Source organism: Cydia amplana, chromosome 11 (genome assembly GCF_948474715.1).
Source record: "Cydia amplana chromosome 11, ilCydAmpl1.1, whole genome shotgun sequence".
Classification (NCBI taxonomy): Eukaryota; Metazoa; Arthropoda; class Insecta; order Lepidoptera; family Tortricidae; genus Cydia; species Cydia amplana.
In genome coordinates, this window is record NC_086079.1 from 9,053,252 (window position 1) to 9,165,478 (window position 112,227).

The following is a 112,227-nucleotide window of genomic DNA, read 5'->3' on the forward strand; positions in this document are numbered from 1 at the left end:
TACAAGTCCAATCCAAATATGGGATAGCGCGCCACTCTGCGTGCTACGCCGTAGCACGTAGCAACATTTTCCGTCAACCGCTGCTGAGCTACGGTCGTAGCGCTACGACGTAGCCGATAACTTCATAGAGGCAAAACGACAACGTGTCGTGATGTCGTGATTAGCGCTGAATGGGTTAAAGAAGTCGATTCTGAATTAATACGTTGTTAAAGTTTTATTTTGTTATGGTTATGACACGACTTCAACGTGATTCGCAGTGCTATGTTATACATTGATATGTATGATTTAAGGACGATATCATATGAAAAGTGTGGATTTATGTTTACGTACTCAAAAGGAAAAAACGGAACCCTTATAGGATCACTTTGTTGTCCGTCCGTCTGTCTGTCAAGACCCTTTATCTCCGGAACGCGTGGAGGATTCGAGTTGAATTTAAAACCATAATAGTATACTCAGGTCTACAGCTAGCCCCTTGAAGCTGTAAAGCCATTTATGAGCAAGAATGGTAAGTAATATCGTCTTACAATACAAGTACCTACCTACTGGGAAAATTCTGAAAACAATAAATTTATGTACCCTTCGGTGGGCAAGTCCGACTAGCACTTGGACGGGTTTTATTTTTAGGGTTCCGTTGCCAAATGGCAAAAAACGGCACCCTTATGGATTCGTCATGTCTGTCTGTCCGTATGTCACAGCACTCACAGCCACTTTTTTCCCAAACTATAAGAACTATAAGTACTGTTGAAACTTGGTAAGTAGATGTGTTTTGTGAACCGCATTAAGATTTTCACACAAAAATAGAAAAAAAAAAACAATAAATTTTGGGGGCTCCCCATACTTAGAACAGAAACTCAAAAAAATTTTTTTGTCAAACCCATACGTGTGGGGTATCTATGGATAGGTCTTCAAAAATGATATTGAGGTTTCTAATATAATTTTTTTCTAAACTGAATAGTTTGCGCGAGAGACACTTCCAAAGTGGTAAAATGTGTCCCCCCCCACTCCTGTAACTTCTAAAATAAGAGAATGATAAAACTAAAAAAAATATATGATGTACATTACCATGCAAACTTCCACCGAAAATTGATTTGAACGAGATCTAGTAAGTAGTTTTTTTTTTAATACGTCATAAATCCCCTAAATAAATACGGAACCCTTCATGGGCGAGTCCGACTCGCACTTGGCCGCTTTTTTAATATTACCGAATATCAGAGGGGTTATGAGTGGCCGGCCATTAAGATGGGACTACGCTCTTTACCAGGGACTTTGGGGACTGCTTATGTTGGTACCCACTAAGTAGGATTTATATAGCAATGCCATTAGTTGAGGTTCCGTACTAGTGACAATTCGGGAGTTAGGTTGGACCAACCCTATACACACAAAAAATGTTAATGGATCGAACGGAGTTGCGGGTAGAAAATCCCGTTTGCATCTACATTTTTTCAGAACATTCATTCAAGGTAAACGAACGGTGCTCGATACGGTCCCAGTCCCAGTACATGTCGTCTTGAAACTTAAGTCATTGTCAATAGAGGTGACAGCAGGGCGCCATCTATTGGGCATTAGCATGTCGAGCACTAGTACCTTTACCTTATTTGCAAATATTTTACATTATTTATTTATTTCAGCATCAAGAGCGGCGATGCAGGCGCACACCTTCGTAATGGCGCTTGCGGCGCTGAGTGCGCTCACGGCGGCGGCGGCGGAGCGCGGCGGCGGCATCAAGATCGGCGGCGGCGCAGCGGGCGGCGGGGGCCGGGACGGCGCGCGCGGCGGCGGCGTCCGCATCGGCGACGCCACGCGGCGCCCGCGCACGTCCCCCGCGCCGCCCCCGCCCCGCGCGCCCTCATCCATCACCGCCGCGCTGGTCGTGCCACACAAGGCCTTCGGCGCACGAGACTACACCAAGGCAGAGAAAGCTGCGCTCGCGAAGTTACCGCGCAAACTGAAACTCTTCTCGCAAGTGCGCCTGAACGTTACGCTTTCTATGCAAGGCCTTACGCCTAGTCCAATGTGTAAGTGTAGTATCAAAGCATCAACAAGTTTATAGAGTAAACTTATTTGACATGTTTCAACATTATATTTTCACATCTTTCAGCTATCCTGGACTCGCTATGTAAAGAATTCCTAGCAGTCAACGTGTCTGCTATCCTTTATCTTATGAATCATGAACAATACGGGCGCTCTACTGCCTCTGCACAGTATTTTCTACAACTCGCCGGATATCTTGGCATACCGGTAATGCTTTTTATTGTTTGGTTGCATATCTATGTAGTGACTCTCACTGTATTAGATTGAACTTATAGAATTAGGATTCAAAATAATTTTTATATGTGTTTTTGTGGCAGGTCATTGCGTGGAATGCTGATAATAGCGGCCTAGAAAAAAGGGCGTCTCACGCGGCCCTGCGTCTTCAACTGGCCCCGTCCATAGAACATCAAACTGCTGCCATGTTATCAATATTAGAGCGATACAAGTGGCATCAATTCAGCGTAGTTACCTCAGCTATTGCTGGGCATGACGATTTTATTCAAGCCGTCCGCGAGAGAGTCACTGCATTGCAAGTAAGTACCTATTTACTTACTTATTAGTTATATGTATTACCTTCTTCATACCTAATTAAATTAAAAATGACATTTAAATATATTCTAATAAAATCGTAAGTCCATCGCAGTTCACTGTTTGAAACTAAGGCCCTCTTCTAAAAAGCCTTCTTTTCGTATTCAGTCACATTCTCTCGTATATAAACTTTCATCTCTCTAAATCATCTCTAAATAATTTATACCTATTGTTATCTATCGTCATCCACAACGTAAAAGTAGGTACAGCGACGTAGACCACCATGTCGAAACAACCAACCATTATAAGTATCTACCCTCTGAGAGGATTTACTTGTTTTCAGGACCGCTTCAAGTTTACAATATTAAACGCCGTAGTGGTCAAGAAGCCTACAGACCTCAACGAGCTAGTGACTAGCGAGGCGCGCGTGATGCTGCTGTACGCCACGCGCGAGGAGGCCGCCGACATCCTGTCCACTGCCGGCGACCTCCACCTCACTAGCGAGAACTTTGTATGGATAGTCACGCAAAGTGTGCTCGGCTCAATGCAGCAGCCGAATAAGTTTCCTGTAGGTATGCTAGGTAAGTTTCTGTACAACATATTCACCATTCTGATTCAACACGTTACAAATGTACCACGGCAATTTATATAATTTGTTTGAAAAGTGCAACTATATGCTATATACCTACCTAGTTTTTTTGTAATTGTAATATATTTGCTAGAATCATTCTACCAACTTAGGTAGGTACGGCGTGCAATTTTATTCTATATATTTATTTATTTTATTTATTTCATATATTTATGCATTTAATTAATTAATTAATTTATTTATTTTTATTTTGATAATGCCGCTTTAGAATCATAGCTTAAAATTTAAATTGTTGGCTTCTTGTAAAAATGATAGGTATCCCTATCCTGTTGTTATTTTTATGACGATCGTGAATATCTGCATCTTTGCAATAAATAATTGATTCTTATGAAAACTTTCACTTCAGGTATACACTTCGACACATCCAGCTCATCGCTGATCGCAGAGATAGCTACTGCGGTGAAGGTGTTCGCATATGGCGTTGAGTCGTATATACTGGCGCCAGAAAACGCCCGGCACCCACTGGGTACCAGACTGTCTTGTAGTGGCGCGGGCGCAAGTGAAGCGCGCTGGTCGACCGGGGAGCGGTTCTACCAACATCTGAAGAACGTAAGCGTGGAAAGCGAAGCGAGTAGACCTAGCATAGAATTCACGCCTGATGGGGAGCTGAGAGCGGCTGAACTCAAGATCATGAATCTTAGACCTGCTATAGGTGAACAGGTATGTGCACTTTGGTTTATTTTCTAAACAATTATATCTAAAATATAGTTCGCGATATTTGAAATGATCAAACAACATATTCATTTCTACCGAATCTTAATGCAAGCTAAGAAATTATTGTAATATAGATAGTGTTTCTCACTCTTTTATTAAATTCAACAGCTGGTTTGGGAAGAAATTGGAACGTGGAATTCATACCCAAAAGAGCGTCTCGACATTAAGGATATAGTTTGGCCTGGTGGTTTACACACGCCGCCGCAGGGTGTGCCGGAGAAGTTTCACATGAGGATCACGTTCTTAGAAGAGCCTCCTTACATAAATCTCGCCCCGCCGGACCCTATAAGCGGACGCTGCATTTTGGATCGCGGTGTCATATGCAGAATTGCTCCGGAGGCTGAAGTAGCAGGGTATATCATATTTACCTAATTTAGTTACACTTTAACCTACCGCTCTATCCCCGGTACAATCCACTGCACGATGCGGTGGGTGAACCGGTCCCAGAACACGTACGCTTTTCACTATTTTTCAAACTTATTTCCATAGAATAACGTAAAAAATTCTGTAAACACAATAGCAATTTGTGTATGCAATGCACTATTGGCCGTATAACTGGCTGTCAAACTAGGTGTCTGAGAGTGAGGTATCCAGCGTTCGACGGTGACCACCGCTACCATTCATATAAGGCACGGTACAAACCGAGTCTTTAACTAGCCGAGTCGTCCTTAACAGTTTAATAATTTAAAGCCCCCTCCAGACTATGTGCGTGAATCGCGTGCGAAGCTGCGAACGCGAGTGTGGAGTCGATTTCGCTGTCTGTGAACATCGACTCCACACTCGCGTTCGCGGGTTCGCGCCGCGATTCGCGCACATGTGTGGAGGGGGCTTGACAAATCATCTCTTAAAGAAGTTTTTTAACATAGGCTGGAAGCAGGGACCGCACACAGAAACAGCTCGCTGTACCAATGCTGCAGCGGTTTCTGCATCGATCTCCTGCAGCAGTTAGCGGAGCAGTTGGGGTTCACGTACGAACTGTCGCGGGTCGAGGACGGCCGCTGGGGCACGCTGCACCACGGCAAGTGGAACGGGCTCATCGCGGATCTCGTTAACAAGAAAACTGATATGGTAATCCAAGTTCTTACTTTCATGTATCTTTGTAGCAGATTTAGATGAACCCCAAACATTTTCTTGATTTGCTTCTAACCACAATTGCCCTTGTGACAGAGTTTTCTGCCGAAAGATAACTACTAAGTTTTCTTCAGGTCTTAACATCTTTAATCATCAACTCCGATCGAGAAGCCGTGGTAGACTTCAGCGTGCCCTTCATGGAGACCGGAGTGGCAATAGTGGTGGCAAAGAGAACCGGCATCATCTCCCCCACAGCCTTCCTAGAGCCGTTTGACACGGCGTCCTGGATGCTGGTTGGAGCCTTCGCGATACAAGCCGCTACGTTCTCCATTTTCTTCTTTGAATGGCTGTCGCCGAGCGGATTTGATTGCTCCACAGGACAAGATTCAAATCGGGCGCCACAGAACCGTTTTTCACTATGTCGAACATATTGGATCGTTTGGGCGGTTCTTTTTCAGGCAAGTATGAAAAATCTGAATATCTCTTGTATTCTTAAGACAAGCGATATTCAGATTTCAATTTATTAATATTTTGATATAGTTATGATATGACCTTGACACGACTCGTAGTGCATTTTGCGTGCACCAATGAACGCGAGCGATTATATCATATCAATCAGTAACAAAAACTTAATTTTAAATTTATTATATCAGTAAAGTGTCATTCAATAGAACTTGCTATTACTGAATCGCGATTAGAAAGGGATTGAGATAGCTGTCAATCCATATTGATTTTGACGTAAGTGTATGGAAATCTGTTATTTCTAATCCCTTTCTGATCGCGGCATGATAATAACTATGTAAACAAACCGCCATACTAAAACTGATACTGAATGTCAATTTACTAGTAACTTTTGTTTACATAAGTAGTTAGTACAATTCAAGCAAGTTCTATTGAATGTTGAATGACACTTTAGATACCAAGTCGGTACAAACTTCAGAAAAATATTGTAATACATATATCCGACGTATGCCTACAATATTTTCTTCTTCAACAGGCCTCTGTCCATGTGGATTCTCCGCGTGGATTCACAGCCCGCTTCATGACAAATATGTGGGCGATGTTTGCCGTAGTGTTTCTCGCCATATACACTGCCAACTTGGCGGCGTTCATGATAACTCGTGAAGAGTTTCATGAACTGAGTGGGCTGGACGACCCCCGAATCTCAAGGCCCCTGACGATACGGCCTCCGCTCAAATTCGGGACAGTGCCGTGGTCTCACACGGACGCTACACTAGCGAAATATTTCCCAGAGCCACATTCATATATGTCACAGTAAGTTCGCTAGCGTTAGACATAGAAATGTGAAATTTAAAAGCAACGGCATTAAAAACAATTTTGATTATTATTCTCAGGTTTAATCGCAGCACAGTGGGTGCAGGCGTACAAGGAGTCCTCACTGGAGAACTAGATGCCTTTATTTATGACGGCACTGTACTGGATTATTTAGTATCTCAAGTGAGTTTTTATTTTACGGCTGGTATAAGGATGTACCTACTTAGTTATAACATACACAATTTTTGTATAGGGATCGTAGACCTCTTCCAGTTTTGAATCGAATAGTCCCCATGTTGCTTAGCTGAAAAAATTAGGGTATTAGTAGTATTATGCGGACCTTTGGCACAGATACTACTCAGCAATTTAAACAAAAAACCGGCCAAGTGCGAGTCGGACTCGCGCACGGAGGGTTCCGCAACGTCAACAAAAAATAGAGCAAAAAAATCGTGTTTGTTGTATGGAAGCCCCCTTAAATATTTATTTTATTTTATTTTTAGTATTTGTTGTTATAGCGGCAACAGAGATACATCATTTGTGAAAATTTCAACTGTCTAGCTATCGCAATTCATGAGATAAGTACAGCCTGGTGACAGACGGACGGACGGACGGACAGCGAAGTCTTAGTAATAGGGTCCCGTTTTTTACCCTTTGGGTACGGAACCCTAAAAATTCAACTAACGCTATATGTACTGTGGAGGCGGCCCTGAACTCCTAGCCAACTGCCTGTCGCAACTCGTGATATAGGTACACACAGCTTTCGTAGCGTCCTAGCACGCGTAGCGCCTCTAACCTCTCGAAGCACGCGTAGCGGCTCCAACATTCGATCCGTTATTCAAATTACGGAGGTAATCAGATTTTACAATTTGTTGAAATGTTGATTTTGATAAAAAAAATATGATACGTTCGATGATTGTAACAAATAGTATTGCAAATAGTACTAAAGGCCCCAGTATACAATGGGCCATCGCCGGCCACTCCAAGGGACGCATTTATGCGTTAGAGGGAGCAAGTGATATTGCTATCCCATTCTACCGCATGGCTGCGTCCCTTGGAGTGGCCGGCGATGGCCCATTGTGTACCTGGGGCCTTATTATTCTGAATAGTGCTCTAGAGCCCGATTCAGATTTAACAATTTCTTGTGGTTTTGATATGACCGATAGATCGCGTGCGTGAGACGTACGTCAACCACCAAGACGATCGTCAAGGTCGAATTTCTAAATAAGAATCGATCTCCTAGATTTTAAAATTTAAACTTGATTTGGTATTGTCCAAAGAATGTATTGTCGCACGGATAGGTAGTAAGAATTCGCTCCAGGATTTATTTTTCTTTTCCGTCATTTTGAACTAGCTAGTGATTGCATTGCACCACTTAAGTAAGTATAAAGTCTTTCTTCTCTTTACTAAACCTACACAAAACACATAAATAAAGATACATATAAAATGATATAGATGTCGGTACATATAAAAAAAATTGATATTTTTCAGGATGAAGACTGCCGATTATTGACGGTCGGCGCGTGGTATGCCATGTCTGGTTACGGACTAGCATTTGCACGAAATTCAAAATATCTCAGTATGTTTAACAAGAGGTTACTTGATTTGCGTTCTAATGGAGACCTTGAAAGATTAAGAAGGTAATTAAATGAGTGATTGAACCTTAACCATTATATATGTTAAGTTGTGGTAAGTACGTGTTGTTTTCTTCTTTTATGTTGCCACGAATAATAAACGCTCTTCCTTGTTCTAAAACTGTCATAACAGTCTGATCTGTAACCTGGGCTAACTAACCTACAGGCGTATTCTGATTTTAATAACGTTAATAATTAAATTAGATTCTTCACCTATTATTAAAATCGGAATACGCCTGTTATTCCCGGAACCTTATGGTTGAAATTTAACAAATTGTTATGGTTTTGAACTAGCTTTGATCGCTCACGCTGATTGGAGCATGCTAAATGAAATAAAATTCGTGCGTTAGATGCGCGCCAATCACCAACTCGATCGTCAAGGTCGTGTCAAAATCATAACTTGTTAAATCTGAATTGGGCTCCCGGTACGTAGCGAATATGCTGCGTAGAGGCGTCACATCACAATATGTGATTAGCGCTGAATGAAACTTCATTACTTAGCTCCTTAGTCAATATGTGACACACACAACAATATATTGTTCAGATACTGGATGACCGGCACATGCACGCCTAACAAGCAGGAGCACAAGTCGTCGGACCCGCTCGCGCTGGAGCAGTTCCTGTCGGCGTTCCTGCTGCTGATGGCCGGCATCCTGCTGGCGGTGCTGCTGCTGCTGCTCGAGCACGTGTACTTCCGCTACATGCGTGGCCACCTCGCCGCCTCCACCGTGGGCCCTTGTTGCGCTCTTGTGTCCTTGTCGATGGGTAAGTAACAGTTCCTATCCGCGTTCCTGCTGCTGATGGTCGTACATGCCTTTAATGTCCATAGGTTTATGAAATCCGTTTTCTTCACAGGACAATCCCTGTCGTTTCACGGCGCCGTGGTGGAGGCGGCAGCGCAAGGTTTCGGAATGCGAGGACGTGGCCACTGCCGATCTGCTGTCTGTGCAGCACAGGTCAGTTAATGTGCCAGTTGCATGAGGACGTTGAGTTGAGAGAATTGTGTAACGTATCACCAATCAACTTCAATAAAATATGATAACAAATCAGATGCATAGGTAATTAGCTTGAAGACATCTTAGGTAAATTGGATGTTCTGTAATAATTTTAAAGGCGTTTACCAACTATGTGTTTTTCGGGTGATAGAGTAGTCTGTGCGGAAAGAGAAGAGTCGTGGAATGTATGGAGCCCAATACATTCCACGACTCTTCTCCCGACCCTTCTTCTTCTCCGAACAGGCTCTACTTAGGTATATTTTACCCGTCTATAAACTCCAATCGATTTGTGCATTGTATAATAATACGCAGGGGCGTATTTACCCTAGGGCCAAGGGGGCCATGGCCCGGGGCGGCAGGCCTCGGGGGGGCGGCGAAGCCGCCCCCTCGCGGCTTTTTCTGGGCGCCTTTTATAATCAAACTTAGCAATATTTTTTATCATATTTTATATTAATTGACATTTAAATTAATAAACAAACGAACGCTTCAAACCCCACCAATTGCTTAAAATATCTACCAACAAGTACCTAAATTAAGCAACATTTTCGTTCAAGAAGTATTAGTATGGTATTAGTATGGTAGAAATTCTTAAAAGTAAAATAATTAATTTTGCGTGATGATCTGTGTATTTTTTGAGTTCATTATTTTAATTTTTTTATTATTATTTTATTTGATACACTAGCAGCTCTTGGAGCTGATGCGTGTATATCGAAGCACTTGTATTTTATTTTATTTTGCACTTTTTAAAGTTCTAAAATGTGTATCCAGTCTATTTTTGAAAGTGTTGACCAATGGTGCACTAACAACAGTTTCTGGTAGAGAGTTCCACACATTTACCACACGATTCGGTAAGAAGTGTTTTCTAGGATTACTAGCACACGGAGGTTTGACAAGTTTTTTGGAGTGTCCTCTTAACCTTACATTCTGGCTTGATGTGTATAGGTCTATAATATTAGGAACATTGTAGTGTCCAGACAAGATTTTGTATGTCTCGATAAGATCGCCTCGCTTCCTTCGGTCCTCCAATGTTGTAAGACCTAATTCCTGAAGCCGTTCTTCGTATGGCTTGTCTTTCAATGAAATAACCATTTTGGTTGCTCTTCGCTGAACTTTCTCCAGCAATGTGATGTCCTTTTTAAAGTAGGGGGACCATATCTGAAAAGCATACTCAAGTAAAGGACGAAGGTATGACTTATAACTTTTAGTTAGAATAACTAGTTTTTGCCCGCAGCTTCGCACGCGCAGGAGAGTTTTTTTAATTGGACCCCCATTTCACCCCTTTAGGGGATGAATTTTGAAAAATCCTTTCTTAGTGGACCCTTAGACCTTATAAGGAACCTACTTGCCAAATTTGGACTTTCTAGTCCCAGCGGTTTGGGATGTGCGTTGATTTAAGTCAGTCAGTCAGTCAGGTCTTTCACGTTTATATATGTAGATAAATAGGTCCTTAGTAATTACATGGAATGCTTTCCGGATCATAAATATACAGCATAGAATTTGCTCTCTTGGTGATTTTGGTTATATGCGTGTCCCATTTCAAATTATGTGAAATAGTGATACCCAGGTCTCTTTGACTAGCTACAGCTTGGAGGGGAACAGAGAATTGTACAATACCTAAAATATAGTATTTTATTAGTTTTTATCAAATCTTAAACTTTATTTTTATTAATTAGTTATTAAGAATTCATACTCGTACGTGGTTTGAAACGATGCGGTCTGAAGTTTTTCGGGGGTCTATTATAAACCGTGAATATACCGTTGAATGTGGTTTTAACATTTTTTTGTCTGTTTCTTTTTGCTAACAGTGTGAATGGGACAGAGATAATAGAACCCAAGTATTTCGAACTTGTATTTAACCCCGCATGTTGAAATGACATTTGACTATAAAGCCACTTGAACGTCATTTTGTCTCACTCAGTGAGCAAAATCGCATTTTGCTCAGTTTTTAAGAAGCAAAGTACCCTTGTTCGAGCTGCTGAGGTGAAAATACTTTTTTCTACTCCCGTACTTTTATTTGTCATTTAAAGGGTCGTGCACACACCTAACACACCTTTAAAACCCTACCTTATAGTTGTCAAGACATGTCTTTAGTCTATTCCCCAAAAAAGAATTTGTGCATACACGCAGTATCTTTTTGGGGATTTTACGATACTTCGTGTAATGACCACTTAAAAAATATTGAATGAAATACAGTGTTGCCAACCTTATTTTAAATGTCACCTCTGACAAATAAGTGAACCACAGACATGTTTTTTTTAATTTCATTCATTCATTCATTCTTTTCCCGCCCGTACCCTCCATTTTTGCTACTTCTTGAATTAAAAATATTTGTTAAATTTACAATTTTATTTCAAAGTAAGTGCTTGGTCGTAGAAAAAGTATTGTATGCAACGTTGTTTAACTGAGTCAAAAAATACTCGGGGCGCCTTTATTAACAATTTTCGGCTTCGCCTCAAATTGTTACTCACGCCATACGCCATTTTTTGACCTCTCTTAAACAACGGTTGCATAAAATACTATATCGTCACTGATGAAGGGGGGCGGCAAATCAAAATGGCCCGGGGCGCCAAATTTGTAAATACGCCTCTGATAATACGGCAATTTTATTTAATTCGTTTAATCTGTGGGAGTGCCCTACTGCTGATTGAATTTAATATACTTCGCCTATTCAGTTGAAAGTGTCCGGCATTCGGGTAGATGTAACCCTTACCTACCTATAATATGTTAGGTACTCTTTAAATTACGCAGATTTGGCGAGCGCGGCACGAGCGCGACGCGGCAATGGCGCGGGCACGCCAGCTGGCGGCAGCGCTCGCGGCCCACGGGCTGGCGCCGCCGCCGCGACGGCTGGCCAGCGCGGCCGAGCTGCTGGGCGCCGCCACGGACGCCACGCGTCCGCGCACGCTGCGCGCGCCCGCAGACTTGCTGCCCGATCTCGACCGCCCGCTGTCCTGCGGCGACTTGCGCGCTAAGTAAGTTAACTTTTTTGAATCACAATGTTTATTGGCTCGGCGAAACAGAGGTTGGCTCTCTGCTTATAATTGTTGGTTCGCCAGATCTGTATAGCGGATACTACTGAGCCATGCTAATACACACTCGGTCTGTGCCGCCGATACAGAGGATTGACAGTCCAGATCGAGGGTATATAGTATAATGGATTTTGGAGTACCTATCGAGTGACGATCTACTATTGTATAGTAGGTAGTAGTACACGCACCTGACATACACGTTCGATCTGGATCGTCAATCCTCGGTGTCGATGATTCAGTTCGAATGTATGTAATACGCGGATTAGACTCTCGCGCGAGCCACGAGACGAGCCGCGAGCCGCGCCACGAGACGCGAGTCCACCGCTTACACTCGCGTTCGGCTTGTCATTCGGTTATAAACCTTATGCCGTGCCGTTAGTGTTTAAATTATATTAGCTCGACGAGCTTGCGAGCCACGAGACGAGCCGCGAGCCCAGCGCTTACACTCGCGTCTCGTGGCGCGACTCGCGGCTCGTCTCGTGGCTCGCGCGAGAGTCTAATTCGCCTATAACATGCGCCGATCTAGAACGATAATCTTGCTCGGGCCGATCATCAGGCCCGACGTCGGGCCCGTTGGCAAGTGTGGATATAATATGCCTATGTAACATTAACATGATTATATTTAAGTAAAAAAAAATCTTGTTCCAGAGAGCGGACGCGAGTCGAAATGGAAACAGTGCTGTGAGGCGCTTATTGCGCCACCCTATTTCAATTCCTGAAGGCTGTTCTTACACCAAGTTATACAAGACGAAGTTAGTTATACCTAATGTTAAAAATACGGACAGATAAAAAAAACGTTGTAATTATTAAATAAATTATTCCAATTATTAAAACAGAGAGCTGGACGTAGATAGCGAAGCGTTGTTGTGGGACGCGCGCGCGGTGCGGGCTGGGCTCCGGGCGCGCGCCCTCGTGTTGTCTACTAACAATAAAATATATTTTTTGGACAATATTATTTTGTTTTGCATTCCCTATGTGTACCGGTTCTATAGGGACAAGATAAGGACGTGTGTGCCTTTAGGCCTCATTCTCACGAGCGCTTTTTCAACGCGCGTTGAAAAAGCGCTCGATCGTTAGTAGGAGGCCTTAGGCCAAGCTAAAGGACAAGAACACTCGAAAGCTCTAATCAAAGGGTTCAACAGGAAAAATTGGTAAGGAGCTTCTAGGGCTCAAAAGGCACAAAACCTGCGCGGTGACTAGAATACTGACTTAGACACTGTAAGTTGAACAAACACATGTTTCAAATTGGCAAGAAACAAGATGCGACATGCAGGGTCTGCCAGGAGTCAGAGGAGACTGCAATTGATGCACATTCTCTGTTCCTGTGGACCGCTAATGTCAAAAAGAAGTACCTATACCTATAGTTAGGGCGGCACGTATTGCAACCCTATGAGGTACAGAACGTTACGGCCCAAAGAATCTGTAATTTTCTGGATGCAACGGGCATTAGTAATGATCTTTAAAGGGCCGTCACAATAGATCAATGGTTGGTCGATGCGGCACTCAAAGGCCCAGTACCACCCCATTATAAAAAAAATAGGCCTCCGTGTCTCGAGGTTTGTTTTTTATCTACAAGCCACCATACCATTATACAATACTCTACTCAAGATCAAGAATACTATACTCACCATACACAGATATAGTGGTATATATACTTGGTCAACCAGATCTTGACAGTAGAATAAGGCGGCAAATTTGAAAAATGTAGGCGCGAAGAGATATTGTCCCATAGAAAATTTTAAATTCGCGCCTTTTTTTACTGACAAGATTTGGTTGACCAGCTATAGCATATAGCATAGCTCCAATTCCAAACTCCAACTCTAGCTTCTAATAGCCAGTTTAAACTCTCGCGCGAGCCACGAGACGAGCCGCGAGCCGCGCCACGAGACGCGAGTGTAAGCGGTGGGCTCGCGGCTCGTCTCGTGGCTCGCAAGCTCGTCGAGCTAACATAATTTAAACACTAACGGCACGGCATAAGGTTTATAACCGAATGACAAGCCGAACGCGAGTGTAAGCGGTGGACTCGCGTCTCGTGGCGCGGCTCGCGGCTCGTCTCGTGGCTCACGCGAGAGTCTAAATTAGCTATTATGGATAGCGTCGCGAAAGTCCCCGCAACGCTGACAAACTTCTGACAAAGGACGAACAATTTTGACATTTCAGGGGAAATCCTGACGTATGGCAACCCTAGGCGTATCGATATTCGAACCTATATAGATGGTTAAGCAAATCTTGTCAGTAGAAAAAGGCGCGAAATTCAAATTTTCTATGGGACGATATGCAATACCCCTTCCCGCCTACGTTTTTCAAATTTGCCGCCTTTTTTGTACTTCAAGATCTGCTTGACCAGCTATAAAAGCCGTAACACACTACCTACCGCACCGCACCGCGACTTTGGTGAGCCGCACCCATAAGTGAAAGCGAGAAACAGATATCTCTTTCTCGCTCTTACTTAGGCGTGCGTAGCACGGTGATCTTGAACGGTACGGTAGTGTGTTACGTCACTAGTTACGACTATAGCATTATTGTTGTCGCTGGGCCGGCTGTCAGGCAGTACGGCTTAGAGCTTTAGTCTGTCCAGATGGACGACTAAAAAAATAAAATAAATGGGCCGGCTGTCAATGTCAAGTGAAGTGACGGGTTCCGACTTCCGATCCGACTTCGATGATAATCACTTTTACTTATGTACAATTTTGATTCAAATTAATATATAAATTCCATTTAAACTACACATTTAATAACATGTCTAAAGAACTTGTTGTTCTAACTCCAAATGGCAGAAGACAGAAAGTTCACTGTACTCCAAATACAAGCTTTTTGCAGGTTATTATTGTTTGTCTGATAGTGCTATGCAATCTTAATGTTTTGAAAAATATAAATTTAATCAATAAATATTTACTTAAAGGTTTTAGAAGATGTTTGTGAGAAGCAAGGCTTTCAGCCCGATGAGTACGGTTTGAAACACTACAATCAGGTTATAGACTTGACGAGTACGATTCGTTGGTCCAATATACCAAACAAAGCTACGTTAGAGATGGTAGAAGCTGAACGATCGCGCCACGAAACAAATGTTACTATTGGATTACAATTTGCAGATGGTATGTATTGTATACAGGGTTACAAAAAATTATTACCTACTTTAAAAACTTACTTTCTGTAACTGGCCACCAATTTTGTTTGATGTGCTGGAAATACTTAACACAATCACTGCCACCATCTCGTGCTACACCCTAAGAGTGTAGCCAATAACACTTATTTTCCGCTTTATAGTGAAAAGAGCCTACAAACAGAGAACCGACTATGAAAAAAATCTCCAAAATGTTTCTGTATCTATAAGTTAACATTAATTGCAGAAATATTTAACATTCTTGCATTGTATTTAAAAAGTGGTTACTTTATAGTTTTATTTTCTTGGTATTTAAAAAGGTTAGTTACTTATGTATTATGTTATATAAGCTGTAATATTCAAGGTGAAAGAAGAACAGCAGATTTTGCACCCAACACATCACTGTTTGATCTCCTTAATTCAATGGCACCAGAAGAGTTCAAGGCATTAACACATCCAACTATTCTCTACATGCGACATGAAATTACTGGGGTATCTGCACTCAAAGAAAAGACACTGCGTCAGCTGGGGCTCATAGGAGGGAGAGCTATTCTGAGGCTGTTGAACAAAGCTGAGAACGCTACGTAAGTATTACTGTTTTAACATGACAATTATTTTTACTTCCTTTCTGGGAGCAACTGATGATATTGCACTTCCACATTTATATTATTTACAAAACTAAATTTAAATTCAATATTAACTAAAAGTTTTATTAAAGCTAGTAGAATCTGCAACCACTCCCTATTGTGACATACACACATGTATTATAAATCTGTATCTATTACTTATGAAATCAAAAGAATGTAAATAATCGTATATGGTTCATAATTGTTACATATTTGCCATGACTTATTCTTCAAAAGTGTTTTTGAATAAAAAACCACATCAAGATTGTTTACCTCTTTTCTAATGCTAAAAAAACGAACTGTATATGATGACAAAATTACACAGGCAAGCAAATGTCTCAACTGTTTACCGGAGACCATTTCCACCTAAAGAGGAGAAAGCTAACCAAGAAAGGAAGAAATCTATTCCAGTAGACGAGAATACTCCCGGACCATCTAATACACATCCCTCCAACATCCAGAAAACTGCCTATACAAAGAGCACTAACCCAATTGATTTAATTAAAAAAGAGAAGGTAGAAAAACAAAAGGTAGAAACTAAAGTAGACCCTGAGACAGTTGAAGCCGAGCCTCCTTCAAAAGATATTGAGCCAATGGAAGTGGAAGAAATTGCAACTAATACCAACAGTTCTACATCTATGTCCTCACAAGAAAACTTAGAAAGAAGACTGATGATAGAAGAAGAAGTTACATTTGTGAGTACATATTTTTTTAGTTGCTAAACACCATTTTCCTATTTGATTGAATATTTAGTACTTACTGATGGCTATAGATTATAACTCCTTGGCGTTATCAAGAAATAAATGCAAAATTTGGCAGTGAAATATGATCCTATAGCGTAGGGAATAGAGTTGATTTTTCTTTGACAAAAGAAATACAACTCTGCACCTATTTGAAAATTATTGCATAGGGCATTGAACCCAATTTAAGTATCTAGGTCATGTTGTTGCGGCCGACCTCAAGGACGATATAGATATTGAACGGGAACGAAGGGCCCTGTCGGTGCGGGCAAATATGATAGCACGAAGGTTTGCCGGGTTGCTCTGGGGAGGTAAAGATCACTCTCTTTAGAGCGTTCTGTACTTCCCTGTATACCTGCAGCCTTTGGGTTCAGTATTCGCCACTGACAATCCAACCTCTAGACTGAGCTTAGGCCAATTATTTCATGAAACCGATGCTGCCAAAAATACGGGGGTGCGGGGGGACGAGGTGAGCGAATCCTGTGCCGTGATTGGTCCGTTCAAAGACACGGACCAATCACGGCACGGGATTGACTCGAAGATGGAGTAACGCTACCGTATGTGTGGCAGAGGGGGTAGCGCGACTATGCTATGTCTAGAGGTTGGATTGTCTGTGAGTATTCGCACTTCGAGTCCAATATAATAACGCGTTCCGGGTGATGATGGGACTGCCTCGCTTCTGTAGCGCATCAGGGATGTTTGCTGAGGCGGGCGTCGATTGTTTTCAGGCGACCTTGCGTGGGCGCGCCGCATCCCTGATGCGCCGGGTGAGGGACAGTCCCAACACCATCTTGAGAATGATAGCGGAGAAACCAGACTGTCCCATAATACTCCACTGTGAGGGACTACATTCCCCTACAAGTGTGATGCAGTGGTAGCAAAAATTGAGAGTTTGGCTACCACTGTATTACTTATATCTAGCTATGTGTCAATCCTAATGTGTATATGTTGTGTTTATGTGTAATTCTTGTATGTTTATTGTTGTATATAGCTATGTGTGTAAATCACATGAAATAAATAATTTTGAATTTGAATTGAGCCTTAGTAGGTCTCTTCTGACAAAAATGGCAAATAAAAAATTGTGATTCTCTGGTTCATCTTGGTTTAATCCTAGGTCATTTTGCCACAGGGATTTGTGAAGTTACTAATCACATACAAATAATTATTTTTCAGTTGGGCTCACAAAAGGCCATTGTGTTCACACCAAAAGACGAGCAAGAGGAATTGGATGACCTGCCTGATGATTTCTATGAGTTGTCAGTTGAGGAGGTGCGAAGACTGTTCAGGGATCTACAGCAAAGCCGTTTACAGTTAGAAAACACACCCCTACTCACATCCACTAAAAAAGAAGAGATGGCAAATCAGGTTCAGTATTTTAATTTTCCTCATTCGCTTGTAAATCAGCGGCCCATATCAGTTCAGAAACCTAATCATATACACCAGGGCAAGCAGTAGTATGAAACTGAATGTAGAAGAGGTGACAGGAAACTAGACCTTTGTATTAGATTTTTTAAAGAAAGAAGTGAGAAATTTGCCTGTTAAATTTTAAAAGACCCTCTGCTTAACAACTGTGTTAACACATTGTTTTATACAATGGTTCATAGACCCTTCCAAAAATAAGAACCACTGGCAAACATACATCCACTGACTGGCCCCAACTATGCGCATTGGGCATCATCATGTTTTTTGCTGTTATTTGACTCTTATTAAAATATATATTAAATCGGGTCACTCACGTATTTTAAGTTGACGGTTGACGACATGTTTCGATCTTGAACGCGTTGGTGTCCAGCAAAGGTGTCGTCGGTCCCGGCGCAAAGTGCTCCTCATTATGGAGCGAAAGATGTTGAGCGGGTTTAATAATGTCTTCATGACTCTTGTTATCTGATTGTTATTGATTATTTTACAGAGTTCAGAACAGAGGTTAGCTCAGTATAAAAGTGCAGTGGTCCGGATACAGTTCCCAGACCATGTTATACTTCAAGGCATTTTCTCACCTGACAACACCATAGGCGATGTCTATAACTTCATCAAGGACTACCTGGAAACTCCGGATAAACTCTTTACCACATGTAAGCTACATTACAATGTTTTTCAAAAACAACGAGCTAAATAAAAGATAGGGTAATTCATCAATTATTGAATGGTGGCTACTGGCTAGTTATTGACACCTTATACTAAAATGAATTCTGTTATAGGTGAATAGAACTCATTTTTAGGGTTCCGTACCCAAAGGGTAAAAACGGGACCCTATTACTAAGACTCCGCTGTCCGTCCGTCCGTCCGTCCGTCCGTCTGTCACCAGGCTGTATCTCACGAACCGTGATAGCTAGACAGTTGAAATTTTCACAGATGATGTATTTCTGTTGCCGCTATAACAACAAATACTAAAAACAGAATAAAATAAAGATTTAAGTGGGGCTCCCATACAACAAACGTGATTTTTGACCGAAGTTAAGCAACATCGGGCGGGGTCAGTACTTGGATGGGTGACCGTTTTTTTTGCTTGTTTTGCTCTATTTTTTGTTGATGGTGCGGAACCCTCCGTGCGCGAGTCCGACTCGCACTTGGCCGGTTTTTTAGTATAAGTTGGCCAGTTATTAAGCGGTGGACAGTAATTGACGATATACTAGCTGTTGCTACACATGCCATTAACATGACACGTAAAGTATAATGAATACAGTTAGCAAAAGAGGGGTAGTTTCTCTCGAGCGCGTGTTATGCCTACTGAGAGAGGTCACTCACAACGACACCTCAAATAGATTTTAAGATTCACGGTTTGGTTTGGTAATTAAACATATACCTTATATCCTTGGAAAACGTTTAATTATCGAAAATGTAAAATTATAAAAAAAACCAGTATGAGCAACAACAAAAACATGGCGCTAGTGCAGGGTGGAGGTAGACGGGCTAGGTATAGCTGCACCGTCATTGAGACCGAAGATATGTTGGGATGGGTTTGAATTTGTGCCGTGTCCCACGAATACACATGCTGATGGTGGCTCCTAATACCTTATATCCTTTGCATAAGATATCTTTTACAATAACAATCAATTACCTTTGATGAGTCTTAATAAACAGGCATGATTATTGATATAACTTATTTATTACCTATTTTCAGTTGTCACACCACTGAAAGAAACCTTAGATCCGAACATGACATTACTTGAAGCGAAATTCGTCCCGTGCGTCCACATGCATTTTAAATGGCTGGAGGAAGAGGCGAATCCGAAGTACCTTAAGAAAGAAGTATATTTAAAGAAGACTGCCAGTGATGCCGCCAGCATACTAGCTTCCAAGTACCGGTAAGTTCCATTTCTGCATGATAAAAAAGTAAATTATTACTAATAATTATATACCAATTTATTTTTTTCTAAGAATTCTGCACCTACCTTTTTTTGTCGTTCGCTTATCAATTTAAAGCTATTTGCAACGAACGACTTTTAGCGCTCTTGGCGTACTGAGAATAGTATAGATTGTGCTACTGCTGCTGTATCTGTCGACTGTACTCTACAGTATAACATTTTTTTTACAGAGCTCCTAATAGAAGGGAACAGTCTTCATCCAACCCTAGGATATCTAATGCTGGGGCATCATCGTCGAAAAATAGCAAAGTCCCGAAATGGTTCAAACAATAACCAAATTAAGCCACTAGTTTACCTGGGTTCCGTACTTTGACTATGAAGTCACATGAGTGAACGGAACACATGTGAGAGTCTTGTCTATTTGTTTTTATTTTTTAAATCAATATGTTATATGTGATAAAAAGGGGACATAGCATAGCATACCCGTTTTATACAATAAATGAATAAGATACAATTTGTATTCGATTTTATTTAAAAAAATATTCTATTAAATGTTCTACCCTGCATCCATACACAGTGGAACTACAATAAGACAATAACACGAATATCAAGGGAAACTCCAAAAATATTAATATTCTTGTTAAGGAGCATATTTGTGATGTCCTTATGCACATGGAGCATAAGGACCCTTTAGGCATGGAACGCCACATTTTCTTCAAGTTAACGGATTTCGCATTATTGTTGTTCCATCACTGTATTTAAAAAATACGTCAATAAGGACAGGGTGTCACGTAAAACTTTGAAATCATTCTTACTTTACAATGAGTAGGTATGATTTTAGTAAGAATCTAATTATCAATATATTTAAAACAGCATATATATCTCTAACATCACATAGGTACCTAATTTAATTAAGTTTAAATAGGTATGTGTTTACGGTTACTGAAAATGTTGAGCACTTTAGAACTTTGTCATACTAAACTGCAATTTTAATAAATGGCATTCACCAAATCAAAATCTTAATTTTTAAATGACAACGTTCTAAATTACTCTTTCAAATGGGATATCACATCATTAAGCACGACAAGATTTTTTGTACTTACATTCTTCAAAATAGAATTGGATTGCTTTAGGTACTACAATTGTATGAAGGATGGTAAGGTGCCCAATTTACACCTCGTTGGTTTAATTTCCAAGTTTTCGCTACTATTTGATTCTGTAACTGACTCTTTATAATATCTATTAGCATGATCATTATTTTCCTGGGAAGACAGTTGGTTCAAGTGAACTTTACTTTTCCTTTTTTGCGAGCTGCTCTTATTACTTTTTACTTTATTCTTTTCAAGTTTATATTTAATTAACTTTTGTTGTGTCAGTTTCCTCAAAATAAGTTTTCGATTAGTATCTATGTTTAAACTTTTAGCAACATGTCTATTCAAACATTTGTCACCCTTTTCACAATAGCCTCTCATAAAATCAAGGCAAATTTTGGCTTTTTCATTCAATTTAACGTGAAGATAAGGACAACCATCTTTGGTACACATTCCTTTTAGATAAAAGTAGCAAGTCGGCATTTTTTTATCAGAGAGTTCATGTGACAGTAAGCAATCGTTGTTATGGCACACACCATTAAGAAATTTCCTGCATATAGCCACATGCTTTTTATCATGAAGAAACTCGCAATTTCCGAATAATTTACGTAGGCATTTTCCATATTTGCGGAACTGTGGGCATGGAATATTGTTTTTCTTGTACACCCCAGCAGCTTTGATTCTTGTTTGACTGGTTATTATTTTCTTAGCAGTTCTGGACGTCTGCCTCTTGAGATGTGGCTTGCCTATACCAAGTGTGGATCTGACAAGTTTATACCTATTTGTATTTTTGGTGGGGGTTTTGGAAATAACTTTATGGTTGTTGATAGTCCTTATCAAAGACTTGTGATTATTAGAAACTTTAAAAGGTGTTACTTTTACATCTGGTTTTACAGACTCAAGGTTCTTTTTAACATCAGTAAGTTTGATACATTTATATTTGCTAATTTTTATTGTACTTGTCTGTGGTTTGATGATATTATTTAATAGCTCCTCAGGTTTCTTTAACCTCACGAATGAATATCGAGAGTGGGTCTGGTAGGGTTGTTGTGGAACTAAACTGGTTGGAGTGGAGCTTGCAGTTAATGAGTTACTGCTATCTACTAGGGGGCTTGGCTTAATATAACAATTTGTAATATAATGACTATTATTGTTATTTACAGACAGAACTGGTTTGTCAACTCTATTGGGTCTACCAATATTAGGATTTGCTATGTTGTTTTGAACCAAGTTCTGAGATGTATGTCTAATGGGTGCAGCAACTGTTGCAATCAATGTGTTACTACTATCCATTAGGGGGCATGGCTTCACATAAGACTGTGGAGTATTAACATATTGAATTTGGTGATTGTTGGTTCCATTTGGTCTAACAAAGTTAGGATTTACATATATTTTTGGCTTAGACAGTGGATGCTCATTCTGTAAGTGTTGATAGAAGTTTGGATTAACATGCATTACAGGCACATTCCCCACAGGAACAATATTTGGTCTCTTATTAAAATTAGGATTTATATACACCTTATTTCTTCCTTGTTCCATTGTTCTTTCACTGTAAAGCAAATTGATAAAATTTGTTCCCTATCTTGCAATTTACCTTGTCCACTGTTATAGTTTTAAGACACTTTTCAACTTCTTGATAAAGAATATTATTTAAATTTTCTAATACACTGGTAAGCTCTGCCTTCTTGTCACCAGTAGTCCACAGTATACTCATATGAAGAGATGGATTCTGAAAATCATAAATAAGCATATAAATAATTACTTCATAATAAGGAAGTTATAAAGTTTTAAAATAATACATACATCATAAAAAGTTGGCAGCTTATAATCAGCAAGAATATCATCCACCTTGTCCACAATTTTTAGCAGAAACTTGTTACTGAAGTGATCAACTGCTAAAGACACAAATGTTCTGCTCTTTTCCTCGTTACAATATATCTTCACACTTTCAAAACCCAAATCAAAGCTGTAATAAAAAAATATTTATGACCAACCATTAATTTAAACACTAAATAAAAATGATCCTAGAAATTCATAAAACAATACCTCACAACATTTACATTTCAACTTTTAATGTGAGAACACTTAGAACAGATGATTCCTTAATCGAAGTAAGGCGAGGTTAATGGATGCAAACAGCAAAAGAAAGAAACAAATGGAAAGCTATGGAGGAGGCCTACGTCAAAGAACGAGTTGAAGTTATAGCTAGTTCATAGCATTTATTAATTTAGTTTATAAACTTTGCTTCAATAATAAAGACTAATTACAATTACCTGTCTATCCCATCAACCACATTTTTCAACGACTTGGTAAATGGAGTTATCAGATGATATATCAAAGTCACAGTTCTTGATAAACTTATATGAATATCATCACACACATGCAAATCACTGACAGGACATTCAGCCATAAATCTACTCATTAATGTTGCCAAATTTTCTTCCTCGGGATCTGAAATTATAATGTATATAAATATGTAAACATTGTTTATTGCAATCAATTTAATATAGTAATTATATCAATGAAACCATATAAAATAAACTGATTGACAAAAGTTTGTTGTGTCTATTATTATTTTGTTGTTTTTAAAAGCAAATACATACATCTTATATAAACATAGGATGCCCAGTCTCCTCTTTTATGTGGAAAGACTCGAGTGCGTCCTTTATGCAGGTCGGGGTCATCTACATGGTCCTCTGTCCCAACCACTGGGACATTCCCCAAATTTGGTGTAGGTAACTTTAACCTGAAAATTAGTATTTCACTTACAAAATGTAAAAATATTGTTCTCATAATTATCATATCATGTCACAGAAGTTGATTCAATCCAAACACATTGGATTGTTTCCGTTATTACGTACTTCTTGGCTTTTACGCTATTGTCCTCCAAATATGCGTCACTATCTTCTGAACTGGATCCGTAATCACAAATATAAGACAAACCAGACATGGGAGCTCATCAAAATTATATTTTATTTCTAAATTCTCATTGCCACCAAGTTCAAATACTCACAATAAGTAATATTATTTTGAGATAGAAATATGTTTAATAAAAATAATAGAAGAATCAAGTAGAATTCATTCAAGCCACGAAATGTCAAAATTGTCAAATTTTTAACAGATTACAAATATCAAAAGGACGCAAAAATATAAAAGCAAATGAAATAAAGATCATATAGCCACTACAAAAATATAGATGGTCAAGCAGATCTTGTCAGTAGAAAAAGGCGGTAAATTTGAAAAATGTAGACGCGAAGCTTGGAGGATACAACTAAACGGAGTAGCCATTAACAGGCTTTCCCCTCTGTCGAAAATAGGCGGCCAACGGTCATACACAATGTATGGACTGACGTTTATCTGACATGGCTATTTTTACGTTACGCATACATTTGACGTTCCCCTCCCCCGCAAAAATCGGCAGACTGTTTTGTACAGAAAATTACAGATATGGCGTCTCCGTTTGATTATATCCTCCAAGACGCGAAGGGTTATCGTCCCATAGAAAATTTGAATTTTGCGCCTTCTTTTACTGACAAGATTTGGTTGACCAGCTATAATAATAATTTGTGAGTACACGCGATCTCTTTCTTGATGTCTGTTTCTCGCTCTCACTTATGGGTGCGGCAGACCAAGGTGGCGATGCGGTGCGGTAGTGTGTTAGGGCTTTAAAAGCACCGTTAATTTTTTTCTTGTCTCGCCTCAGTGATCATTGAAAACCTAATTTTCGTATTTGTCTCTCTATCGCTCTGACTCAAATGATAGAGAGGCACAACTTAATTTCTACCTTCGACGTTCGCGGTAAACCCTCAAAGATCTGTCATTGTGATACTGTCTCATATGGTTTCATACTGTCTTCATCTTTGGGTTTATTGATGTGCTTAGAGGTTATAATTGTTTTGTTGTGAATATAGAACTTAATGGCAAAATATAACTTTAAGCTAAAGAAATGACACAAACTAATGGAGCTAAAGTCGTACCACTACTCGAGGATTCTGTTGAGTGTTTATTCTTTTCGGCAAATTCAGCAGATAATTTTAATTGGGATGCGTTGTGTTTGCAGTTAAACACTGCGATACAAGACTTATCTCACAATTATATTTGGCACAGGGATGAATTTAGAGTTCATAAACCGATAGATTTTCCTACTAAAGAGGGTAACTAGTAATAATTATGCTTGTGAATCGATAATATAAATCATTGTGCTTGGTAGTACAGTATCAGCCTCTTATATGTGTAACAAATTATTTAATTTTGTATTGCTTTCAGATATACCTGAACACCTTGCTAGCATCACATGTTTCGGTGATAACATTGAAGATGAGTGGTTCATTGTTTACCTGGTACTAGAACTAAGTAAAAAGTTCAAGAATATAATAGTACAAGTTCGAGATGATGATGGTGAATTCTTGCTTATTGAAGCTGCAGATTACTTACCTTCATGGGCAAATCCGGATAGTACAGATAATAGAGTAAGTTTTTATTACTATTATTGTAGTTCACAACTCCCCATGGTTTTTTTAATGATATTTTTAAACTTTGTCTAAAAAAAACACTGTTTTCTATACTCAATTGCTGTGAAGGATCTTACGTATATGAAATCTACAAATTTGGGTTTGTCTTTGACATCTCTAAAAACTGGTCAGATTTTATTTTTAAACTAGTTAAGTACTTAAAAGCCCTACTGAATATTGAGTTGTTGGTCAAATTTGACTTGTAAACATAAACGCCTGTGAAATTAATTTAAATCTATCATAAACTAAACTATGCATATTTAATACTGATAATGTTTGTTTCAGGTATTTATTTATCAAGGCCATATTCACGTAATACCTCCTAATCTTCAAAGAGAGGCAGAGTTAAAATTAAAAGATGCCCTACAGATGATTGCTTGTGCATCCGATAAAACAGTGGCTTCTAATGCAATTCAACTTTCAATTTTAACAAGAATTGGAAATTACCCTGAGAAAATCTATGAGTTATTTCACAGAACTGTGGTCAAGCTACCAGTGGATGTTGCTGCATTAATTTCTCTTAAACCTGCTCTCATAGCCCCACTTGTAAATGCGATCTGCAATCATGATGTCCTAGATGCAAAGGCTTGTAAGAGCATTGAATATAATGATTGTGTTATTATTGGTATTAAATTTACCAAGTGTTTATATGCCATGCTAATGCATGCTAAGCCACTGAAAAATAATAACTTTAAAGAAATGAATGACAAGAAATTCGTTATAGGTCACAAACTGACTGCAGGTTATCAACTTCTGATGAACAAAACCAATTTAGACATATTTGCATCAAAACCATTTAAAAACTTTATGAGCAAATTGAATGCTAGTGGATATTTTAAAAATAACATTGAAGGCTCAAAAGACTACAATGAGCTATTAAAAAATGCTAAAGAATTTTATTCTGTTATGGAATGCCCTATAAATTCACAAGTGGCAAATGAAATGTCTAATTTGAAATTATCTACGGAGTTTGCTCAAACTAGAGAAGCACTGCTACAAAAAAAATCTACTGGAGAAGAATTTAAAGTAGATGATGAAGATTGGCTTAAGATTAATCCAGATCAGTTAAATGAATTAATTAACTCAAGATATGGTAAAAGAACTAAATTTAATGATACATTGACTGCTAATAATATAACATCAGAATTGTCATCTTTCCTCATGAAAACATCATATTTTGAAGGTATTGAGACTACTAAAGATGAATCAATTGGAAATGTTGAATTTGATCCAGATGACTTTGTCAATTCCGTTCAAAAGATGTTAGATGTGATTGCTATTGGTAAAGAGGCTTCTGATAGTGATGAGGATAATTTAAGTAGTGGAGATGATATGGAGCAAGATGACGAATTAGAAGTCGTCAAACAAGAAGGATTGCAAGATAACAAGACAATATTGCAAAATATCATTCAAAGTATGAAAGAAGAAGGATTATCTGGACCTTCCAGTAATTTAATGAAATCTGTTGGGTTTCAAAAAACAGATTTATTGGACTCTGATGATGATGAGTAATAAAAGTGAAATTAAACTATATGCATGTTTTAATTGAATTTTGATACTAACATGTTACTTAATAGCCTCCCTGACATATCAATATTCAGGTCAATAAACTACTAGATGGAGATGGACTATCTATAATTCTATATGAAGTACCAAGGAATCTCAATCTTAAAAAATCTACAAATATTTGTTTGACTCATAATGCTTAACATTTTAAATGGCAACTTGGACCTAAATTTTAGTACCCCTTTTTGAATGAAGCGTCAGCGGAGGTCTCCGTTTTGACTCGGGGCAATCTGCTTTCGTATGTCAGGATGTTCTCGTCCACTGTCCACAGGTCGCAATTTTCAACCGATTCTCGTGAAATTTTGTGATCGGATAATATATATTTTTTTGTAATGAATGATGTCTCGATGTGGCATTATAGTAATGTAGACGTAAACATAATAACATGTTTTTTTTGTAGCATATTATACAATGCATATACAGGATGTTTACAAGAAAAAATAATATTAATAATAAAAGCAGTGAATGAATTTGACACACATTTGTTTGAACAAAATATAACAATGTTCTATAAAGTACAACACTTCACTTACTGACTATAACATTATTTTAGGCGTTTTAGGATCACTATTAGGTATTTATTAAATGTCGTTATACCCGTGGATGAAAATGACCCAAAATGCGTGTGTACGTCGGAAGCCACTTTGCTTTTACAGGGAACAGAATTTGATCTCTAATATTTTTTTTTACTGAATGCTATTTAAAAAAGAAATACCTACATTTCTACCTAAGCAAATACCAAGGATGACACAAATTATTATTTTTAGGTTTAGTAGGATAATTCGCCAGTAACTGGCCACCCTAAATCAAAAATGATTCTATTCACCTATAAACAGAATTCATTTTAGTATAAGCAGCCTTCAATAACTAGCCATCTTATACTAAATTGAATTCTGTTTATAGGTAAATAGAATCATTTTTAGTTTAGGGTGGCCAGTTACTAGCGAATTACCCTATATTGTCTGGAAACTATTATATGTAAGTAAAGAATAAGCAACATTAATATTCTTCCATTAAGTAAACATTTACTTAAAATTTAACAATGGAAAGCAAAACTACACTATATTGTGAATGTGAAGATATATTAAAATACAAAGTAAAACCCAAAATGTATCATTATAAACATTACTTTTATTGCCACAGCCCAGTGTACAATTACAATATAACACCCCACACCTTTTCACAAAAAATATTGCCTTACAAACTAAAATCAGTGATTATAAAAGCTTCAAAAAATATAAATATCTCAGTATATTAGAGCATTATATGCGTTACAAGGAGTATACAGCTGCTATACCACTCGTAGGTGGCATACAAAGCTTACTTTTCAAGTGTTCAATAAAATAATTATTCATATAAACTTCTTTTTTAGATAGTTGAATAGTAATATCGATAAAAACTCGTTTTAAGAAAAAGTTTCCTTTACTCACAAGTACATACAGTCGGCATCATATAGATAGTGACTGGCGGCCAAACTGGCCAAATATATTGCAACACATCGTTATTTTTATAGTAAAAAAGATGTGTTATTATTATTAGTACATTACGATACAATTGCGAAAAGTAGGAAATTCGCAAAGAGTAGCGATAAATAAAAAAAGCGGCCAAGTGCGAGTCGGATTCGCCCATGAAGGGTTCCGTATTTAGGCGATTTATGACGTATTAAAAAAAACTACTTGCTAGATCTCGTTCAAACCAATTTTCGGTGGAAGTTTACATGGTAATGTACATCATATATTTTTTTTAGTTTTATCATTCTCTTATTTTAGAAGTTAGGGGGGGGGGGACACACATTTTACCACTTTGGAAGTGTCTCTCGCGCAAACTATTCAGTTTAGAAAAAAATGATATTAGGAACCTCAATATCATTTTTGAAGACCTATCCATAGATACCCCACACGTATGGGTTTGATGAAAAAAAAAATTTTGAGTTTCAGTTCGAAGTATGGGGAACCCCAAAAATTAATTGTTTTTTTTCTATTTTTGTGTGAAAATCTTAATGCGGTTCACAGAATACATCTACTTATCAAGTTTCAACAGTATAGTTCTTATAGTTTCGGAGAAAAGTGGCTGTGACATACGGACGGACAGACAGACGGACAGACAGACAGACATGACGAATCTATAAGGATTCCGTTTTTTGCCATTTGGCTACGGAACCCTAAAAACGTCCGAAAAGAGTGTTTTAAATCGACACGAGTTGCGAATTACGCGAGTATCGTACAACGTTTCGTTATCAGTAGGTACATGGGTAACTGCCCTTTAAATTTTCAACATAGGCACGTAAAGTGCTAATTACCACCTAATTACCGCACTAGTGCGGTAAAGTAAATAGCACCCTATGTACTTTAACAAATTGGTCTACCGTACCTATTACCTACCCGTTAGATTTAAATTACAGATGGGCATGAGCGCCTCCCGCCACCACGATGGTCTCGCCGGTGACATAGCTCGCATCGTTCGACGCTAAAAACGCCACGGCCGCAGCTATTTCCGATGGCTTTCCGAATCTTTGCATCGGCACAATTGATAAGCTTTGCTCCTTAGCTGCTTCTGAGCTGGTAATCTGCAATGATTAAATAAATAAAAAATAGAATATGGGCGCAAATGTTTGATACCTACTAGGGTGGCTGCTATAGTTATTGGCCACTCTTAACAACTTCTTCTTTTGGCTTGTTTCTTTCTGATTTGTTAGGAAAGGTCAATTACTATGTAGTGGCAAATAAGTTATTGCCAATAACTATAGCAGTCACCCTATTACAACACACTTTAACACAGGCTAAGATAATCAATCACTCATTAAACATCAGTGTTTTATTAAAATGTGTATTCTGGGGACAGGTGGTTTATACTTACAGCTGAAGCAAATTTTGTAGCAACGATGCCTGGTGCGACACAGTTAACTCTTATGTTGTCAGTCACGACTTCATTTGCGATAGCCTTGGTCAATCCCAACAATGTTGTCTTACTCACGCTGTATGGACCTAAAGGCTGAAATTAAACATAATTTTTATTATAGTAGTTTACGTGACTGTTAAATAATGAAAGGCATTTAAATACGAGGTTGGGTTTATGAAACGACCCGACAGGCGAGTTTCATAATAACAACACACAAGTGTTTTTATGCCTAATTACCTATGTACAATGGTTAGTCCACAACTCCACACACATATGTAGGTACTATGATGTGTTCAGGAACCGAACGCACGTTCCATTTCGAATGAAACGACATCTCAACGATAATACAATTGAGGTCAAATCAAATTGGTTTATTTTTTTTTAATTCAGAATTTGTATGTAATTGTTAACTAACGAAACAGCTACATGTTTAATGCCGGTCGAAACTTGCTGTTTTTGAAGGTTTCATAGAGGGTTTATGATATATGTGTAGACTGTAGATAGATAAACGTCTTTAAGACGAAACAGGATGTGAGCCCGATCTCAATTTTGAGGTGAATATCACCGGCCGACCGGGTCAAAATACAATACTTACAGACATAGGTTGATAGCCAGCTATAGATGAAATAAATACGATGCTGCCTCCCCCTCGCTTAACAAGATTCGGGTAGGCTTCCTTGGCCAGCAACCAAGAGCTTTTCACATTGATTTCAAATATTTTGTCCCAAACATTTTCATCTGTCTGAAACAAAACAAATTGGGAATATTAGGTCTTTACCTATACTTAGTATCTTTATACTAACTGCTACTACTGTTATGCACAAGAACGGTAAATGGTAGCACTTGTTTTGGCAATGTACAGTCAGCAGCAATAGTTGCTAAGCAGGCGAGGTGCTCAAAATTATCTTGACGCGACTTTATTGTCAAGAGAAAAAGTGCGCGTCATCATTTAGAAGGGGCTATTCATAAATTACGTAATTTCAAATTGGGGGAGCGGTCTGGACATCGGATGATGGTAGCATGACGTAGGAGGAAACGGGGTCATTCGAAGCATGATTTTTGGATGATTTTAGGGGGGGGATATAAAATCGATGACGTAATTTATGAACAGCCCCGTTGTCATAAATAGCAGTAAAAAGTAAGTTTTCATAAACTCTGACCATGCGAACTTTGCACAAACTTAACAGTAAGAATCCATACCTATATACAGGGTGGCCCATTTAGATCGGTCAGTATGGGAAAATCTGAATCTAAAAGACATAAGACGATCTCTTCTTGGGAACCATGTCCTCGATTTTAGTAACAAGAAAAACTGCATTCATACAATTTAAAAAAAATGTGTACTCAGCTCGGGAATAGAACCCGGACATTTTGAAAAATAAAAATAAATAAATAAATTAAAGGATATGAAAACAATGCATTTTATTCATTTCAGACATGTTTCATTTAAGACCTATACAATCGATATCTAAATAGAAATAGTGTTAGTATTTCTATTTAGATATCGATTGTATAGGTCTTAAATGAAACATGATGTCTGAAATGAATAAAATGCATTGTTTTCATATCCTTTAATTTATTTTTTTAGTAAGTTTTCGAAATTACCACCATGTTTTTTCAAAACATTTTACATACATTTTTTTTAAATGTGTGAATGCAGTTTTTCTTGTTACTAAAATAGATGACATGGTTCCTAAGAAGAGATCGTCGTATGTCTTATAGTTTCAGATTTTTCCATACTGACCGATCTAAATGGGCCACCCTGTATATCCCTATATTCATCCTATATTATAACTATTATAAGCTCTACACTGGATAACTTGAGGCATGAAAATTTAGCGTGGTCTGCCTCTATGCACGTAGCTATAAGTAATGCAAAAATGGTAGATAGCTCCATCAACAACAATGTTTTTTAATTAACACTATGAGATTAGGTAAATGTTAACTATGTGAGTTAGTTGCTTACCTCCAAAACTGGTGACACTCCTGGATTAACTGCAGCATTTGAGACTAATATATCAAGGCCCCCAAATTTGTCATTGGCCTGGAAATAAAAAAAATTAAAAAATTAACTAATCCTGCTGAAGGGAGGTAGAAAGGTTTATATTACTGGATGGAGTTGCAAATTGATTACTAGTTAGGCTTCTTTGTTATAATATATTATCGCCCTGCTAATACATGAAGATCCAAATACAGAAATAGTGTTGGATTGGACCTCGGGAAACCTGATGATCACTAAACCAAAATGGCCAAGTAGGGGATATCCAGCAAACCGAAATATAGACATCCTAAATTTACTTGGTGCAATTGCAGAGAGTAAGAGATGGGTGTGTGGTGGATGGGGCAGGAGGTTGCAACTGCCCAGGACTAGTAAGTCAAAGAACCTGTTCAATGCATTCAAACCCTACAACCCAGTGGATGGTAACAAGATGAGTAGAAGAAAATTCTTATAGTAGTACTGGAAGGTACCAATGAAGTTCTACATTACTGAGTCTCTGTTGTAGTTACAAGTTGAAATACCTATTAAAAAAGTATATTTAGCAATTTATAATCTAAAGTTACTCCTGTAAAATATAACTTACAATATCAAACAGTTTCTTCCTCTGTTCAGCATTCCCAACATGGCATGCTACACCCTCCACGGTAATTCCTTCTTTGCGAAGTTCATTAACTGCTTTCTGGACATTGTTCTCTTTTCTACTGCATATTACCACTGATGCACCTTCATTTCCAAGCCTCTTCGCAATGGCATATCCTATACTATAACAGAAACAATAGTACAATAGTAGTGTTTTAATTAATTAAATAAAACATCTTTTTTTTTCTAGTTAATTGTATTAAAAATATTACCTAGGGGCAGTGACTTACCCATCAGTTGATGCTGTGACTATAGCAACTTTGCCCTTCAGTCGATTATTCAATTCAGCACTAACACTGTAAAGCTTTACTGAGGTGAAGCTTTTACCTCCCATTGATAATATTCCCAGGGAACGAATCATTTGAATAGGTATCCCTAAGTACCTTTAGTGGTCGTTAAATTAAGTAAGATAGATGTGTGGTGTGACTGAGTACCCAGTAAGTAAAACAGCTTTTTAATCAAAAGGAAATAATATATCTGGTTTAATTTACTTGATAAGAATGTCATACATTTTATGATAAAAGGTAGCAAACAACAAGTGTTTTGCGTTCAAAGTTCAGTTGACATTTTGAAGTTTTTTTTTTGTTTTTTACTTCTTTCCAAGTGTCAGTGTCAAGTTACTAAAGGACCCTCTACACATTCGCAAGTAGAGTCTGTGCGGAAAGAGAAGAGTCGTGAAATGTATTGGGCCCCATACATTCCACGACTCTTCTCTTTCCGCACAGACTCATGCATAATTTTTGAGTCCGTGCCCGTGCCGTGCATGCATATGGCGAAACTGGTGCGGGTAACTCCATCTTCCATCTATGCTCAAGACAAGGTCACTGAATCCACACATTAATTTATTTATTGCTTTAATTATTGTCCATCTAATATCCATATACTTGGTCAACCAGATCTTGACAGTAGAAAAAGGCGGCAAATTTGAAAAATGTAGGCGCGAAGGGATATCGTCCCATAGAAAATTTGAATTTCGCGCCTTTTTTTACTAACAAGATTTGGTTGACCAGCTATACCTGCGCACATGTGAAGGACATACGCCATGTGCAAAACTTTCAACATAAACACAAAGAATACGGAAAAGTTCCTAAACGTGAACTTTATGTCAAAGTGTCAATTCTTGGCGTCGAACATGCGTCGAACCATCGTCGAACGAACGAACTTGTGAAGAAAATGTTTTTGGTTTTATTAAGCCTAAAATATCGTAATTTAACACAATAAACTATATTAGTGACATTTAATGAGTTCCTTTCGTAGTGAGGTTTAAAATGAAAGTGTATTATAGTCGTAATGGCTATTTTTTGTCGCAGATTTTATTACAAGTATGGAAAGTGCTTATTGATAACAATTTTGATAGCGTTTTTTGCTCAAATACTCATCGCTATTAAATATTTTCCTTCTGCTAATGACAACTTACTGTACAATGCACACAAATCTTCTGCCAAGCAAGAGTTGGGAGACGTTTCGGCTCGAAAAATTGGTCCGGGTTTCGACGATGACGAAGATTTCCCGGCGAAAGCCAAGGCTCAAAATAAACCTGTCGCTCATTTGCGGGTAGAAGAACTAGATTTTAAACCAATATGCGAGATAAGAAGTCGAGAAGCGATATCTGCTATTCACAGGGCCAAGACACAATCTTGTAAGGAACAGATAGTCAATAAAACTTGCTTGATTCAGGGTGGCAGTTTTTACCCTAGATCATTACCAAATAATTGCCAAGGCAAAGGAATGACTTATGGAAAACATTTAGGTTGTTATCAAGATGAGAAAAAGCTAAGATTACTTTCTAGTTTTTATGGGAATTATGCTAACACTAATTCTAGGGTGGCTTGTTTGGATATCTGTGTACAAGCAGGATTTCCTTATGCCGGAGTTCAATATGCGTAAGTAATTTTATAGCAACTATTATTTCTTGTCTGTATGCCTGTTTCAGAATAAACTGCCTAGAAACACATAATTTAAATTATTGTAGCTAAATCACATTCCAGTTACTTCCATTTTAATAATTAGATCCACAAACAACATAATTAGTTAAGCAATGATTCAAAGTTAAAAAAAATCTAGAAGTTTAAAAGACATTTTTTTTATTGCAGTTCAGAGTGTTTTTGCGGAGAGAATGTTCCTTCTGCGTCAGCCAAGACTTCTGATGCTGCCTGTGACATGAAATGTCCTGCTGACTCTTCTAGTACGTGTGGTGGCTATTTTACAATGAATGTGTTTGAGACAGGACTTGCAAGTAAGTGTCTAAAAAAATCAATGGTGTGATGATACGTTTGATATTTTATAAGCCCTCAGCAACAGAAGGTCAGCAATATATTCTTACAGTAAATCCTTGCTCAAGGGCAAAGGTTGTTTAACCCTCTTGCCTTGAAACCCTTGCAGTGCTCAAAATTCCACTTTTTGAACCTTGCTATGCTTGTGATTCAATTTTGGAATCTTTCCCTTGCTCAGCTATCAATATTAGCATGAGGAGTTAAACAACAACTTTGTAAAACAAATAACTATTGCTAACATTTGCTTGGAACACTTTTCAGAATTCAATTCAGTTACTCCAGCAGTTTCGAGCAGCAATGAGCCAGTCAGAATTATATTTCTTTTGACATTAAATGGACGCGCGTTGCGACAAGTTCACAGACTAATCAACACTCTCTATAGAACAAGTCACTATTTCTACATACATATTGATGCGGTAAGTAATTGGCTTGTTAACATTTGAATACATTTTTCTTAGGGAGAAGCTCAGTTCATCACACTATCATTGATATAGTTAATATGTTTAACTATGGCATAATATGTGCCTGTTGCAATAAGCTCCAATATCTTGAAGGCAAAGATTCCCCTAGTTGTTTGTTGATAATTAAAGAGATGCAACACGATTTTTTGTGCAATTCCATAATCAAGTTATTTATAAGATTTGTAACGTGTAATTGCTGTCTGTGTACTCCTTGTTTGTTAGAAAGAGAGGTAAACAGAGATTACCAGATACAGACCTTTATATGTAAAACGCGACCCATACATGCTAGTGCCGGCAACCGTCGCATCGTTAATTCATTTGTTTCTTACATGTTCTATTTGATAAGGATGATAAAATTAAATAATTGCTTGTTTCAGCGCCAAGATTACTTGTTCCGGAAACTGTTAGCACTTGAAAAACAATTCTCAAATATTAGATTGGCCAGAAACAGATTTTCCACCATTTGGGGTGGAGCATCTTTGCTTACTATGCTTTTAACGTCTATGAAAGATATTATAAATTTAGGTTGGCAATGGGACTTTGTAATTAATTTAAGTGAGAGTGATTTCCCAATCAAATCTTTGGAAAACATGGAAAGCTTCCTAGCTGCTAACAAGGGTCTCAATTTTGTCAAATCTCATGGAAGAGAGGTACAAAGATTTATTAAGAAACAAGGACTGGATAAGACATTCATTGAATGTGAAACTCACATGTGGCGTGTAGGTGAAAGGAAATTACCTAGAGGAATAATCATAGATGGTGGAAGTGATTGGATAGCATTGTCACCTGAATTCGTCTCTTACATAATAGGTGAACAAGATGAATTGCTGGCCGGATTGGAAATCGTTTTTCAGCACACTCTTCTCCCAGCTGAATCATTCTTCCACACTGTGTTAAGAAATTCTCATTTTTGCAATACTTATGTTGACAATAACTTGCATGTGACCAATTGGAAAAGGAAATTAGGCTGTAAATGTCAATACAAACATGTGGTCGATTGGTGTGGATGCTCTCCTAATGACTTCAAGACTGAAGACTGGCCAAGAATTCAGAACACTCAAGATAGACAGTTATTTTTTGCAAGGAAATTTGAGCCTATTATTAATCAGGAAATTATTACCAGAGTTGAAAGTTTTATTGGATTAAATGACCATCACCTTATACAGAATTTGGAAGCGTATTGGCAGAGCATTTACAACACAGATGATCTAACAGCTAGCACTGACGACACCCTATTGACGCACGCAGAAAGCGTAATTCGTCAGAATGCAAAAATTCTATTTGATAAGGGGTGCTCGTTACATACCGATGAGATTATTGAAATAAACACGTATAACTTTGCAGATGTATATAAAGGAAATTTGATATTACATAAAGCATTTACGGAAAATGGAGAAAGCGTGTTGATGGAGACTTGGTATAAGCCACAAAAACATTTAGAATTAAACTTTGAAAGTAGTTATGTAGACAACGTTAAGATATTTAAAGTAAGCTCACAGTATGACCAAAAGGAAATGATTTTTAGAAATTTAGGTTCTATACTGGGTCCTCTATCTGAACCAAATTTATTGTATCGGTTTGCACCTCACTTTGAAAAGCAGTTTGAAAATTTAACTGTTCTCTGGATGGATCCCGCGGGGTTAATAGCGGATATTAATTACATCCACCTAGAAGAAAATAATCTTACCAATTTTATCAAACCCAGCCTCAAGGTGCCACTGTTGCCTGGAGTTTGGAAAGTTGGTCTTTTTGAAAGTAAGTCAAATTTAATAGCATTAACTAAATTCCTTATTACACCATTACAGTATTTCTCGGGAAAAGAACTGTCTCACCAAGAAGCAAATATAATACACAGTGGGTCACAGAGTGCTTACAGAAACTTTTCCCACATAAAGCCTATTAACTTTTTGCCTGGGCCTGACGACAGTTTATTGTTACAAAAAATTTCTTCTTCCAATACTAAAAGAATACAGCAGGATTTGAGAGAGTGGATAGATGGATTAACTTCAGACTTTTACAATGTTTTAGGTTCATGTGTAGCATCAACTAGTAATAGTCCTGACAAAAAGTTTATTTGTGGTAAGCATTCATTTGAATACTGCGAATCTTCAGAATGGAGCTCCTTGTCGCCAGATCCTAAAGGGTCTATAGGTAAATTAAACGTTAAGACTGGTCGCCTGGAAAGGGTATGACGAATAAATACTTAATCAGACCAGATTGATAGATAAATGAGTGAACATATGACGAAAGTATTATGAGTTGTGACGGTATAAATTGGTTATGGTTGTTAGTAAAAATATTTGTTTTAATATGTTTTTACAGTCAGTAGTTATATTGTAATTTAAACATGAGGCGGGTCAGAGTCAGAGACACTCAGAAAGGAAGAGCTTTGCTCGTTCTACCTACCTACCTTCTACATTCTGGTCAAGTGGACTAGTAAAACGCAATGTTAGAAGTGACGACAGAGCTTGTAGAGTTAAATCAAGCTAACTCTGCAGCGAATTTAATAGCCCAGATAGCGTGGAAGTGTTATCACAAACGTCAAAATGTCTACGAAATTATGACATTAAAAATGACACTTCCACGCTTTGTGCTATCAAATTCTGCTGCAGAGTTAGCTTGGTCTAACTCTAGACGATATTCTCCATATTTACCTCAATTATAGGAGGTAAATTCCATTATAGTTTATTTATATAAAAAAAATCTTGGTGATTAGAGTAATTTGAGCAGCGTACACTAAGGCCGCTCCTATACGCTTGCATTTGTTTAACATACACGCCGCACGCCCCGCCCCGCTGCACGCCCAACTCGAGCGTCCACTCAGGCCTTACACTTATACCTAGTATCACTAGTATCGAACATTGTTTTATTCATTTATGATGATCTGATTTATAACGCCACTTTAACTTACAGACTACCTACTAAACTGCCTATTACTGAGAAATAATTATTGGGAAAATTTCGTGCCGTCAAAATATTATTTTTGCTGTAGGTATAGATGGCGCTGAACTTTATCATTGACGCCGCCATAAATGTTGTAGTGATCGAGCAGCAGCCAAAGTTAAAAAGGTAATTTGACGACACGAATTCTTCTTACTTATAGAATTAGTCAGTTCAGTGATATATTCTGTAACGTATTTTCATATTGGTCATTTCGTTAGGTTGTAAAGTTGTATATAAAAGGTACATTTAGTCCCCACAATTGTTATTTGTAAGCACTTCTATCCATCCTATCTGCCATTACTATTAAACATAGGAAACTCAAATACTCACCTAGTTATTTTTTTTATTAGTTACATAGTCATTTATGAGACATTACAGCAAAAGGGACCATAAAGGCAAAACAGTTAATAAATGAATCATTATATAATAATATACACGCATAATCGTAACAAACATTGGAATACCTACCCTCCATATAAGGGATGTTGCGGATGCCGATTTTTTGACATCCGCGGATGCGGATGCGGATTTTTAAAGGCTCACATCCGCGGATGCGGATGTCAAGATAGGTACATAAAAAACGTCAAATATTACATTTTAGGAATTTTTATTTCAAAAAACCGGCCAAGTGCGAGTCGGACTCGCGTTCCAAGGGTTCCGTACATTAAGTCCTACTCACGCTTGACTGCTCATTTCTAATAGGTTTTTTTGGCTAATGACTAAATTACCTAGCAGTCTAGCAATTACGCCGATGCTAAGACGTTCCAGTTACCGACCTGTTCCACATCCGCATCCGCATTAAACTCCGCATCGACTTTATGGTTGTTCCGCGGTTGCGGATGCGGATGCAGATATTCGCAACATCCCTGCTCCATATTATCGCGCAATAAATTCCATATTCATGGCTGTTAGGGCCCATACCATACGCATGTGCTTTAGCCTCCGCGGCGGCAGCGCGCTGCAAGGCGGCCCGCAACTTTTTACATTCAACCGATAGACCGATACGCGTTTAACCACCAACTGACTAGCTAGTAGGTATGGAATGGCAGCGCGGCTCGCTGCCGCTGTTGCAACGGCAAGTGTAAGTGTACGTACGTGGCCGTATGCGTGGCGGGGCAGATAATGTCGATCTGTGTATGGGCTATATGTTTCTGTAATAACAATAATGAACAAATGAGCTGCTTAATTAGGTATCGCCATAAGATCAAATCGCAATGTATTTTGATGGGTTTATTCAGCTTAGATATTAATTATATCGTTACTCTAAAGTCTCAAAGCATTCAGATCAAGCACCTAAAATGACCTAAATAGTCCAAAGTGGACGACTTTTTTATCTAGTCGGACGCACTAAGGGATAAGGTATATTCGGGTAATTACGATAATGCACTTTAGTTTTAATATTCTGCAATATGTTTATGCAACTATTAAGTAAGTTTATTTATATGTAACCTATTTCTGTTAAATAATTTGTACCTGGTTCCCCGCGATACAGGCAAAGCTAGTGCGGAGACCCCGTATACTTGAAAACAAATACTTTTTTACTTTACTATTTCTGAAAAGAAATTAATAATATAGAATCATTGGTGCTTTTCGGAATTACCCGAATACACCTTAAATGTGCGTGCTATAATTACCCTATGACAATATGTAAAATGGGGTAGCATTTTTGTCCTAATATTACCCACTATAAGTAAGTAAATCGTTTCCTATTATATTAAATAATTAAATTAAGGAATGAATTAAGAAATTAACGAAAATGTTTATTTATTGTGACTGCTATAATAGTTATTGGCCATTCCTAATAATAAGGTCTCTATTGGCTTGTTTCTTTCTAATTGGGGGGGGGGGGCAATAACTATAGCAGTCACCCCTATTTGTGTATAACTGATCTATAATTTCAAATCTATTTCGATGTCATTAGACTTTGTTATTCTTGTTTGCATACATTTTGCGTTATGGGGTAGTCGGGGTAACAACCAGGCGGTCTAACACGAGTTGCGTTCTCGCGCGCGACTCCATACATCTGGCGCGACCGCAACTCATGCTAGACCGCCAGATTGTGATGGAATACTTATACAAGATGTTTTTTGTCTCCATACACATCCATTTCACAAATAGCAAACTGTTCGGGGGACTTACCAAGAATACCGAAATTCGATCGTCTTTCTCCATCTCTATCTATCAAGTATTATTTCTATCAAGATACCTACACTCAAAATCGAATTTAAACTGTCGTGAGACATACTAACAATTAAATAATCTACCACCACCACGTTCGTTGGTTTGTGTATTTGCCTCTATCGTGTGAATAAGAGCTATGGAGATAACGGTCGAATTTCTATTTTCACTGCAGTTGCCTCGCAGGTCAACCAAAAATAGCTAAGTGAATTTTCGGCATTGCAAAAATAAGCCTTGTAATCCTTATCATTAATTTATGGGCTGGGTATGTTAATGTTTAATAAAACCAATATTATTTTATCAGTTTGTCTATTATTTTAAATTGTCAAGCATTCAATATTAATTAAACATTTTTCATTTGAATTAACTGCTGTGTCGCCAATCGGATGATTCCGTAAAAATCCTCATGAATATGGGCTCTCCAAAATTTACACCTGCCCCAAACGATAGCTGGAAAGTTTGGCGAAGATATACCTTGAAATATTCTGGCTATACTACGTCCATTGAAGCTACAATCTCTATATGAAGCGATTAAAGCTCTTACGTCACTTATCACTCTTTCTGTGTCTATAGGACGTTCTTGGCATTCAATACCACTGGCAAAGTGCTCCTCCCTTTGGAAATAATTACGTATTGTCGACTTAAGCTCGTTAGATTTCGCGACAAGATTATCTTGCGATAATTCCTTGCTTGCCACAGAGTTGCTGCCCAGCTTACTAAATGCCGCATGGCTTTCTTCTAACTGATATAACATAGCTTTTTCCTGGATCATGACTAAGTTGTGAAGATCGTCCAGCATGCAGTCGAGTTCAGCTGGTGTGAGGTCACCTGGCGCCTTGATCTTAAAGCCGAGGGTATGAAATTCTATCTTCAGTTGTGATCGTCGAGATGTCGCGCCGTCTGTTACCCACTCTAAATTTTTCAAATGATATTTTGTCATGCCACTTTCCCAACCTATGGCAGCAGCTACCTCAATAACATCAAATTCCAAAACATTAATTTTTGATATATCTTTTTGCTTTTTTGACTCCATCAAAACAGCCATTGCGAGGGCAGGACAAGTCTTTGCAGCTTCAATAATCTTTTGCGGTCCTCCATAAGACGACATTTTGCACATTGTGTAAGCATTATTCAGAACTTTGATATATTTCTTTGGATGCAGCTCTATGTAACATAGTAAGGTTGCAATATTTTCAGAAGGCAAGTCTAATTCTTCCACTGTGACATCAATTGGAATGCCAACCTCATGTCCTTTACATCTTTGTATAGAATTAGCAGATTTCGATGTTGATTCATCACTGCGTTTGTTGCAGTCACAAGGGATAAACACTTTTTGAAGTAATTTTCTGACTGTTGATCTATCTATTGTGTTTGCGTGGATATGTTTTAGCAACTCATTCTTATCGCTGCTGCTACTGCTCATAAACACATGACAATAAGCAGGTTGTCCATCCCTTCCTGCTCTGCCGACTTCTTGCACATAAGATTCAAAACTGCTTGGCATATTATAATGAATGATGCATCTGATATCAGACTTGTTTATCCCCATGCCAAAAGCTACAGTAGCCACAATTATTCTTAATGTGCCATCCATGAACTGCTTTTGAATTTTCTTTCTCTGAGCTCCAGACATGCCAGCATGGTAAGCTTCAGATATGTAGGACATTCTCTTTCTTTTTTTGTTTTTTGCTTCCATACTAATCTTGCCAGGTTCTTGAAGGGATGATCTTAGCACAGCAGCCACTCTTTCACATTCATCTCTTCTTATACAATATACTATAATAGAATTAAAAGAACTTATACGTTCCGAAGTCAGGTACGAAACCAATGCCCTATCTTTATCTTTCTCAAATGATACTGATAAGTACAGGTTATCAGGAAGGGCGGGGTTAGTTATAACGCCAGTCAATCCATCAGGAATGTCAATATGACTAATCACACTTCTTATTGTTGATTGACTTGCAGTTGCAGTTAGGCCAAGGATGCATTTAACGTTTAGCTTTTCTCGTAGCACCCTACAAATCATTAAATAACTTGGTCTAAAGTTGTGGCTCCATTGTGAAACACAATGTGCTTCGTCAATGCACGCAAATGCAATGGGTGGCAATGATTTGAACAACCCTGCAAACCCATTCGATGAGTCCCCTGATATTAATGCTTCTGGTGATATTAGGAGAATATTTATCTCCCCATCTTTCAAACATTGTATAATTTTCTTGCGTTGTGTTGGTGGCTGATTAGTATGCAAGCATCCAGCTTTGAGGAAATCTGGCATACTTAACACTTGGTCCTCCATCAGAGAAACCAGCGGTGATATGACTAAAGTAATGCATTTGTAGTGCTGGCTGTAAATATATGCTGGGAGTTGATAGCAGAGTGATTTTCCTCCACCTGTTGACAATATTAACAATGTGGACATACCAGCTAGTATACGCTTAATTGCTTGTTCTTGTCCAGGTCGAAAAGATTTGTGACCAAACATAGCAAGTGCTTCATGTAAAGCAGTTGAAGTTTCCTCATTATTGGAGTATATTGGTTTTACTTCTCTTTCATCACTTGAGGGTGTGTTAGCAAGCATTTTCAGGAATGACTCCGGAATAGCACTGGCTTCATAAACAGATGTACTAAGTTGTTCTGGGAGAGATAATTTATTAGTTTCGTTATTAACAATGTTCTCTATATCTTCTAAAGAGGGAATACTATTTTCGTCATAGCTTTCTAATGGCAAAAGAGTTTCTCCTTTGTGAGCTGTGCAATATCTTGCCATATGGCCTGACTTACCACACTTGAAACATAACATCTTTCCTGCCTCTGGAAACTCCATGCCAGCATGAAGAGCTTTCTTGTCTTTATATTGCTGTTTCTTGTATTTAGAAAAATTTATACTTTTTTTGCCACGGACAAATACTTTTTTCTCTATGTTGATTCTTACAAAGTTATCATTTAGGGTGCCATTTTTTATTTTATTTTCTAATTTACCTGTAGCTTCAGTATCACTTTCAATATTGTCATATTTAACAGAATCTTCCACAGTTTTTAGTATGTCTGTGACATTAGAATGCCTTGGCTTTACATTTTCAATGCCAAATGGCATATACTCTGCAATGTCAGGAGGATGTTGTTCTTTAGTATCAGTATCTATATTTTTAGGCCCTTTTTTCACAACTCTCTTCTTTCTTTTATTTTTGGAGGGCTTTTCCGGACTTTGACTTTTATCAGGTTCTACTTTGCTAGTTTTTGCAAGATCATCCAGTGGTTGTGATCTGGTAATATTTATTGCCTCCTCTAGTTTCCTTTTTTTAAGGGCGGGCTTCAGTTTGGAAAAAGAGATATCTTCCCCTTCAGATTCACTATTTTCTACAACATCTTCACATTTATCTTCATCAGGCTCAGCCGCAATCACCTCTTCTGTTCTCGTCTTGCCAACTGGTGCAATAACCGGTACTGAAATATTTCCCAAGCCAAATGTTTTAGGATTTTCACCAGGTGTTGCGGTTGCCATATCATGTAATGACATTCCAGTTGCCCTTTCTAGCCATCCCTGATTAAATTTTCTAATAGATGGAGCTTTCTTAATATCTGGGGTGCTTGTGCCAAAGGTTCTGGGTAAATCATAATTACTCACAGAAAATTTCTGAGTGTCAATTTGTGTCAGTGTGGTGGACAAACTTTCAATCTTGTTCAACTCACTGTCATTCTCAATTTTGCTTTCAATCACAGACTGTGACTTATGCAATGATAATTTCCTAGGATTCCTCAAGGAAAACTGCTTATTCTGAAACAGTTTTTTTGAAAGCTTGTCTGTAAATGGGCTTAGCGTTTGAATGTTTTTCAAAGGCTCTTTTTTAAATGATGATACATTAGACAGTAATTCATTAAGTTGAGATCCACTAGGCAAGGTGGCAACTAGTTGTTCAGTAGGAGGACTTAAAGTTTCAAAGGCACTTTCAAAGTGTGATTGATCTGGAGATCCAAGAGGCTCATCATCAATACCGATAGACAATGAGTTTTCTAGTGCTGAACTTTTTAACTGAAAATATTTCTTGTAAGCATACTTTATCTTAGACGGAGCTTCTTTTATGTCAAATTTAGAAGGTGTTCGTGAGTGAGCGTTTTTAAATTCGTTCTCCCAATTTTTAACTATCAATTTGTATTTGATATAGGCTTTGTCTTTTTTTATTGATTCAATGATGTCCATTTTAGCTGCAATAATGTAAACTCTACTTCAGGAGCGAACTTTAGTGTACATTGGCTCTAAAGCCCATTTATGTAAAGGTTACAATTAAATAATTACATTAATAAATAACCTGTTGTCCAGTGTCCATGATTAGATATCAATATTTACTTCTGCGTAAACTTGTCAGGTTCATATTAAATTAATGTTGTCGTATAACACAAGGCACAGTTTTCAATTATACAGAGACATTGCGTATCACTCTATATCAAAATAAACATAAATCTGTTTTGCACAAATATTTCGCTATTTTTGGCGCGCAACAACGAGTATCTCAGAAAACGTCACTGTCAAGTCAACTGCAGCTGCACTGCACTGCCACAGACCAAAACTAAATAAAAAAATAGTTGACAAATCTATAAGCCCCCTCCACACTCGTGCGCAAAGCCGCGAACGCGAGTGGGAGTCGTTCGCAGATTTGTGAAATCGACTCCACACTCCCGTTCGAGACTTCGCGCACGAGTGTGGAGGGGGCTATACGAAATTCCCAGTGAACTTCCATATCTATAACTTGGCAGCTATTTATGCTATAAATAAAGGAAAACCGTAACACACTACCGCACCGCGACATTGGTGCCCAAACCCATAAGTGAGAGCGAGAATGAGATATCTCTTTCTGGTGGGCGCACCGTGACCTCGGTGCGGTATGGTAGTATGTTACGGAAAGGCTACCTGAGTTAAAATTTAGGGGCCTATTGCACCTTTTTATCGGCCACTTTCTGCAGCTATAAGTTAGAGCGAAAAAAATATATTTTGACCGCAACAAGGTCGCGGTGCGCTGCGGTAGTCTGTTAGGGCTTTAACAGCCGAACAAAAGATTGTAACGATAATCATGAGCGTACGCATAGCGTACGTGTGATTCTTTTTCAGAATCTTAAGCGTAGCGAGGGCTCTAATATGACGAATTGCAAAAACAGGGCATACCGCCAACATCGAAAACTCGTTAAACGCGTCTATAAAGGCCCCAGTACACAATGGGCCATCGCCGGCCACTACAAGGGTCATATTTATGCGTTAGAGGGAGCAAGTGATATTGCTATCGCATTCTACCGCATGGCTGTGTCCCTTGGAGTGGTCGGCGATGGCTCATTGTGTAGCGCAATACATAGATATTCAAGAGCGCTCGTAATACACTCTCACTCAGGCAAACATAATCTTAAATAAAAGAAAATAATTGTTTATATCTTTATTGGTTTAAAATACAGAATAAAACAACACTATCCTTCATTGTAATTTACTTACGATGAATACATATTAAAATATTAATGTATAACACACATACCTACTCCAACCAAATGTTACATTACTTCACTCATTTCCAAAATATATTAACTTGATTATTAATTATTATACAGCTTATAACTGGACAACACATAAGGGCCGGCCGCTAAAATTGCACCAATTGCGAACAGATTTTTACTTAAAAAAGAATTATTAAAAATAATATGTACGTGAAGATTAGTATTTTTAATTTATTTACAGTACATATGGTGCTACTTTACTGCACTAATGCGACAATTAGCACATTACCCAACAATGTCGAAAATTTAAAGGGCCATATGTACTGTAAAAAGTTGTACGATACACGTGCGAATAGGTCATTCACAACTCATGTCTGCTTAAAACACTCCCATCGATCGTGCTTTCATTTATCGCCGTTGCGAATTTCCTACTTACCGTACTTATATTGTAATGTACTACATATTATTAATTTTATGTCCATTTTTTGCAGGTTATGGTATAACTTTTGGCAGGCAGACCCATAAACTTGGCATCAATTTTAAATAAGAAAAAGAACACATACTTTTTAAACGAAATAAATCACTAGATTTAAACATTATGGTAAATAATAAGGAAATAAAGATATTAAGTATATACATATAAATATTATCATACCACACATTTTGTAAGCTTTAGTGTTTTCTGACTTCTTCTTTTTCGTATAAAAAGTTTAACTCAAACCCATCCAGGTTTCAGTCTAATATTACTATATTAAGTTATGGACTATAATGGAGTTCATTGAACACTTTTTACACGGACAGAGACACAAAACTATTGTACTGTGCAATGTTGCGCTTCAGGATGTCTGCACACAGCCCCAACACGCGCTCGAACCTGCACCAACAATTACAAACATAAAACTTACTACGGATGTTACCACTAAATTCATGAAGAAAAATGTACCTTAGGCTATTTTTAGGGTTCCGTAGCCAAATGGCAAAAAACGGAACCCTTATAGATTCGTCATTTCTGTCTGTCTGTCTGTCCGTCTGTCTGTCCGTCCGTATGTCACAGCCACTTTTCTCCGAAACTATAAGAACTATACAGTTGAAACTTGGTAAGTAGATGTATTCTGTGAACCGCATTAAGATTTTCACACAAAAATAGAAAAAAAACAATAAATTTTTGGGGTTTCCCATACTTTGAACTGAAACTCAAAAAATTTTTTTTCATCAAACCCATACGTGTGGGGTATCTATGGATAGGTCTTCAAAAATGATATTGAGGTTTCTAATATCATTTTTTTCTAAACTGAATAGTTTGCGCGAGAGACACTTCCAAAGTGGTAAAATGTGTGTCCCCCCCCCTGTAACTTCTAAAATAAGAGAATGATAAAACTAAAAAAAATATATGATGTACATTACCATGTAAACTTCCACCGAAAATTGGTTTGAACGAGATCTAGTAAGTAGTTTTTTTTTTATACGTCATAAATCGCCTAAATACGGAACCCTTCATGGGCGAGTCCGACTCGCACTTGGCCGCTTTTTAAATGTCTACCGCCGTTAGCCAGCCAGCCAGCTCCACTGCGCCAGCCAGCCAGCTCATCATCGCTCAGAACGGGGCCTCCATAAGCGCAAAAACCACCCAGGCTGACAGCAACTCAATACGTGATCACACCCGTTCACCCTTAGGGCTCATTTAGACGGCGCGCGAACTCGTATACGATTTTAGTTACATTACGGACCATTGAGGTGACATTAAATCAGCCGACCGATCAAATAACGCAATGTAATGAAACTAAATGAGCCCTTAAGGTTACTCAAAAAAAGAACACTATGCTACAAGGCCACGAAAATCAACATTTGCGGCTCTTTTAAGGTGCCTAAAACTGGTTACATATTTCTATCGCGGTTGGCTCTTCTCGAAAGTTATCATGCTTTTGTTATAGTTCGTTTTTTTAGCATTAGAAAGAACTTGCAAGAAGGTAAGCGATCTTGACATGTCTTTTAATTGAAAAACGCTTTTAAAAAATCAAAAACTATTACTTATGAAAGCAGAAGAATATAAATGATCGTGTTAGATTCATAATTGTTACATATTTGCCGTAACTTATTTTTAAAATGTGTTTTTCAATTAAAAGACACATCAAGATTGTTTACCTTATTTCTAATGCTAAAAAAACCGGCCAAGTGCGAGTCGGACTCGCGCACGGAGGGTTCCGCACCATCAACAAAAAATAGAGCAAAATAAGCAAAAAAACGGTCACCCATCCAAGTACTGACCCCGCCCGACGTTGCTTAACTTCGGCCCCACTTAAATCTTTATTTTATTCCGTTTTTAGTATTTGTTGTTATAGCGGCAACAGAAATACATCATCTGTGAAAATTTCAACTGTCTAGCTATCACGGTTCGTGAGATACAGCCTGGTGACAGACGGACGGACGGACAGCGGAGTAATAGGGTCCCGTTTTTACCCTTTGGGTACGGAACCCTAAAAAACGAACTATAGGGTACAGTACCTGGCGCGGTCGAGCTTGACGCACTTGAGCGGGCCGGCGGCGCGCACGGTGGCGGCGCGCGGCCGGTCGAGCAGCAGCGCGATCTCGCCGAAGTAGTCCGAGGGGCCCAGCCGGCCCACCTCCACGGCCGCGCCTTCCGCCTGCCCGCTGCGCTGCTGCAGCACCACCGCCGTACCTGCGCAATAGGGATGACACATGTTGAATTTTATAACAAAATCTAGTAAAATAGCAAACGAGCAATTTATCGCAATAATGTGGATAATAAAATAAAATATTGAAAAATTACAAAAATACAGCACCTGAAAGTTTCAAAATTTAAGTTTTTTTTAACTTCCAAAAACGATAAAAGTAAGGGTACCATTCGATTCCTTACTTTTCACCAAAAAAAATATTGTATAGCAACTATATACATAAACGCAATATTTCACCGACAAAAATACAATTTTCTTGTTTTGTTCATACTTCAAGATGCGCTCTCAGTGACCTTGACGTCACGTTCACATAACGTTTTGTTCGGGGCGTTTTGCGAGTGAAGTACGACTGTCGGACTTTGACTATCATTTCTGACTTTTGTATTGCTTTAATGCACAGACAAGACATCCTCTAGACTGAGCATAGTAACGCTACCCCCTCTGCCACTTATACGGTAGTTTTACTCCATCTTCGAGTCAATCCCGTGCCGTGATTGGTCCGTGTCTTTGAACGGACCAATCACGGCACGGGATTCGCTCACCTCATCCCCCCGCACCCCCGTATTTTTGGCAGCATCGGTTTCATGAAATAATTGCTCTAAACTCCGTCTAGAGGATTCCTAGTCTATGCTTTAATGCAATGGGTCCCATATAGACATTTGATCCCAAAAACAAACCCGATTGATTGATACCATAAATGAAAATTTGTCATCTAGCCTGTTAAGCGTAATACTAGACGTTCGAATACAAAAAACCTTGGCTCTGTGAGCTATACACGTGACGCGTCCGTCTTAGCATAACTTAAAATGAATCAATACCTTCAACAATAATATAAAAGTCGTCTCCGGGCTCGCCCTGGCGCACGATGGTCTCGCCGTCGGTGAACGACACGGGCTCGAGCGCGTCCGCGACCGTCAGCCGCTCCCATTTCTCTAAGCTCTCTGAAAAATCGATACAACCAGTTTAGCTCGATATCTATAAGCCTTGGGTTCAATTTGACACATTCTCTGCCAATACAAAGTAAGTGTAAGGCCTGAGTGGACGCTCGAAGCGGAGCGTTCGGCGGGGCGTGCAGCGTGACGTCGGGCTCACAAGTGATTTGAGCAGCGTGCGCTAAGGCCGCTCCTATACGTTTGCATTTGTTTAACATGTGCACGCCGCACGCCCCGCCCCGCTGCACGCCCTACTCGAGCGTCCACTCAGGCCTTACACTTACTTTGTATTGGTAATGGGGCGCTTGGCACCGAAAATGTTAAAGAGAACGGAGAATGGAACTAATTTTCCGATTTCCTAGTATAGGCGGGGGAAGAAAAAATTTTGCTTGCATTAATTCGTACAGTTTCGAAAGCTTTTTCTAATCAATATTTAGGGTTTACAGATGCCCACGATACGATTATCTCCAGTACCGTAATTGAGCTCTTCATAAAATTAATGACCCTAGGGTCAATATCTAGAACACTATACAGACTAAGTCATACAGTCGGGATAATGTATCAATTATATGTCTTAAGTTAGTTCATGATTAATAACAAAGAAATCCCGAGAGTTTCCTGTGAGCTGTGTACAGTAAGCTCAATCTATAGTTATTTTTTAAATAATCGATATAAATGTAACTTAAAAATTCCTACACAATTCGAAAATTTGATGATTAGGTCATAATATTAATCTCAATTGATATGGAAATTTGCACCACTCGGATACCGTGAGATCTATTTATTATGATTTTTTATTTTTTATTTTATGCTTAAAAAATATGTTTATTCATCCTACACTCGAAAATTTTATATTTCTACAATTATCTGTTTATTTAACACGTGTTATCAAAAAAATATTGGAATAATAACAAGTGCTTTGCGAGAAATCAAAATAAATAACAATTTGAGACCAATACTTTTAAAATTGCTACGCTCAAAATAGCTACGTTCAAAAAGCCTAATGACAATACTTTGAAAGTCAATATCAATAAAAAAAAACGTCACCTTTCTCACTTGTTTGACCCTGACATATCCCATCCATACAAGTGTCAAGAGTGACGTTCCTTCAAAAACGTCACTTTTGTCACTTGTTTGACACTGACATAGCCCATCCATACAAGTGTCAAGAGTGACGTTTCTAAAAAAACGTCACTTTTGTCACTTGTTTGACACTGCCATAGCCCATCCATACATGTCAAAAGTGACGTTTCTAAAAAAACGTCACTTTTGTCACTTGTTTGACACTGCCATAGCCCATCTATACATGTCAAAAGTGACGTTTCTTCAAAAACGTCACTTTTGTCACTTGTTTGACACTGACATAGCCCATCCATACAAGTGTCAAGAGTGACGTTTCTAAAAAAAGTCACTTTAGTCACTTGTTTGACACTGACATATCCCATCCATACAAGTGTCAATAGTGACATTTCATAAAAAACGTCACTTTTGTCACTTGTTTGACAACGACATATATCCCATCCATACAAGTGTCAAAAGTGACGTTTCTTTAAAAAAAAGTCACATTTCTCACTTGTTTGACCCTGACATATCCCATCCATACAAGTGTCAAGAGTGACGTTTCTTCAAAAACGTCACTCTTGTCACTTGTTTGACACTGACATAGCCCATCCATATATGTCAAAAGTGACGTTTCTTTAAAAAAAGTCACTTTTGTCACTGACATATCCCATCCATACAAGTGCCAAGAGTGACGTTCCTACAAAAACGTCACTTTCGTCACTTGTTTGACCCTGACATAGCCCATCCATACAAGTGTCAAGAGTAACGTTTCTAAAAAAAAACGTCATTTTAGTCACTTGTTTGACACTGACATATCCCATCCATACAAGTGTCAATAGTGATGTTTCATAAAAAACGTCACTTTTGTCACTTGTTTGACACCGACAATCCCATCCATACAAGTGTATTAGTGACGTTTCTTAAAAAAAATTCAGCTTTCTCACTTGTTTGACCCTGACATATCCCATCCATACAAGTGTCAAGAGTGACGTTTCTTAAAAAAACGTCACATTTTCACTTGTTTGACCCTGACATATCCCATCCATACAAGTGTCAAGAGTGACGTTTCTTCAAAAACGTCACTTTTGTCACTTGTTTGACACTAACATAGCCCATCCATACATGTCAAAAGTGACGTTTCTTTAAAAAAAAGTCACTTTTGTCACTTTTTTGACACTGACATATCCCATCCATACAAGTGTCAAGAGTGACGTTTCTTAAAAAAACGTCACATTTTCACTTGTTTGACCCTGACATATCCAATCCATACAAGTGTCAATAGTGATGTTTCATAAAAAACGTCACTCTTGTCACTTGTTTGACACTGACATAGCCCATCCATATATGTCAAAAGTGACGTTTCTTTAAAAAAAGTCACTTTTGTCACTGACATATCCCATCCATACAAGTGCCAAGAGTGACGTTCCTACAAAAACGTCACTTTTGTCACTTGTTTGACACTGACATAGCCCATCCATACAAGTGTCAAGAGTAACGTTTCTAAAAAAAACGTCACTTTAGTCACTTGTTTGACACTGACATATCCCATCCATACAAGTGTCAATAGTGACGTTTCTTAAAAAAACGTCACTTTAGTCACTTGTTTGACACCGACAATCCCATCCATACAAGTGTATTAGTGACGTTTCTTAAAAAACTTTCAGCTTTCTCACTTGTTTGACCCTGACATATCCCATCCATACAAGTGTCAAGAGTGACGTTTCTTAAAAAAACGTCACATTTTCACTTGTTTGACCCTGACATATCCCATCCATACAAGTGTCAAGAGTGACGTTTCTTCAAAAACGTCACTTTTGGCACTTGTTTGACACTAACATAGCCCATCCATACATGTCAAAAGTGACGTTTCTTTAAAAAAAGTCACTTTTGTCACTTTTTTGACACTGACATATCCCACCCATACAAGTGTCAAGAGCAGTGATCGGAATTGGTAGTGCCATTTCACGGGACTTCGGTGCGTAAGCTTAGTATGGATATACCTTTTCACCCCGAGTTTTCATATTACCTACTTCAATAGGGATGTTGAATTTTATAACAAAATCTTATAGCAAATGAGCAGTTTATCATAATAATGTGGATATTAAAATAAAATACGGAAATGTTACAAAAATACAGGACCAGAAATTTTCAAAATTTAAGTTTTTTTTAACTTCCAAAAACGATAAAAGTAAGGGTACCATTCGATTCCTTACATTTTATCCAAAAAAATATTGTACAGCAACTATATACATAAACGCAATATTTCACGGACAAAAACGCAATTTTCTTGTTTTGTCCATACTTCAAGATGGGATCTCAATGACCTTGACGTCACGTTCATTTATCCTTTTGTGAGGGGTGTTTCGCGAGTGAAGTGCGACTGTCGGACTTTGACTATAATTTCTGACTTTTGTGTTGCTTTAATGCAATGGGTCCCATATAGACAAATTATCCTAAAAATAAAGCCGATCGATTGATACCATAAATGAACATTAGTCCTGTAGCCTATTAAAGACATACCAAGAAATATTTTCGTGAAAAAATAAGAGTCTTGGAATCCCGAGTCTTATCCATGTTAAGTACAATGTTTGAGGCCATTGACCCCAAATTGCACTACCTATTCCGATCATTGGTCAAGAGTGACGTTTCTTAAAAAAACGTCACATTTTCACTTGTTTGACCCTGACATATCCCATTCATACAAGTGTCAATAGTGACGTTTCATAAAAAACGTCAATTTTGTCACTTGTTTGACACCGACATATCCCATCCATACAAGTGTCAAAAGTGACGTTTCTTAAAAAAACGTCACCTTTCTCACTTGTTTGACCCTGACATATCCCATCCATACAAGTGTCAAGTGACGTTTCTTCAAAAACGTCACTTTTGTCACTTGTTTGACCCTGACCTGACATATCCCATCCATACAAGTGTCAATGTCAAGAGTGACGTTTCTTCAAAAACGTCACTTTTGTCACTTGTTTGACACTGACATAGCCCATCCATACATGTCAAAAGTAACGTTTTTGAAGAAACGTCACTTTAGTTACTTATTTGACACTGACATATCCCATCCATACAAGTGTCAAAAGTGACGTTTTTGTTTGAAGAAACGTCACTTTTGATAGTTTATGAACGACCAAAAATCGTGATATTAAATAAAATTATCAGTTTCGTACGGTAGTTCCCACGTTAGCCCAGTGCGGATTGGGGACTTCACATACACCTTTGAATATCTTCGCGGTACAGTAGACTTTTTAAACTTAGGTCAGCTAAACGTGGGACACATGTCGTTAGAAATTTCGCAATTTATACATTTTAAACTTAGGTCAGTTGAGATACGTCAAATATTAGTTATAGAAACGATATGGATCGGATATATCAGTGTCAACAAGTGTCAAAAGTGACGATTCTTAAAAAAAACGTCACTTTTGCCACTTGTTTGACACTGACATAGCCCATCCATACATGTCAAAAGTGACGTTTCTTTAAATAAAAAAGTCACTTTTGTCACTTGTTTGACACTGACATATCCCATCCATACATGTCAAAAGTGACGTTTCTTTAAAAAAAAGTCACTTTTGTCACTTGTTTGACACCGACCAATACAAGTGTCAAAAGTGACGTTTCTTAAAAACAAACGTCACTTTTCTCACTTGTTTGACCCTGACATATCCCATCCATACAAGTGTCAAGAGTGACGTTTCTTCAAAAACGTCACTTGTTTGACACTGACATAGCCCATCCATACATGTCAAAAGTGACGTTTCTTTAAAAAAGTCACTTTTGTCACTTGTTTGACACTGACATATCCCATCCATACATGTAAAAGTGACGTTTCTTTTAAAAAAAAGTCACTTTTGTCACTTGTTTGACACCGATATATCCCATCCATACAAGTGTCAATAGTGGCGTTTCATAAAAAACGTCACTTTTGTCACTTGTTTGACACTGACATATCCCATCCATACAAGTGTCAAGAGTGACGTTTCTTCAAAAACGCCACTTTTGTCACTTGTTTGACACTGACATAGCCCATCCATACTTGTCAAAAGTGACGTTTCTTTAAAAAAAGTCACTTTTGTCACTTGTTTGACACTGACATATCCCATCCATACAAGTGTCAAGAGTGACGTTTCTTAAAAACACGTCACCTTTCTCACTTGTTTGACCCTGACATATCCCATCCATACAAGTGTCAAGTGACGTTTCTAAAAAAAACGTCACTTTAGTCACTTGTTTGACACTGACATATCCCATCCATACAAGTGTCAAAAGTGACGTTTTTATTTGAAGAAACGTCACTTTTGACAGTTCATGAACGACCAAAAATCGTGATGTTAAATAAAATTATCAGTTTCGTACGGTAGTCCCCACGCTAGCCCAATGCGGATTGGGGACTTCACATACACCTTTGAATTTCTTCGCGGTACGGTAGACTTTTTAAACTTAGGTCAGCTAAACGTGGGACACATGTCGTTACAAGTTTCGCAATTTATACATTTTAAACTTAGGTCAACTGGACGTAGGAAAAAAGGTCGTTAGTATTTTCGTGCACTAGCAGACATTTAATTGCTGGTGACTGTACGCGTACGCTCGTATAAAACGCTACTCTGTAACCGCCCTAAGATACCTTCATCCTATCCAATCCGTTGCTATGCGGCCGTGCGGCCTTGAGGTATCGCCATCGCTTCCCCTCCCGCCCCGCGCCGATCATTTAAATAATTTAACGATAGCCATTTTTACAATTGTGACAAAAGCTCATTGTATTAATAGGAGATTCTTTGACGTTGTGATAACATTAATTACAGGCTGTATGGTGCATTAAAAAAATATACTGTAGAATTAATGCGCGTGGGGTAAAATACGTTATAATTGTTTAAAAAATAGTAAAAATAAAATCCCCTGGTTTTTTATTTTATTAGATTGAGTAGAATAATTGGCGTAACAATATAGTGGAAAATCACCAAGTGTTTAATTAATGTTGTATTGTAATTATTTATTTCAAACATTTTTATTGCTCGTGACGTATGCACCACTAAAAAAGTGGTGCATATTTTACTTACAGTGTAAAATATTTAGTTATGCCTTTTGAACAAAAAATCGCTACTGTAGAATTTGATGTTTACATCTTTTTAAAAACTAAATTTTTTAAATTTTTTTTTCCAAAAATCTCAATATATTTTTTAGAGATTACTTTACACATACATTCACAAAATAGTGTTCTATTATATTCCAAACACAAATATACTGTAGGATATAATGTGATGCTCTCGAACAATTTAAAGTTTAGTAACCGGCCTAGTAGTTACGGAGACAGTTTTGTGTAATAATGTCCTATAATATTTATTTATTTATTTATATTCCCACCAAAATTGGGTAGAATGCGTCCAAGTCGTCCCGCCATCTCCTTCTCAGTCTGCCTGCACCATCTACCGTGCATCCGTGCATCTGCATCATCATTCCGTGGGTCCCACTCAGTAATTGCTCAGCAGTGGGACACAGTAAATTAGGCTAATGAAAAACAAAATGCATAGGAACCTAGTATGGAGACGCGCGACAGGAACTCGTCGTACATCTTGCGCTTGCGGATGGTGGAGCCCATGAGGATGCGGCGGTAGGAGTCGCGGTCGAGCCCCCACAGCTTGAGCGCGGTGCGCGCGCGCACGGTGGCGGCGCGCGGCGTGCCGTAGATGAGCGCCAGCTCGCCGAAGCTGCCGCCCTCGCCGATGCCCGTCACCGGCTCGCCGTTCACCAGCACCTACAACCGACGACGCAATCGTAAATTAAAAAAATAATAGGCTACATGACTAATTTTTTTTTATGGTATCAATCGATCGGGTTTGTTTTCAGGATCAAATGTCTATATGGGACCCATTGCATTAAAGTAACACAAAAGTCAGAAATTGTAGTCAAAGTCCGACAGTCCCACTTCACTCGCGAAACGCCATACAAAACGGCCAGAGGCCGTGACGTCATCGCCCATCTTGTAGTATGGACAAAACAAGAAAATTGCGTTTTTGTCGGTGAAATATTGCGTTTTTGTATATAGTTGCGATACAATATTTTTTTGGATGAAATGTAAGGAATCGAATGGTACCCTTACTTTTATCGTTTTTGGAAATAAATATGCTAAATAAATAAATAATAAAAATACGAGTAGGTACTATCGTAATAAAGTAGAGGTGCAGACTCAAATAATATTTGCTAAAAAAGGGGTCATGACAATGATCAAGTACTTCAAGTAGACACAACACGGTTGAAACTGTATTCAAGATTCTAAAACGAAAACGCGTGAAAAACAACCCTGTTTGAACTATTATAAAGTTCAATTTAATATAATTCATAGCCGCTATCCCTTGATCTCTACATATATTACGCTTAGTTGGTAGTTTCGCTTATGTTGGTGTATTATAGGAGTTCAATGCCTATTTCGACCATCGTATGTTAACAGCTGCTAAGGAGAACCATTATCTAGACTAGTAAGAGATCAAGTCTCTGGGTTAGCTAGCATACTCTTCATATACTTACTCAAATACCAGACATGGGTAGAAATTAATATATGTAGGTACTTAGGTGCCGGCAAACTACTTAAACAAGGGGAAGTTATACCGTTATACTGTATTTTCATCTCTATCGCGCAAATAATGATAGGATTAAACGAACTTACAGGCAATCACATGTTCAAGATGTTTGCCGGCACCTGTACCTAATGTATAGGTAACACATTCACTGTCAAACACACGCTAGGTGTGTTCATTTTGTATTGGATATCGTTTCGCACTGAAAGGTAACGGATCTCTCTCTATAGTTTGTTTTTTTAGCATTAGAAATAAGGTAAACAATCTTGATGTGTCTTTTAATTGAAAAACACATTTTAAAAATAAGTTACGGTAAATATGTAACAATTATGAATCTAATACGATCTTTTATAGTCTTCTGCTTTCATAAGTAATAGCTATTGTTTTTTAAAAAGTGTTTTTCAATTAAGACATGTCAAAATCGCTTACCTTCTTTCAAGTTCTTTCTAATGCTAAAAAAAACGAACTATAGTACACACCTCGACTTCGCCCGAGTGTATAATATAGAAGTTGTCCCCCTCGTCCCCCTGCCGTATGACGGTCTCTCCGGGGAGGAACTGAACCGGGAACATGGCGTCGAACATGTCCGCCCGCTCAGACTCGTCCAGGTGTGTGAAGAGCACGTTGGAAGCGATGGCACGGGACAGGGCACCCATAGTCTTGTAGTCTTTTGGCACCACCTATAGTTAGAACAGGGATATTTTAAAGGCACAGATCCTTATGGGAGATGGCACACCGCTTGCGTGCGCGGCACAAACATTTTAGGGCATGCGTACGTGCACGTCTACTCTACGCACACGCCGACTGTGTGGCCTGGCCTTAAGAGGCAACAGGAGTGGTCATTTCTCCATACAAACGTACTCGACTGTTTCCTCCGTGGGTTTTGAAGCTAGAACAATGATTTTTTCAACACAGATTAATATTGTCAATATCTGTGTCGGACCGTTTTGCTTTTTTTGATATTTTTGTTTATTAAGGCGCTAGAGGCCTTCAAAAATGACCAAAATGGCCTAATTGACTATACCGCAATGAGAGGCGTGGTATTCAAAACTGATATCAAGTAGCCAAAAAAGCAAAACGGTCCGACACAGATAATTTCATAATCATTTAGATTTCCAAATTTGATTACGATTTCCAAATTTGGTTGATAAGTTTTGGAGGAGGAAACAGTCGAGTACGAAACCTCGATTTTTGAGATTTATACGCAGGATTTTTCGCCTTGTCCTTATCGCACTAGTTTTAGGAGCCGCTTCCGTTAGTGAGACGGGTATATTTACCTAAAATATTTAAATCTCAGCTCCTGTTTCGTCTTAAGGATGTTTACTAATTATTATGTTGTTTGTTGCTTATTATTACTTTTATAGTTGAGGCAGATTTATACAACAGCATTTGAACGCCAGCGCCACGACATCGTAAACCTTATCGGAATGCATGAAAGCTAATATTAAACTGTGATCGTGGCCGTTATTAGTTTTACCGTCTCGATAAAATAGTGTGCCAATTGATTCTAACTCTAATTCAGTAAACGGCATTCCTAAGGCTAAATAAATGACAACTCATCAATCAATCTATATTAAGATGTTACAACATTGTTTACAATGTGTACTGTTTAACGTCCTAGAGTTCCTAGACAATGGCTTGCAAACTATAAATGTTTAGGCAACAATGACGCTACGTCACAAGCGCGTCACGAGCGTCAATAATAACTAATAGATACTAACAATGTACCATATAAGGATGCTGATATCCTCCGAATGCTGTTAATTTGCATGATAAAGTGGATTGGGTCAATTGGGTGACATAGTAGATTGTGTCTCAAGGGAGCTAAATGACATATTTACGACGAGGACGTACATTGAATCCTAAAACCAAGCGGAGGATTCTAAAATAGAATCCCGAGCGTAGTGAGGGATTCAAGTGTTAACGTCCAAGGTGGAAATAATTTTGCTATCTGTGACACACTGCTTTTTACACAAAAATAGTGTCCTAGAACAGAAAAGTGGCACTTTTATCTCTCCTAGCAGGGAAAAAAGTACCACTTTGATCCCTCCTAGCAGGGAAGAAATAGTAATTTGTGTTACAAGGGATCAAAATGATATATTTCCGTCAAGGGCGTACATTGAATCCTGAATGAAGCGATGGATTCTAAAGTAGAATCCTGAGCGTAATGAGGGATTCAAGTGTTAACGCCCAAGACGAAATAATTTTGATACCGTGTGACACATAATGCTTTTCACATCAACTATGAGGAAAATAGACATTCATTGCTATAAAATGTTAAATTACAATCTCTTAACCATTGTGTTAAAAGACCTAATTTTATAATTATTATATAAATATACTGTCGAATACCTAGCATAATTTAGATTTAAGACTATTGCTGTGCCCTACCAGCACGGCTAGCACATGATGGGCGCGACAGTCGACAGGCGAGAAAATGCCGCGACATAGAGCTCTCTCGCGAATCGGTAGCATAAGAGCCGCGCGACAACCCGCTGTCTCGCGGACAAATGTCAAAGCGACATAATTTTGTCGTTTGACAGTTCCACGCGGGATACTCTCGAAAATCGTAGCACGAGTGTACTATGGGAGACAAAATGTCCCGCGTTTGAACGTCAAAATGAGAGAAATTGTCTTCGAGGCTAGAGGGTCGCGACAAGCGCATTTGGTCGAAGTTTTGTTGACTTTTGTTCTAAAAGAAAGATAATTTTCCATATTTTATATTTATTTCATACTACAACACTTTTTTATTTAAGTATAATTTGAATCTTGAGTTTCATGATCATGCCATTAATATCAAAATGATTATATTTTTTCACAATGACTTGTTTGTTCTCTTAAGTTAAACGAAAATCCGATAGAAAAAAATCTAAGCCTAAGATTGTACGATCACGACCTCATCAACAAAGCAAACCGTTGGTGGCGAATTGACTGGGGGATAATTAATAGAAACATAAATAATTGATACAAAAATATTACATTGCTAATCCGCGAAACAATTACGTGCTATCAATCAGTGCTAACTCGTTATATTTACTTACACGCGTATTTTTACATGCAATTATTGTTGACAACCTATATTATGTCGCTCCTTAGGTGTTTCCATTCATTGTGGGATATAAACAACACAATCCCGACCTGAATATTGCATCAACCTTACTTATAATAAGTAAATGAAAAAGTGAATCTGTACCTATGTACAGTCAGCAGCAATAGTTGCTAAGCGGGCGAGGTGTTCAAAATAATCTTGACGCGACTTTATTGTTAAGAGAATAAGAGCGCGTCAAGGTAATTTTGAACACCTCGCCCGCTTAGCAACTATTGCTGCTGACTATATGTTACCTCTTGACGCTTAATCCGCCGAAACATCATTCCACAAAGAATGCAAATAATGAATCTGGCAGCTCAACTCAACCTCCACCTCACAGAAGACCACAGCCGTAATACTTACTTTGTAGTGTACGAGTTGGTACTAGCCTAATCCTTAACCCTTAAATGCATGATTTTTTCTTTTTGGCCGAAATTAATATATGTATCACATAATTGTTTGCCGTTTCTAGGAAAAATAGTAAAAAAAATTATATCATCGATTTTCACTGCGAAATCAGTGTTAAAAGTTGCATAGGCTAAATCATATTTTTGGAAATATATAGGTATTTGTAAAGGGTATAGGAAAAATCTTAACTGCCATCAGAAAGGTACACTATTTATGATGTTCCTATGATAAAGTTTGTAAATATAAAATAATTACAAACCCCGAAAAATCTGCCCAAAATCACATACTAAAAATCATCAACTTCCAGGTTTTTCCAAATTTTCCGACATTTCGTCTATAAACAAATGTAATTTTTATGAATTAAAATACTGCGTAAATTTATGTAATAATTCGGAAAATTTATTAGTTTTACTATTGAAATAATATACAAGAACAAATAGAATTTGTTTAATAATGCATAACATTTGATGTTTATGTTGTGTGTATAAATGCATCACTATGCATTTAAGGGTTAAGTTACGATTCCCACCGACCGGCTGGAGTTGGGCCGCGCCGGAGTGCTTTTTCAGTGTACCTATTTACATAATGTATGGCAGAAGCGATAGAATCCGTCCGGAGCCATCCGATCCGCAAGCAGCCGACCGGCTTTGGGCATACAAATGTGAAATGCGCTCCGACTCCGACGAATCGTACTTAAATCTGAGTACCTATCTCAAAAAGGTCAAAGTAAATAAAATCATTTAAAGTTTTTGGTAGTATTTATTTAAAAGTCACATTATTTGAGAAGTGTTATCAACACTCGACTGTCCTTGCACGGAGTAGGTTCCCAACTTGAGCCCTTCTATGCGGTTAGCAGCAGCATGCTTAGGTGTAGAGAATACCTCCGTGTTTGATGACAGGCTTGTGCATGATTGTCATTCAATCTATCTTCGAAGCCAGCAATGCAGTGGCTAGCCAGCCATAACGGAGATATGTCGGGGATTAGCATAAGATATTTAGTCTGTAAATAAGATTTAAAAGGAATGTATTTTTTTTGCAAAAGACAACGGAAAAGAGCTTTATGAAGATTGAATTGTGTACTACTTATGGTATGATGGTATTTTGTTAGCCAAAACTTTTAACAAAACGCCAATTATTCGTAAGGAGTTGTATTTTAATGAATAGGTAGGTAATCTTTAGATAATTATAATAATATATTCTAACTTGTAACGACAAAGCGAATCAAATTTTGATTGACATTATTGACACTGACATTTTCGACTTAAAAATAATATTTGCTATTTCTTACTCTTCATACTGCGAGAAAGAGACAAAGTTATCGTGACTAGGGACGCTCCGTTTCTAAGGCTGACTATTCATTATTTATCCGATTATTATTTTACCGATTCAGTGTTGCCACGAATGAAAAGTTTGTTCCATGTATAAATGGCCACATTGGCTAAGTCGCGCGCGGGATGGCTCTCTCTCGTGGAACTCTTTTCTCGATGTGCGAACTCATGCTGCCAAAATCGAGGAATTGACAGATAGAGATAGAAATTTGTGACGGGCGACTGCCGTCTCTCGCGGCGCGAGCTATCCCGCGGATAATCATGTGCTAGCCGTGCAGGGTCCATGTGAAACTCACTTTCACTATGTAACACCAATGTAACAACCATGGATGCAATAAATAAATTATGAAATTATGAAATTATGAAATAAAATAAAAAATTAGTGTTGACACAATCTGATGCTTAAACAGATTATTTAAGCTAAAAAAATAATGTGCAAAAAATGTAAAAATAGTGTGCTAGAACAGAAAAGTGTTACTTTGATCTCTCCTAGCAGGGAAGAAAAGTGCCACTTTGATCCCTCCTAGCAAGGAAGAAAAGTGCCACTTTGATCCCTCCTAGCAGGGAAGAAAAAGCTCTAATTTCCGAATAGGTGGTGTGAAAAAGCCCTTTTTCGAATAGGTGAATGGGTATATCAAATTCTGTACGGAGCTGACACCATTTTAATAAAAACAAGGAAAAATAAAGTAACCAATATGTAGTTACTTTATTTTTCCTTGTTTTTCACATACCAATATGTATAAACGTAAATAAACTTAACAATAGGGACATATAGGGATAACAATTCTTTGTTGGTACAAAACTGTCTCAGACCAATATTTATTTCTTAATAATGATAGATAGAGTTAATTAATTATGATTGCACTGGGCAAAAGCAAAGTAAAAAAATGGCAAATAAAATTGTATTAAACCCTGCTGATCTTTTTGCCAAATGTAATCATAAAATATAAGAAATAAGTTTTTGTCAAAATTTCATTGGGCCAAGCTTTTACCGCTGACTGTACTTTTCTTTCTATAGGCAACTAATAATTATCAGAAAATATAAAGCATATACATAGTGCAATTTTATCGAATTCTAAAAGATCGCAATTGAATAATAATGCAAAATCTGACCTTTTTAACATAACTAGTAACATCCTCTTCTGTCATGGGCTCAGCGCTGATGCCGCCGCGTCGCCGGGGCAGCTGCCCGCCAGGCACGGGCAGCGGCGACAGCTCTCCATCTGCTTCGCCTTCGGATGCAGCCGCAGCTGCCGCAGCCGCTTTCACTTGCTCCTGTAATTAAAACAAAAACTCTTTGGCCAAGAAAAACTATATTCATCACACTAATTGCTGACAAACTAATTAGCATATAATTATAAGTACATCAGCGGGCTCAGCACGGTTCCATTTTTTATCCACTATCACTAAGCCTGTCACTTTCGCACTTACATACTTGTTAGAACGTGACAGGCATGGTGATAAATGATAAAAATGCGACCGTGCTACTAGGGCTGGATAGTATAAAGAACTTAAATCACAACAGTTTAACAGTTGATATGCATTTGACGGCTACATATTTATTTATGAAATAAATAATTATAATTACATACAGCCATGTCACACAGGTTAAAAGTAACACCACAAAAGTTGGTGGAACATGTTATCATCCAAGTTACATTTTCCTTAAAATCATCAACAATGTAGAGCAAACTTCATGATTCACATATTTGGTTTCGGTTTACATTGGTGCATAAACACACTAATTTAATTAACACATTGGCCTGCCAGTGCCAATATCATAATATTTCCGTTAAGGCCAATTTGAACTATTCATATGAGTATCAGTAAAGTTCATGTCAATGTTAGTATGTCATTATCCTTTCGTTTAGTACATGCAAATGGACAAATATTACCTTTCCTAGAATTGGCCACTGATGATTGTTTTTGTTGTAGGTATCTAATCGACAGTGTTAGTGCAGATCTGGGATAAAATGCTTTTGTATGTCCAGATGGTCTCCTCTACAATTCTCAACTCTCACAATTCTCAACCAAATCTTGTGAGCAGGCTCAGTGATAAAATAGTTTTTTTTTTTAATTTTTCAAAGTGGCGGAGTCATACATTTATTCAGTGTTTTAAGTTATGCCTGCAAGGTTACAGCTCACAGAGCCACTGGTATTTATAGTAGTCAATAGGCAACAATGCCGCCTCAATGACTTTGAAGAGATGTGATCAGGGATGGGGAGGGACAAATGTAATGATCTAATCTGATTAATCTCCTCATAACTCTTTGGTTTTAAGAACATCAATGTCATTATTTTGTTAATGTCAAACAAATGTATATACAATACATTCATAATATTAACACATTCATTGCCACCCAGCCAAACAAGACATCCGCGCTAGGCCACAAAAATTTCTACATATAAAGTTGTAGTACCACGATCCTGACTATCGGGTTGTCCGGCCTGGGAACGAAATCATAATATACCTGATAGTCGGGTTTACGGCACTCAATGTGTTAATATAAATTGAGTTTATTTCTAATATAAAATATATAACATTTTCAAATTCTATTGCTAATTTTGACTACTTGTCTGTAATGCAATGAGCTAGGTATGTTCTTTTCCAATAAACATCATAACTAATGTATGATCCACTAAAATAGATTACACGTTATCATATTGCCTTTTATCCTAATCTTGTCATTCATATCAGACTTTGTGACATTCGCTGATAAGAATCTTGATATAAACAAATCTTTAAATAGGTAAAAAAAAAGAATAAAATGTTATGTTTCTTTAATAATGATTAGTTTAGTAGGGATTATTAAGTACATTCATTGTCTTATAATAAAACGTGTTGGGTTTAGTCGTAGAAAGATTTAATAGCTGCAATTTTGTATCAGCTAAAATAATTTCAATAAAAAAATTTAACATGTTCCAGCTAAATACCAAATCGACTTACCCGTTCCAATTTTTGCAAATATTGTCTGAGAAACGTAACTGGATTTTCTGGCTTATTAACACAAAGCTGTACAATACAATCTTTTAATAACACTTGAATGTTATGGCTTTGAATGTAACTTTCACATTCGTGTAAACAGTGTTCTTCCTCCATTTCTAAAATTATCTATCCATAAAATACTATTCATATAATAAAAATAGTTCATAGCATAGTCAATAAAACTGAATTATTTCTGATATTTTATAAACAACAAGGGTTCTTCATTCTTCGATCGAAATTATGAAATTTATGAAAGTGAAAAGCAGAAAGAAACGTCAAAATGTCAGCCAGCTTTACCCACAGATAACCGTATATAAAATACTGTAGGGGTAAGGCAAAGGGGTAAAGTTAGTACAAGTTATAAATCGTAAAAAAAATTGTTCAGACAGTGTACACACATGTTTACGATACAATAAATAAAAGCCATAACAGACTACCGTACAGCATCGCGACCTTCTTTCTTGCTCTAAATTATAGCTGCGTCCAAAGAGTAAAGTAAGTATATAGCTGCGTCCTTCACGTACGGCGACCACCTACGTACACACTATACTACTATACTATCGATACGTGTGCCGCACCGCATCAAGGTCGCGATGCGGTATAGTAGTCTATTATGACCTTAATGATTTTTTTAAAATTTTACTCTATGGTTGGTTCGCGGAATTTGATTGCATGGTTTCGTTGCAGCGTACTTTATCTGTGGTTACATCAAAAATGGAAGCTGCGGGCTCTGACGCCGGCGCTAAAAATCATTTGCAGAATGCTTTATCCGAGACAGAAATCGCGAATTTGCCCGCAGCTGTCGCGGATAAAATTAACACATACATTGACCAAAAGTTTGAAGAATACTTAACTTCCAAGGCACTCCATGAAACCAGCAAAACTCAAATAGGTAAGTACCCGGTGTGTCTTCTGCTGTTCAACCGTTTTGCATTTAATAATAATGAGAATAATTTGATGCACTATCTGGTTTTACGTGTACATGAATGATATTTTCTCTAGGTTCCACTGCTGTGGTTTGAATATAATTCATTTGTAATGTTTTACATGTAGGGTAGGGTTAACTTTTGAGTTGTCCAATTCTGAATTGTCTTTGTATCACGATAATTCCATCGCATTGTCATTATAGTTTCAGCGTAAGTACTTATTTGCACGCTTTTTTCGTTACCAAGACTGTAACTACTAAATAAATATGAACCATGGCAGATGGAAGCAATAAATGGATACTGAATGCATATTACTTTGTTCCTTTCAGTACTAAGGGTAGTGACTGGACAGTCGATGAAAGTATGAAGGAATGTGACAGTGTGACACTCAAATACGCTAGGAAAAAAATGTTGAATGTGTCTAAATTATATTCATCACACTTGCAAAGCATCACCAGTTGATAACCCTGTATTGATGATCATCAATACAGGGTTATCAACTGGTGATGCTGAGCTATGGAAAATAGAATGCAGTCTAGAGTATCTGCCAAAATAAGAATATTAAGTTCACTGTGCCTAATTTAGACTTCAAATTAGTTTTGGAATAAAGCAAATAATTATATATAAATTTAATTTTTAGGTAAAATTGGTTTGGAATAAAGCAAGAGTCTATATCCTCTTAATGGTTCAACAAAAAAAATTTGAAAAAGATATATGTGATTCTATGTTTTATGTACAACATTTCTAACGTTAAACTAAAATAATTGTTTTAACAAATACTACAAATGCAACATAGAATAATGTTAATCACTCAATTTTTTTAAAAGAAATCGAATATTATTCAAAATTTCGTGCGTATGTAGCTCGAAAAAGGCGTGGCCGGCAGTCATGTGCTTTGAGATGAGTTGGCGGTGTCGCTCGTCGCTCCGTGCCTTCCTTGTATTCTGTATGCTGGTGCTGAGCCCAAGTGCAATAAAATTGGAGTTATTGTGGCCAAAGATTAAATAACTGCAGAATGTCGATTTGGTTGTGACGCGCTTTAGCGCGCGCAACACGGTGTTTCGCAGCCTATGTTACGAACGTAATGACAATATTTCCACTTATGTTTGAGAAAGCTTCATTTGAAATATAAACCTATTTTCTAAAATGTGCGGACATGTTGCCATTAAAATTTAACGTTTTTAAAGTTTGTTCCTAAAAAATTATGATTAATTGATTAACATAGGCTATATATTTCCGTTATATATAGTTTGATTACATTTTTAAGATTATTACCTATTAAAATTATGTTAGTTTTTTCTAGGTTTGTAAAAAACATAGTATTAGATCGGCGCGCGGCAACATATTTTTTTATTTACGGAATAAGATAAAAATTAACTAGGTTAGTTTCTAGCTAGGTTAGTATCTGACTGAACTACTAAAGCACCCGTAATATGTGTCAAATATAGGTCCGTCGTCCATCCGATGTATTTGCTTTCACAGTGGAGAGATATTTATGCCAGATGAGAGTAATCAGATAATTTTGATTTTTATGAGTTATCAAATATTTTTAAGCGACCCGATCCGATATTTATGCGGATCAGACTAACGATATTTTTGCCGGCCACAAAGCATCACATATTTTTACCGAGGTAGTGTCGTCATATACTTATGCCTCCAATGGAGCATCAGATATTTTTGCACGGCTGCCCACAGTCATATATTTATGCTGGTGACTGTACAGAGCGCTTAGCTCCGCCCAGACGCTAAAGGGCATTGGGCCTACATACCTAGCGTCTTAAGAGCCCATCAACGTGCACACTAGCGCCACTGCTAAATAATCGTGATTATTTCAATTTTACGTAAAATATTTAAAAAAAAGGGTCCGCTATGTACAGTCACCAGCAAAAATATATGACTGTGGGCAGCCGTGCAAAAATATCTGATACTCCATTGGAGGCATAAGTATATGACGACACTACCTCGGTAAAAATATGTGATGCTTTGTGGCCGGCAAAAACATCGTTACTCTGTATCCGCATAAATATCGGATCGGATCGCTTAAAAATATTTGATTACTCATAAAAATCAAAATTATGTGATTACTCTCATCTGGCATAAATATCTCTCCAATGTGAATGCAAATACATCGGATGGCAAACGGACCGCCTATATATCTGACACGAAATTATGAAATATGTCATCAATCGGCAAAAACGAACCATACCTGGATAGCATAGAGCCTTACATTGTTTGAAGTGATTTGACAATTCACGAAAAGAGTGCAGACTTGTCATTGCATATGTCTGTCTCACATATTTCATTTGCAATTTTAAATTGTGACATAATTCAGGTAGACTTTTAATAGACAATGTGTAATAAACCTCCTTCTTACATAAAAAAGAATGATGAAGAGGTCAACCTGTGAGACTGACAAGGACAAACAATAATAGCGCTTTCGCTGCTACTCCTACTGAAAGATACATAAGACTATCCCGTTTTGTCATTTCCCCCACCCCTCATGCCAGATCCAGTTATATACTAGATTCATGATTGCAATACGTTACAATTCAAAATTATATCCAGTTTATTCCGTCAAATCGATGATAGAATATAATGTGAGACAGACATATACAATGACAAGTCGGCACTCTTTTCGTGAATTGTCAAATCACTTTATACAATTTACGGCTCTATACCAAACATGTATGGTTCGTTTTTAAAGGTCGATAACATATTTGTGATTTTCCAACGTATCAGATAAATAGGCGGTCTGTCGTCCATCCGATGTATTTGCATTTACAGTGGAGATATATTTATTCCAGATGAGAGTAATCACATAATTTTGAATTTTATGAGTAATCAAATATTTTTAAGCGACCCGATCCGATATTTATGCGGATACGGACTAACGATATTTTTGCTGGTCACAAAGGATCACATATTTTTACCGAGGTAGTGTCGTCATATACTTATGCCTCGAATGGAGCATCAGATATTTTTGCACGGCTGCCCACAGTCATATATTTTTGCTGGTGACTGTACAGTCACCAGCATAAATAAATGACTATGGGCAGCCGTGCAAAAATATCTGATGCTCCATTGGAGGCATAAGTATATGACGACACTACCTCGGTAAAAATATGTGATGCTTTGTGGCCGGCAAAAACATCGTTAGCCTGTATCCGCATAAATATCGGATCGGGTCGCTTAAAAATATTTGACGACTCACAAAAATCAAAATTATGTGATTACTCTCATCTGGCATAAATATCTTTCCACTAAAACTAAATCTTACCCCCGTGGCGTCAGTGGCACGGCAAATGGATGCGCCGTTTGGCGTTCAAAAGGTTAATTTAATCTATGTCTACGATGTAACGTCAGTTACGGTTGAATTACCCTAAGGGTAATAAATAAGAGAGCGGGATCTTGTTAGTTTTAAATAAAATATTACTTGACATTTTTGAATCTTTATTAGGTTTGGGCATGGACATATATATTATATTACATATAGTCATATAGAATAGACTGCGCTCTCGTCTCCGGCGAGCGTGCCGAACGAGACGGCCCGAAAGGGAGACTTCTGCTACCACATCACATTCATAATGAAGAGTGTCTATTTTGTGGGTTATGAAGTGCTGGTTAACTAACTTAAGAATTTTCCCTTTAATAATAATATTTGTCTAAATGTTGTACGCGCTTAATTAAAAATACATATAATGTATTTATTTTAACATATTTTATATCTTTTAACACCCACTTATTGCTACTTAATATTATATCAACTGAGTTAATAAACTGGCACGGCGGAATTTGTAATTATGACATTTATATTAATAAAAAGGCGCATGCTTTGTTTAGCTGTCGCAGCAATAGCAACATTCATTCAATTGTCACTAGTTTCGTCGTTGCCAGAGAGTGAAACTCTGGTGCTGGTGACGTCATTATGACGTTAAGTCGCATATATAGGATGTTTTTTTAAAACAACATTGTAACACCTCAATAATGGTTCTGGCCGAGTACCGAATATTCGGCATGGCATGCGAACATTTTGAGTCACAATTATTATGAAAACTGATCTCTAACAAAGCTCAACGTTAGATGACGTTAGCTAAGATATATTTTTGTTGAACAGCATTAACGAATAGAGTCAAACAAAACAGACTCATGATAAAAATAAAATGTTTTTTAATCAACAAATGCTCGAAAAAAGGTCTTCGTATTTAACAACTTCCAAGAACACATTCTAAATATACCTACATAGTTTTTGGTTATTTTTATAGTGCAATTTTGTCTTTTTAAGTAGGTGCAACAGATATTCGGTATTCGGCCGAATAGTAGGCAACATTCGGCCGAATACCGAATATTCGGCAAAGTGGTGAATATTCGTGGCATCTCTAATAACAACACTCCGTATTTAGCTTGACGTCATATTACGTCTGTCATCGGCACCAAAATTTCGCTCTCTGGTCTGGTCGTTGCCCTAAAGAAAAGAATATGTCTCCGACTTGGCCGGTAGTACGCATACTATACATCAGATGGCGCCTGTGTTGCTTAACGAGAATGTTCAATCGGATTTGTATGAACGCGCCTATCCCTAGTTAATATCGTTGGTTTGGGGATAGATAAGTAAGAGTGCGCACTCCATCCATAGATACTTTCCGAATACTTTAAGCAAGTTTAATAGTAGTTTATGCCAATTTGCCGAATAACTGTTGCACCTAACTAATAAGAAAATTTACACACTAAAAATAACCAAAAACTAGGTATAATTTAATATTTAAAATGTATTCTTGGAAAGTTGTTAAATACGAAGACCCTGTTTTGAGCATTTGTTGATTACAAAATATTTTATTTTTATCATGGGTCTTATTTGATTGACCCTAACTATATTCATTAATTTTGTTCAACAAAAAGTATATCTTAGCAAACGTTGTGCTTTGTTGGCCAACAGTTTTCATAATAATTGTTATTCAAAATGTTCGCATGTCATGCCGAATATTCGGCCGAGAGATCTACTCCTACTTCCTACTACGGTCATACAGCATATTATGATTAAGTAAGGAAAGTCATGTATGGAGTGAGCACGCAAAGCTTACATTCTCTATGGTTTGGGTATACATATTTTATAGTTTACTATTTCTTGTTTGTTGCAGGGGACAAGATATCTGAATTGGAGGGAGCAATAACTGAATTGACTGCAAAGTACGAAGATGCTGCAAAAAAATTGCTGGTTGCTGATCAATCTGTTGCAGAACTGGAGAAGCAACTTACAACATTAAATGCAGAACAAGACAAAACGCGTGATAAAATTACGCGTTTGGAAAATGAAGCCATTTCTCTTAAAAGCGCGCGAGATGCTGCAGTGGATGAAAGAAATGATTTAACACGTATATTGGAAAGGCGAGACACGGAAATTGAACGGTTAACGGCCAACGAAGCATCGCTTTCACAACAATTGCGTGCAGCTATTGACGCAAAATGTGAAGCTCTTGCCCTTAATGACGAGACCCAAAGTAAAGAACTAGCTTTGCAATATCGTGAAAAACGAATAGAACAGGAAAGAACGCTTCTTAACTCTCAAATTTCTGGATTGACTGAAGAAGTCAACAGACTTACTTCAGAACTACAAACCGTAAGACTGAATAGTACCAGCAGACTAGTTAATGTCGAAACCCAATTAACTGAAAAACTCGAAGAACTGAATGCCGCCAATGAAACAATTGCTCAGTTGAATGAGGTAAAAAAGAATTTAAATACCCGTGCCGAAAATCTTACACAGCGGCTTCTGGAGCAAAGAGAAGTTGAAAACAAAATGACAGATAATTATAAAAAAGAATTGGATGCCAAAACGAAATTGGCCGATTTATTCAAGACTATGCATGATGATGCTGAGGCAAAAACTATGGAGCTAACTGAAGGCATTTCGGAACTGCAAAAGCTATTGAATGAAGCCACAGAAAAATATGGTGAATTGGAAACTAAATATAAGCAGTCCGAATTAGATCACGAAGAACTGATGGAGAAAAAAAATGAAATCATTTCTTCTCTAAAGAATGAATTAGAACATGCAAATGACCTTCTAAAGGCTGCAAATGCACAAAATCTTGACATGGCTTTAAGTGATTTAGCTCCATCTGCAGCTACGGCTAGCAAGCTTTTGAAATCAGGAATGTCCTTAACTCAAATTTATTCACAGCTAGTAAAAGTCAGTGATGAACTAGCACAAGAAAAAGAAGAAAATAGACGTCTTAACATAACCATCAATACTATCGTTCAAGAATTGGAAGAAAAGGCTCCAATGCTTCAAAAACAAAAAATAGAATATGAAGAAGCAATCGAAAGTAATACAGCATTATCTCAGCAAATTGATTCATTGGTGATTGAATGCAACAGGCTAAGAGACGACTATAATGAGTCCTCTAAAATTGCTAACCATTATAGTCGGGAAAACACTAGACTCAAAGGAGAGCTTGCAGATTTGGGAAGACAGGTTTGCTTCTTGTTGAAGGAAATTGAACACAGTCGCGGAGGATTACTTCCTAATGGCGACCATGATGCCTCTAATACTGCCTCAAATGCAACAAATTCTTCAGATTTAAGTTCATCTAGGATCATATCCAAAACTTTAGTAACATTCAGTGACATACAAGAGCTACAAGCAAACAATCAAAAACTGCTGCGCATGGTCCGCGATTTGACTGACAAGCAAGAAGAATTCGAGCGACACAAAGAACAATTTGAGACAGGAGAAATGCAAAATAAAATAGAATCATTGAAGAACAGGGTTCTAGAACTAACTGAAGCTCAAGACCGCCAGACTAAAATGGTGAATGGTCTAATTAGACAACGTGACATGTTTAAGAAATTGTATCATGACCTTATGAAAGGTAAACGCCACGAAATGAGTTCCGTATTGGAAGATATTGACATGGATAAAGGAGATTCATTTACTATGGATACTACTGAAAAACCCCAAAAACCAGCAGTTGAAACACCTGCTCTAGAAATAAAATTAAAAGAAACGGAGAAACACCTGGAACTATTGAAAGAGGAATATAAAACATACAAAGAAGAAAAACTAATAAACGAGAAAATGTTGTTTGAACAAATTGATAACATGCGACAAGAGATATCAAAACTGACGGCGGCAAATAGCAAAAGCTCGTCAACCTCGGAGTATAATAACGAGAGACTTAAAACCTTGCAAACTAATGTTACTACTTATAAAAAGCAAATCGCATCACTGGAAGAAAAGAACAAAGCTTATAATGCGACCATTGCTAAGCATGAAGTTTCTCTGCAACACTTGCGTGATGAGGCTCTGAATGCCCAGGGTAAACTTGCTGCTGCTGAAATACAAGTAGAAAACTTAAGATTGGAGTGCAAATTACTGAGAGACACTGAGTTACGGCTGCAGACTGAAAAAGAAATATTAAATCGAGAACGTCAGGGTCAATCTTTATTGTTGAAAAACCTTGAATTAATTAAGGCAAGCTTAGAGCGAGTTGAAGTTGAAACCCGCGCAAAAATTGAGTCGCGCTTGGATGAAGCAACGAGAGAATGCTCTGCTTTAAGAAGAAGGCTACAGGAAGAACAAGACAGATTTAGAGAATTAGCGTCGCATCTTGAACGTCAAACTGAAACCGCTAAATCGCGTATGCAAGAAGAAAAAGATGCAGCAGACCAACTGAGAAAGGAAATGGCACACCTACGTGCAGATTTCTCTGAAAAAAATAAATCTAATGAAGAACTTGCAAAGAAACTTAAGATTGCTTTGACGCCTAATTCAGATGGTTCGTTTGATTCTATGAAGAAGATAAAAGAGCTGGAGAACAAACTTTCAGACAGAGAGGCAGAAATCCAATCTCTACAAGAACAGTTGAATGTAGCAAAGGAACACATTAAACAATACTGTGATATATCAGAAGGCGCCGAAAAAGAGCTTAAAACACTTCATACTGAGTATGAAACATATAAGTCTGAAACAGAGGCGAAACTTGCCGAATATACACAAAAATTACAACACCTTGAAGAAAAATGTGGTGAACTTGAAGCAGAGCTTACTCTACAAGCTAATGGAGAGCAGTCTACTAGTAATAATGCTCTAAGGCGAGAGCTATCAGAAGCTAAAGAAGAATTAAAGACTGCATTAGCTAATTATGATAATTCCCAGTCGGAGCTTGCAGCCATGCGCGCAGAGATAGCTAAAATGTCAGAAGCTGTCATTAAAGCTGAAGAAAAATATAATCATGAAATGATGCTTCATTCAACTGACATTCAAGCCTTGTCTAATGTGAAAGAAGAATTATCTAGAGCTCAAAATCAAATTAATGAATTAGTTGCATTGAAAAATAATGCTGTTGAGAACTTAGAAACAGAAAAAGCTGCTTGGGCCGAGAGAGAAAAAATGATTGCTGCAGAAAACGCTCAGTTGATGGAGCGGTTTAAGGATCTGAATGAACAGAATTCATTGTTACATAACCAGATTCAAGCATTAGGTACTCAGTTGTCTGTTACGCATGCCTCAAGATCCATGTCGGAAAGCATGAACGAATCAGCCAACGATTCATCCATGAATGTCTCTGTTTCTGAGGAAGATGGAAAATCGTCAGAACAATTGTTCCAAATTGTCAAGTTCCTTAGGAAAGAAAAAGACATTGCTATGGCGAAGTCTGACATTCTTAATGCAGAGAACATGCGACTAAAGTCGCAGTTGGAAATTGCGGAGAAACAACTCGATAGCGCCAAGTTGGCGTTAGCTACCGAAAGAGAAAAATCTGAAGTAGGCATGGTGACTGTGAACAGGCAATCTGATATTCTTAGAAAAGTCGAAACACTGAATGCTTTGACAGATAGCAACAGAATTCTTAGAGAAGAACGTGATACTTTAACCAGTCGCGTAGAGGAACTGTCTGCATCAACCAGGCAGCTCGAAGAGAAATTAGCTCCACTGCAGGAGAAAATTAATGACATTACTTCAAGGAATGAGACATTACAATCAGAAAACACATCACTAAAAGCAGATTCTGCTCGTTGGCGCACTCGTGTGAACGCTTTAGTAGAACGTGCCAACAAAACCAGCCCAGAAGACTGGAAGAGGCTTCAAAATGAAAGGGAGACTCTTGCCAAGATGTTAACCAGCGAAAAGGAGAGCACCAGAAAGGCAAATGAGGAACTTGGGGCACTTAGAGTCGAGAAGAGTAAGTTAGAAGAGCAATATACAGTATTATCGCGGCAGCAAAGTACTTTGGTCGAAGAAATCAAGAGGTTAACAGAGGAAATAAATACACTCAGGGATGACATGGCTAGAGTTACTGAAGAACTTACCAAGGTGAAGGCAGAGCTTGCTACAGCTCTTGAAACAAACGCTAAGCTTACTGAAGAAGTAGCCAGTAAAGATGCTTCTCTCAATGATATTAGAAACAAGGAAATGCAAATTAGAAAGATAGCTAAGAAATACAAGGTGCAGTATGAAGAGTTAGCTAAGACCGTTGAAGAAGAAAAGAAGAAGACAGAAGGGGAAGCTGCAGCCGCCGACGCCGCATCGGCCGAGAGCGCTAAAAAGATGGATGCGCAACTCACTGAAATACAAGCTCAATTAGAAGCCGAAAAAGCCAATAATGAGAAATTAAAACAGGAAATTGAAAGTCTTAGAACGGCAAATACTGACAAAGAAGAGAAGGCCAAAGTAGTATTGAAACAAGCTAAGAATAAGATAGTTCAATTGACTGAGCTGAAAAATACGCTGAGCCGCGAATTGGACGAGGCGCGTACCAAAATAGCTGCTACTGAGCAAAGTAATCGTGATGAGCAAGACGTGAGGTTGACTCTGATTAAGTCGCAGTACGAGGGCCGTTTGTCGCGACTGGAGAAGGAGCGAACGGAGGCTCAAGCGGAAAAGACTCGAGAGATCGAAGCGCTACAACAGAAGGTTACGATGCTGCAACGGCAGCTTCAGAGCCAAGCCTCGGCGTCCAAGCAACAGACTACTACCGAGAAAACCACGACGGACCCGCCCACTGCGAATATCAAACCGATGGCTGGTAAGTTAATTCAATGTCCCATATGTTGATGTTGCCATAAGTCGGCTATGACTCTGCTGCGTCTGCCTAGTTTTCGGATCCTTTTTTAGTATTAGTCTTTCCTTTCTATACGAATCTACTAGAAGTTAATACTACCTACTCAAAATCAGTCGTTAGTTCGTTAGGCCAGCCTTGATCCTTTGAAAACAAAATTGTTCGTTTATATTATAAATTACAGCTCACACAACGAAACCTTTCGTTTTAGGCGTAGCCCAACAAAGCGCACACACGATGGCGCGCGGGCGCGGCGGCGAGACGCCGCTCGCGTCCATCCGGCCCATGGCGCAGGTCGGCCCCACGGCGCCGCACGACGCGCACACGACGGAGTACATGCCTGCGTCATCCTCGCGCCCGTTGCCCCGCGCCGCGCTCGCTGCATCCACCGCCCCGCCGGAATCCACGCAGGTTTGTGCAAGTGATTTACACCCAGCTAGACACACCAGTAGCAGATGTATGAACCTATGAACACGCACTAAAAACTAATCGATGTTTAAACAGACTCTCACGCTCAGTGCGCGAGCAGCGTATCTTTAATCCTCGTCAAATATTTCCTAAAATTAAATGATGTTCTTCAATTTCAGGATATGGACACCAGTGAAGCTGGTATGGGCAGTTCGGGTTCTAGCGACAGTTCTGCACAACCTTCGTCGCATTCCCAAGCTCCACAGCAAGTAAGTTGTTTTAATATGTTGTGGAACAAACAATAAGACATAGTAGATGGCTGTCAGCTTAAAGTTTTGCGTTCATTTGGGTGGATTTTACTATTTACTAATGGTTGTGTTTGCATTGCAGGCCGTAGCACTAGTGATGCCGCGTATCGAGCAGCCGAGCGGTGCGAGTTCCGGCGCGGCCGTCTCCGGCTCGGCGTCCGCCGCAGTCACCAGCGTAGCTGCACCAGCTGCTCCTGCTGTTTCATTGCAAGGTACTATTATTATTCAGCTCGCACACATTTTCTTGTGGAACCGAGAACAGTTTAGTGGCGACCATAGACCGTAGAGCACAGCTAGTGAAGGGGAAGATGGATCGAAGATGGCCGTAGCACTAGTAATCCGGCGTATCGAGCAGCCGAGCGGCGCGGCCGTCTCCGGCTCGGCGTCGGCTGCCGTCACTAGTGTAATTGCAGCAGCTGCGCCTGCTGCTTTGTTGCAAGGTACTATTATTAAGCTCGCACATTTAAGATTCTTGCTAGTAGAACCGATGAGGCAATCATGAGTGGCGATCACAAACCGTGAGTGGACAACCAGTGAAGGCATTCAGCAGGATTTGAAGGAACCCCTGGTTAAGGGCAGTGTACTACTGGTCATTTAGGTCATCCTTCGCTGGAGGCAGAAGTCCTTTAGTGGACGCTTGTCGGCTGATTTGATGATTAAGTTGGTTTAGCTTTGGCGAACTTCCTCGGGATTAAGTGAAAAACCATTTTAGTGAATTGATTTCTAGGTATTATCTCTTTGAGGTTTTACTCAGTTTACATTTTACCCGTATGGGCCATATGTTACGGGTTACCCGAGGGCCAAGGAACGCACGTTGGACGTTGACGCCGACCGCAATTCATTTGTTTAATCAATGTGTGGTTTCGCGGCGGGGAAGTTAGTTTCCAACTTTCCATAGTACTTCATATTAATATTATTGTTCAGGCGCGACCAGCGGCACGCCTACGTCCGCCGCCAGCGCACAACCGTCCGGCGGCGTCAGCACGTCGCACGCTCCGGCCGGGGTCAGCACGTCGCAACCCCCGGCCGGGGTCAGCACGTCGCAACCCCCGGCCGGGGTCAGCACGTCGCAGCCCCCGCCCGACGCGCGCCCGCCCAAGCGCAGGCTCCAGTCGCGCCCCGTCACCGCCAAGCGGACCAGGGTGCAGGTAACTTATATATATTATACTACTCTTTGAGGTAACTACTCATCCCCGCACTACCCACCTCTCTAGGCCCGATCACCGATTGACGTCCTGCGGTGGGTGAACGAGAACGTCACGTGCGATAGAAATGTTCCTGTACAATGTCACGTTGTACGCGGCGTATGACTTGATTAGATAATAAAATTAATAGAATCTGGGATGTTTACATAATATCTAGCCTAGTGCAATGACGACAATATTTATTTTATTACCGAACATCACAACCTTATCTTACATATTGATAGTTCATTATTTACTCCGGCGGTCCAAAAAAACCAACAGACCTAAATAGTATTTTATGCAACCGTTGTTTAAGAGAGGTCAAAAAAGGCGAGTGGCGTGAGTAACAGTTTGAGGCGAAGCCGAAAATTGTTAATAAAGACGCCACGAGTATTTTTTGACTCAGTTAAACAACGTTGCATACAATTCTTTTTCTACGACCAAGCACTTTTTTGAAATAAAATTGTAAATTTAACAAATATTTTTAATTCAAGAAGTAGTAAAAATGGAGGGTACGGGCGGGAAAAGAATGAATGAATGAATGAAATTAAAAAAAAAACATGTCTATGGTTCACTTATTTGTCAGAGATGACATTTAAAATAAGGTTGGCAACACTGTATTTCATTCAATATTTTTTAAGTGGTCATTACACGAAGTATCGTAAAATCGCCAAAAAGATACTGCGTGTATGCACAAATTCTTTTTTGGGGAATGGACTAAAGACTTGTCTTGACAACTATAAGGTAGGGTTTTAAAGGTGTGTGCACGACCCTTTAAATGACAAAAGTACGGGAGTAGAAAAAAAAAATATTATTTTGATAATACGACATGTATTATATAATAAGCTCACAATCCCAATTAATTTTAAAGCAGGGCTTCGAACGGTCAGTGGAAGTAGAGTATCAGGTGCCGACGTCGTCCCGCTGCGACCAGGACGACGAGGGCGTCATCGTGGTCGACTCCGAGGAGGACGACGAGCGATGCTCCGGCACCATGTACAGGGTACGATCTTATCTTATCTTACAGCGAGCTCGGTGAAGGAACACTAGCTGTCTGACTAGTGCCGCCATAAGATACTCAAATTGCGATAAATATATTATAAAGATACAACACATTTTAACAGAGTATTACGTTGACACGGACAATTTTTGCCAGTTTACTAGGGTTTTTTTTTTATTATTGAATTGCTTCATTGTACTAGTGATAGAAGATTAAAAACTGACCTAACCCAACTCCCACTATCTTGTCAATTAAGGGCATTTTTCACTTAACTGTGTGCCATTAACACATTCACTGCCCCCGACGCACATGTGCGTCCACCGTCATACGAGTTTGTTCCTAGGCCACGCCCCCTGGCAGTGAATGCGTTAACGGCTAACCAGCCGTTGCTACGCCACGATTGCTAACCAGCAATCGTCACAAAACTGACGGTCAATGTCAAATTCCATACATTTTGTCAGGAATGTGACGGTTAGACGTTACTGAAACACGTCTTAAGTTAAAATTAAAATGCCTAAAATTAAACTTATTGTTGATCTTGAGGAGAAAGTATATCATTATGATTTTCCAACACATCGAGTCACAAATATTCGTGGACAACCAGAATTAGGGTCTCCCCATACTTATCGACGCGGATTCGGCGAAAGCCGATAGTAAACAGCATAAACAGGTAAGGTTCGGTTCGGCTCCGTTCGGCCGTCGACGGCCGACGCGTCTGCGTCTTTTTCGCTCTTATTGCGTGGACATAAAGTTTCATTTCTATTGGCATTGCCGATGCCGCGTCGATAAGTTTGGGGAGACCCTTACAGTCTATTATTATATGCAAGCAGGAAGGCGAAGAGGACGAGGAAGACATGGAGGAAGAGCAGGAAGTAGAGGCGGGCGAGGAGGAGGAGGAGGTTGAGGAGGGCACCGACGGAGATGCCAGTGCGGCGCACCAGGTACTTGTTACACGACTACTAACACCAACTGTCTTAACTTACCGTCGGTGGACCTTATGTCTTTGCAACAAGGTTGACGTGTTATCAATTAACAGACGATGGTACCTCACCAATCCTCTGAATATGTATGAACGTCAGAATAGATATGACGTTGGCAACGGCGAGCGGTGTGACTGTTGGTTGGGACAGCGACGCCGACGACCTTACCTCTCGCTCCCACGTATGGTGGCTCGCCGCTTGCCCCTGACGATGCCCAACCCTTTTAGGGCCTGTTGCACCAACCACATTTGACAGACTGATCAACGTCAGCCGGCGCGCCCCGACGCTTTACTATGAAACTTTCCATACGTAAAAATTTAGCCAACTCTTTAACGATACGAACAGTTTCGTGCAACCGACCCTTAATCTGCCAAAAAATGATTTGCAAAGGCACGAGGCTAATGTTAGGTTTTGATGCAGGAATCCCCCGCGCAGTCGCCGATGGGCGGGTCGGAGGGCGAGCTGAGCGGCGCCGGCGCCGGCGAGCCCGACTCCGAGCCCGCGCCGCAGGGGCCGCAGATCGAGGCCATCAGCAGCGGCACCGAACGTACGTATCAGGGATGTTGCGAATATCCGCATCCGCAACCGCGGAACTTCCGCATTATTTTCAACATCCGCATCCGCATAAAATCGATGCGGATTTAATGCGGATGCGGATGTGGAACAGGTCGGTACAGGAACGTGTTAGCAGCGGCGTAAGTGCTAGACTGCTAGGTAATTTAGTCATTAACCAAAAAAACCTATTAGAAATGAGCAGTCAAGCGTGAGTGGGACTTAATGTACGGAACCCTTGGAACGCGAGTCCGACTCGCACTTGGCCGGATTTTTGAAATAAAAATTACTAAAATGTAATATGTATTTGACGTTTTTTATGGTACTATCTTGACATCCGCATCCGCGGATGTGAGCCTTTAAAAATCCGCATCCGCATCCGCGGATGTCAAGAAATCGGCATCCGCAACATCCCTGGTACGTATACTCATACTCATAATCTTTATTGCATATCACATTGTATCTTAACCTATTGCATAGAATCGTGTACAACATGACACCCTGTAGGGCACAGCAAACAGTTTATTCAAGAGGAGATAGAGTTTTTTTTTTTTTTTATTATACCATACCTAATTCTTGAAATTATCTCTTAACTATCAATTTATACCACTTTATTGATCTATCCCTTGAGTAGGGAACTATGACAGCACCCATGAGGCTGACATGTTCACCTAGAGTGTCCAAAGCCTCAATAAACATCAGATTAAAAAAAAAATTGTAGCTAGATGGTGCCTATTTGAACTGCCAGTGAGATAAAAGGCCCAAACCTCAACTTAAATGGAGCTGTAGTGAAATAGGTGAAATTTTAAATTGCATTCTTAATTTTGCGGTAAATGTATGTTTGTAATGTGACATGTGCCGTTGATGCTGATGAAAGTGGCGAACCCTGTAGTAATCGACTCTATTTTGGTAACAGCCAGCGGAGCCCTGTCACTCGGCGGCAGCGGCGGCGACGACGGCGACGACAGTATTGTTCCCTCCACCCCCACCCTCTACGTGCCGAGGCGAAACGACGGGTAAGACGACATTTTTATTCTAATTTTTTTGGATACTTTTTGCAAATTGCACATCTAAACTAATGGTTTAGTTTAAAATCTATTGTTTTGGAGTTTCGATCGGGATCACATTGTGTGAGCATTAAAACGCTTTCTCGTTGGCCGAACCGCTTCTGTCTGAAAAGCCAAAAACCCGTGGGACTCGAGGTTTTTGCCATCATCTCCGGCTGGAACTCGAGGGGTCGAATAGCCCGGCGCTCCCAACTATTATAAAAATGTCAGAAACCTCCGACCGTATAGTTTGTAGCTTTCTAGTAGACCCCGAAGGCTTATCCTATTGTCTATTGTTCAGTAAAACCGCACGTGCTACTTAAGCTTTGGATTCCTCCGAAAACGGTGCCGTCAGTCATATAGCGGCAGCAAAAGACGGCCGTCTTTACGGTGGCGACATGTGGAAAGTACCACGGCGTCATAACACACCGTCATCCACCAAGGTCAAAGCGGCAAATTTGAAAAATGTAGGCGCGATGGGATAACATCCCATAGAAAATTTGAATTTCGCGCCTTTTCCTACTGACAAGATTTGCTTGATCATCTATAATTTACTTGGAGGATGAAATATCATCAGAAGAGGAAAATAATCGTAGTACGGAATCATTTATTCAAATCTCGTCTCATTTATTCAAAATGGCGTCACCGCTATCTAATAAAACGTTCACGAAACTATCGACAAGGTCATGACGGCCGTCATCTTACGTTACGTTGACAGTCAACGTAACGTAACGCTGTCTAGGAAACCGCGCCATCTTGTTTACATAGACAACGTTCTAGTGACGTCATTCAACGCTATATAGCGGCCGTCATATTACGGCACCGTTTTCGGAGGAATCCAAAGCTTTACCTGCAAAAAAGGGTCCTAATTATTCTTTTTGGCACCTGAGCGCGGGCTAGTCCACAGCTCAAAAAACCAGTGTAGGTGCGCTCTCCGATAACGCGCCTTTGTTACGCATCTCGATGACACATTTTAGACTGGTTCTGTAGCGTTCGACTCGCCGGCACTCAGTAACCGAAGTACCGATTTTTTATGCAGGTGGTTGTGGCACGTGGCACGAGCGGTTTTTCTTAACAATAGACAATAGGATTAGCCTTCGGGGTCTATTAGAAAGCTACAAACTATACACTTGTGCCGATTGTAATCTTTCGCTTCCACGTTCAGGTTCGGCGAGGCGGTGGTGTCCCCGCTGGGCGCGGGGGGCGCCGCTAGCGGCGCGGCGGGCGCGCGCTTCACGTTCGCGGAGGCGGGCACGGCCTCGCACCACGACACGCACGCCGACCTGGCCGCCGCGCTGCCGCCCGCCATGCCCGCGCCCAGCCCCGCCATCTCCGACTCAAGTACGTAACTACTCCACGAGCTTCCGTCACGACGACCGCGCTCAAATCGGCATTTTACGGCTGACGTGGATGGCACTCCGGCGGCATCTACTTCAGCTTTTAAACTCGGGGCACGATTTTTAGAGTTCCGTACCCAAAGGGTAAAAACGGGACCCTATTACTAAGACTCCGCTGTCCGTCCGTCCGTCCGTCCGTCCGTCCGTCACCAGGCTGTATCTCACGAACCGTGATAGCTAGACAGTTGAAATTTTCACAGATGATGTATTTCTGTTGCCGCTATAACAACAAATACTAAAAACAGAATAAAATAAAGATTTAAGTAAGTAAGTAGTAAGGGGCTCCCATACAACAAACGTGATTTTTGACCGAAGTTAAGCAACGTCGGGCGGGGTCAGTACTTGGATGGGTGACCGTTTTTTTTTGCTTGTTTTGCTCTATTTTTTGTTGATGGTGCGGAACCCTCCGTGCGCGAGTCCGACTCGCACTTGGCCGGTTTTTTTCTTAGACTACGACAGGTTTTTGCTCTCTAACTGCATAGTAAAAATCGTTTAGTCTCCTTAATATTTGACTCGTTAGTAAAATAGCCTCAATCTATGCGTCCAAAGTTAAAATGGCCGTTTTTGTTTTGAGTTTATAGATTGACGAATCCAGCAACATAGAAACTAGTTTGATGTATTCAAAAGGTACTTTAATACAAGATACAGTTCGTAGCGGAAATATTTAAATATATGTATTTCGTTAAATTGAAATAATCACGATTATTTAGCAGTGGCGCTAGTGTGCACGTTAATGGGCTCTTAATATTAACAAATACGTTAATATAATGTTTGTGTTATAGGATCGGAAGGCAATGAGAGTCGCGAGTGGGAAGAATCTCGCGTGGAGGAGGAAGCGGCAGCTGTCAGCTCTCAAGGCAGCGAACCGTCGTCTCCACACCAGGTTAGTTACTACTAGACTACAATTAATCGTAGCGTAAGAGCGTTTTCACGTTGTACGATCCAATATCGGATAGCAGTAATAGTATTTTATGCGGCCGTTGTTTAAGAGAGGTCAAAAAAGGCGAGTGGCGTGAGTAACAATTTGAGGCGAAGCCGAAAATTGTGAATAACGACGCCACGAGTATTTTTTGACTCGGTTAAACAACGTTGCATACAATACTTTTTCTACGAGCAAGCACTTACTTTGAAATAAAATTGTAAAAACAAATATTTTTCATTCAAGAAGTAGCAATGACTGGAGGGTACGGACGGGAAAAGAATGAATGAAATAAAAAAAAACATGTCTATGGTTCACTTGTTTGTCAGAGATGACATTTAAAATAAGGTTGGCAACAATGTATTTCATACAATATTTCTTAAGTGGTAATTACACGAAGTATCGTAAAAGTGCCAAAAAGATACTGCGTGTATGCACAAATGCTTTTTTGGGGAATAAGACTAAAGACGTCTTTACAACTATAAGGTAGGGTTTTAAAGATGTGTGCACGACCCTTTAAATGACAAATAAAAGTACGGGAGTAGAAAAAATATATAACATATGTGCTTTCTATATTTATTTATTCATTTACGAAATTATCATTAAAAAAAATGTTAATGCCAAAAAGGCGGACTTTATACCACAGGGCACTCTTTAACCAGCTGTCTTTCTCGTAGGGGCTATCTGGTATAAAATTGGCAGTTATAATGTGACGTTTAGCGTCGCAGTTAGGGTTGGAAAGAGGTAGGAAGGAAATGAAAGTTGGAAATAGGTAGGAAGGAAACGAAAATTGGAAAGAGGTAGGAAGGAAATGAAAGTTTAATTTAGAAAAGTTAATTAATATTAGGTATTTAGAATTACAATAAGTTAGCTAGGGCCGTGAGTCCTTATAACTGAGCCGGCAAGAATGGAATAATGAAACAAGTCTTTAATAGGAGGCACTTTCCTGGGACTCTACTTCGCAGGCGGGCAGTTGTAGATGGCTCCGCTGAACAAAGCAGGCATCGCAGTCGCAGGTCCAGAGTATTCTAAGATGGATCCTCAGCTCGGAATGGAAACCTTCCAGATTGTGGAGCATGCGCATAGCGCAACCCGGGGTAGTGCAGGCTAGTGGGTTTTCAGAGTCAACCCCAGACTTGATCCCTAGCAATATTGGTCTTATTAGATTATGCACACAACGGTGACTGCGTCATCCGGCCCGCAAGGAAAGAAATATCAGGAAAGTTAACCTTTTAGCATTTCTTTAGTGTTCACGGATGAAGCAGTCAGGAAAGAACAGATTAGTTAACAGTATAAAAGAATACAACGTAACATTATTCCCATAAGAAACTTAGATTAAAGATTCACAACACTTACCCGATCCGGGGAAATGTACACAGCATAATAAAAACTAACGGCAGTTTGCGATCTATATTAAATCAAGGTTAGTATTATTTTGTATTAAATATCGAAGATTATTAGCGAAAATATGTGAGCAATCAATGAATCTACACCATATTTTTCATGTGACAGATTCACAAGATTCCTGAAGGTAATTTTAAAATGTAATGTTTTTTTTGCAACCGGCCAGCACATAACGCCGAGCACAAACGAGGTTTTATAGCAAACCGTTACAATAATTTCAGACATGTCGGAGACCTTAGCGATAATTTTTGTTTATAGTTTGTAGTTATGTGTAGGCATGTTTGCTGTATGCGCGGCGCGCCGTTGCAAGTACACCGCGGCCCGACATTGTGGATTTAGGATCCCACATCCAATCCGAAATCTGATCGTATCGTACTGTGTGAAAACGCTCTTACGGGTTAGCTGACCAATCGGTCGATCAAAGTTCGATGCACCAATTGACATAATATCGACTGAGGACCTACAGCGAACCACTTCGTTCCTACGTTCGTTCATCTATTTGCCACTCAATCGCTCGAATATGCATGAGTGATAGAGAGGCAAATAACGAAATTTCGGTTTTCGGGGTAGGGTTTCTTATCTGCTTGACATTGTAAAATTGATCAACCATTACCATTCTTACATAATGATTTTTTGAATGATGATGATGATGGTATCCTGTTATCCCTCATCAGGGACATAGGGCTTTCAGAAGGGATTTCCATTTTTCGCGGTCCAGCGCGGCCTGCTCTAGCTCCGCCCAGCCATAGAGAAAAAAATACATAGAGTGCTCACTCCATACATCAGTTCAGACTATTAATTTCAGTGTCTACATCTAGCATCGAGTAGCGGAACTATCAGTACTGCTACTTGACAATAGATGTAGCACCGACCGGAAAGTCTTATCTCAACAGCATAAGACTTTCCGGTCGGTGGCGACATCTATTGTCAAGTAGCAGTACTGATAGTTCCGCTACTCGATGCTAGATGCTAATAGTCTTTTTGGTACTAAAACTGATGTATGGAGTGAGCACTCTATGTATTTTTTCTCTATGGCCCAGCTGAGGCCAACTGGTGCAGCCTCCTTTTCCACTGTGCGCCTCCAGGTGGTACGTGGGCGACCTGGCCCCCTTTTTCCGGGAATTTTCCAAGTCAGCCCTTGCTTGGATATGTGGTTGTTTGGCCTTCGTAAAACATGACCTATCCAGCGCCATTTCCGCAGAAGTATCTCCTTAGCTAAAGGGTTTTGTCCGGTCAACTCCCATAATTTAACATTGGAGATGGTCCGTGGCCAGTAGACTCCTACGATTCGCCGCAGACACTTGTTTACAAACACCTGGAGTCTACTGGTTATGTCTTGCTTGACGGGCCATGTCTCGCATCCATACAGGAGGACCGACTTGACGTTCGAGATTTTTTGAATAAGTAATTTAATTTTTTAAAGCAAGAGCCTGATTCGATCGAGCCTGTTTATGAATTTTGTGGTAAAACTACGCAATATAAGCAAGTTAGAATGACAGTTGTTGATAGTGAAAAAAGTAATTTACTCAGTGAACATGTCATCAATATAACCTGTGTTAATAATCTATTGTTTTACTGATTTATTATTTACTAGCTGTTGCCGGCGACTTTCTATGCGTGAAAAACAACAGTTTGGTTAATCATTTGTCAAAACGAAAGATATGTCAGTCTCTCAAGACTGTCATAGTCATAATACTCATAATATACTACACTCAAAAAAGATTTTCTCGCGATAAAAAAATTCAACCTCCTCTCAACCGGCTAAGAGGAAGCAATATAATGCCTTTTTCAAGTTTCAAATCCCTCATTAGAGAAATATGTCCTATATATCTTTAATGAGGGATTTATAAATGAGAAAAATATGTCCTATATTTCATTCCTTGGTGGTACAGATTTGAAATAAATGTATATTCAGCGAAAATCAATAGATAAACGTAGAGATCGTGTTCTTGCTAAATCGTAATAACCTAACAGGTACCGACCATTGACTTATATCTCAGGACTGGCCTTACGTGCGCTAAAAATGGTACTAGTTCAGCGGTGTCACTCACGAATTGGAGCCAATCGTGTAGTCTAACGCAACTAGTTGCGACCAATCGCGCGCGTGATGCGAACTCATCAACCAATCGCGTCGCAGCGTTTTCACACCGCTGTACTGGCCCCATTCATGCTCCATTCTTATTGCCCGTAAGGCTAGTCCTGAGATATATATATATATATATATATGTCAATGGTACCGACACAATCAATTATGCGTCAACGGTTCAGCCGAATCAAAAAACCAAAGTAGATACGTCATTCGTAATCATTGTAATCAGGCAAGGCATGCATGACAGACGAATATACCGATTATACCTGACATAATGCCTCCACACAATCTGCTCCAAAGACTACAACGAATGATATCAAATCTATTTACCTACTCTACAACCATACTTTATTCATTTGAATATGTATCTATCTAATCTAATACCTTTAAACGAGCAATTCTTGCATATTTATTTATTTATATATACATTTCGGGGATCTCGGAAACGGCTCTAACGATTTCGATGAAATCTGCTTTTTCGGAGGCGAAAAATCGATCTAGCTAGGTGTTATCTCTGGGAAAACGCGCATTTTTGAGTTTTTTTATGTTTTCCGAGCTTCGCTCGGTCTCCAAGATATTAATACGTAATATGAAGATAATAATCCGTCGTGATATTTACGTCCACCACGTAAACACGGTTGTTTTGTTTTCTTTATCATGAAGCGTTATTTCCTGTCCACACATTTTAAACACGTATACTTATTTATACAATTTTACGTAGGTATACGAGTGCTCATTTTATTGCAGCCAGCGACATAATCTATGCAATTAAAACGGATACACCTTAGTATGTTGTTCCAAATTACGTTGACGAGTGAAAGAGAGAGAGAGTTCAATTGCTAATGCTAATTATTCGACATTGTGTCAGCACGAACTACGTTTCTGAGTAAAGACTAAATAAAGTCGTGCATGACTGATAACTTGATAAAAATCATACTATCAAGCGATTGTGCGCATTTGTTTAGACATTTGCGTTGGTGATCAATGACAAAAATAGATTTGCAAAAAATGCTAATCTATTTGCAATTTATTATTTTAATGTATGTTTAGCTTGTAGGCACTAAAACTAAACCTATGCAGTCTGAAATAAATATTGAAATTGAAAAAAAGACTCGTGGAGTTTCATGTTCGTTTATTTTATTAGTCTATGTACGCACAGTGTTCTTGATTACAATTTAGTCGGCCAATCAACTTATATTTTGTTAGAATTGTTAGATGCTTTTTGTTGTTTTTGTATGTATGCATTCTGTTAGATGCTTATTCAACGCAACGCATTCATAGCTTGGTTTCGTAAATCCAGCCGTACAATTTTTACAAATTGCTGAACTTCTGGCATCTAATGAATTCGTTAATGATGTTTCAAGTAAAATAAAAGTACATAATATGCGATGTGTTATAATAATGCTTCCAAAAACAGAGCCCTGAGCATTACTAATGGTCATATCAACGTGTGTAACGGCAATCGTCGCGTGAGCTACTGCTTAACATAATGGCCGTCCATTACCGACTGAATGATGCGTTTGAAAAAATGACAATTCATAATAGAAATCGCTTTACTGAGATAATATGCTAGTAATTTATGCCAACGTAATCGGTTTAAACTTGAATGTATATTGCACTGCCGGATGGCGATTTCACTAGCATGCAGCTGGCGCGTTGAAGATATTTAATATACTCTGGCACAGCAACCTTTTCAGTAGATAAAGGCGGCAAATTTAAAAAATGTAGGTGCGAAGAGTTGACGCAGAACCGCTGAAATATTGTATGGAGATAGTTTCAAGCCCGGGGAACGCTACGTAGAGTATTTTTTATCAGTCATCATCATCATTCCGCGCAGAACGCAGACGAAGTTGCGGGCAGAAGTAGTAATTAAATATAACAAATAACCTAGGTGTTATAAGTAACTAGTTGTCTATTGACTTTAATTAGCATTCATAATTAAGGCCACTTTAAACTCATATGCCAGCTGTATAAACGAAACATAACTGTTTCAATTCGCAACTCCGATACACTCAAGAACGACGTTCGTTCCGCATGGCTGACTCCCATTGTAATGGACTTTATTGTTGTACTGGCATGACTGGCACTCTAGTAGTGTATAATGAAATATGTGACACATCACATGTAAGTGTTATCGATACAGTATGCAAGTTTTGGGCATTATACAGTTACAGTAGTTTGTTACTTTTATTTTAAGTACGGTAATGCTTCAAGGAGTTATTGAGATTTTTTTAATTGAGTAATAGTCCTCGCTTCGCTCGGGAGATTATACAGCTTCGTAAAAAGTCGTTTTATGCTCTTGTACAATGTAGCATTTATGGTGACAGTTTTATTGATATACATCGTTCTCGCAGGTCGCAGAAGAGGGCCGCGAGGCGGAGGCGAGCGCCCCGGCGGGCGCGCCGCGCCGCGCGCCGCCGCCGCGCGCGCTGTCGCCCCACCAGCGCTGGATGCGAGCCGCCGGTACGTGCCACACAACCCCCTTGCCTTGTAAAACTGAATTTAGCTCAGCAGTCGTGTTTATTACGTAGCGAAATCTTGCTTGTCAATTGTCATTGATCCCAAAGGTCTGTCAATACGATGGCAGATCTGCTTTTATTTTTCTGTTTTGAACCACTCGAAGCGCACTTATATTAAAGTCGAGCAGCCTGCAGCCTTCTGCTTCAAAACACGAATGAAAAATATGTATTAGACGGAAACCCAGCACTCCACATTACCACACAACACCTTCAGTGCCGAAGGACCCCTTAGGCGTTATTTTTCCAGATTTTTTTTATTTGGCCAGTTGGTTGACAAATAGGCATAAGGCATAATCTTAGGCTTTCACGATTTATATTATCACTAGCCTAACCTATTCCAGCGACCGTTCGCTAGTGGTCGTTAAACTGCCCCTCCCCCAAGTACGAATAAAAGCGAATACATCTTTTTTTTGTTTTAAACAGGTTAAATTATGTAAAAAAAATGTTTTTGCTAAATACTCAAATCTTAACTACCTGATACGCGGATTAGACTCTCGCGCGAGCCACGAGACGAGCCGCGAGCCGCGCCACGAGACGCGAGTCCACCGCTTACACTCGCGTTCGGCTTGTCATTCGGTTATAAACCTTATGCCGTGCCGTTAGTGTTTAAATTATATTAGCTCGACGAGCTTGCGAGCCACGAGACGAGCCGCGAGCCCACCGCTTACACTCGCGTCTCGTGGCGCGGCTCGCGGCTCGTCTCGTGGCTCGTGCGAGAGTCTAATCTGCCTATGAGAATCTTTATTTTTCCTAAATGCAATCAAGAAAGGGACAAAGGTCTCCCTCGTGGTCTCGCTTGGCACGTTTTTCTTATTAGCAAGCGAAATTAAACTTTAACCTTATATAAATAGAGGACATTTTAATTATTGGCTATTTTGACAGTACTTGTTCCTTGTGTTGAAAAATGCCTTGGCGCCACTATACACTAGATTAGACTATATGATAGTGAATGAAATTAGACTGTTGACCGCATTCGCGACGATATCCAATGCATTCATGTTTATTTTTGAAAAGCATCAAGTCCCTTAAAGTAACAGTTTAGTTTTTTTTTTACAATTTTAAATATTACTTGAGAGGCAAACTCCCAAAAAAAAACTCATTTATAAACAAAATTAAAAGTTGTTTTCTTTCAGATAGCGAAAGCGGACCCAGGGGACGTGGCATGAGGCCCCGCGGAAGGCCTTCGCGGAGGGCTCACTATAGATACTAAGAATGACATATTCACATTTCTTCCCACATATTCATAACTATTTTCTTTAAGTCGGGTATTAGTTCCACGTACTTTGTTGTTGTGGACATAATAGAAATGACTGTATTGCTGCTAATGTGATTGAGTGAATGCGTGAATAAATGGGGACGACTTATTGTTTAGTATTAAAGATATACTGTCTTATTGAACGAGGCGTCATATATCGTTCAATGCGTTCTGCTTCAAGTCGAACCAGTAGGCCTGGCACAGGAAGGACCCCCGAGATAGACTACTCGTCTTTTTCTAACTGTACTAATTGAAAAGGGACGTAGTCTATCTCGGGGGTCCTTCCTGTGCTAGGCCTACAGCAGCAAAAATAAATTTATCTGCCTGTAACCCTTTCACTGCGCATTAAGGAAAATACTTGTTACGCGCTAGCTAGGTCATATCGGTAAGATATAAGCCGCGCAGTGAAAGAGTTATTGCCTGATTCCTTTGACATAAGATTTGACAAATATATTATGGTATAGTACCTATTATAGTATGTAGTTCTAACGGAATAATATAAAACAGCTTTGCGAAATTTCTCCAATTTGGTTCATACTAAGTGATACTTAATGTAGTGTTTCATGGTGGGTTTCTATTTTTTTTATACATATATTTCAAATAGTAAAAGGTTACAAACGTTCCTTTATTGTATGTCAAGCTTTTTTCATTATTATCAATTAATTTTATTAAGTAGGTTACTTGCAGGAAAACTTTTGTCGTGTAAAAATGTGGAGCTTCTTCAGTGGTTTCGTGGTTAATAATCACCACCAGTATGTGACATTTAAATTCGTAAAATTAGTAATTGATTAATGTATCCAATTAAAAAACATTTATGATAAATAAGTCATTATTATAAACTAAGTTAAACAAAGCAATTCCATTTGTAATAATTTCCTTATAATTTACCAATAAAAAACTAAAAGTTCGTGGTATTTTCATTACTCTTTGTAAAATACAGGCACTATCTTATAGCGAAAGTGACAGTTATAAACGTGCTTAGGCATTTTTATGCCGAATATTTACATATAGATGGGGTCAGAAAAATATCAGGGCAAGAGAAACACTGGCAGTTATTTATATATTTTTTTTTCTCTGCATTACTAAACATCTGTAAGCGCTATTATAAGAATGTAGGAATGATTTGCTATCGCGGCGTAGTTAGCGACTTGACTCTTAAGGCGTCCGCGTCCTTGGTATGCCTAACGATAACAGTTAATTGTGGGATTTGTGGGCCTTGCCGATTTCGATACAATTAAATTAAATTACATAACTTCATTTACATTATTTTGTAGTACTGTAAATTATCAAAATGATTTCAATACTTAGATCGAGATCCGAGGAAGCTAACGTTTTAAAAATTGATTTCCTCGCTACGCTCGTGGCTCTAAATACGGAATCGTGAGCGTGACCGTTGCGAAAGTTTCAGAGTCGAGACTGAACAAACTTTGCTACTGAGTGAAACACAATTTTTTTCACCACACCAGCAAAGTAGTAATGGTACTCTTTCTTATTCAAAAACTGATGGGAAAGTTGCATTTTATCCACAAGAGTGGCAAAGTAATGCAAATTTTGAGTTGTATCCTCATGTTGGCTGGTGGAATTTTTGTTAGTAAATACCATGGTAAATGCACATTTTCTCCTCCTCGCATAGCTGTCGTGTCATTTTTTTGTTTTACTCAGTAGCAAAGTTTTTTACCTCGCCTTTCTCAAGATTCCACTTTTCGACTGGACGCATAGAAGGTAGCATCCTATAGAAGTGTTCTACGCGTGCCTCCGTGAGGGCATGTGAGGGACAAAACATACGCAATACGACGCTATGATTGGTCGAATTTATTTGTTGCCCACCATAATCCATACTAATTTATGGTGGGGAATAAAAAAATGTGAGACTGACAAGGACAAACAATAATAGCGCTTTCGCTGCTACTTCTACTGAAAGATACATAAGACTATCCCGTTTTATCAGTTATCCCCACCACTCATGCCCAATCCACTGGACGCAAGCGGCAAATCAAATACATTGCGCTCGACCAAATTTCAAACCAAATGTATGAACGACCTTGATATGGCGCTCTCCGCGCCGCATGCCCCTTGCGTCCTGTTTCATTTGCTTTATAATAATTCAATGTCTTTTTAGCACAGTTTCCAGGAACCTTAAATTTGAGGGTAGATGTGGGAATAGGTGTTATCAAAGAAGCATTACTTAGTGGTTGTCTCGTGTTTGTATTTAGATAGTAAGCAAAAGATTCCAAATTGAACCATTACCGTAACACAACATTTTTAGTACAAATTAATTCTTTTAAATATTTATCCTATAATATATTACCCTATTCAAATGGTATATCAGCTATAGTAAAAAACAACTCAAACGTGTGGCTAAGTACCTACTTGGCACTCTTACAGATAAAATGATAAGCGCTGTGTATATTGAGAGCCTTTCCGTGCTGGTGTGGTGAAAAAGATGGAATTTCTCCTAGGTACCTATTAAATGAATTACTAAATGAAATACCTATGTATACATATTTATTTATGTAAGTATGTATGTCACCACCATGCCCCAAAACCAAAGGTAAAATTTATGCAAAATTAAAAATGTGATTCTAGCACAGCTATATAGTAGTGTCCCACTTTAGCATTAAAACAACTAGGCTGATTTTGATAAACAAGTTGTCAGTTGATGCATCAATATGGACTAGGAATCATGCATTTTTTTAAATTCTCATAAAGATGGAGGTTCTATGTGAAATAATCTGTTTTTATTTTTAAAATGTCTTGTTTGTATGTTAAAAACATGGTTAAAAAGATTCCTTAACATTAAATATTGTGTACTTATAAAAAGGGTATTTTAAAGTGAGGAACAATCTTCGTTTTTTTGGGTTTTTATTATTATAGAGAAATAATTACAAATAACTAAACCAAACAAAGAGATTGAAACAATGCATCATTATATTTTACCCATATTTTGTGTAATTCTATAAATATAACAGTGTAAATTGCAAACCTGTGTCTGGAATTAGCAAATAAATCAATATCACCTTTAACACATAATACAAGAATATTAACTAAGCCTTAAAACTAGGTTTCACCATATGGTCAAATAATTCTACACATAATATTTTAATAATTAGATATACATTTAAGAATAGGAGATATAATGAAATTTAAGCATATTTGCCATAAACGTTTTCATCAGAGAATGCTATATACAGGAAGAAATCTTCATCGTGGTGTTCTTGGTAAAGTGAGCCCATGGTCGCAGAGGTGGGAGGGATGACATTGTTGACAAAGAAAAACAGCGCGTCCTCCGGCCGAAGGTGAATGCGTTTCCTGATCAGGAAGTAGAACTGGCCGACCGTCAAATCGGAGGGCACCAAATACTTCTTCTTGTCGAGGTCTCCCAAACGTGCCTTTGGGGCTTTCTCGACGATGACAGGCACACGGTCCGGATATTTTCTGCGTATTTTCTCACCCTCGGTCTTCCTCTTCTCGAAAGAATGCTCTTCCTTGTATTGGAATTTCATTTTGGAATATTAGCACTATAATTTCCAAAATAATCACAACAAAGCCAAATTCGATATTGCGACTTGTTTTTTGTTTTTTTGTCTTTACAGGCAATGACGCAATCAGCTGATATGACAACGACGCGGCTACGACGCTACGCTAGCTCGCTTCGATTCGATTCGATTTTTTTTTTCTATCGTGAAGTTTGCCAGCTAAAGCAAGATATATTCCCTATAAAAATACGATATATACATGGTCCTTTTTCACTTAATTTCATATTTTTCATCTCTATAACAATGTTATTGACAGTCAACTTGGACATATATTAGACATTGCTTAGCTTAAACTTAGGGGAAAATATTTGCAGGTAGTTTATTATAGGTTATTGTTTCATGCAATGAATTTGCCCTTTTCAAATTGCTTAAATTTTTAGGAAATACATGAAACCTTGCAACACTGTAATTTGTGGTAAAGAATTTATACACAAAAGATATGATACTTGTGTAAGAACTTATTATGTTGGTAGATTTGAGTTTATTACAGTTTTGTAGTTTCCAGGGGCCTGAATACAAGCAGATTCAATAAAAAATAATTAATGTTATATTCTTTACGCATACATAATTACTTTTTGTATATTTTAAATAGTTAAATATAATTATTTGGAATTTACAACTGCACTTGTGTTCGTACCTTAATAAATAATCATTGCGAAAATCATAACTTTTGTCTATGGCAACGTACCAAGCAAGCGGGCAACGGAACGGCAACGGGCAAGCCTTGTCGATTTGCTAAAGCGTTGCTTTGCTTGTCTGCCTTGATTTTATTAAAAACGGCGTGGGTTTAGCTTTATAGGGCATTTTAATAATATATCACATTTGAATCACTTTAAGTATGCGTAAACGTAAATCCCTAAAGAAAGACGAAGATTCCGAGGGCTCAGAGCCCGCAGGCGAGCCTGAAGAATTTCAAGACTCGGGAGAAGATTGGACGCCGGATGCCGACCCAGTAAGTTGAAATGTAACATTAAATATATTGTATTTATTATTTAAATATATTTGTTATGATATTATTATTATTGATTATGAAATTTCGCGCATCTTATTTCATGCGCCTTTAATGACAACAGATTTTAGATATTTGTATGATGCTACAAACAGTAACTGCTTAGGTTAGGTTTTATTCTTGCTGTATTGGTGATTTCAAGCACTAAAGCATTTAAACTATTATGCTTTAGCGTATTAAATAGTTGCGCTGAATTTTATGTTTAGTCTGTTTACTTGTTAGACCATTATCTCCAAATCGCGCCAACTGCTCATGATGGAACCCAGCAGTTAGAGTTAGACCAAGCTGACTTTGCAACGGTTTTGATAGCCTAGAATGTACAAGTGTTATTTAAACGTCATAATTTCACAGAAGTTTGACTTTTAAAATAACACTTGTACAGTATGTAACAATATTTTAAATGTTGTTGGTTTAACACAGAATGAACAACCAGGCGGGCGCCCGGGCCGCAAGCGGTCATCGAAAGGACCATCACTGAACAATTCCAAAAAGAAACGCAAGGATGATTCCTCAGAAGAAAGTGAAGGTGAGGGTGAAGAGGACGAAGAGGGAGAAGGAGAGGAGGATGAGGGAGAACTGGACGAGGAGGAGGGCTCTGAGGATGAGAAGAATGGATCTGATGGAAATAAGTCCGATTCCAGCCAATCTAAGGATGTACCAAAGCACTTCCATGTAAGATTATTTTTACATCCATTCTTCAAGTTAAACTGTCATATTTTAGGTATTACCTATATCAATATTTTTAACCTTTTTGCTTTTTCAGTCTGGAAACTTTGTACTGTTGAAATCTGATGTCAAGTGGGACGGAGATACAGTAACATCAAAATTGGACGAGTTGAATTTGTGGAAAATTGATGGAAAAGCACTTTTACAGAAATTTATCCCTATGGAGTCCACTGGGAAGATATTGCACAAGTGTACTTGTGTAGTAAGTATTTTATATAAAATACATATTATTGCCAGCAATTATGATTTGTAATATGCATTTAATTATTTGGGTATGGTTGTAAATATGTGTTTTGTTTTTCAGTATTCCGGATGGAATGTGGACAATCGTGACAATTACTACCCTATTACTGAAATATTGGACAGGAACCCACGCACCGATTCCAAGGAAATATGTGTAGCTTTAGATCTAAATGATCTTATCAAGGTTCGAGACAAGTAGACTCCAGGTGTTTTTTTTTACTTAATTCAACTAACTAGATAAGAGGAAATAAATTAATAAGAGATAAGAATTCTTTGGCACTTCATTCCAGTTTACTTTTGTGTAATTCAAACATTTTATAACAAATGGGGATTAAAATGAATGTTCAATAAAGTAAATCTTAAAATTGGTCTCTTTTATTTCCATCTGTCAAGCTTATATCCCAGTTTATTTAATCGTATGGCATTATATTATATTTACAGATACAGAGAAATCATAAATCTAACTCCAGAGAATTAATCCACTTGATAGCTTCGTCATTCAGTTTTATCAGGTCTTCCGGGGGGCCTCCAGTATATCGAGTAGATGGGCACTCTTGGAAAATATGTCTGATACTCTGTTCCTCGGCACCACAGTGACAGGCAGGGGACTCCACCCAGCCGCAACGGTACTTATATAGGGCACAGCGACCGGTGCGCGATCTATTGAGGTACACCATGTCCGCCTCGGTAGTTCAAACCCATCTATTTTCGTACCCGGGATAATCCCCGATCCAAACTTACCATCCATAGTAGTAGTCCATAGTTGCGTCCACTGCCGGTTATCGTTGGGTCACATCAAGACTCTATTTACAAAGCCATAAGGTAAACAATTTAGATTGGGACAGTTAACATGTTAGCCAGCTGCAGGCCCCCAAAGTAAAAGGAACGTATGTTAAGTGCAGCTAATAGGTGAACTTTCAGCTTGGGTCAACTTAGATATTAAAATAAGTGAATGTTTGTCAAGCCATCTCAGTCGATAGAAAAAAGCGGCAAATTTAGGCGAGGCCATGGCGAGGCTAATCGTCCCATGGAAAATTTGAATTTTATCACCTTTTTCTACTAACAAAGTTTGACCGGCTATAAAACGCTAACACCTTACATAGTTTTTCAAAAGAGTGTCTCATTTCAATCATAGACAGATTCATACTATCTTTGTTTTACACTAGTACTAGCACCCAAAAGAAAAGGATGAGTATAGTTTTTTTTGTTCTTATTTACTGACAAATTGGTTTGTCCAACACGTCAACGTCGCGATATATTCGCTCCGCGAAGTGGCGCCGCGATTCACGAGCATAGTCTGGAGGGGGCTCTACGTAAAGGCCCCAGTACACAATGGGCCATCGCCGGCCACTCCAAGGTTAGCAGCCATGCGGTAGAATGAGATAGCAATATCACTCTAACGCATCCCGCGTCCCTTAACATCTCATACTAGGTGTCTGTTCGGAAACAGAAGAGTCGTGTGGAATGTATTGGGCCCCATCAAGGCCCCTTACCTTGGAGGATACAACTAAACGGAGTAGCCATTAACAAGCTTTCCCCTCTGTCGAAAATAGGCGGCCAACGGTCATACACAATGTATGGACTGACGTTTATCTGGCATGGCTATTTTTACGTTACGCATACATTTGACGTTCCCCTCCCCCGCAAAAATCGGCAGACTGTTTTGTACAGAAAATTACAGACAAGGCGTCTCCGTTTGATTATATCCTCTAAGCCCCTTACCATTGACATAGATATCTAGGGCTTTACGGGCAATAATCTACTCCACACTCACGTTAGCGGCTTTGCGCCGCGATTCGCGCACGAGTCTGGAGGGGACTTTACGGAATTCCGAATCTTTATTTCCCAGTCCATCAATTGTTTCCGAACGTACCACTGATGGAGTGACAGTCTGACAGTTCTTCCTTCCATTTTTTGTTTTTTGACATAATAATATTGTTTGGGCTTTGACTATTAGGTGACCCAGCTTAGAAAGTTTCTATTAAATATTTTTGTCATATTAGTGTAATTTGAAAGCAATATTACGGTAACGCGTGATGCGTTATTGAATTATCTATTTTTGTTACTTAAATGTGTCATAAGTTAACGCAATGAGTAATGACCCGCAAGGTAGACTAATTGCTATACTATTTAGACACCATAGAAACAACATTTGGGTTGTACATTCACATAAACATTTTATAGTTGCAGAGCAAGATTGCGCAGTTTGCTTACAAAAATGTCATCATCCTACCCAGCTTCCTTGTGGACACATCTTTTGTTTTCTTTGTGTAAAGGTGAGGTGAAGGAAATTTAGTGTATTCCAAACAATTTCTAATAACTTCCTGATTATTAATTCTTATTATTATGTTGTACAGGGAGTTGCAATTCAGAGTAAGAAGTGTGCAATGTGCAGAGCCGAAATCCCACCTGATTATTTGGACCATCCAGTACTTTTAGAGAAAGCTTCCCCTCAAGCTAGTTCTGAGGAAGTGAATGAAGGCTACCAATGGTATTATGAGGGAAGGAATGGTACGTACATATTTATTGGGTTTAATGTTATTATAAACCTAAATTGTTTAATATTATAAACTTAACTATGTTTTACCTCTCGCACGAGTAGTATTTATTAATTGAATCTGTTATAAAGTTAATTATGTATCTTTACCAGGGTGGTGGAAATATGATGAGAGGAGTAATATTGAATTAGAAAATGCATATAATGCTGGAAGTCCCGAGTGTACATTACTACTAGCTGGAGCTGTGTACAGAATAAACTTTCAAAATATGGTACAGATGCGACAGAATGATAGGACCAGGAGACGTAGAGTTCAGAGAGATACCCCTGCACTGCCAGCCAAAGGTACTCCTGCAAATATACATTGCATTGGTAATTTTTTCTTAATACATAGTTATGATTCAATTATTGTTTCCTTCCAAAACAAATTACACCGTACACTAGGGGTCGGCAATCTTCGATCGAGAAAAAAATGCAATTGCAGTAGAAATCAGCAGTCTTAGGAAGCTCATGGAGCCACAAATGTTGATTTCAGGAGTCTAAGTACTCTCAAGTCTTCATTGTTTGGCTCAATTGAAGCGCCGTGGTTTGGCGGTAAAACCCCCCCCGCCCCCCTACATAATGGTCCAGTGTTGAACTGAATCACGTGAAACCAGGATCAAACTAAACTATTTGTGTTTTAGTTGTCCAAGTATACAGTGACAGTAAGCTTGACAAATAAGTAGTGTTTTAGTATTATTCATGTTCAATTTTTTTTGCAGTCAGTGATGGCCTTTAAAGGAAATACTCTATGTGACAGCCTTATCTTTCAGGTATTGCTGGTATAAAGATTGATAATCCCAGTAATGAAGTTAAGAATGAATCTGACACTTCAAACACTATTGATCTAACCAGCAATGACAACAGTAATGACGCTGAACCAGTGGAGATAGTAGATAGCGATGATGGTGAAGTCAGTGAGGTCACTTCACAAGATAATGAAGTCAATGAATTAGTTCACAGAACCAGGTAAATATGGAGGTAATGCTTGAAGTTCAGCAGGAACGGAAACTTAATGTATTCATACTTTAGATTTTATGTTTCATAAGCTATTACCATCATCAACTGTACCTCCTCATGTTAAATATACTGCAGTTGTTACAAGTACAATGTTAATAACACTGCAGTTTTTTTTATCTAAATTTCCAATGTTATCCATATTTAGCAGGGATGTTGCGGATGCCGATTTTTTGACATCCGCGGATGCGGATGCGGATTTTTAAAGGCTCACATCCGCGGATGCGGATGCGGATGTCAAGATAGTACCATAAAAAACGTCAAATATTACATTTTAGGTATTTTTATTTCAAAAAACCAGCAAAGTGCGAGTCGGACTCGCGTTCCAAGGGTTCCGTACATTAAGTCCCACTCACGCTTGACTGCTCATTTCTAATAGGTTTTTTTGGTTAATGACTAAATTACCTAGCAGTCTAGCATGCTAAGACGTTCCTGTACCGACCTGTTCCACATCCGCATCCGCATTAAATCCGCATCGATTTTATGCGGATGCGGATGTTGAAAATAATGCGGAAGTTCCGCGGTTGCGGATGCGGATATTCGCAACATCCCTGATATTGAGTACTTGCAGAAAAATGTTTGTCTGCTATCTTGAATATATTTGGTTTCTGTCAAAAGTTCTATCTATTTTTAATACAAGCTTTGAATTCTTTTCCGCATCATTTATAAATAATAATGTTTAGTAAATTACTTCTTCCATTGACAGCTGCAATAAACTAAACCCTAAAACTGAAGAAACACTTTTTAATGTGTTTATTGGTCGGGCTAGCACATGATTGGCGCGACAGTATCTCACCATCCCTTAGACTACACATCCCTCTTTTATTAACACAGTTAGAAAAAGAGGGTACCTAGTCTATCTAGCCACGAGATACTGTCGCGCCAATCATGTGCTAGGGGTGCTGTCTTACCATATAATTTTTTTTATAGTGCAATCAACTTATTGGATCCCACCAGGCCTGCAAATGAGGACACGTGATTTAAGACACCTATGGTCATTAACTTTTTAAGGTATTGGTCCTAAATAATACTGTAGAATCCACTTAATATGATTAATTGATTATGTTTAAAATTATCTCCTGCCTAATATGCCAGTTCCTGTAACTTGAGCAATCGGTATGTACTATGTAGTATTTATGTCCCACATAATACATTTTTGTGGCTATAATATGCATTTTTTTCACCTGGTCCCTTTATAAGATGATTCTTAAGCGGGGTTTTACTGTTATTATACGAGTAGTAGACTGCTTAATGTAATTTGACCGCAAACTAGGTTTTTTGTCCACTGTTGCTGTCCTACGCTAAGCTCTTGTTTGGCCGCTTACTTTCTGCAGGCTGGAGTATGGAGGCCATAGTTTGGTTTGGAGATCTCTGGTTTAGAGCTAGGCTAGCATGAAGATATACATTTTTGTGTTAAATACTTACATATTATACCTTCACATAACAAATACTTACATGTAACACAGCAGAAGACTCAAGTAAATTTCAATTCACATATTATACATTAATAATAGTTACCTAGCAACAAAACACATAAGGTATTAATTCATTTGACTAAAATCGCGCACATATCAGATTTGGTAAGCGCAACGACAATTTGTATACGAAGCTATAAGAAATAATAAAATAAATGTCAGTTTTCTTTTTATCCTAAAAAATTTCAGTAGTATAAGTAATAGTTAAAGACAACTGCTATTTTAATGTAGTTGTAATTAGGTTATTTCAACCAACATTGTTAATTGTTTTATATCTAAGATGTAAAGTTTAAATAAATATACTAATATGTAGATTTTTACTATTATATTTTATTCAAATCTTCATACCTAATTACATGAAGACATTTTATGCTAAATATTCTATAAATATATAATAAATTATTGATCAAAATTCACCAAGCGCGCACAGGGCTTTGGGTAGCATGTGTCAAAATCCATGTGTTGTGAGGTTTGGGTTTCATTGCCATCTGTTTGTGACGAGGGAACTTTGGGCATATAACATACGATCTCTGGTCTCGCACCACGACATAGCAGTCCTTGCAACGCCTTCGAACGCGACCTTTCACTTTGAACGAACAGACTTGACTAAATATCGGCGAAGAGGTCGGTAATAGCTTTTCTTGGAGAACAGGGCTTCGAAACGTACTGAAGAAAGATGGTATTATGTTAAGAGTTCCATTAGGTACAGCTGGTTTAAGATTTGACACCATTTTTGCTAATGATATCAGTCTCTGCATTGTACCTGAAAAATAAAAATCAACTTAACGAGATACTTAACATAAAATAAGTGAAAAACATATGTTCAAGACTAATAGTAATAAAACTCACTTGTTTATTATAGTATCTTATTAGGAATTACGGAGTTAAGAGAGAGACCAAATAATATTTGAGGTTATATTTGATCAACTTCAAAATATTGGCCACAAACTGTCAGTGTCAGTCAATCTTTCCGGGTGCGTTTTGAAACTTCCAATCATGCGACAACGCACTTCGGCTTCGCGTCATTTTCCAAAATATTTGTGTAGCATCTCATGAATGTATGCAAAGTCATATCCAGACGAGCTGGGCAAATCGACCGATTTGATCAGGAAAATAATTGGTGCCAATCTCACCTAGCGTCCACACGTACATAATCTAATCACCAATTTGCATTCCATAGATACTAACTTCGAAAATTGGCATTTTTATGTGCGCACCTGCTGATTTGATCAGGGAATCAAATTGGTGTTTGCGTCCGCATGGCCTGATTCGATCGGACAATTTCATCAGATTGGCGAAAAATTGTCTCGTCTGGACTCCACTTATTATAGTTGGTCAAACTAATTTATCAGTCAGTAAGAACCAGGAAAACTATACTAATTCTTTTATTTTGGGTGCGACTAGTGAGATAGAGGCTGTGCGGAAAGAGAAGAGTCGTGGAATGTATGGGGCCCAATACAATCCACGACTCTTCTCTTTCCGCACAGACTCTAAAGATATAGAGGGCTCTAATATCACCATAAATCTAAAATTGGTGATTGACGCCAATTTCATTGCTGATCGAATCAACTGATTTGATCAGTCCCGTCTGGATACCACTACAGTCATCAGTCGTCAATCTAATTTAGCGTCCACACGTACAAAAGTGGGATCCGCGCGGGAATTTCATTTTTGCGTCTGCATCACCAATCACAGTAACAGTAGTAACCACCGTTTAGTAGGTTACTCACTACGCTCGTGGTTCAATGTTGGGTTCTTCCACTTGCTAGGGTATCAATATTAGCACGAGGGGTGAAACAACAACTAGGTACTATGGCTTCTTTTAAAACAAATATTAATAAAATAACCGGTACCATAAATATTCAAGAACATGTTAAGACCTTCGGGCTTGATAGAAGGTTTTGCATTCTTTAAAAAATAAGAGCTACGTAGAGGCTACGTAGCTCAAAAGCAAAATTTATTATGTTTCGTTGACATCTGTGTGTCACCGCTTTTATCTATTAGTGACATAGATGGTAGTATTTCTAGTGAATGTTTTTCATTGTATTCTTATTTGCTTACTTGATAATAATTCTCTTGAATAGTAACGTTATCGCGCTGACGTTGAACTTTTAACCCTGGTCGTACAAACATCATTTCGAAGTCGAAAGTTATAAAGGCGAGGCGTTGTTGAACTTCTTTTTTGAAGCAGTTTAGAAGTATTCAAAATGAGTCAAGAGAAGGTCCATGTCCACAACAAGGCGACGAAGACCATAGTTTCTTCACCGCACATATACAAGCCTGTTGGACCTTACAGGTTAGTTAAGTGTTGGAACATAATTGATAAATTATTTACTGTGTAGAGAAAATTAGACTCAAATTTCATGAATTACCTACGTACTCACAGCTTTGATGGCAAATTGTGCCTAACGGATTTGAACAAACGACCTTCATAAAATCAAAAGAAGAGGAACGTGCTTACTCTTACATATTCGATCTATAGAGAGGCAGATAAATAAATTTGGTTTATCGTGGTAGGGCCTCTGATAAGTCGATCACTTAACTGAGGCGATTGGTAAAGTAGTTGCGCGGTCGTTTTTAGTGAGGGAAGTAAGTGCAGTGAGTACCTATGCACTTTTGTCTCAGGGGATCGGGATCATACCTTTGGAGGATTGCACCTGATGAATTCTTTACTATGATGAATTCCCAAAAGGGAGGGCGAAATGCGACTTTAAGCTTTGTTTTCCTCCGAAAGCGGTGCCGTCATATAGCGGCCGTAATAAAGCGGTCGTCACCGTAAAGACGGCCGCACATGACGGCACCGCTTTCGGAGGAATCCAAAGCTTTAGTGGTCCAGTTTGCTATCTATTTCCGCGTATGTAAACTATTTTAATGGTCATGGCTACCTTAATTGCACTAGGTAAAGTCAGTGCGATGGTGGTACGTTCCGTTCACAATTTGAGTCGGATTCCGCTTTATCGCGTGCCAAGTCAAAGGCAAGGGTGTTGATTGATGGTTTCGATTGCTACGTTTATAAAGGCCTAACATCTTATTTTGTAGAAGCTTGAACATAGTCCGTCGGGTCAACTCAGGGCGTGGACCTTACGCGTTTGTTATAAACTAAAATAATTTATGAGTGACATCGTGTTTAGGTACCTACAGGCACTTAAAAACATGGACTTCAGGCGTAAAAGTGCCCACTTTTGAACCTGGATCTTGGTCTAGCTCCAGATGCGGCTCTCAAATTGATTAATATTAAATATCAAGTATACCTCCTAGGTACCTACTGAAGTTGCAAGTTATTGTATTCTAAAAATTTATGGTTTTTAATTAGACAGAGATAATGGACTTGGACCCCCCTGCATGGCGTGGGGGGGGGGTCATACTATCTCTGCAGCTGACTGTACCAGTGCCAGTGAGTTCCATGAGGTACCTACATACTGTTTTGCGACTGAATTAAGATGTTTTTTTTTTACCTAATTACTTAATTAGATTCTGTATACTAACATAAATTGCTGATTATAGCCAGGCCATCCTCGTGGACAATAAGACACTGTATGTGTCAGGCACGCTGGGCCTGGATGCCCAGGCACAGCTCGTCTGCGGCGGCGCCGAGGCCCAAACGAGGCAGGCGCTCACCAACATAAAGCACGTGCTGGAGGCCGGCGGCGCTTCGCTGGAGTCCGTCGTCAAGACCACCATCCTACTGCTGGACATGGCGGACTTCCAGGCAGTCAATCAGGTTTACTCGGAATGTAAGTGGTTTAGATACCCATTTATTATAAAATTCGCGCATTTTATCATATCAGACTGCATTTGTGACAATCCCAACTACAAATCCTCAGAAATTCCGATGATGCTCCCGGAGCCGAGTGTTCTAAGGGTCAGCAGCAAAAGCTGAAGAAGCTGGTACATAATCCTGCGTTGGCCACCGGGAAAATCTTCATTAAGAGGCAACAGGAGTGGTCATTTCTCCATACAAACGTACTCGACTGTTTCCTCCGTGGGGTTTGAAGCTAGAGCAATAATTTTTTCAACACGGATTAATATTATCAATATCTGTGTCGGACCGTTTTGCTTTTTTTGATATTTTTGGTTTCTAAGGCGCTAGAGCCCTTCAAAAATGGCCTAATTGACTATGCCGTAATGAGAGGCGTGGTATTCAAAACTGATATCAATTAGCCAAAAAAGCAAAACAGTCCGACACAGATAATTTCATAATCATTTAGATTTCCAAATTTGGTTACGATTGGTTAAGTTTTGGAGGAGGAAACAGTCGAGTACGAAACCTCGATTTTTGATATTTTTACGCAGGAGTTTTCGCCTTGTCCTTATCGCACTAGTTTTAGGAGCCGCTTCCGTTAGCGAGACGGGTGTATTTACCTAAAATATTTAAATCTCAGCTCCTGTTTCGTCTTAAAGTTTTTCATAAAACTAACCTTCTCCTAATAGCTGTGCGGTTCAGGGTGCCTAGCCAACGTGCCAATCATTTACGCTCCGTAGCGGACGAAACGCAACTGTCTCAGTCGCACTAATATAGAGAGATGACTACGCTACGGAGCGTAAATGATTGGCACGTTGGCTAGGCATCCATAGGTAGATTTGTCCAGAAGACATTTTTCCAAATACACAGTTTACCTTACCGTGCTTTATACCTTGTCGTGATATCGTCCCCAACTGTGGCAATTAACACTATTTCATTGCCAACGTTTAGTTTAGGATCTCCGTGACATAGATTTGTTTCTGCGTTTCGTGTTAACTGCTTATTAAACAGGCGATTTGGAAAGAAACAACTGTTTAAAATTTAAATCAACGGTAATGTATTGCCGTTTGTAAAAAAAACTGCGATGAATTGAATAGTTAGGTTAGGTACATAAGTAACAAGAAAACTGTTTATTAAATTAAGCATAGGTATTAGAATCTACAATAATACGACCTGCATTCCTACTGAATCTGATAGAGAAAATAATATGTACCTAAACTGTAGCAATCAGTGTGGAATTCCACAAGTTGCATTTGGAATAAGTCCATCGTCGGTACCTAATGGCTGCTAAGTTCAAAACGTTCCCTACTTCTTAAAGGTATGGTGTACATACCTGCTATAATTTTCCCATTTTTCCTAAATTGGTATTTCTGCAGAGATCTTGACTAGAGGTTCAGTACAGTAGACTATTAGACGCCTTGATTAACTGTTTATTGTTCCAGTTTTCCCTAAAGACTGTCCAGCACGTGCGACGTACCAGGTGGCCAAGCTGCCGGCGGGCGCGGCCGTCGAGATCGAGGCCATCGCGCTCAGCGGAGACCTCGTCGTTGCCGAGGCGGGCCCGTGCCCGTGCTCGAAGGAATGACTAGCCGGAGACCACAAAATTACATCCAAAATATAAAACTGAACTCTGTTCTCACGTGAATATATATACGAGTTTTAACTCTCTGTTACTTTGTTTACATACCTAATCGTTCATCGATTTGTTTTATTTTTCAACAAATGAGTAGGTAAGTAGGTAAATATCGTGCAAAAGTAGAGTTTAAAAAAAATATTCATACACAGCAGAAAAATATCAATAAAATCTCTTTTGTACCTACCCAAAATTTAAGATACTGGAACCTATCATTCCGCTTCCGATCAGGGATGTTGCGAACATCCGCATCCGCAACCGCGGAACTTCCGCATTATGTTCAACATCCGCATCCGCATAAAATGGATGCGGAGCTTATGCGGATGCGGATGTCGAACAAGTGGGTACAGGAACGTCTTAGCGGCGGCGTAAGTGCTAGGTAATTTCGTCATTACGAAATCGTCTAGATCCAGAAAAGTCGGCCAAGTTACTGTTTATTAAATATAACGCACCTATATTCTTGCTCAAATACTAAACGTTTCGTTTTTTTTAAATAAAAAAAAAATACTAAAAATGTAATATTTGACGTTTTCTAAGTACCTAATCTTGACATCCGCATCCGCATCCGCGGATGTGAGCCTTAAAATATCCGCATCCGCGGATGTCAAAAAATCTGCATCCGCAACATCCCTGCTTCCGATCAGGGATGTTGCGAACATCCGCATCCGCAACCGCGGAACATCCGCATTATTTTCAACATCCGCATTCGCATCCGCATCCGCATAAAATCGATGCGGAGCTTATGCGGATGCGGATGTCGAACAAGTCGGTACAGGAACGTCTTAGCGGCGGCGTAAGTGCTAGGTCATTTCGTAATTACCTATAACGAAATCGTCTAGATCAGTGTTTTTCAAACATTATGGTGTCACGGCCCTTTATGACCACTAAAATTTTTCGCGACCCCCAAACCCCGTTTCTACGTTTTTCTATCTAGTATCTATAACAAAGGAACCACTGGTCAGTGTTTGTCAAAAAAGCCCTTAAAGTTTTGATCCCATTTGCTACTTCATATTTATGCGAGCTTACGTTTTCATCAATGGTCGATATCAAAACCAAAAAAAGGAACTCAACTGTAGAAAATAGTTGCGGATTGGTTAACTTATGAATACAGAGTGATTAAAGTTTTAATATTTACATACATAAAAAAAAAAAAAGGAATAAATAGATTGAATTCGGAAAATGATTTAATTGTCTGCGTGTCGCGGCAGAAACCGCGGTTTGACAAATTAAGAGTCAGAATGAAACAAGCTCATTCTTCACACTGAATACAGTTAAACCTTCACTTTTAAAATACAGTTTACCAGATAGGTAATGATTTGTTTTATTAATATGTACATTAACGACCTTTAAACGTTAAATTTTAAAGGATTGGATTATTTTTAAGTTTAAAAAATGAAATTGCTTTCCATAAGTTTTTCTCAAAGCTGAACTTCGCGACCCCCTTGGACAAGTGCCGCGACCCCCCTGGGGGTCGCGACCCACACTTTGAAAAACACTGGTCTAGATCCAGAAAAGTCGGCCAAGTTACTGTTTATTAAATATAACGCACCTATATTCTTGTTCAAATACTAAACGTTTCCTTTTTTTTAAATAAAAAAATACGAAAAATGTAATATTTGACGTTTTCTAAGTACCTAATCTTGACATCCGCATCCGCATCCGCATCCGCGGATGTGAGCCTTTAAAAATCCGCATCCGCATCCGCATCCGCGGATGTCAAAAAATCGGCATCCGCAACATCCCTGCTTCCGATGTAGATAGTATGGGAGTATTATATGATCTGCTGTGGTATGGGCATTTTGATGTTAAGTACCTATAATGAGTGTTCATAACTTTTCGGAACAGAAAAGACAAATGAGAACACTAAATCAGATTTGTCTATGGCCTTATTATCTAAGTAGGAGAGTTTTACTAAAGAAGAGTATGCGGAGACGGTGCAAAGTGGAGGAGAAAGGCAGGAAAGCGAAGAAATTGCGGACGATGCAACTGGGATAAAGCTAAGATGCGACAGAGAGCTCTAATTAGGATGATCCCTTGATCCCTATGATTATGAAAACTCGCAATAGTGAAGTACGTTTAGTGGTCCTAAACGTGCCCTGTAGCTCCGCACAGTCCGCACATAATGTAAATTACGATTTACACGTCAGATAAATACAATTTAAGGCACCCAGTAAGCTTTGTAATTATTTTTTACTAGCGTCCTTCTGGTGTAATAAATAAGACGTTGTATACCTACGTAGGTAAAAGACAGTGTACCTACTGTTAGAGCTATTTTTTTTAATGTTTTAGCAGTAAAAATGGATTCTGGAGGCGCCTGAAAAAAAACGTCACAAAAAGATCTCTATTGGAATATTTAGAATTCTGTACTAATATGTACCTATATTCAAATCTTACGGTTTAACTCTCGTATTTTAAGTCACTTGCGCGTCAATAATTAGTAGGTACTGAAAATGTTTAAAGTTGCACATTTTGGTGTTACATTACATGATACCCTGCTAGGGTGTAGGTACAATATAGGATTTTAAATTATAATTTACATTAATTTCGATCTTTTAGGTACAATTTTATTGGTATTAAAAAATATTCAAATCGCATTATACCTACCTACTGTAACGCGTTCAGCCGGAACAGCTTATAGCAACTTACGGACCAGCCCTTATCCCTTGTCCACGTTTATACTTTATGCTATTTACCTTTTTCCTTTCTAGGTACCGCTTTTTTTAGGTTTCCTTTCTCTGCGGTACTTTCGATAGCAAACAAAACTTTAACGTCGATGCCACTAACCCTCTCCAGGTCGTAGACCCAAACGCGATTGTGCGTGAACTTGATTAGGTGCCTATATAGTGCCTAGACTAGAGCCTACAAATGGCTCCATATTAATTGCCGGTAACTTTGAATAAATTTATACCGTCTCGATTCTTTTGTTTGTTTATGATAAGGCAAAGTAGGGCTTAGAGATCTCGATAGCTGATATATTCATATTAGGCACGATATATTATTTCAATTCAAATTAAAACTATTAAGAATTCAAAATTTTGTGCGAGGTGCGACGCACCCCTGATAGTTAACAGCACTATTACTCAGATCCCCTGAAGAAGCATGCCTCATACTCATGCATCTGAAACATGTCGCTTCGCTAGGTTCGATCCTGTTTTTAATTTATGTACTTTAATTTTAATGATAACGTGTTCGTTAAAATCTGAATATCATCAATATCATAAAAGTAGCAATTTTTTTGCTATTATTACCTACTTGAGAATTTTCATCGTTTTCTTAGCCGTTGTACCTACTCTTTACAGAATATCGTTGTTATTTTATTGGCAGTGTGGGTGCTTATTTTTGGCCTTTTTCGCTATTGTTGGCCATTCTGATAATCTTGCTCAAGGGCCCGTACAGTACCTAATTTTGGTCCGATAAGTTCAGACGGGTGACGAATAACCCAAGTATGAGAGTGTTTTTTACGAGAGTATGTATGAGAGAGTTTTAGATTTAACGCTGCTTGATACGGGAGTTATTTTGTTTGAGGATAGAGGAAGTCGATCTATGTTATCGGTTATCGCAAGCATTTTCTCCAGCTCTACTTACATCTCAGGTATATAGAATAAGTATATAGCTATTAATCAGACATGGAAAGAGTTCCTGGTGGGCAATATTAATCTGTGTTGAAAAAAATCATTGCTCTAGCATCAAAAACCACGAAGGAAACAGTCGCGTACGTTTGTATAGAGAAATTACCACTCCTGTTGCCTCTTAACCTGCTAACTTACTTGCATTCGCCCCATGCTTAATTATAAGTTTTTTACCATTAATTATACACACTAAACTACACACACAGTTTAACGTTCAATTAGTTGACAGAGGCCAAGGTTCTCGCGGTAGTAAGGTACCTACATGGCTATTAACATTCCGATGTCCATACCCACCGCAAGACCTGCTTCTAGATAAGAACACTTTATGCTAAAGCAGGCTACAATCGCGCTCGTTATGCAAAGTCAGGCTAAATTGTATTAGTATGTTACATTAATTAACTGCGAAAGTAAATTACTCTTTCTTAGGCACACATTCGCAGGGCAATGCTTAATAGTTTTAATCGTATGCACATTAAACGGTAGCCTCGCGCTGTGCAGGCTTTTTAGTTCATGTTTGCTTACAAAATAACAATGTTGCATTTCCGGACGCGTGCCATGGTCACATCAGAGTCGCGTTAAAATAACAAAAATGTAATCCTAAACGGGGTATTTTGCTATTTAAAAACCGATTTAGAATAGCAACAGTATGGCCGTGAAAAGAGAACAGAGGGCGGCTCCGGTGTGTTGTTTTGTTCCCTACCGTCTTTAAGCGCGCTATTAACAAAGCCAGTTCAAGTAAGGTCTCTAGAACCGCAACTACTGCATGATTACATTTATGCTGGTCTTCCGAGTCGAATGCTCCTGCAAACAATTGGAGTATAGGGCGGTCATACGGGCGGCGGGGGCGGCATTTATCAACTCGAGGTAACTGTTGCGTGTACTCACACCCGTTTTGTACATAGTATGAGAACAAAGAGCTTACACTTGACCAGCCTTTAATTACACCTTGGTTTTAGAGATCATAAATAATCTGCTGATCTATTAATCAAAACGCAAGATTTTTTTGTACTTACTAGGTGCCTTTTCGTTTTATTTTTATATATACTACAATGATGTCAATGTGTGATGTGTGTTTAGCTGATGGTTAATAGAGTTAGATTTCATAGAAGTTTGACGCTTAAAATAACACTTGCACAGTGGGCTATCAAAATCACTGCTAACTTAACCTGGTCTAACTCAATAACCGTAACGTAATATGCCTGACCGCGTAACATGGCCATATACTAGGACTAGGAGTACCATGCAGTAGGGTTTGCTCCCGGGAAATACCGGTACCGAAAGTACCGGGAATTCCCGGGATTTAGAGCCAAGCAAAGAACCGGGATTTCAAAATTAAAATCCCGGTACTCCCGGCAGGGCCGGATTAACCCTAAGGCAGAGTAGGCAACTGCCTATGGGCCCCGCCTCAGTTATGGGGCCCCGCCTCGGTTAGGGGGCCCCGCCGGCTCCGCGCTAGTAAAAAAAAATATTTGTTCCAAATAGCCAAAATTCATAAAAAAAAAATTATAGTACCTACTCATACCTAATGTCCAATATCAGTTTCTCAGACACACAAAGATTAGATGATTATGAATGTAAATTATTGTTATTTTATAGCTTTTAAAGTCTGTAATGTCGAGCTCGAATTTCAGGCTCTCGAGGGCCTAAAACCTCATCAATGGAAAGTCAGTGTAAAGTGGAGATTGCTGAGCTCGACCTTCAGCCTCACTTTTTACCTCAATTTTTGGTTTGTCTTTGAAATTTCCTCTTCTTCAGCTTAGCCTTTTGCCTCGCTGCGCCAAGCTCGGCCTGCGGCCTCGCTTTTTAATACAATGGACATTGGTTGGC

At 38.7% G+C, this 112,227-nt stretch overlaps 14 protein-coding genes across 15 annotated transcripts; 8 read left to right on the forward strand and 6 right to left on the reverse strand.

Moving 5' to 3' along the window:
- Positions 1 to 1,628: 1,628 nt before the first annotated feature.
- LOC134651913 (glutamate receptor ionotropic, NMDA 2B) lies at positions 1,629 to 12,875 on the forward strand. The gene is made up of 15 exons (XM_063507021.1): positions 1,629 to 2,015; positions 2,099 to 2,238; positions 2,349 to 2,564; positions 2,903 to 3,140; positions 3,555 to 3,868; positions 4,031 to 4,275; positions 4,789 to 4,990; positions 5,128 to 5,451; positions 5,991 to 6,268; positions 6,349 to 6,451; positions 7,757 to 7,905; positions 8,444 to 8,664; positions 8,755 to 8,855; positions 11,643 to 11,866; positions 12,572 to 12,875. The coding sequence occupies exons 1-15, from the start codon at positions 1,643 to 1,645 to the stop codon at positions 12,606 to 12,608; spliced, it is 3,165 nt and encodes a 1,054-aa protein (XP_063363091.1). The 5' UTR covers positions 1,629 to 1,642; the 3' UTR covers positions 12,609 to 12,875.
- A 1,705-nt stretch (positions 12,876 to 14,580) lies between these two features.
- Positions 14,581 to 20,068, forward strand: LOC134652439 (tether containing UBX domain for GLUT4). Its single transcript, XM_063507627.1, has 8 exons — positions 14,581 to 14,743; positions 14,826 to 15,018; positions 15,391 to 15,610; positions 15,978 to 16,347; positions 17,566 to 17,757; positions 18,302 to 18,464; positions 19,514 to 19,697; positions 19,928 to 20,068. Exons 1-8 carry the CDS (start codon positions 14,663 to 14,665, stop codon positions 20,028 to 20,030), a joined length of 1,506 nt encoding a protein of 501 aa, XP_063363697.1. The 5' UTR covers positions 14,581 to 14,662; the 3' UTR covers positions 20,031 to 20,068.
- Positions 20,069 to 20,798: 730 nt separating this feature from the next.
- LOC134652440 (zinc finger CCCH domain-containing protein 3) lies at positions 20,799 to 22,327 on the reverse strand. Its single transcript, XM_063507628.1, has one exon. It carries the CDS (start codon positions 22,325 to 22,327, stop codon positions 20,834 to 20,836), a length of 1,494 nt encoding a protein of 497 aa, XP_063363698.1. The 3' UTR covers positions 20,799 to 20,833.
- Positions 22,290 to 23,843, reverse strand: LOC134652441 (U6 snRNA phosphodiesterase 1). Its single transcript, XM_063507629.1, has 5 exons — positions 23,650 to 23,843; positions 23,392 to 23,534; positions 23,062 to 23,239; positions 22,592 to 22,754; positions 22,290 to 22,517 (listed from the first exon to the last, which is right to left on the reverse strand). Exons 1-5 carry the CDS (start codon positions 23,736 to 23,738, stop codon positions 22,335 to 22,337), a joined length of 756 nt encoding a protein of 251 aa, XP_063363699.1. The 5' UTR covers positions 23,739 to 23,843; the 3' UTR covers positions 22,290 to 22,334.
- Positions 23,844 to 24,666: 823 nt separating this feature from the next.
- LOC134652442 (protein ecdysoneless homolog) lies at positions 24,667 to 26,836 on the forward strand. Its single transcript, XM_063507630.1, has 3 exons — positions 24,667 to 24,942; positions 25,055 to 25,257; positions 25,585 to 26,836. The coding sequence occupies exons 1-3, from the start codon at positions 24,735 to 24,737 to the stop codon at positions 26,809 to 26,811; spliced, it is 1,638 nt and encodes a 545-aa protein (XP_063363700.1). The 5' UTR covers positions 24,667 to 24,734; the 3' UTR covers positions 26,812 to 26,836.
- Positions 26,837 to 29,249: 2,413 nt separating this feature from the next.
- LOC134652193 (dehydrogenase/reductase SDR family member 4) lies at positions 29,250 to 32,965 on the reverse strand. The gene is made up of 6 exons (XM_063507359.1): positions 32,632 to 32,965; positions 32,346 to 32,523; positions 31,730 to 31,807; positions 30,359 to 30,505; positions 29,722 to 29,856; positions 29,250 to 29,431 (listed from the first exon to the last, which is right to left on the reverse strand). The coding sequence occupies exons 1-6, from the start codon at positions 32,760 to 32,762 to the stop codon at positions 29,261 to 29,263; spliced, it is 840 nt and encodes a 279-aa protein (XP_063363429.1). The 5' UTR covers positions 32,763 to 32,965; the 3' UTR covers positions 29,250 to 29,260.
- A 600-nt stretch (positions 32,966 to 33,565) lies between these two features.
- Positions 33,566 to 37,468, forward strand: LOC134652444 (xylosyltransferase oxt). The gene is made up of 4 exons (XM_063507631.1): positions 33,566 to 34,284; positions 34,495 to 34,637; positions 34,936 to 35,090; positions 35,513 to 37,468. The coding sequence occupies exons 1-4, from the start codon at positions 33,692 to 33,694 to the stop codon at positions 37,325 to 37,327; spliced, it is 2,706 nt and encodes a 901-aa protein (XP_063363701.1). The 5' UTR covers positions 33,566 to 33,691; the 3' UTR covers positions 37,328 to 37,468.
- Positions 37,469 to 40,552: 3,084 nt separating this feature from the next.
- Positions 40,553 to 44,774, reverse strand: LOC134652445 (ATP-dependent DNA helicase Q4). Its single transcript, XM_063507632.1, has one exon. The coding sequence runs from the start codon at positions 44,452 to 44,454 to the stop codon at positions 40,600 to 40,602; it is 3,855 nt and encodes a 1,284-aa protein (XP_063363702.1). The 5' UTR covers positions 44,455 to 44,774; the 3' UTR covers positions 40,553 to 40,599.
- Positions 44,775 to 46,198: 1,424 nt separating this feature from the next.
- Positions 46,199 to 64,932, reverse strand: LOC134652446 (cAMP-dependent protein kinase type I regulatory subunit). Its single transcript, XM_063507633.1, has 7 exons — positions 64,771 to 64,932; positions 62,937 to 63,098; positions 57,479 to 57,679; positions 55,960 to 56,179; positions 49,243 to 49,365; positions 48,234 to 48,408; positions 46,199 to 46,605 (listed from the first exon to the last, which is right to left on the reverse strand). Exons 1-7 carry the CDS (start codon positions 64,921 to 64,923, stop codon positions 46,521 to 46,523), a joined length of 1,119 nt encoding a protein of 372 aa, XP_063363703.1. The 5' UTR covers positions 64,924 to 64,932; the 3' UTR covers positions 46,199 to 46,520.
- Positions 64,933 to 65,493: 561 nt separating this feature from the next.
- On the forward strand, positions 65,494 to 91,037 carry LOC134651900 (nucleoprotein TPR). Of its 2 annotated transcripts, none has more exons than XM_063506998.1 (14): positions 65,494 to 65,701; positions 70,871 to 75,760; positions 76,005 to 76,204; positions 76,381 to 76,470; positions 76,592 to 76,721; positions 77,434 to 77,657; positions 78,565 to 78,696; positions 79,524 to 79,634; positions 80,094 to 80,220; positions 81,142 to 81,241; positions 82,437 to 82,612; positions 83,451 to 83,551; positions 89,435 to 89,543; positions 90,733 to 91,037. In XM_063506998.1, exons 1-14 carry the CDS (start codon positions 65,524 to 65,526, stop codon positions 90,807 to 90,809), a joined length of 6,645 nt encoding a protein of 2,214 aa, XP_063363068.1. In that variant the 5' UTR covers positions 65,494 to 65,523; the 3' UTR covers positions 90,810 to 91,037. The 2 variants fall into 2 exon arrangements, with proteins under 2 accessions (XP_063363068.1, XP_063363069.1); XM_063506999.1 differs by having other exon boundaries at positions 78,568 to 78,696.
- A 2,662-nt stretch (positions 91,038 to 93,699) lies between these two features.
- Positions 93,700 to 94,524, reverse strand: LOC134652447 (gamma-aminobutyric acid receptor-associated protein). The gene has a single exon (XM_063507635.1). It carries the CDS (start codon positions 94,355 to 94,357, stop codon positions 93,998 to 94,000), a length of 360 nt encoding a protein of 119 aa, XP_063363705.1. The 5' UTR covers positions 94,358 to 94,524; the 3' UTR covers positions 93,700 to 93,997.
- A 564-nt stretch (positions 94,525 to 95,088) lies between these two features.
- On the forward strand, positions 95,089 to 96,736 carry LOC134652448 (high mobility group nucleosome-binding domain-containing protein 5-like). Its single transcript, XM_063507636.1, has 4 exons — positions 95,089 to 95,342; positions 95,820 to 96,071; positions 96,163 to 96,327; positions 96,430 to 96,736. Exons 1-4 carry the CDS (start codon positions 95,229 to 95,231, stop codon positions 96,565 to 96,567), a joined length of 669 nt encoding a protein of 222 aa, XP_063363706.1. The 5' UTR covers positions 95,089 to 95,228; the 3' UTR covers positions 96,568 to 96,736.
- Positions 96,737 to 98,341: 1,605 nt separating this feature from the next.
- On the forward strand, positions 98,342 to 101,062 carry LOC134652194 (E3 ubiquitin-protein ligase rnf146-like). The gene is made up of 6 exons (XM_063507361.1): positions 98,342 to 98,477; positions 98,553 to 98,644; positions 98,726 to 98,879; positions 99,019 to 99,210; positions 99,678 to 99,873; positions 100,852 to 101,062. Exons 1-6 carry the CDS (start codon positions 98,459 to 98,461, stop codon positions 100,898 to 100,900), a joined length of 702 nt encoding a protein of 233 aa, XP_063363431.1. The 5' UTR covers positions 98,342 to 98,458; the 3' UTR covers positions 100,901 to 101,062.
- A 2,532-nt stretch (positions 101,063 to 103,594) lies between these two features.
- Positions 103,595 to 106,805, forward strand: LOC134652195 (2-iminobutanoate/2-iminopropanoate deaminase). The gene is made up of 3 exons (XM_063507362.1): positions 103,595 to 103,692; positions 104,901 to 105,130; positions 106,581 to 106,805. The coding sequence occupies exons 1-3, from the start codon at positions 103,604 to 103,606 to the stop codon at positions 106,721 to 106,723; spliced, it is 462 nt and encodes a 153-aa protein (XP_063363432.1). The 5' UTR covers positions 103,595 to 103,603; the 3' UTR covers positions 106,724 to 106,805.
- The last annotated feature ends 5,422 nt before the right edge of the window (positions 106,806 to 112,227 follow it).

What these genes read in the sequence shown, in the direction of transcription:
- LOC134651913 (XM_063507021.1), top strand. Translation starts at nt 1,643, where the DNA reads ATGCAGGCGCACACCTTCGTAATGGCGCTTGCGGCGCTGAGTGCGCTC. An exon ending in GTTTCCTGTAGGTATGCTAG is followed by an intron (nt 3,141 to 3,554) that starts GTAAGTTTCTGT and finishes CTTTCACTTCAG; the next exon opens with GTATACACTTCGACACATCC. An exon ending in CTGCTGTCTGTGCAGCACAG is followed by an intron (nt 8,856 to 11,642) that starts GTCAGTTAATGT and finishes TAAATTACGCAG; the next exon opens with ATTTGGCGAGCGCGGCACGA.
- LOC134652439 (XM_063507627.1), top strand. Translation starts at nt 14,663, where the DNA reads ATGTCTAAAGAACTTGTTGTTCTAACTCCAAATGGCAGAAGACAGAAA. An exon ending in AACAAAGCTGAGAACGCTAC is followed by an intron (nt 15,611 to 15,977) that starts GTAAGTATTACT and finishes AAAATTACACAG; the next exon opens with GCAAGCAAATGTCTCAACTG. An exon ending in TAGAAGAAGAAGTTACATTT is followed by an intron (nt 16,348 to 17,565) that starts GTGAGTACATAT and finishes ATTATTTTTCAG; the next exon opens with TTGGGCTCACAAAAGGCCAT.
- LOC134652440 (XM_063507628.1), bottom strand. Translation starts at nt 22,327, where the DNA reads ATGGAACAAGGAAGAAATAAGGTGTATATAAATCCTAATTTTAATAAG.
- LOC134652441 (XM_063507629.1), bottom strand. Translation starts at nt 23,738, where the DNA reads ATGTCTGGTTTGTCTTATATTTGTGATTACGGATCCAGTTCAGAAGAT. An exon ending in GTGGTTGATGGGATAGACAG is followed by an intron (nt 22,755 to 23,061) that starts GTAATTGTAATT and finishes TTTTTATTACAG; the next exon opens with CTTTGATTTGGGTTTTGAAA. An exon ending in AGCTGCCAACTTTTTATGAT is followed by an intron (nt 22,518 to 22,591) that starts GTATGTATTATT and finishes TATGATTTTCAG; the next exon opens with AATCCATCTCTTCATATGAG.
- LOC134652442 (XM_063507630.1), top strand. Translation starts at nt 24,735, where the DNA reads ATGACACAAACTAATGGAGCTAAAGTCGTACCACTACTCGAGGATTCT. An exon ending in AGATTTTCCTACTAAAGAGG is followed by an intron (nt 24,943 to 25,054) that starts GTAACTAGTAAT and finishes TATTGCTTTCAG; the next exon opens with ATATACCTGAACACCTTGCT. An exon ending in CGGATAGTACAGATAATAGA is followed by an intron (nt 25,258 to 25,584) that starts GTAAGTTTTTAT and finishes TGTTTGTTTCAG; the next exon opens with GTATTTATTTATCAAGGCCA.
- LOC134652193 (XM_063507359.1), bottom strand. Translation starts at nt 32,762, where the DNA reads ATGATTCGTTCCCTGGGAATATTATCAATGGGAGGTAAAAGCTTCACC. An exon ending in GTCACAGCATCAACTGATGG is followed by an intron (nt 32,524 to 32,631) that starts GTAAGTCACTGC and finishes TTTCTGTTATAG; the next exon opens with TATAGGATATGCCATTGCGA. An exon ending in CTGGCTATCAACCTATGTCT is followed by an intron (nt 29,857 to 30,358) that starts GTAAGTATTGTA and finishes GTTTAATTTCAG; the next exon opens with CCTTTAGGTCCATACAGCGT.
- LOC134652444 (XM_063507631.1), top strand. Translation starts at nt 33,692, where the DNA reads ATGGCTATTTTTTGTCGCAGATTTTATTACAAGTATGGAAAGTGCTTA. An exon ending in GTTTGAGACAGGACTTGCAA is followed by an intron (nt 34,638 to 34,935) that starts GTAAGTGTCTAA and finishes AACACTTTTCAG; the next exon opens with AATTCAATTCAGTTACTCCA. An exon ending in TCTACATACATATTGATGCG is followed by an intron (nt 35,091 to 35,512) that starts GTAAGTAATTGG and finishes TGCTTGTTTCAG; the next exon opens with CGCCAAGATTACTTGTTCCG.
- LOC134652445 (XM_063507632.1), bottom strand. Translation starts at nt 44,454, where the DNA reads ATGGACATCATTGAATCAATAAAAAAAGACAAAGCCTATATCAAATAC.
- LOC134652446 (XM_063507633.1), bottom strand. Translation starts at nt 64,923, where the DNA reads ATGGAGGAAGAACACTGTTTACACGAATGTGAAAGTTACATTCAAAGC. An exon ending in ATTTGCAAAAATTGGAACGG is followed by an intron (nt 63,099 to 64,770) that starts GTAAGTCGATTT and finishes TTTTAATTACAG; the next exon opens with GAGCAAGTGAAAGCGGCTGC. An exon ending in GTCAAGCTCGACCGCGCCAG is followed by an intron (nt 46,606 to 48,233) that starts GTACTGTACCCT and finishes TTGTTGGTGCAG; the next exon opens with GTTCGAGCGCGTGTTGGGGC.
- LOC134651900 (XM_063506998.1), top strand. Translation starts at nt 65,524, where the DNA reads ATGGAAGCTGCGGGCTCTGACGCCGGCGCTAAAAATCATTTGCAGAAT. An exon ending in CCAAGCGGACCAGGGTGCAG is followed by an intron (nt 77,658 to 78,564) that starts GTAACTTATATA and finishes TTAATTTTAAAG; the next exon opens with CAGGGCTTCGAACGGTCAGT. An exon ending in GTGCCGAGGCGAAACGACGG is followed by an intron (nt 81,242 to 82,436) that starts GTAAGACGACAT and finishes TTCCACGTTCAG; the next exon opens with GTTCGGCGAGGCGGTGGTGT.
- LOC134652447 (XM_063507635.1), bottom strand. Translation starts at nt 94,357, where the DNA reads ATGAAATTCCAATACAAGGAAGAGCATTCTTTCGAGAAGAGGAAGACC.
- LOC134652448 (XM_063507636.1), top strand. Translation starts at nt 95,229, where the DNA reads ATGCGTAAACGTAAATCCCTAAAGAAAGACGAAGATTCCGAGGGCTCA. An exon ending in GGACGCCGGATGCCGACCCA is followed by an intron (nt 95,343 to 95,819) that starts GTAAGTTGAAAT and finishes GGTTTAACACAG; the next exon opens with AATGAACAACCAGGCGGGCG. An exon ending in ATGTACCAAAGCACTTCCAT is followed by an intron (nt 96,072 to 96,162) that starts GTAAGATTATTT and finishes TTGCTTTTTCAG; the next exon opens with TCTGGAAACTTTGTACTGTT.
- LOC134652194 (XM_063507361.1), top strand. An exon ending in GTATTATGAGGGAAGGAATG is followed by an intron (nt 98,880 to 99,018) that starts GTACGTACATAT and finishes TATCTTTACCAG; the next exon opens with GGTGGTGGAAATATGATGAG. An exon ending in GAATTAGTTCACAGAACCAG is followed by an intron (nt 99,874 to 100,851) that starts GTAAATATGGAG and finishes TTTTTTTTATAG; the next exon opens with TGCAATCAACTTATTGGATC.
- LOC134652195 (XM_063507362.1), top strand. Translation starts at nt 103,604, where the DNA reads ATGAGTCAAGAGAAGGTCCATGTCCACAACAAGGCGACGAAGACCATA. An exon ending in AAGCCTGTTGGACCTTACAG is followed by an intron (nt 103,693 to 104,900) that starts GTTAGTTAAGTG and finishes TGCTGATTATAG; the next exon opens with CCAGGCCATCCTCGTGGACA. An exon ending in CAATCAGGTTTACTCGGAAT is followed by an intron (nt 105,131 to 106,580) that starts GTAAGTGGTTTA and finishes TTATTGTTCCAG; the next exon opens with TTTTCCCTAAAGACTGTCCA.